The sequence below is a fragment of the Squalius cephalus genome, assembly GCF_949319135.1.
Source record: "Squalius cephalus genome assembly, chromosome: 19".
NCBI lineage: Eukaryota > Metazoa > Chordata > Actinopteri > Cypriniformes > Leuciscidae > Squalius > Squalius cephalus.
In genome coordinates, this window is record NC_137140.1 from 6231367 (window position 1) to 6353262 (window position 121896).

Below are 121896 nucleotides of genomic sequence, written 5' to 3' on the forward strand. Positions count from 1 at the left end.
CATCACTGCCTGCACCTTACTGTCATTCATTTATTATTTATTTATTTATTTTAATTTAATGACCACACAGCCAGGCTGGTGGAATTTGTTTTCAGTACAGCTCTTTGGTACAGGTTCCAGCATTACATTAAACAGTAAACATTAAACATATAAAATAACATACATATACATACAGACAAACACATTAATACATGATACATAATACATAAGGGGTCATGCTTAATCCACAGTCCTCAGCGTTCAGAGTTCAGAATGTTTATTGCTATTGGGATGAAACTGTTTTTGAAGCGTGTTGTTCTGGAGGCGATTGTCCTGTAACGTGTGCAAGGTGGGAGATATCAGAAGTTATCTTGTGGGCTCTGCGTAGTGTCCGTTTGTGGTAGAGTGATTCAAGGGATGGTAGGGGTGAACCAATGACTTTGGATGCTCTGTTGATGATGCGCTGTAATTTCTTCCAGGAAAGTGTGTCAAGACTGCCAAACCAGACTGTGATGTATGTGGTGAGGATGCTTTCAACGATGGCCGTGTAGAAGCGGAGCAGGAGATGAGACCTTACTCTGAACTTCTTGAGCTGTCGGAGATGGAAAAGTCTTTGCTGGGCTTTTTTGTAGATATGATCTGTGTTGATTTTCCATTTAAGGTTGTTGCTGATGTGGGCCCCAAGGAGTTTGAATGTATCAGTGATGGAGATGGGTTCACCTTCAATAATCACAGGAGTTTTGAGGGATGGCTGACGTCTTAGGTCGACGATGAGTTCTTTTGTTTTTGATGGGTTGAGTAGAAGATCATGGTCTGTACACCAGGTCACTGCTTGGTTGATCTGTGCATGGTATGCGGTTTCTTGGTTGTTGGTGATAAGTCCTAAGATGGTTGTATTGTCCGCATATTTGTATAGGCTGACAGAACTGTGGTGTGATGTGAGCTGGTTTGTGTAGAAAAAGAATAGCCAGGGTGAGAGAACACAGCCTTGGGGTGCGCCTGTGCTGAGGAACAGAGGGGAGGATGTGTTATTGTTAATCTTTACCTTCTGTTGCCTGTTCCAGAGAAAACTGTGAATCCAGTGACAGATGCATGGGTTGATATTCATGTCCAGTAATATATTGAACAGTTTGGCAGGGTTTATTGTATTGAATGCAGAACTGAAATCCATGAACAGGATGCGGGCATATGTGTTTGCGGACTCAAGGTGGTCCAGTATGTGATGAATTGCTAAGTTGACGGTGTCCTCAACTGACCTGTTGGCTCTGTATGCAAATTGGAATGGGTCCATGAGGGGGGTGGTGACGGTTTTTAGGTAATTAAGTAAGATGCGCTCAAATGATTTCATGACTGCTGATGTCATGGCAATAGGTCAGTAATCATTGAGGCAGGAGATGGTCTTGGTCTGGGGAACCGGGATGATAATGGATTCTTTGAAGCACTTGGGTACTGAGTTTTGACAGAGGGAGGTATTGAAAATGTCGGTGAAGACCCCAGCCAGTTCTGCAGCGCAGTGGTGGAGAACGGTGGGGCTGATGTTGTCTGGGCCGGGGGCTTTATTCCTCTTAAGTCCCCTGAAGGTGCTCCTCACCTCCTCCTCGTAAATGGTAAAAGGTGGGGTGGGGAGGGGAGGGGGTCGGGGGGAGATGGTGGTGTAGCCGGTGCCTGCTCAAACCTCCCATAAAAGAAGTTGAGTGTATCAGAAAGCTGATTATCGCTGTCAGGTGTGGGGGTGGGTTTCTTTTTGTAATTTGTCATGTTTTGGAGTTTTTTCCAGATAAAACGTGTATCAATAGTGGTGATTTGTTCCTCTAGTTTAGTAGCATAGTTGGATTTGGCTCTTCTTATTGCAGATCTCAGTTTGTATTTGGCAGCCATATATTGTTCTTTGTTTCCTGATAGATGAGCTGCATTTTTCTCCTTTCTTAACTGTTTAATGTCCTTGTTAAACCATGTTTTTTTGTTATTGTAGTGTTTGATTTTTTTGAGTGGTATGCACAGGTCCACGCAGTAATTGACGTATGACGTTATTGCGTCAATGACGTCATGCAGATCGCCTGCAGCATGGAAAACTTCCCAGTCTGTGCACGCGAAACAACCACAAAGTTTTTCGATGGCCTCAGGGGACCAGCACTGGACTAGTTTTGTTGGTGACTTGGAGGATTTAACTTTTTGTCTGTATTGTGGAATTAGCAGCAGCATTGCATGGTCGGACCTGCCCAGCGGAGCCCTCGGGAAAGCACGGTAAGCCTTTTTGATGGTAATATAGCAGTGGTCCAGCGTGTTGGTCCCTCTGCTAGGGCAGGCTACCTGCTGATGGTAACCGGGGAGCTCAGACGACAGATTTCTCTGGTTAAAGTCCCAGAGGACAATGACTGCTGCGTCCGGGTGTATATTTTCCACTGAGGAGACGTAGTTGGCTAACTCGGCTATGGTGGTGATAGCGTTAGCCTCAGGTGGAATGTACACACAGATCATGATTACTGACGCGAACTCCCGTGGGAGAAATGATGGTCTGCATTTGACAGTGAGGTATTCCAGGTGAGGTGAGCATACATGGGCGAGTTCTGTAGAATTTGTACACCAGCGTTCATTGATCATTATGCAAATACCACCTCCTTTAGACTTGTGCGATAGTTTGGGTGATCTATCGACACGGTGTAATGTGAAACCTGGAAGTGTAACCTCTTGGTCGGGTATTGATTGATCCAGCCAGGTCTCTGTCAGGCAGATGGCAGAGCAGTCACTGTAGTCTTTGTTGGTTTGTAACATAAGTTGGAGTTCATCCATTTTATGCCGGAGGGATCTAACGTTTGACAGCAAAAGGGCTGGGAGCGGTGGCCGGTGAGGGCGTCTCCTGAACCTGGCAAAGATTCCTGAGCGGCGGCCTTTTTTGGTCAGCAGCCATGGAGTTGAGTAGCTTGACATGTTTAATTCCCTTCAAAAAGAGTGTGATTCCCTTCACACTTCAAAAACAAGTAACACAGATATTAAAATGACAGACAGGAACACTGCTTGTACTGTGGCAAGCCTCACGGCCGCCATCTCATAACGATATATATCAACGTACCGCCATCTCTAATTTCATAACCCAGGAAGGACACAGAAGTTCAGTGAAACTCACATTTCTCAGCCTTAGCGTAAAGTTGATAGTCTATTAGACATTGCAGAACAGAGCGAACATACCTGACGTGTTCTTCAAGAGAGTCGGAATATATTAGAATGTCGTCAATGTAGACGATGACCCATCTGATATGTACCGGAAGACATAATTAATGAAAGCCTGGAAGACGGAGGGACTATTGACCAACCCGAAAAGCATAACCAGATATTCGTAGTGCCTCGTAGACGTGGAAAAAGCAGTTTTCCATTCGTCCCCCTCCGGAATCCGAATGAGGTTGTAAGCGCTGCGAAGATCTAGCTTGGTAAAGTACTTGGCTGTGCGGAGCTGTTCTAGCGCTGCTGGGACCAGAGGTAAAGGGTGTCGAAACTTAACTGTGATATAATTTAAACCTCGATAGTCAATACAGGGGTGTAGACCTCCATCCTTCTTGTCAATTAAGAAAACCCAGCGGAGGCTGGAGAAGTGGAGGGTCGAAAAAATCTAGCAAGTTCAGATTGAAGTTCTAGATTCAGTCCCTTGTGAAATAGCACTTTTAAGGTATCCTCATACTGTTAAACCCATACTGTTTGCGCTGCCAGCGTGCAGAAAGAGAGGGCGAACTCAACTGCAGTAAGCTTTCCCTGTCCGAGGGCTAGTAACTGATTGCCCGCATCTCTGCCGCCTTCTGGATGTTCAAATACTTTACGAAATCGCTGCAAAAAGTTACTAAAGGAAGAGAATGACGATCGGCCATCGTTTCACACTGCAGTAGCATGACCAGCTAACATAATTTTATTAATCATTGTATCATAAGTACTAGGTAAAACCACTCTATCATACTGATTGGATTATATTAGCAGACTGATTGCTATAAAAGGAGGGAAGAAGTTCTTCCAATCATTGTGTTCTTGTGTTAGCAATGGTTACCTCCAAAGAAAGACGTGCAGCCATCATCACTGTGCGTCAAAACGGCCTCACATGCAAGGAAAGAATTGCTGCAAAGAATATTGCACCTGAAAGAATCATTAACTGAATCATCAAGAACTTCAAGGAGAGAGGTTCAACTGCAGTGAAGAAGGCTTTAGGACGTCCCAGAGTGTCCAGCGACAGGACTGTCTCCTCCAGAGGTGTCAGTTATGGAATCGTGTCACCACCAGTGCAGAGCTTCCTCTCTGACGAGAAATTCAAGGAGAGACTGAAATTCTACCATTACAAGGATTGGATTGGGCAGCAATCTGTTATTTTCTCTGATGAAGCCCCTTTCTGACTGTTTGGGACATCTGGAAAATCGATTTTCCGGAGAAGAAAAGGTTAATGCTACCATGAGGCATGTTATGCCAACAGTGAAACATCCTGAGACCATCCATGTGTGGGATGGCTTTTCATCCAAGGGTCTGGGCTCTCTCACAATTCTGCCCAGATACACTGCCGAAATAAACTGCACACACAGAAATAAAGAACGGTATCGAAACGTTCTGCAAAAGCAACTTCTCCCAATGATCCAGGACCAATTTGGTGATGATATGTGCATTTTCCAGCATGATGGAGCACTATGTCACAAGAGTGATAGTGAAGTGGCTTGGAGATCATTAGGTTAAAATTTTGGATCCGTGGCCAGGTAAGTCCCTGGATCTCAATCCAATAGAGAACCTGTGGTCAATCCTCAAAAGACAAGTGAACAAGCAGAAGTCCACAAAATTGTGATCAACTCTGAGCACTAATAAGGCAAGAATGGATCGCCATCAGTCAGGATTTCACCCAGAAGCTGAAATCCAGCATGCCAGAGTGAATTGTGTAGGTTATAAAGAAAAAGGGTCAACACTGTAAATATTGACTCTTAGGCCCTGTGTCCACCATAGCGTTTTCTCACGCTTTCTTTGTTTTTGTTTTTTTTTCCAATTGTTTTCAATGGGAGCACCGTGTTACAGGAGCACTCACACTGTCACTTTTTACAGCACTCATCACTGTCACTTTTTTACCCAACCGTCCAATCACAGTGGAGGAGGGGCGGGACAAATACCACACCAACCAACCGCCACATTCTGCTTGTACAACGTCAACAGATGACGAACACAGAAACAAACTATCTGTGAAATGAGATACTAGTAACACTTTTGCGGATATTCCGTATCATAACAAGCAAAGCGTCTCTGAAAAAATGCTCTCAAGCGCCCACAGCTAGGCGTTTTCATCAGAGCGCCTAGCTTTTTCAGCTGGCTAAAAACGCTTTGGTGGACACGTGGCCTTAGCATATATTGAATGTTTTTGCCAATAAAAGTCTTTAAAACATGAAATACTTGTCATTGTTTTCCAGTATACTATATTAGAACTTCTATAACTAGAAGTTCCAAACTTGAAATTCCAAAATATTTTTCAATTTAGAAACAAATCTACCATGTTTTCTTTCTGATCTATAACTATGATGAGGTGCCTTCAAACAATGTGTGACACCTATCTTGACTGGCTGATATTAAAATCATTTGTTATGCAGCTATGGCAACCATATTGAAGAAAGATGAGCAAACCCGCTGTAAGTGTCACATGATGAAATATTAGCATTGCAAAAGAGCCAAAAAGCAAATAGTCCGGGTTGCTGTGCCAACACTTCACCATTAGTAGGTTACAGACTGCTGAGACATAAGCACGTTCCACAAAATGCAATCCGTTTCACAAACAGAAAGTGATATCAAAAGCAACCTGACTCCTCAACCTGAGAGTCTGCCTTTGACAGACTCTCAATAGAGTTGTTCTATATCGGTTTCAGATAATGCAGGAATAAGGAAGAACATTACCATTACACAAGTATATAGTTAGACTTCTGAGGCTTTCCTTGAGTGTTACAGGATACATGATTTACCTTCAGCTCAATGAAATTAAAGTCATGATCATTTTACCGCAAGGCAAAATAGCTCAGTGGTGTTTATTTGTAAGCTAGGACAATTAACTTCCTCTGTCATTTTAAAAGGTTTGTAAAATATTAGTTTTAAATTTTTTTAGGAAAATAAAAAAATAATTTTTTTTTAGGAACTTTTTTGTTAACATTACTTAAAGAAACAAATTACACACAATCATATCTCAAGCATATAGTATAGAAGCCTATTTCCACACAACTAAAAAAATAAAAAGGTAGTTTAAAATAAAAAGGAAGTTTAAAATAAGAAAATATAAAGTCAAACTGCAAGTTATAAAGTCAAAATTACGACAAAAAGTGTTTGCTATTTGCAAAAAAGTGTGAGATATTGAAGTCATCGTAGAATCAAAATGAACAATTCTTATTCTTTTATGGATTATTGCATTGTTTATTATAAATTATTCTTTAAATTCCTGATGGACAAAACAAACTCTCATGCTACATTTTTTCTCATTATAGAAGCTGTTTCACTTGGATATGCGTCACAATATAGAAGAAAATATTACCACAATTTCCTTTCCATGCCTACTTTGCAAACGAAAAGTCACATTGATATATAAGTTTCATTCAAATGATTGTTTTGAAACCATTGTGTGTTTAAAAAACATTTAAGTTTCCAACACGTTCCTACATGTTACAAGGACGACTCATTGAGCACATAAACTCACATCCTTGTGGTAGTTGAAATCCTTGTTTTAGCAACTTTTTAAAGCACAGGAAATTAAATTGTAAACTCAAGCAAACCAAGAATGTCTCTTCTAGTTATGCTCAACACTGACCTTTTTTCTCTCTCCATAAATTGAAAACTACCATAAAAGCCCATTAGAAACTCCCAAGGGAACCCTTGGCTCAAAAACGCTAATTCTGGGTTTTATGACTACAAACTGAACAGCTCTATATAAAACACAATATGGTCCTTTAAGGACATTTAAAACTTTTACTGGGGAAATTTGGGTCTTCTCTAATCCTGCGAGCACAGACGCTTCAGGGAGCACTGAAAGATGTCAGTTCAAAAGGCACCAGTCGGTCCAGTGCAGGCAGCATTGTATCACACACTGTACTCATAAACAAGGCTGTCTTGTATTTCCTGTTCTTTTGCACGCCATCTTCTTGGCTGCCCTAGACGGGCTTGGCTGCAGTGACATAGTTGAGGTGGAGCGCTGGGACACTGGGCACATAGCCAGTGGAGAGAAGGTGGTTCAGACACCACCCTGGCTTCAGGCACCGCAAAACCACAGCCCCCTGAAAAAACATCAGGCATACTGGATATGTCAGCCCTCCTCAACGCCCCCAAAACCATCATACAAAACCAAGGCAAGATTCCAAAGTCCACGACGTACACTCGTCCTCACAGTGCAAGCCTGAGGGAAGCCTCAGCCACAAGGTAATTCTCATAACGTAATAAAAAAAATGCACAACATCAATCATTTTCTTCTTAACTTTCTAAATAAAAAAGAATAATAAAAGAAATATCTGATAAAAGATATTTCTACTGTAAGTCGATCATCCTTTTTTTAAAAATCCTTGAAGCGTAGATACTGTATAATAGATAAAGAAACACGTATATCCTGCAATCTTCTTTGTACATTTACACTGACGGTCAAAAGTTTGTATTAAAGTTGTTTTAATGTTTTTGAAAGAAGTCTCTTCTTCTTTTTTAATATATTTATGCAATTTATTCATTTGATGGCAAAGCTGAATTTTCAGCATCATTACTTCAGTCTTCAGTGTCAGAAATCATTCTAATATGCTGATTTGGTGATCAATTATTATCAATTATTATGATTCTTATTATTATCAATGTTGAAAAACGGATACATTTTTTCAGGATTCTCAGAAAGTCCATATTTCATTAGTGTCACTTCCTTGTTGAATAAAAGTATTAATTTCTATAAAAAAAGGTCTTACCCCAAACTTTCGAAAGGTAATGTATCACAGTTTCCAAAAAAATAAAATAAATAAATAAATAAATATATATATATATATATATATATATATATATCAACTGTTTTCAACATTGATTAAAAATAATGAATGTTTCCTGAGCACCAAATCAGCATAGAATGATTTCTGAAGGATCATGTGACACTGAAGACTGGAGTAATGATGCTGAAAATTCAGCTTTGAGGACAGGAATAAATTAAAATTGAAAATATATTCAAATAGAAAATAGTCATTTTAAATTGTAATAGTATTTTATAAAAGGGCCTATTACTGATTTGACTATATTTTTCATTAAATAAATGATGAAATCCAAAATTTTGTATACACTATTTCTGTTAATGAGTTGCCATTTTATTCTACAAAAATCTAATCGGCATTGGCAGAGGTGTGCTGATCGGTCAGATGCTAACCACACAGGTGTACCCAGTTTTACAAGTAGCCTACATTTTGTTGGTAGAAACATGCTTGTAAAGCAGATTCTTGTAAAACGAGTCTTCAATCTGTATTGTAGCCTATATGAGGTTTAAATAGTCGTAAACAAGGCCTAGTAAATAATTGTTTGCTATAAATAAACAGCATAGCAAATCATACAATATAAACCTTTCAATACAAACCTGTATCCACCTTATTCCTGCACCTCATGACGCTTTGCACAAATTATGGGTGTAACTTCCGTTAAGCTGTAAACAATCAGTGAAAAGGCTCGCTCTATGAACGCAATACGTTAAAAAAAGTGTCACAATGAGATGACATTAATCTACTCACCCTTCAACCATCGAACATTAAAAGGAAATTTAAAAGTGTAAAAGCATCAACAAGGTACTTTCAACAGACCAAACAACCCCAAAAGCGCGAGTCTTTCCACAGCAATAACGGACTGGTTAAATATCACTGTAGTAATATATATCTGCATTATGTAACTTATGTTGCCTTAATCAAAAATGTTCATTAACTTCAGCATTACGTGATACTATTTCAAAGTGATTTCCGTCATTTTGACAGATTATAAATTGCAATTACCTGTGAAAACAAACCTGGAAAGAGACGTGAGGATTTGAGGAGAATAACGAGAGATTCTTCGTGCATTCCAGTGAATTATTAATGGAATATATATCGTAAATTAAATTCGGGAGAACAGACCAGAAATGTGCAATGTTGTCCTTTTTCATACTTTAACAGCGGATTGCAAAAGGAAAAAAATCGCGAGGAAAAGAAAGCAGCGAAAAGAGCTCTTGCCATAGATATTCTTGTTATAACATATCACGTTAAAATAACAAGTAACGTTATTCTCATGATGTCTGATAGCTCATCCAGTCAAACTGACGGATAAGCTTTATTTGTAGGGTAACCTTATGATTTGAAATGATTAATTTCAGCCTTTTTGAATGGAAGTTCCCCAAACCGGAAATGCCACCCATAATTCAAAACGCAGTAAGGTCGTCAGGAATAAGGTGGGTAACTTTCTTTCTTCCATAGGTTACAAAAGAAGAAAAAGGTAAAGGATTGCACTCCTTTCTATCCAACTTCAATGATTGTGGCTTGGTTTCAAACTTCAAAAACTGGTGCAAAATCATCATAAAAAAGTATCATAAAGAGCTCTAGTCTAAACAACAGTCTTCTGAAACAATATGACAGCTTTTTTAAAAGAACAGTGTGAGAATCGTGACATTGTTACAATGAAGTGCTGAATGAAGTGTTGTTTTGACAAAGTTGACAGTTCATAAAACATGTCTGATTCAGTTGACATCGCTGACAGCTTATCAGTAAAAAGGAAGTTCTTCTATTCTTCTATTTTGTCTTTTATAATATGAGCTAGATAAGAGATATGTCCTTTTCAAAGTTCAAAAGCTCCAGTCTGCACTTACTTGTAATTACATTAAAGTAACCAGATCATGACATGAGAAATCAAATTTTCCTGGATCTTTTGACATTTATGGTCTTTGTATCATTAAAACATCCTGCAAGTTTCATAGCTTACAACATCGTCCTCATTATAAACAAAGCATTTATTTAATCAAGCTCCGAAAACGGCTCGTTTTGATATTGCAGGATCTGTGATGTCACACGGGCAAATATTTTGAAATATAAGACATCGACGGATAGTTATACATCATCTCACCATAGGCCACTGGCGTAATCCAGATATTTGAATCAAATCTGCAAATTCGTTTGAAGAACCAAATTAGACAGAGATAATCTATCACGATTAGAAGATCTGGCATCTGTCAAATCATATTAGATGTATTAAGCGAGGTACGGAAAATGGACCCCAGGTCTAGTTGGATGATTATGTTTGTTCAGAGCATTTTGTTTTGTAAACTAGGCACAGTGTAATGGAGAGTTTCCAAAGAAACTTGTTGAAAGATGAAGAAGCAGCTGTATTGGATCTGACAGCAGCAGCATCACAAACCGTAAGTAAATGATTTCATAATGCTTTGTCTGTAAATTACGGTTTACTACAATAGCAGATGGACGCTGATACTGTTTCCTATGCAATGACGTTAGCCAATCATAACATTACTGACAAGCCATAAAAGAGCCGTCCCTTAAAAACATAAAAAGAATTATGGTTGAAAATAATATGAATGTAGAAAGTATGGGAGACTTAGAGGACTTCCCTTAATGTCCCCACAGCATTCCCTCCTGTCCCGCTGTCCCCCTCCCTTCATCTTGCTATACCTCCCTCCATCCCTCTATCCCTCCCTCTTCAGAGTCTGGGATGAACACTCTGTAATTGTGGAGAGGCCACAGCACACAGCCAGGGATATAAATACCCATTTCTCCTGTTCCTGTCAAAATAAAGGACCTTATGAAAAAAGAAACAAGGACTCTTTTTTTTGTGGCATCCGCCTGCCAGTTTAAGAGTTTATTTTGGGTGCTTATGAGCACTGTGTACCTACAGCATCCTCAAACTGGTTTCCTTAAAAAGATGCACTTGGTTGCCAAGAGATGTCCACATACAAAGAAATGAAAGTTTATCGGGAGACATTTAGACTTTTTCTAAGGGTTAATTTGTCCGGGATTCAAACCCTTGAAAACATGCCCAGGTCACAAGACAAAAGCATATTTTGCATTCAAGTAAACTAGGCCCGTTTTTAAGATTTGAGACATTATTTTCATGACTATTAAGCACGTTTCACTCCAAATTACCATAAATGCATATGGATGTTTATTATAGGTAATTCCAATTTGTCTAACTTCTTTATACTACAGTATTTACATATCAGCATATATGAAAGACATTAGAATAAATATTGCCATACAAATTTAAATAAAGTGTTTTTTTTTTTTTTTTAGCATTTATGTAATAAAAAGGACTTTGAGGGGCATTACAGTGTCACTGAATAAGGCCTAATGTATATTGTTTTTAAATTGATCACTTTTTTGCAAATATATCCAAATTGCAATCTGATAGTGAAATAGTTTGGCAAGCAGAGACCCTTTTTTCCACAAACAGCTTCCAGCATTTTTAATTAATTTTCATGAGTCATGACTTGATGAAATCAAAATACATGTTGTCTGATATTTTACAAACACATTTAACTGTTTACTCATTCATGCTAATGTGATTCAGTGCAATGCAGTTCTTCCAGCGTTGTTTTCAAGAATGCAACAGATTTGTTCCTCTGCATAGGCGGTAAGGAGTCTATTTTACCAACGGCCTTGTGCCTTTTCCACAGCAACCTTTTTCTATATCAGTGTGACCACACAATGTGCCGAGAGACGAAAAGGTACGTGACTACATCAGCTGAGTCTTTTTTCATTTGAAGTCTTTCAGTAGATAAATGTTGCCTAGTGCAGTGACTACCAACCAGGGGTACTTAAGTGGGTTTCAGGGGTTCTTTTGCCTGGTTAAACTTATAAAACAGAGGGGAAAAGTGCTACTATTATGTTTTTTTTGAATATTCCCTTTCATGCAGTGTGTAATATAGCTGTCTGTGAATGTAAACGCTCTGCAATGTAAAGTCGAAAGTGCACAATATATAAAGTTATTGTCTCCCAAAAGAAAGAATCTACTCTGAACCGCCTAAAAGAATTGTTTGTAATTTGAATCCTGCTGCGTTATGGTTCTACGTCATTAGAAAATAAATTTGCATAATGCCTGCCTATGTTGTATGTTGTTCGTCCGAGAACAACATTTCCATCCTTCAAACACATCATTTTACTGACGACTGCTTCTCAAATCAAAGAGTTCAACGTGGGATTCGCAAAATGCTTGCTCTTGAAAGATGGGTCAGTATCCAGTTTATTTGGACCAGCTTGCTCCTCAGAATCACAACCTGTAAGTATGAATAATTATTAATGTATACATTTTCTTGTATTGTTCAAAATATCTCCATATCACTGAGAATCGTCCTTCTCAAGTCGTCCTTGCGATGGAGGTTCGGGTTGAATAACTAGTTCTTCCAATGTTTCATCATCGGACTCGATATGGTAAAATCGACGTCATCATTACTGTCTTTACAGTGTGTACAATCCCTGAGGACTGAGTAAGTCTCCGGAGCGGAAGTAGACCAACTTCATTGGTAGACCAATCGTAACAGACTGGGCCATCTGGCCAATCAGAGCAGAGTAAGCTCTCGGAAAGGAGGGATTTAGAGAGACTCATTCATTCAACGAGTCGTTTGAGAATCACTGAAAAAGGTGGTGATGTACAATGTATATTGTGAGAAAATTAAAGTGTTTTTTGACCTTTGATGCATGTAAACCTGTTGTAGGAGACTCCAAAACAAAATTAGGAACCTTTTAAATAGCATAATAGGGGCACTTTAAGGAACAAAAAATAAACTAATGTGTGTAAAGTTTTATCTATTTTTTTTTGGAATATATGTGCACACTTCACAGGACAAGGGGTTTGGAAAATGGATGGGATGGATGAATCAATCTACGTGCTACTTGGTACGTGTTTTTTTTTTCTTTAAAAGACTTATGTTGTCAATGATCATTGTAAAGATAATAAACTTAAATGATATTCTGTATAATATTTGTGAAAAGAAACACTTTTCTGCTTTCAGGGTACACGACAAAAAAGTTAGAAAAACAGTTCTCTCTCTCTGCATTGTGTACTATGCTACAAATAAAAACAATATTTATATATGTACATAATACCACACATATCTTCATAGTCATCAGATCTTCCGACGATGAACCACAAAATATAATATATCACTGAAAGGACTGAAGTGTTGCTGCTATTGCCACAACAAATGATATGGATCACTGACTCATGCTGGTGTAACCCACATAAAGATGAGCGTGAACTAAGGACAGTGTATTCTGAGCTGTGCGCTGTGCACAATTTACTGCTGCTTGCTTTATTTATTAATTTCTCCCTCATTGACAACAAGTCCGAAACAATTTGTTGGAAAGTTTGCAAGATATTATCAGCCATGAGCTGTGAAGTTTTTCATTTCCTACACCAGGATGCCACAACAACAATAAAGAATATGTATTCAAGATGATGAGCCTGAAGATCACCAGAGAAGAAAGTTTGGAAAAAGAATGGGCGGGATTTTTGATCTTAACATTAAAGTTTATCCTACGTTTGAGAGGAACTGCTACGCCAGTAAACTGAGGCTGCATTTATACTAGTGGGTTTTGGCTTTAAAACACATAACCTTTGCTAACCGATTTTTCGACCCTTGAAAACGGACACTTTGGGAAAGGTTTTAGTTTGAAAACTCCGGTGCTGTGTTTCAGTGTTGATGGACCAAAACATAGGCTGCGTCCGAAATCGCATACTCTCTTGAGTAGGTACTTATTTTGAATTTGATTAATTACTTCAGGGCTGCTAAAAAAGTATGTTCTGTATAGTATCATATGCACATCAGAATCTGCTTTTGTCACATACTGTTTTTCGTCTACAATATTAGGGAAGTATGCGATTTCGGACGCAGCTCTAGACTTTTGAAAAAGAAGGCGTGGCTCTCCACATTCGCTCCCTGATTGGGTCTTCTGGATCATTGCGTATCCTTCCAGTGATTCGTCAAGCCCCTACCATATGACCATTACGCTACCCAAAGACGACAATAACAGACCAGCCTCGACGATCGTGTAAACAATAACATGGAGACGGAACTGCAAGCTTTGCTGACTTTGTTGTCCTTGTTAGCAGCCATTGTGCAGTTAAAACTTTGCATTTTATAATGCTGTAGCTGCCTAAATGTGCAAGAGGCAAGCTATTATTAGATCAATCGGCAACTATCAGCAGTTTTCACTTGTTCGCGCATGCCTGGTGTGCATGAATGGTCACGTGACATGCGGTTTTGGTCGTGTAGTGTGGACGGAGATCTTTTCTGAAAAGCACTGGAAACGCCAGTATGGATGAGGATCGTTTTCATTTAAAAATGCCGTGTTAAAATGAAAAACGCACTAGTTTGGTTAAAGCCTCAGATAACCTGAGAATACGGTCAGTACTGAGTTTTTTGTGTTGCATTCTTTTCACACGCTCATTTGTTTAAAGAATAAGTGAAACATCTGTGTTCTGGTATTATGGGATGGAGAAGGTGTTGATAAGAATCTGAGCTGTGCGTGCATGGACAACTGCTGACGGGCTGCCTCGTTTGATCTTGCATTTGACAAGCAGAATGAAACTACGCTTCATGGGCTACACACCTGCTGCACAGGTTTGCTGCACTGTACATTTTATAGCACGCACACACACACACACACACACACACACACACACACTAAAGCATTGTCACATGCCTGTCCTGTCTTGTGCTACACATGGGTGTTTTGTTATTTTGGGCCATGTGCTCGTGTCATTGTCTGATCCCTCCCCCTTGTTATCTGATTATTGTTTGAGTTCATCCACCTGTTCCCTCCTGATTAGTTTCCCCTTATAAGTCCCCTCTTGTTTGCACTCTGTGTCGGTACGTTGTCTAATGTTTCCTGTTCCCCGTGATCCTCCAGAAAGTTCTTGTTCTGTTCTGTTCTGTTTTGGTTTGGTATTTATTACTTATGTTTTCCCCCTCATGGGTTTTGTTTTGTGTTTAGTGTTTCTTTTATAAATAAACTTAATTTCTCCTGCACTTGAGTCCTCGCACCTTTTTGCATTTTTCCCACCGTGACAAGCATGGTTTTTGATAATTTGCAAAAATGTAAAAAAAAAAAAAAAAAATTTCCACACATCAGACTTGCACAACAAGGTTATAAATACTGTCAATAAATGGGAGAACAAAGTAGCTTGCGTTACTTATTTGAAAAAGTAACTCAGATATTTTCTTGCAAATTTAAAAGTAATGCTTTACTTGGAAAAAAAGTAATCTGATTACATAACTGGTGTTACTTGTAATGCATTACCCCCAACACTGCTTATTGGCCTCATGGGATAGTAAAGTGTCCATTGGATGCGCAATTCAGAATATCGCCGGAAGTAGCAGGTTATCCGAATACTTTTTGCCTGTCAAAATGATTGTCTTCGAAAATTTTAATAAAAATAACTGACTCTGAAACAACTTTCCTTTTCAGCGGATTTCCTTCCCTCTTCTTCTAAACCATCATTTTTACCATTCAAACAATTCCAGGTCCCTTCTTATATTTTATCGCATTGAATATCCTCAGAAATTACACATTACTGAATGTTACTAATGTTTTGCGAATGCAATTTCACATTGACTTCAAAAGAATCCATTTGTATGGTTCTGTACTGCCACCGTCCCAGAAAAGGCTCAATAAAATGCAAGCATCTAGATCTAAATCCCAAGAAACATGTGACACACAGTCTTAAAAAACAGACATGCAAAAAAACAATGTACACATGCATAAAAACATCCACACACCTGCATCTCAAAACACACACATAAATGTTCATAAAAAAGAACACGCACACGCATCAGAATTCCCTGTCTGGTACGGCTGGGAAGGGCTGGGATGAGAGAAGAGGAAGGAGGAGGGTTATGTGTGGAATGCTCCAAACCCGGGCTGGTGTTGCGACTCGTCCCAGACTCTGTGCCGTCACCACTGGGGTCTGTGGCCAGACCTCCCTGTGCCAGACCCACTGGCTCCAGAGACCGCCCAGGCCAGTTTAGCTGCAGTACAGGGCCCATAATTACCCAGCTCTACCCCCTACTCTCTCTCTCTCTCTCTCTCTCTCTCTCTCTCTCTCTCCACAATCCCTACAGCAGGGGCTCATTCATCTCTGTTTAAAAACCTAGTGAGCTGCCTACATAGGCAACATTTTAAGGCATCATTCAAGTACACCCCACTCCTAAGATTTGGCCCTTTTTAGTCAAATTTCTAAGGCAATTTTGCATGTAACCTTTATAGAGAAGCTAAAAAGCTCTTTCTTTGGTCTTTTCAGAAATTCTGTCAAGTGAAATGCAATCTAATAATATAAATACTGGGAATTAACTTGCTGGAAAAGGTTTGCACATTTTTAAAAAGTAGATTTTTGACAGCCAATTAAATATTCAATGTTTAATGCAAAGGTATAAGTAGTGGAATTTTGGACCAATGACAATTTAAAGTGGGTGGGGCTAGAACAATGCAACTGACATAGAAACTGAAGGTTAAATTAGGACAAAAACATGTTTATTGCATCCTCTGGTTAATGGTAAAGGATTGGGCCATTAGCTTAGGAACATTTTAATATCAACCTCTACTAGTGATGACTTAATTTTGTAGGCCAAACTGGAAGTTAGCTTCACCCTGTTTCCGTCGACATAAACCCAATAGAATTTTTCCTATTGGCTTTTGGATTATTGCAGAAAATAAGCTCTGTGACCAACAAAAGTGTATGATTCTTACACATTTTGTTCATCATAATCTTCACAAATAAACCAACCTAATTACAATCAGCAGAAGTTAAAAGCTAAACGTAGGCGATAAATGAACTACACTACCGTTACGACTTCAATGTCACCACCATTAAGTGAGGTAGAATAGTTTGCAGGAGCGTGATTATTAACACAAAGAGGCTGTAAAAGCGGACTAGTGAGAAGATTAGTTTATCTGTTCGACAATCTCTGTAGTCCCAATCTCTGTAGCCACTTGCTAACAACTGTCTTTTTAAAGACAAGTAAAATATTTTTTTTTTTTTAATTAAAGGGGAGTATTACTGATGCATTTTATGTAATAGAAAAAAAAAACGTTAAAATATCTTGCACTTATGTTAGCAACAGACATTATTTTAGGCATTAAACCCATTGACTTCAGGACGGTGGGGCCAAAATCGTTTTTTGGCCTACAAAAATTCACCATCCATGCAACATCCTTTTAAATGAATTTGTTAGTCAAGTCTCAAATGCAGAGCACTGTTTGTGTGCCTCTATTTGAGTAGTTGCCTATAGAGCATTCTAAATCGGTCAAAGGCAATTCGCTAGGTTTGGGACAGAGCTAAAGACTCATCATTCATCAGTACTCATTATTAATGTAATTCGCTGCTGTTTTATAGATGTGCTACTGGGAATCGCATAGCACAGTGTGGTGAGATGGAGAAAAGACTTGTTAAAGTAACTGCTTATACGTTTCTGTTTGCCAAAACATCGGTCTACATTGTAGAAATAGGGTGGAATGTGTTCGGCCGCACTAATGATCTCATAAAAAAGCAATAGTTCTAAACTGATGGCAAAAAAAAATGTGTCACAGATTTGTTCTGAAAAACAAAATTATGCTAAATGCTCATAGTAAAATGCAGCAAACCATAAAATCAGATATGTAATAAAACACTTTTTTAGAAGGATAGATAAAACACTTCTCAATATCTTTTCCCAACATCTACTGTATCTTAATGCAAATTCATTAGGAGAAGAAGAGGAATTGTGGTGAGCCAGGTTCAAACTAATGTCGCCTACATGAGAACCAAGGCTCAGTGTTTCTGAACATGTTTGCTAAGGTGAGCCACACCTCATTAATGGTGAAATTTATGCTTCTTTCAGCAGTGTTTGAGAGACTGAAGAGCTTGATTCCAGCTGTCATGGAGATCAAAGCAAAATCTGAATAAAAATCAGAGAAAATCTCTAAAAAGAAGCCGCTTTTACATAACATTGCTGTAATAGAGACAGAACGTAAACCCTCTAAAGTCCATGATTAAAGCTTAAAGAGACACAGAGACAGCATAATGATGCAAAGTGATCAAGGAATGTTCCAGGTTCAATATAACTTAAGCTCTAGCAACAGCATTTGGGGCATAATGACGTTATGAAAATAATTTCTACTTGTCCCTCAGTTAGTTTTTTTCTTTTTCTTAAGTGGCAGCTTCAGTAAGGCACTTAGAATGGAAGAAAACCGACCCCTGCATGGCTGAAAAGCAGAAATATGCATTGAGTTTTTGTTATGTTGCCGTAACAGTGATTTCGTTTTAAAAATACTAAATTATTTTCTGGTGGTAACAGATATTATGCCACAATTCAAAAAGTAGTTAGCAGGCAGCATTACTGTGCAGCATTGCATAAAATGATAGTACAATGATAAAACGACCCTACGTGCTAACAGTTGCTAACTGCTCATTTGTGGCCTCTAAGCTTTCCATGGAAATGGCTACACTGGTGAATAGTGTTGACAGTTTTACAATACGAGATGAAGTTTAGATAACGTATGCAAGCGTGCAGAAAGGGTTACAGCAGGAGACACCGAAGCATCCACTGCGGTCTCCACAGCCTAAAGAAGACCGACGTTGTTTATCTGGGGTCAGAGGCTTCATAAATCTAATGAGGCCTTCTCGAGGAATACCTCATCCTCCATGAGAGAAAAGAGAAAATTATACACTTTACTGACCGCCTGTCCTTTTCTCCCCCTCTCTCCTTCTCTCTCTCCCTCTCCATTTTACCACTGCTGCTATAATTTCCTCTAAAGCAAAGCTACCTAAAATAACTTTAACCTAAAATTCTCCATCCGGAGACTTACAGGACTTCCTGGAGGTCCTCCTGGGTGGCTTGCCTGCTTCATTCGCACAGGACTTTGAGCAGCGAGGTGGCTCCTGATTGATTAGACAGATGCTTAGAAACCAAAAGCCTCTGGTTTCCATGACTTCCATGATTCCATGATCATTGTCATTGGTTTGTTGCAGATTATGGCTCATATTATGGTTCATAATTTCACGTCAACAATTCACTCAATTGGGTCTATTTTTCTCTTCGTTTCCACTTTATTTCGATAGTTCACATTCTACTGACTATAAGTAACTTGCAACTACATGTCAACTAACTTGTATTAGAGTATTAGTAGACTGTAGTAGACTGCTAGGTTATGGTTAGGTGTTATAAGTTACTTATAGTCTGTTGGGGGAGCATTGAAATAAAGTGTTAGCAGATATTAAGCATACAGTCTACTAATACTCTAATGAGAGTTTGTTGACATGTAGTTGCAAAGTTACTTATAGTTAGTAAGATGCCTAAAGCGGACTATCGAAATAAAGTGTTACCTTGTCTTCTAATTCATTTTTCGAGCAGAGAAGTTTGTAATAAAATTTACAGAATTTGAAAGCTAAGACATTGATTCATATCAAAAGTAACTAAGCACAAAGCATATCGCGATTATTGGATGGGAGATGCGTTAGAAATAATGTTTAGTGAAGTTTTGTTGACGCATCAATTAAAATATCATAGACCAAAATATTGACCTTGGAATAGATATATTAAAATCCAGTAATTGATATTGTCAACCCAGCCCTAATGCTAACAGCTCTATAGTTGCTGTTCAAATGTCACTCCAGTCCATGTTGATGTCAAAAAGCATACTCAGCCTTTTCAGTCTCTACAGTAACTACGGCTTCACAGTCAGACTCCCACTGATTATAAAAAGGTAGTTCTTAGAAGTAAAACCCCAAAACCACAGAATACGATTGATGTCTGTTGAAACAGAGATGCCCATGAGCTCATTTGAACCAAACGTTCTGCCTCTCTGAATTGTGAGCTCGTGCTCTGTAACACAAGCCTCATATTTCTCTTCATGATCTTCCCTACTGTATATCCATCAACAGTAGTGACTAGTGACTGCTTATACAGTCGTGGAAAAGAAAATACAAACCTACAAATTTTGGTTAAGGTATGCAGACTAAAACGTGGCATCAAAAAAAGACTGATTTATGATTTATGGTTACTGAGACTCCCTTTGTGGTTTTGTTGTTACAGTGTGTGCACGTTGTAACTGAGTGAAACGACAAAGGATAGAGTCTCAGTATATTCAGTATGAAGAGCATGACAACCTTTAGTAAACTCAGCAAAACTTAATAAAGTCAGGGTAAGGGTAAATATGGGGATATATGCATAAAATATTGTACGCATCTTTTTAAAAAACTCTATGAAAATGTGGTCATGTTTGATTGTGCAATTGGAATGCCCTTACATCAGAGAAAAGCAGTGTTTTCCAGTCTTTTTGTCTTATGAGCCCCCATCAAAAAGCAAGAGCACTGTTGCTCCTCCCATGAAAATAGTTCCTAATGAAGCCACAGCAGTAACACTAAGAGCAACACTGGCGTTTCCTTTGATTGAATGAATGATTCGCTCATACTTGTTTCGATACTGAATTGCTATGTCCCAATTCAAAGACTGCATCCTTCGAAGGACGCATTTGAAGTCCGTTTGCGTCACCGCTGCACGACGAAGGCTGTCCCAATTCGAAGGCTCCTTCAAATGCGGCCTAAAAATGCATTCTGAAATGAAGGATACAACAGATGGATCCTTCATGGCCATGCCTACCCCAGAATTCATTGTATTAAGATCTTTACTCAACTTACTCAAATATATACAATGTAAAAATTAAAAGGTCCAAATGTTGACTTAAGATGCGATTATATAGTTTATATAGTATATAGTCTATACTCTTTTTTATGTACAGAAATGGACCATGGTGAACATATTTAGACAGTTTGTGAACCCTGTTTTGTTTTCAGGCAGTTTAATTAAACTTTTAAATAAGTCTAGTGCAAACGTTACTGTCACCCATCAAAGGCAACTGTCACAGTTGCTAGACGACAAGAACAGTCCTCCGTAGACAGTCCGACCTTCGCGGTCTTTGAAGTTCGAGTCCTTCGAGGGATGCAGCCTTTGAATTGGGACACACAGCCAATGAATGTTTTTGAACAAATCGGTTTGGCTAAACGATTCAAAAACTCACTCTGCTTTTGTCCATGAATAAATCAGTGCCTTTGAACAAATCGGTTCACTGATGATTCAATGACTCGCTCATAAAACAGTTATCGCCACCAAGTGGCGCAAGTCTAAACATCAACAAGTCAGGTTTCGTAGGTAAAAACTCATTCAAGTAAAAATAATTTTTCTCCATTGCGAAATGGATTTTTAACATAGTTTGATTGTCATTCACAGTGCTTCATGGGATTGTAGTTCTTTCCCTCACAGTCTTGTACCTTTGTCTTTTTGTCCGATTTTTAAATACTTTTTTGCTTGGAATAAAAGTTTGTAATGTTGTGATCCATCTGGCTTGGATCATGTCTTATAACACTTTAACAAAGACTTTTTTAAAAATCCCTATGGGAAAAATGAATTGGAAAAATACTTCTGGAACCAACGATGATGAAAAAGTGGGCGGGCACTAATGCACTCAATAAACCACATGGGAAAATTCTGTTAAAAACAAAGCAAAAAATCAAACATGTTTCAAGTATTCTGCTGAAGTACATTTTCAAGTGCACTAAATACAAAATGCCATAATAGTACAAACTGGGGGACTCGACACACACACACACACACACATTCAGACTCTCTCTCTGTCATATGGAATCTCGTGGGTGGCACTGGATAGGCAGAGCGCTCTGGAAATAGCTCCGGAGCAACCCCTCTGTTTCTCCAACCCAGATTTCCTTTTCTGAGGTCAGCACAAGGGCTGGAAGTGCTGTGCTGCAAACCTCCAGTCGCCATGGCCGACCGCAGCGGCTTCTCTCACAGCACTTCAAGGGCCCGGCGGCAGTGACCAGATGGCCCACCTCACTGGAGCATCTCATAGACTCTACACTCATTCACAGAGACTGTTAGACACACTCAATATAGCTAGGAACACAGAGCCAGGCTATGTGTGACGCGTGTTAAGCGAGAGAGGAAATGGAAGATTTTTTCTGCCACAGAAAAACAAAAATTAAAAAAGGTAATTGTGACTTTTTATATTTTTATTGTTACTTTATATTTCACAATTCAGACTTTGTTTCTCACAATTTTGACAATTCCGAGAAGAAAAGTCAGAATTGTGAGATATAAACTCGTAACTGTGAGCTAAAAATATTGCTATTACCTTTTTTTAATTTTTTTATTCTGTGGTGGGAACAACAAAAACAGAATTGCGAGATGTAAAATTAGAATTCAGAGAAAAAAGCCAAAATTGCAAGATGTAAACTCAGAATATAGAAGAAAAAAGTCAGAATTGCCAGATTTAAACTTAGAATTCAGAGAAAAACAGTCAAAAATTGCAAGATGTAAACTTTTTTCTGAGGGAAATAAAGGTCGGAATAGTGAGATTCTTGGCGGAAACAACTTCCTTAGAAATACGTGTGAAAGACAAAAGAAAGAATGATTAAGACTTCGACCAATTCTATCCTGATTTCTTCGAGGGGAGGGTCTATGGACGGGTAAATGTACAGGCTTTTTCAGATCTTTCAATCTAATGGACGAAATTAGATAGCAGCTTTAATTTTTGCCGTGAGAAATGTGGAATGGAGAAAGAACATTGAGCTTGGTCTGTTTTTCGCCTTCAAACCAAACTAGGTCTTCGGTCGACAAAGTTTAAATCCCGTCTGGCTGTCGCGCTTCCCATAATGTTTACGCATTAGGTCAGTAAGCCGACGTTCTTTTGTAGCTGTTTGAACACATTCGACCACATGAGTGTTTACACTACTAAAGCAATCCGGTCGAATGTGTTTTCGACTACTGTACCTCTTGAATTGGTCAAAAGTGGACAAGCTCAAAACGTTTTAGACCCCGTTTACACCCGTATTTAGCATCGTCCGCTTGTCATTGGATTGACAAAAATGCTTCTTAATACCAGGTGTAAAGTAGTTTTCTCGTTATCACGACTTAATATTTTCTCGTGATCTCAACATTAAAGTTGTTCTCCAAGTTACACAACTGTGCCAACAACTGTGGCAGTATAGAACTGAATATAAATGATGGGTGTGGTATATATCCACCTTACTGTGATAGTTCATATTGGCCCAGCCTTTGGGACAGAGAAAGTGAAGACCTTACTTCTTCATGATCGCTATAATTTGTGCAATATTGTGTGCTGACAAGTAAATAACTTATAAACGTTAAATACTTGAATCAATATAATTATTTAGCTTGAACGTGTATCTGTTATCGTTACGTTCCAACTGCTAGATGCATGACTCATCACAGTTTCACTACCGAATAGCGCTCGGTGTGATACTAAACTTATTGCTTATTAAAGGGGTCCTATTATGCTTTTTCACTTTTTCAATTTTAGTTAGTCTGTAATGTTGCTGTTTGAGCATGAAAAAGGCCTGGTTGAGCTGCTGCTATGTCAAAGAGATGCTTTTTCCAGTCTTTCCACAACTCATTTGTTTGACCTTTCTGAGGCTGACGAACTTAGAATGGGTACAATTTATTTTAAACACTGTTCCTGAACATTATTATCCCGATGTTTATCCGTGTGCAGCACACGTTACAGAGAACAGCTTCCAGAAACTAAGCGAGTACAATGCAGGCTACGCACAAAAGCTTCTCCTGAAATGGAGCAGTTTCCTCTTTGTCAGGAAAATCTGTTGTTTATGGATCACAACTTGTAAGTATGTCTTATTATCTGTAGTTGCGTGTTCTATTAACAGTTCTAATTATCAGTTTTATGTTGCTGTTACGCTCGCCAGCCTGCTAGCCAACATTAGTGTTGATATAGTGTTTACTGTACCTTTGTAAGTTCTCGCTTTTGTAAGGCTGTTCACCACCCCTTAGTAAAATCAACCATTTTGTGATCAATAATTACAGTTTGTATAACCATAGTTTTCCGACAAATATTATGAATAAATGGTGGATAACATCGTATCTATAATGTACAAAAAAACATACCACTCTGAAACGTCCTGTGAAATCCATGCTTGCAAAGTCCGTTCTGGACAATCCTCTTGTTTGTTAACATTGTCAGGGTCTGAATCGGGCTCGGATTGGTTTGAAATTGCCACCATCCTTAATATTTACACTAGAGCAGAACTCGGTTATGGAGGGGCGGGACACTTCCTGAACACATTCTAAGCGGTGTCAATCACAACACATTCGGCCAGCTAACCAATCACAGCACATTTCGTATTTCGGAAGGAGGGGCTTCATCAGGGACAGACTGGGGAGACAGGTGCTGTAATGATGTAAAATATGTGAAAAATAATGTGTTTTTTTAACAACCAAGAATTTTCAAGTTTACCTCAGTGTGTCACTCAATGTCTATTGATAAGAAATGTGATTTATATATGTAAAGATGTGTAGGCTATAATTTAACACACATAAACAGCATCCCAAGACTGTACTTAAATCAAATTAAATTAAACACAATTAAATTACAATTTTTGTCAATCTGGAGAATTGCACCTCTTTTTAATGGAAGAGCTTGGCTAGAAGGAGGAAGCCAGTGTAACGCACATGATATCATCTCAGCCTATCCTATATAAAAATCACAAACAAATGATGTAATACAATTTTATTTCAAACTAATGAGGAAAATAAAATGGGTTGAATCCTGTCAACAGGAATCTGGCAATCTGCCTGCGCTTCAGGTCTTGAATGAATCATTTAAACGTGTAATTACACTATAAAATGCTTAGCGAACACTGATTGAACTGTGATTGATTAGCCTATATCTATTTATTTATTGAAGACTTTATTATTGAGTGAAGCAAACTTTTTGCTGAAATATCCACAACATTTACGAGTGCACGGTTTATCATTCGATCAGATTTGTGTGTAACTTGCGTTCGTTACAATAGAAACAATAGAATCCCGGTGCAGTGTTGTAAAAAGAACAACTTTTGTTATGTCGAGATCACAAGAAAATGAAGTTGTGATCACGAGAAAACAACTTTTGTTATGTCAAGATCACAAGAAAATTAAAGGAGAAGTTCACTTTTAAAATGAAAATTCTGTCATCATATACTCACCCTCATGTTGTTTCAAACCTGTATGAATTTCTTTCTTCTGCTGAACAGAAAGGAAGATAATTAGAAGATTATCAGTAACCAGACAGTTTTTGGGTCCCAATGACTTCCATAGTAGGAAAAAAAATACTATGGAAGTCATTGGGACCCAAAAACTGTCTGGTTACTGATAATCTTCTAAATATCTTCCTTTCTGTTCAGCAGAAGAAAGAAATTCATACAGGTTTGAAACAACATGAGGGTGAGTATATGATGACAGAATTTTCATTTAAAAAGTGAACTTCTCCTTTAAGTTGTGATAACAAGAAAGCAAGATAGAAAATAATAATAATCCATGGCCTCTTAGGCCTTCTGTAGCTTGTATGTACATTCAGGTTGCTTGTACTTCAGTTATAAATAACCGTTTTTCTGTTCCATGGAAGGAAGTCATACATACTCAAAAAAAGTGAGTAAATGATGACAATTTTCCTTATGAACACAGTTTCATTAAAGTTAAGACATTAACCAATGTCAAAAAAGAGGACACACACACAAACAAAGGCAGTCTGCCTGAATGTTAAAATTTTAAATGTTAGTATAAACTCTATGTTTCCATTTTTACAGCCTTTTTTACTCTGGCCAATGTTTTTTGAGCTTTCAGAGGGCTTTACGTTTCCTTTTCCTGTGGTTTTCACAGACAAGAACAGCCAAACCCAAATGTAGATTCTCAGCTTGGCACACTGATGACTTGAGCGTGCCGGGCAGACAAAGGCACAGAAGACAAATCAAGCCCGTTTAGTTCTATGCATTTTTATTTTTCAGTGGTTTTGTATTTTGTGGCCCAGACATACAGACCCCGGGGAGGATATTCCTACAAGACAGTTGACTGACATTGTGGTGAAGGTAAAGAGCACTAATGTCATTCCCAAGTGTCAATACAGTGAATTATTTGAATAGTTTTTTTATTATTATTATTTAATTTAAAGCAAATCACACAAAGTTTAATTTCTGTCTCAAAGGATTTTTTTTTGTTTTTTTTTTTTATTAATTTTGTGGAGAGCATGAAGAAATAAAAAAAAAGTCTTATTAAAATTACCTATAACTTTGCATAATTTTTTATTATAATTTCTTGATATATCACTTATATCACCAAAACTGCTTCATTTCATTTGAAAGTCATGTGTTCCCCAATGTTTAGTGGCACAAATCATAATATTTATGTAATATTTAATAACATAAAACATAATATTTTGTGAATTAATCATAACAAAAAAAAAGTTGTACTTAAAAATAAATATTTTAAAACTTTTGCAAAAGTAATGATCAAGATGTATTCGAGGTGTAAGGAATTTATATTATTTTTTTATTTGATGGTTACACCAAATGAGTCTATAAAAATTGTATAAAAGTTTTCCAAAACCATTAAATTCAACAAAAGTAAGTTCTTAGAGCTTGGCATAATTTATTTAAAAAAAAAATTATAAATCACAGGCACTTTTTTTACAGCAATGATATCAAGGGCCCCAAATATCAGTGGGCTCTTTTTTAATTGAACCAGTAATGAATCACCTAGCAACCATTTAGAACACCTTAGCAACAGAATAGCAATGCCCTGGCAACCACCCAAAAGCTCTAGAATTGAAGCCACCACACTGTCTCTGAAGGCGGATATTCCCCCACCACCCCAACTCTGACACACTGTCACCCGTGTAACGCACTGCAATGACCTCACTGTCAGCTGAACGTATGGAACCAATTTAACACGCTCCCTTTTCCTCTTCCTGTGCGGATGGGTCATATCTGTACACATCTGGGCCCTCCTCCAGCTTTACAACCACCAGACCCCTGCATATCAAGACGAGCGGAGATGAAACAACAAAAACTGAGAAACCACAATAGCCTGACGCAGGCAAATATGAGAGCTCTGCTAAAAAACATGAGCAGGAAAATCCCAGGCATCCATTTACACACACGTCAGATTGAGCTTTTGGACAATTCTGATTCTTTTACGTTTACAGGTCAAAGACCTGTATTCAACTATAATTAGAAAGAAAGAAAGAAAGAAAGAAAGAAAGAAAGAAAGAAAGAAAGAAAGAAAGAAAGAAAGAAAGAAAGAAAAAAGAAAGAAAGAAAGAAAGAAAGAAAGAAAGAAAGAAAGACGCACAAAAAAGAAAGAAAATAATTAATAATAAACAAACAAATACTGATAACAACTTAGAATAAATAGGCTAAATAAAGCAATGCAGAAAGAAAGAATAGAAATTATTTATAACACAAATAAATAAATACAGATAACAACATATTAAATTAAACAAAAAAAATAAAATGTTAATAACGACTTCAAATAAATAAATAATGAAAAGCTGGACAGAAAGAAAGAATGTCAATAATTTAAATAAATAAATACTGATAACAACTTAGAATAAATGAATAAATATATAAAGCTATGCAGAAAGAAAGAATAGTAATTAATTTATAATAACAAATAAATAAATACAGATCACCTTAGAATAAATAAATTAATAATTTAAATTAAATAAATAAATAAACTAATAAATATGAATAACAAGTTCAAATAAATAAATAAAAGCTGGACAAAAAAGAAAGAATGTTATTATTTAAATAAATAAATACTGATAACAACAACTTAGATAAATAAATATACCAAAGAGACAGAAAAAAGAAAGATGCTAATAATTCCTAACAAAAAATAAATAAAATAAAATATGGACAAAAACTTAAACAAATGACAATAAACAAATGAATAAATAAAGCTATGCAGAAAGAAAAAAACAGTAATTATTTATAATAAATAAACAAATACAATAAATACAGATAACAACTTAGAAATAATAAATAAATAAATAAATAATAAATAAATAAATAAAGCTATGGGAAGAATGAAAGAATGCTAAGTTTATAATAAATACATAAATTCATTCATTTATTCATTAAATAAATAAATAAATAAATAAATAAAGCTGGACAGAAAGAAAGAATGTTAATGAATGAATGAATGAATGAATGAATGAATGAATGGAGTCTAAAATCACAACAGCCTGACGCAGGCAGCAAATATTAAAGGCTCTACTAAAAAACACGTGCAGGAACGCCTCGCAACTGGACTAAAATCCCAGGCATGCGTCTACACACACGTCAGATTGCACTTTCGGACAATTAAGACAATTATGACAGTAAAGTGTACTGGTCAAAGAATGAAACAATTATTTCAGTCACTCTTTCCGAATGCAGATCAGCCGGACAAGTAATGCATGCAAACACATACATACGCGCATAAATCGAGGACAGACAGGTTCTGCAGTTTGGCACACCTTACGAAGCTCTTGCCCTGAGGTAGATTCCCTCACACACACACACACACACATGGCTCATTCTTTGGCCTGCTCTCACATGCTGTGGGGAGTGTTGGCTGCCTGGCTCACTGGCCAGGTCTGTTGCCAAGCCTCAGCCCAGAACTGAGAGGCCTGTGTTTGCCTGGGCGCTCTCCCTCAAAAATACACTGCGGCTTCGAGGAACAGCTCTCTCAGCAGCTGGGCCAGCAGCCATGGAAAATGTAGACGCAATGAGAAAGAGCAGGAAGAGGGAGGTGTGGAGGTGTTATTTTGTTTTCTGAGGTTTTTAACCCCCTTGTGAGGGGTTATTTTCATGTGCTCATAAGCATTTCTGACAGCTTGTGATTTTCTTAAAGTTTTTAACACATTGTTAAAGCCTAACGGCCCTCATCCCTCGAGGAATCTATAACTGTCGTTTATGCTTATTTGGTTTCTTCAGTGTCTCTTTGTTTGCAGTTAAAGCTGAGGCATTTGTCCAGGTGCTCCATTCATGGGCAAATTCACCTATCCGAGCCAAAGCCAAACCGAACGCAGCACGCCGTCACGTCGGGCAACGTGTAAAGTATATCATGACTGAGTGCCGTGTTCGGTATGACTGATGTTGTATTTCATAGTTAAGCTGTTGAGTGCTATAATTATCTAATGAAATTACATAGTGCTGATCTGGCAGAGTGGGTGATTTAGATTTTGACACCTCACCTGACTCTAGTATAATGACAGCCTTTTGCACTAATGATGTGTGTAACATGTTTATTTACTACAGCCCTTTCACTTCAATGACATAATCGAGCAATACCACAACAATACTAAGATTTAATCTGAAGAATGGAAAGACAATATAAAAGTTGAATTTTGCATTTGCCAGTGGGATTTGTCAGTGCAAAACTAACCAAAATGATACTAGGCTGTTGTTAGTCCTTGTTTTGGTTACTAGCCCAAGTCAAAAGAGGTAAATAAATAAATAAATAAATACTTGTGACAAGTTACTTAGAATAAATAAACAAAGCTAATAATGTATCATCAATAAATAAAAATATACCGATAACAACTTGTAAGAAAGAAAGAAAAAATATTTTTTAATACTAATAAGAACTTTGAAATAAATAAATCTAATGATTTAAAATAAATAAACACTGGTAACAACTTAGAATAAATAAATAATTAAATAAGTAAAGAAAGAAAGCAAGCTTGTAATTTATAAATAAAAAAACAATGGTAACAATTTAAAATAAATAAACAGAAATAAACACGAAACAACTTAGAATGAATAAAAGCTAATAATTTAAAATGAATAAATAAACAAATAAATACTGATAACAACTTACAATAAACAATTAAGGAAAAAAGAAATAACTAATAATTTATAATAAATAAACAATGGTAATAATTTATAATGAATGAATAAACAAATAAATACTGATAACAACTTCAAATAGGTAAAGAAAGAAAGAAAAATAAATCTAACAATTTCAAATAAACAATGGTAATAATATATAATCAATAAGTAAGTAAATAAATAAGTACAGAAAGAAAGCTAATCATAAAGGAATAAATACTGATTGATGCATTGTCTCCATTTGGTTTGCTTGTGCAACTCAGACTTGTTTCAACATGGCCAAACCGCCGAAGGTCTCATAGCGGTTAATGATTTTACATCCATATGAAGCATCTGAGCTTCTTGCGTAGGCATACGTTTAGAATAATACGTTGGAAGAAAAGTAAACTGTTATGAAGAAGCCATTTAAACATGAGGTTTGTTTTTGATGGAGGTTACTGATGAGGTCACTCCAAGATCCTGATTAAAGAACCTTCAGACTCGCAGTAATTGCAGGTGCAGACGGAGCAGTCTGGGATTCTGTGGCCAGTTAAAGAGTGATTCAGTCAGATAAGAAACTCTGTGCACTTCCTTGTGCTTTCAGCATTCTGAGCCATCACGCGAAATCCTACAGCAAGCGGCCGACAGTGAGCCCAGATCACAAGGCTGCCGGCCTCCACTGGGCGGGTTATCAAAACGTTTGGCAGCGGTGGAAATCAAAAACTAATCAACACAGCTTGGAGGTCATCCAATAGAGTCAATGCCAAATCAAAATTAAAGCAGCACCAAAACCACAGTTAATCAAACAGGTATCTGAAGTCTATCAGAAACCAACTAGAACATAATTCCACAGAGGTTTCCCCTGCTGTCTTGTTGGCACTGACAACTGAATCCGAGTATTAGGATTAGCCGGCCCAGTCTCATGAGAAAATGTAACTATTTTGCAAGGTGGTGATTTCCTATGAATTTGCATGATGTGATTTTTATGGAAACATTTATAAAAAAAGAAAAAGGAAGCATGAAGGCCCAGCCCTAAAACTTACCCGTACGCAAGGAAGTCAAAACATAAAATAGTATATAAATTTCCATGAGAGTGTGTTGGAATATACTATAGCAAATCTCAACTGCTTGATTATCATTCATTCATAAGGTATGAAGATTTTAAGATACTATAAACATTAACATCACGATTTGCAGTAAAGCTTCTTTGAAACAATATGTAGCAGAATGCATTATATACCAACAAAAATTGAATAGCACACTACCATACTACTCTTACTTACTATTTCTGCAGTATGTAGTATGTACTGTACTCTCACACTGTGCTATATAAAGTGCATTTATTTACTTTCTGTGTGACAAATGATCCGGAAGCAATATCAACCAACATTTTTTTAAACCATTTCTTTCTCGAACAATTTTTACACAGAAATGGATTGAAAATGCAAATGAATCAATTTTCATGATAAAAAACCTGCCATTTGCAAAGTGAAAAAATGCAAAGTGACAAGGTCATGTGACAATAGTGTAGCAAACTACGGTTTAAAATTTGTATTTTGCATAATGTGCTGTTTCACCTGTTTAAACAAAGCGACTTACAAATGAGGAACACTGCAAACCGCAAAAATTGATCATTTCAACCAAGTACAAGTGCAAGCTAAACGTAGATCAAGAGTATACATTATGCATATATACTATACTGCTAGTACTGTCTTCCAAACGTAGTGTGAGCATCTGCTGCTCCGTGTACAGAGGTCTGGCGGCTTGTTTGTCTAGGAGTGTGCGGTTTTTAACCTAGATTGCAGCGGTGCATTGGAGACGTGGGTTTGGCGCTGTTTGATCTCTATAGGAGGGATGCAGAGGGCTTCCTCTCTAATCTCTGTCTCTAAATGAAGACAGGAGATCCAAGCAGACATAAACCCTGCAGGAGGTGCGCTGGTGGCCTCTGTCTATAGTGTCTCAGTGTACAGGTGTACCCACACATCCATCCAACTCACCACAAGCAAACATGCATGTAAGACCCTAAGAAGACCCAGGACTTTTCCCTTAAAGAGGTTGAAAGCTTAAACCTTTAATGCTTTTAATTCATTTGCTGAGGCTCACTGATGGGTCCTAGTTGAGAACCACTGGATTAGAGCATTTATTTAATGGCATTGATTCCTCAATGCATTATTTGACATCCACACCACTAGGTGTCAGTATAAAGGGAGGTTTCCACTTAAAACAATAACTATCCGCTTTTTTTCTAACGAGCCTATTATGGAAGGCACTCAAACAAACCTTTTCCAATCATAAATAATCCTTATCCATCAGTTTGACCTTCATGTTCTCATGTTCAGACTTTTTTGACATGATTTTGACGTGACATGGTATAACAAGAATATCTATGGAAAGAGATTTTTCAGTCGCTACATTCTTTTCCTCCTGATCATTTTATTTCTTCCTTTTTCCGCTGTAGCAATATGAAAAAGGACAGCATATACTGCACATGGGTGGTCTGTTCAGCCGATTGAAATTATGATAGATCCCATGAATAATTCACTGGAATGCACTAAGAATCTCTCGTTTTTCTCCCCAAATCCTCAAGTCCCTTTCCAGGTTTGTTTTCACACAGGTGCTTTAAAACATAATTGTCTCCCCTTTTCACTTGTAATCCCTATTAGCAGGGTTTACTGAAATGTTTCTAAAGCAATATTTATTTAAAAAAAAAATTAAAACACATTTGTAACACTATATATTGTGTCATATTAGCTTGTAAGTGTACTTGAGGCAAGCTAGTTAGAGCAGTGTGTGTAAACCTCACTCCCCTGGCCTCAAGAGGTGTGCTAGCAAAAGATGCTAGAGACTGTGGTCTTTAACGTCCTTGTTAACGCGCCCGCCTCCCATACCAGAAACGCTGGTTCGAATCCCGCTCGGAGCGGGGTGAGTAGAACCGGAAGGGTTACATTTGGAGCCGTGACCCGGATGGGAGTGAGGTTTAGGGAGGTAAGGGTAACAGAGGTAAGCTAGTATGAGTTCTGTGAGTAAATCTCACTTCCCTGGCCTCAAGAGGCACACTAGCGACTGTGGAGACTGCGGCCTTTAGCGTCCTTGTTAGTGTTCTCGTCTCAAATAAGCATATCCCGCTCAGAACGGGCCGAATAGGACCGGTTACATCAGTAACTGACAAAAATGTCCTTTTTTTTCTTTTGTTATTGGAGCAAATGGAAATACAAAAATTATATTTGCTGTCTACCCCGTTCACCCGTTCATAGAAGTTGACCCAACTATGATGACGTCCACTTCTGAGAACCCTGGAAATGTGAAAAGGGTCCATTAGCGTCCACACCAACGCACGATAATGTACTGTTTATTATAAGAGTGTGCTGTGGTTATGCCACAAACAAAACATTCACTGAAGTCCTCCAAGGCCATTTTTACTAGATTTATTAACTAGTCGTTTCAGTCTCTACTTAGAGTGCTAGCTAATGAACTAATCTATTATGATAGATTATTTGCATGATACTACAGTCAGATTAGCATAAATCTAGAAAAATATTTGACTGCAGAATACCGACTGACCAATCGGAATGAAGTATTCCAGAGAGCTACAATAAACATACAAACTTATTCTCAGGCTGTACTTATATATCATTTTTCAGAGCGTCGGGGCAGTTCATAACCACAAGAATGCCAGCAAACGCCAGAAATACCCAAATTGAAACAATGACTTCACAAGTGTGAAGACAAACAGACACGTTTGTGCACACACACAGAAAGCATTGTGCTATACTTAAGAAGATGTTGTGTTTGTCCTGGTGTCTTTATTTATTTTGGTGTAGGTGTTGCGGGTGGGTGGATCGTCTGGGTCTGTTTGTGCTGTCTCCCTTTTTTGTTTGGTGTATTTAAGGAGACTCAACATTCCAAGTTTTTCTTTTCTCTCTCTCTCTCTCTCTCTCTCTCTCTCTCTCTCTCTCTCTCTCTCTCTTAAAGGAGCTGTGCTGTGTTGCAGCAGTTCTGGAAGTTAGGTGTGGGTTTTGGCATAGCTTTGAGCTGACTGTAGCATCACACGGCAATGCTGACGAACAGCACAACTCAGACTGGGCAAGTATGACGGAAATATGGCACTACAGTGTTCAGGGGTTTTTAATTGTGCATGTATGTGTGTTTGAGAAGAGAGTTCTACTTCCTGTCTACATTTCTCCGGCCCACTTAGACAGTGAGGGAATCTGGGCGGACTGCTGGCCACATGACATTTCTGTACTCTCGCAGAGTGATGTGTTCAGTCCTTCCCTCCCTCCCTCTGCTGCTCTTCAAAGCTTCGACATGTCATCTCCCACCACAAAAACAGAGGTGGGAAGACTCACTGGCGCTACCGCTGCCTCAGGGTGTCTGGCGCTAAAGCCGCCTGCAAATACAGCGGAGGAGGGGAAGAAATGTACCGTATGTATTAAACAAGCCTCGTAAAGTCAATGGCATCAAACTCTGTGTGAATTTGTGTGTGCGTGTGAGCAATAGCTATAGCTATCAGGTCGGTTTCTTCAGTACATTTGGGTGACCTACATTTCGTTTTTTTTTTAAGGACTATTTCATACAGTATGCTAGATAATCTATTATCCAACATACCATTAACACAGCATGAAAATTAACTAGTTGTAAGCAAGTAAAATGTCTGAATGAGAACCAAGTATAATATCATTTGGACCCTTTACCGGTACATTATTCTGGGAATATGAGTCAATAATCTCATTCTACACTACCGGTAAAAAGTTTGGAATAATTAAGATGTTTCTTATGCTCACCAAAATACAGTAAAAAATTGGGAAATGTCATTCTAATATGCTGAGCTGCTGCACAAGAAACATTTCTTATTATTATTATCAATGTTGAAAACAGTTTTTGCCTCTTCATATTTTTGAAGAAAAATAAAGTACACTACCATTTAAAAGACATTTGTGGTAAGTTTTAAAGTGATCACAATTTTTATTTATATTTCAAAAAAGTGGTTCCTTTAAAGAATCTTGAAAATCCTATAATCCTGTATATTAAGCAGGACAATTGTTTTTAACATTGATAATAATTAGACATTTTTACTGAGCAACAAATCAGCATATTAGAATGATTTCTGAAGGATTTTTTAACAAATATGCCATTAAAATACCATGTACCACTATACCATTAACAGACATGGCACTTCCTTGAAAATGAATTCCGGCATAGCACAGCACTACAACAACCATAATGAAACAATGAAACGACTCTTCACAATAGATGATGCTTTAAATGAACTCTGCTAGAGCGCTACATATGGCACTTTATCTGTTGAATAAAATACCTCATCCTGCTGCATCGCTTTTACAACATTTCAAATCCCACAGTTCTCGATATCTCTGAAAAGCCAAGCCAATGATGATTCTTGTTTTATTACGAGCTCTGTCGCATTCTCTTTTTTTTTTAAAGAGGTGATTCCCCGGATTTAGTGGGCTTCATGTCAACCTTTCTCACTTGACAACTAACAAGACACGCACAGGCGAGTGACGTATGTACGCAATTTACTGTGAAAACCATCCCGACAGGTCTAAAATATAAATGCTTATAATATGCTTACCATAGTGTATCAGTTTCTGCATGAAAGTTATCAGGAAAAACATACCAAGCACAATGTTCTCTCACCATTCCTGATTTCTAACTCGCACTCACAGCGTTCGACTGGTCTTGCGACTGTCAGAGCAGAAACAAAAGCTGCTGCATATGCTCATATGTAAATTGCGCGAGCTTATTTTGTCCATTACATCGAAAGATCTGAGGAAAAAAAAAAACATGCATATACCATAGACCATTCCCTCAATGAAATCAGGACAGAAGTGGTTGAAAGTGGACAAAAGAGATGGATTAAAACACCAGGCGTAAAATGGTATGCCTCGTCTACTTGTGATCCGATCGACCAAAACGCATCTTAATACCAGGAGTAGACACGGCCAAAAACACGTTGTGTATATCAGAGCATCTGGGTTATTGTTTATAAGGGACCCACATCAACACACAATGTCTGTGAGAAAATGTCATTGTTTCCATGACTGATGTTTGTTTGAATTGGCAACGGTTCACTGCAAAACATGCTGGTTGGCACCTCAAAAAGTGATAGGGATATAAATAAATACATAAAGTGAAATAACCAAAATAGGTCAGTTTCTACACGTCTGTCTTAGGAGGAGCGAATCGACAATAAACCAGAAATGTTATATTATTATACAATTATTACAATTCTTAATTATATATACAATTATTTAATTAAATATATATTTAGTAAGAACTAAAAAAAATCATATTAAGATCACTTACATAGGCTATATTATATTACACTAAGAATACAGTATAGCATATATACAAAGTATTTACTACAAAACATTCATTATCAGTTAAAAAAAATAGTAAACCTAAAAAAGAAAATGTTTGCTTATCTTGGATTTGTTTCATGTAAGTCAAATGTTTCTCAGGCTGTATGTATTTTGGTGCTTTTCAGCTTTAATAAGTTGTATTCTCATGTGACGACAAACATTCTGGTGTTCAATGTCCTGGTCAATAATCTCATTCTACACTACCGGTAAAAAGTTTGGAATAATTAAGATGTTTCTTATGCTCACCAAAATACAGTAAAAAATTGGGAAATGTCATTCTAATATGCTGAGCTGCTGCACAAGAAACATTTCTTATTATTATTATCAATGTTGAAAACAGTTTTTGCCTCTTCATATTTTTGAGGAAATTACAGTACACTACCATTTAAAAGACATTTGTGGTAAGTTTTAAAGTGATACATTTTTTTATTTATATTTCAAAAAAGTGGTTCCTTTAAAGAATCTTGAAAATCCTATAATCCTGTATATTAAGCAGGACAATTGTTTTTAACATTGATAATAATTAGACATTTTACTGAGCAACAAATCAACATATTAGAATGATTTCTGAAGGATTTTTTAACAAATATGCCATTAAAATACCATGTACCACTATACCATTAACAGACATGGCACTTCCTTGAAAATGAATTCCGGCACAGCACAGCACTACAACAACCATAATGAAACAATGAAACGACTCTTCACAATAGATGATGCTTTAAATGAACTCTGCTAGAGCGCTACATATGGCACTTTATCTGTTGAATAAAATACCTCATCCTGCTGCATCGCTTTTACAACATTTCAAATCCCACGGTTCTCGATATCTCTGAAAAGCCAAGCCAATGATGATTCTTGTTTTATTACGAGCTCTGTCGCATTCTCTTTTTTTTTTTTAAAGAAGTGATTCCCCGGAGGTTTGAGATTTAGTGGGCTTCATGTCAACCTTTCTCACTTGACAACTAACAAGACACGCACAGGCGAGTGACGTATGTACGCAATTTACTGTGAAAACCATCCTGACAGGTCTAAAATATAAATGCTTATAATATGCTTACCATAGTGTATCAGTTTCTGCATGAAAGTTCTCAGGAAAAACATACCAAGCACAATGTTCTCTCACCATTCCTGATTTCTAACTCGCACTCACAGCGTTCGACTGGTCTTGCGACTGTCAGAGCAGAAACAAAAGCTGCTGCATATGCTCATATGTAAATTGCGCGAGCTTATTTTGTCCATTAGATCGAAAGATCTGAGAAAAAAAAAAAAACATGCATATACCATAGACCATTCCCTCAATGAAATCAGGACAGAAGTGGTTGAAAGTGGACAAAAGAGATGGATTAAAACACCAGGCGTAAAATGGTATGCCTCGTCTACTTGTGATCCGATCGACCAAAACGCATCTTAATACCAGGAGTAGACACGGCCAAAAACACGTTGTGGAAGAAGGATTTATTATGTATTGACTCATTATTTAAATGTTGTTCATTTTAAACAAAAAAAAGTTACATAGTCTACCTTTAAAATAGTTTACCTTTATTTTTTGTAATATTATTTTATAATTGTGCATATTTAAGAAGTTTTTAAAATTTGGTAAAGGTTGCAAATTACAAAAAAAAATGTATCGCTTCCTTTCACTAACCCCTATTGTTTACAAAATTTAAAATATTACCAATTATTTACTGTATTTGTGGAAACTGCAACTTAATTGTTCAACTGACATATAGCCTAAGTTAAATGACAGCATGTGAATCGAATGTTAATCTGTCATATAGCCTATATCTATAGGCTTGTTAAAATAGGCTAAATAATCCATAGCAACACCCGCCTAGTAGCAAGACAAACACTGCAACAGTATAATGTAAAGTTAGCTAACTGTTTTCAACCACAAGTTAGCACTACTTAATAAGCTATCTAATTAGCTCTTCCAATTTATATTGATGTGAGAACCCTTATGAAAAAGAAGTGCTTAATTCTATTGAATGTGCACTTTAAAAGTATACTTCAAATCATACAACTATATATTTTAAAAACTGTACAGATAATATTAATGAAATAAAAGGCTACTTAAGTGTACTTCAAGAGAGTATACACTTTCATAACTATGCTACTTAAACTTTTTAAGTGCAAAAAGTGCACTTTGTAATGTCAAATTAAATGTAACTTATTTTGATGTGTTGACTAACATACTAAAGCACATGCAAGGTAACTGATTATCACGTTTACTCTAGTCTGTATTCGATATTATATTTAAAGTTTATACATTTTTATCAGTTTTTTATCATTATACAAATATATAAAAAAACATGACAAGTTTCAATATAAACGAAATTAAACATATAGCCTATCCATAACATTGTTGAACATCTTCACTTCAAGTATAAATCAGTGACATACATCCAGGCTTATTATAACTGCTGCTGTGTGGCAGTAACAGTAGGAATGCATTAAAGCACACTAGATCTGATAATTATAGAGGAGGTCAAATAGACATGAGGGATATGTCAAATCATTATCTATTCTGACGTGACTGACACAATGCCACATTGTGAATTGATTGCCATTTTTCCTCACAGACATTTGCAGATCCAGTTGTAAAACACTCCCAAGTCTAACCATTATGCTCTTGGCTTTTGCACCTCTGTGGTTCACCAAAGTTGCTAGCTATTGGCTGGAAGACAAAGTAAGCAAATTTGACCATGCAAAGCACAGCATTGTAGGGTGTTCTGAGCACACACAATTGCACTAAAAAACTGAACTGCATTCATTATGTATGCAGTTGTAATTTCAAACTGCTGAAAGGAAAAAAGTTAGGACATAACCATGATAACACACTTGGTCACTGTGTGTAGCCATATGATCAGCTGTCTAACAGGCAAACACAATACACAACTAAGCGTGATCCTGTTAAAAAATGGTAAATATGTTGCTTGTGATGACCGTTATGTTTTTGGCAAAAGAGCTCAACCTTAATTACGAGTGTGTATATCAGAGCATCTGGGTTATTGTTTATAAGGGACCCACATCAACACACAATGTCTGTGAGAAAATGTCATTGTTTCCATGCTGATGTTTGTTTGAATTGGCAATGGTTCACTGCAAAACATGCTGGTTGGCACCTCATAAAGTGGTAGGGATATAAATAAATACATAATGTGAAATAACCAAAATAGGTCAGTTTCTACACGTCTGTCTTAGGAGGAGCGAATCGACAATAAACCAGAAATGTTATATTATTATACAATTATTACAATTCTTAATTATATACACAATTATTTAATTAAATATATATTTAGTAAGAACTAAACATATATTATATTACACTAAGAATACAGTATAGCATATATACTACATATACAAAGTATTTACTACAAAACATTCATTATCAGTTAAAAAAAAAATAGTAAACCTAAAAAAGAAAATGTTTGCTTATCTAGGATTTGCTTCATGTAAGTCAAATGTTTCTCAGGCTGTATGTATTTTGGTGCTTTACAGCTTTAATAAGTTGTATTCTCATGTGACGACAAACATTCTGGTGTTCAATGTCCTGGTGAAAAGTGAGAGTGAAGAGATTAAAAAATGTTTTAAACAAAAACAAATGTTACTGCCTCCCTTCTGCTTTCTCGCAGGCCACACAATGTGCCATAGGTCACGAAATCAAAGAAAATAGACTCGAGGAACATGAGAATCAGGCCTTTGGGATCAAATATGCAATAGAACACTCTGTCTCTCTGACAATTTATAGCTCTGTGCAAGTCTGGATGTTACGCCCGCTATTGTGACTTACTAAGACTTTATTTCAGGAGTCTGTCTGCTCCATGCTAGCAACCCAGAATGTTATATAACACAGTGCTGAGAGGATTTTGCCACTATTATCTGACATAACATCATGTAGTTGGTTTTATCCATGGGGGTGAAACACAAAAAGCAGTTTGTTTGGTGTGAAATTACATAAACGTGAGAAACAGCTTGAATTGTTTTTAAAAACAAAACGATCCAATTAATCTTAAGAATAACTGCAGGATAAAAGTTGCTTTTTTACAAGTGTGGATGGACTAGATTTATGCTCATCACATTTTAGTGTCTTGCCAAGTATATTTGTGTTTGTGTGAAGGTGAATGTGAGAGGATAAAGACATGCTGACACTTTCAAGTCAGTAAAATCACAAACACCTATGACTACCACACATAAGCCACACACATAGGGATACTGGTATAAAACTAAGCAGTCGAAATGCCACTGTCTACTCATTTTCTTATGAAAGCATTGTTGTATATGTCTACCTGTCCTTTTACAGTTACAGTTATGGAGATGGTCCAAACATGAATGTCCAATTTATCAAAATGTTGGGTTGGTGCCACTGTTGTCACAGAAGAAGCTTGACTGGGAATTACAACAGCATTCATACTTTAGCCGCAGGTAATCACACTTTTATGCAAGATAATGATTGGTTATTAATTGGTAAATGCAGATATAAAGGAAGTGGTAAATGTGAGATTAAAGTCAAGTTAATGTTGGTAAACAGAGCAGACTTGCCAAGAAAAAAAGAAGTGAACAGGGATCTGTCAGGGTATTTTCAATGTTTCATAAATGAAACAAGACTGCCCTCTAATGACAGAATAAGAATCTGTCACCTCAGAGCAGCTCCAGTTTTAAAGGGCAAATTTATAGGGTTTCTGATCATTTCATGATGGATGCAAGGGAGATTTGCATACAGCTAAGGGTTTCAGAATGGAGGGGTAATTTGCATGTGGTGGCCTGAAATGCACTGTCATTTGGAAGTCTACTGCAGTTATATTTTGATTAGTTCAAATTTAAACCAGTGGTTACATTTTTTTGTTGTTTTACACTTTGCAGATCAAGAGGTGACCGAAATGCCACCTTTTCTTTTTCATACACAAGTATAAAAAACAAAAGTATCAAAATTTATCATACCAAAATTTATAAAAAAATCAAACACTGAATGCAACTATGTAACAAAATGCGAAATTATCAACACTGATATAGGAAAACTGTCATTAAACAACAGCAGAGGCGTGATTTACCCACCAAACACTGGGACAAATATTATTGTAATTGTATAAGTAAACGGCCTATGAGTCAACAGTATTTTATCTTCGCTTTTAAAAGTTCATAGATACCATACCATACATACACACACACACACACACATAGAGAGAGAGAGAGAGAGAGAGAGAGAGAGAGAGAGAGAGAGAGAGAGAGAGAGAGAGAGAGAATGTGGATATCTAGTTTATGGGTTACCTTTGAACTGCCAACTAAAGGGAGTTAACTACTATGCTACCAGCAAGAAAAACCATGTGATCTGGTGCAAATCTTTTTTTTTTAATTGGGCCTAGTGCAGAACCCTGTGGGATTCCAGTAGCAATTTTGTTAAATGCAGAAATCCAAGGATGGCCATCAGTATGGACATCAATAGTTTGTGTTTGACTGATACATTTTGTTGCTATTATTGAAGCACAAGTCAAGACAATAGAGAATGCTAATAGCGTGACTAAAACTAAGTGTCATCTCTGAAGAGATGCTGGCCTCACCCTGGTAGGATCACACCTGAGATAAAAGGTATTGGTTGAAGCTGCTCAGACCGTTCAGCCTGGTTATGTGATGACTCCATGGGAGGAGACCTCAGGAATCTTGGAAGGTCAAGGACTAAATAAACTTGTCAGACAGGAATTGTCCCCAAGCAAGGGTTTACAATCCTGCCTTCGTACACAGCAGCTGCATCTGAGTGGTGTCTAATTTCCATGAAAGGCACAAAAAAAAAATCTTGTGAACAATACCATCTGGTCAATTCAAACAAATAAAAGCAAACCTGCCTCCATAAAACACACACCCAAGCTAAGTACTCGTCATTCTAACAGCAAAACAAAAAGCGATTTACCAACCAGTTTAGTGGATCCAATGGAAAGTATATGCAAATAGTGTGTTTACTGTTCATCATGTCTGTTCAAAATATATCGTGTGAATTTTGTTTGTTTACATGTGTTTTTGTTTTCTTCTGTTAAATCTACCGTTTTTTCACAGACTAAACTACAGAAAATGTTTATCAAAGGTTCTTAGTGGGTTACAAGAGATGGGTAATAATGCTAATATTAAATCAGAAAAAAAAAACAATAAATGAATATAATTGAAATTAGGCTAATTAAAAATTAAATGAATAAAAATGTTCGATTAGTAGCACTATGTAAATGGCGGCTTCCCTTTATGTATTGACACATAATTTTGTGCTTCAACCTTGTGAGTCCTTCTCATTCTAATGACTGTGGGATTCAAAACATAAAGTGTTTATATGGATTGCATTGGATTTATGGGATAAGTGATCATCTTTATGAGCCTGTCAAATTTCAAAAAGATCACCCATACTGATTTATGTGCTGCTACACTCCAATAGCTAGTAAACAACAAATAACATCTAGGTCTGTGATCGCAGACTTAATTTGCTACAATTAAAGTAATAAGACTTCATTTAAAAGGACATTAAATGGAGTGTTCTCAATGATTGTTCTCACACACATACACAGACTGGCATTTAGCCAATCTGACGGTGAATCTGTCATCACAGGATTAGAGCACAATGATTTAACAGAGTCCTTCAACAAGAGAGGAGACGTTTGGAGAGCCGAAAGCCTGCCTACACAGTCTTTATTCTGCATAGACACAGTCTGTAAACATGTCTAACACATCCATCCTCTTTCTTTTTTATATATATGTCATCACATACAGTCTATCCTGTGTATCGTATTTGATTCTTCAGGCTTTTATGGCGCATAATACTGACATAGGAGAACATATGGCTTTTATGGCGCATAATACTGACATAGGAGAACATATGGAGCTCATACTTGAAGAGAAAAAAAATATAAACATTGATGTTGTTGCTGACATTTATATGGGCAAAACGTAAGATGAAATTATGATATCTTGTAATATAGGCTAAATCAATGAGATCTTTTTAACAGTATAGCAGGCTACCTTTATAAAATGCACTCTATGTCTCCCAATAATGTCTTAGCAAGATGTTATTTTAATGCTTAGTTTTATGATTAAAGCTCTGTAATTTTATGGAGGCAAAACTTATAATGCAACACAATTCAATGATGACTGAGATTAACAACAACAAAAAAAAAATCCTCAAAAGCCTGATGTATCATAACTGATACTCACATTTTAACATGATTTTTCTAAAAAGAAAAAAGGATGTATATGGATAATCAAGTAAACCCAGTCCAATAAGTGTTCACCTTGAAATACTATCAGTATAAAATGTACTCTTACATTTACTTTATAGAAAACAGTAAAAAATCCACAGCAAAAAGACACGTGTACCACGACCTGAAGGTGGACCTTTTTACAATTATACTAAAATACTTTTTACTTGCTAAAAAAGTATAAACTATCAGTCAGATAGTACAATTAGAGGTATGTATCAAATGTGATCAAATAGTTTTAGCATTTTCATTTGTGATTTTACTTTCCTATTGGATTGTTTAGCTGACTGTAACTCATTATTTCCCTGAAAACCCCATGAACGGTAATGAACAAACGTCATATTTCAAAGAAATATGAAGTCGACACTCAAATCATTGAGTTAACAGAAGATATTCTGATTGAACTGTGCTGGTACATTCTTAAAGTTTTGGATGACTTTCAATCTCATAGAAACTGAACATGATCCATTTTAAAAGATGATAAAACCATGTTCCAGCACACACTGTTCCACTCCTATCAATGCAAACCTGGACCTGCAATGCATTCAGATACAACTGTCTGATTTGGGGGGAAAAAATCCTTGAAAATTACAGGACAAGTTGAACTACAGCTACAAAGGCAAAGATTGTCTCCTCACATCTATTAAAAGCAACAATATCGCCAATCAGATGATGTACAAAAGAAATTGAAAGACCTCCAGGAAATGTCATGGGGTCAAAGTAGATGCAATCAAGACATACAGATTCCCATTCACGATTTCCCACCAAGAGCACACGACACTCCTCAAGAGAACGGAAAAGCTGACCTCTAAACGTGTTTAAGGATTACTATAGCATGAAGCATTTCATTTACTTTAACAGTGTTATAAAATTATAAATGTACAGGTTAATGCACTCAAAAAATACTGAATCCTTTAAATTTATGAATTATATATTTGAAGTGCATATAAAGTATCCATCCATTTAATTACACTATTTTAACATAAAATAGTAAGCTTAAATGGGCTATGTAAGTATTAGTCACATTTGATTGCTAATGTGAGAACAGCTTGTCACGAAACGTAAAAATGAGACCCTTTCCCGACTTCCTACGTTGACGGCTGTGTCCGAAATCGCATACTCTCTGGAGCAGATACTTATTTTGAACAAGTAATTATTTCATCACTGCTAAAAAGTATGTTCTACATAGTATGAATGTGTGTAGAATGAATGTAATCTGGACGTGCTGCATTCGCCATGTTTGAGCAAACGGGAACACAAAAAAATATATTTAGTCTCATTCACCGCTATGGAAGTTTACCCAACTGATGACTTCCGCTTCTGAGAAACCAGGAAATATGAAAAGGGTCCAGTCACTGCCATTCACAAATCCTCTCCAGTGGCCTCATGGGAAAGTGTTCATGAACACTTCAGAATCTTGCCGGAAGTAGTAGGTCATCCAGGTATTATAGCCTACTCTCTTTGCCTACTCTGCCTACTCTTTATGAGTAGGCTACTGTTAATTTGAACATGAATTAGAATTTGAACATACTGTTTTTCACCTACTACTAGTAGGGAAGTATGCGATTTCGGATGGAGCCTGTAGACTGATTTTTATGTGAAGGATTCGGGACGTTTTTGGAGGGAAAATCAAAAGGATGCTCCTGAGAGCCTCATGAAATGGCCACTTATAAAATATTCAGGTGAATATGAATATGCTGAGAGCTACTGTAATGTCAATTTACGTGTAAATAAAGGGATTAATTCAAACTCTCACATATATAATCTATCTATCTATATATTCTCAAATAGGCCTACTTTGTAATCAAACTATAACAGTGTAAGTTTTATTACCTCATCTGTCGATAGAAGCCGGTGAATTGCAGCGGTGGTGCAAACATATCCAGGTCGCTATGATCAGATGCTTTCTTAACGGCTGCTTTTTTGCTGCTGCATTTTTGTTGTGTGTTTATTTTGTTATTGAGAGGAAAGCCACAGCACTCATCTAAACGTCACTCTCTGCAGCGTCGGGATGTTCGTTAAAAGTATATCACAGCAAACTCAAAGGTAGGCTGTTTTCAACTTCTTTTTACTTTTAAGCAAAGAACGAAAAATAACTGTGCTGTGAATACACCGGGGCGGGGCATTGAAGCACGTTGACGTTCAGTCTCTTGTAACTTTACTTTACGCGTGCACGAGTGCGAGCAGTTCACTTGTCGGCCACCAGTGTCGCTAATAACAATTTATTTCTTTTATTTATTTACAAAATGCATTTATTAAAAATTGCTTAGAATTTACATAAATCTTTGTCAAATCAATTAAAATCATTCAGTTAAAAAGTATGAACATGGTTGAAATATGGCTAGCTGTGGAACAAGCAATATGCAATTAGTTCAAATGTATGAGATTGAAATCAACTGGATTTACTGATGATAAACATGTAAACCTGGTTATTTAACACACATTCAGTTCATTAGTACTATTACAGAAATCTTACCCATTTCATTATCAAGTTGATCAACTTACTAAACTAACATGTTAAAACATGCAACGGATGGACGTTTTAAATGCGGTTCAAATCATTCATCTTAAATTTAGGCCTAATTCTTTTGAGTGTGCATGTCGTAATGGTGATCGTTTCGATGGTATATTCCATCCTATAACCCTGAGTATAACATGGTAATATGGTGTCAGCCTTGTCGGACCCCATTGAATGAAGCAGTTTTCATATGCAAATGAAGAGCCTCTGATTCTTTTTGATTCAGCACTCAATGTTAGACCTATGTGGGCTTGGAAGCGCATGAGTGGCGTTCAGGTGAAATTATCGAAAATTGGTTTCTTGCTTTGTTAAGCACCTGTGGTGAGATCAAAGAGCACAAATACGGTGTGTCATCTAGGTTTCAGTGAGAGGTGTTTTTGCGATGCCTGATATGTTAGTCATTTGGAATTTAAAAAACAATTTTCAAATCTAATTGTCAGATGAACACAAACAATGCATCAATCTATTGAAGTACTTAATAAGTACATTTAAATTGCTTCAAAGAAACAATTAATGCGTTCTGGAAGGATGCTGCTCAGACATTGACTTAATCAAATCCTCACTTTTAATTTTGATACCATTATATGTATTGTATAGAGACATACGTATGAAGAAAAGGTTGACCCTCAGCATGAATCCATGATCTAAAACGGTCTTGTTCTAGTGGTTTGCAATCAAAAAGTGAGTTTCATAACAGACACTGTCCAGAAGATATTAGTCCACGTGCACATGAACCTGAATCATTTAAACAAAGCCAAATGATGATGCATAGGACTGACACTTTAAACCATCTGAATCACTTTTCAGCAGAATACTTCATTTAAATCACTTTTCAACTACTAAGTGGTATAACAAGTTACAGTAAGCAGTAGTTCCTCAAACAATTCCTTGAACAATTTGAGTTTACTGATTTTGTAAACCCAGGCTCATTTGAAAGCAATGGGCTTTTGCTTACAGGGATCTTATATGTGAAAAGAGCTTACTGAACGATTAAGTACTTAGTGATTTAGTCAACACTACTTGCGCAACAGAAGGGATTGTTTGCCAAGCCCTGTTACAGTCTCATAGACACCTTAGTCAATTTGTTTAGCTCAGAAAACAAAATGTCAGAAATATAATTATAAGCTTTGTATGTTTATCCCACAGTGCACTTATTATGAAGTCATAAATGTTGGGGGTAAGTAATGCATTACCAGTAACGTGAGCGATGTAATCGGATTACTTTTTTCAAGTAATTAGTATAGTAATGTATTACTTTTAAAATTGCAACAAAATATCTGAGTTACTTTTTCAAATAAGTAACCCAAGTTACTTTGTTTTCACATTTATTGACTGACAGCTCTCCTGTCCACATTTTGAGAGAAATCAGGACTAAGTGCAGTTGTGTGCGCCGTGTAAACATGACGATTATTCTAGACTAAATGTGATCAGGCATTTACTCAACTCACTTGCACAAAAACAGATTCAGTATTCCTCAAAATTAATTAAACAATGAAATGCAAAGTCAGAATATTACACAAACCTGCAATAATATTTAATCTCACTTTATTAACCAGTGTCTTTGCTGAACTTCGATGATCCGACTCAACCTAAAGAAAATTGACTTTGATAAAAATCACATTTGTTTGTTTTTTTGTTTTTTTATTGCTTCTCCTGCATTTTATTCTTATGCGGTCCAGCTGAAATGTTTGTTTGAGCGGCGCCCTCTACTGTACAGGAGTGAATTTGCATTTCCTTCAGCCTGAGGCTTGTTCATTTCTGGCACGAAAGGGCCTATAAATCTACCAAAACTTTTTTGTTATTAAAACACAAAAACAAGTAAGCTTACTTGTTTTTGTGTTTTAATAACAAAAAAGTTAAAACACAAAAGTGTGTTTTAATAACAAAAAATGTATAGGCCCTTTCGTAACGCAACTCATTACTTTTCATAAAAAAACTAGGGCTGTCAAACGATTAATCGCGATTAATCGCATCCAAAATAAAAGTTTGTTTTTACATAATATATGTGTGTGTACGGTGTATAATTATTTTCTATATATAAATACACACACATGCATGTATATATTTAAGAAATATTTGCATGTATATACTGTGTATATATATTTATATTATATATAATTTATATTATATATAAATATTTTATATATAAATAACAAATTTTTCTTAAATATATATGCATGTGTGTGTATTTATATATAGAAAATAATTATACTCCATACACACACATATATTATGTAAACACAAACTTTTATTTTGGATGCGATTAATCGCGATTAATCTTTTGACAGCCCTAAAAAAAACTAATGCAATTAGTTTTTTTTAAGGGAGTAATGCAATATTGTACATCTTATATCCATGATTCCCTACCTCCATAAAAGGACCTAACAATGGATTAAATAACATTTAAAAAAATCAAACATTGTGTCATGAATTATTTTGCATTTTCATTGACGTGTGATGCGTTGATTAATCGTGGATCAAAAAATGGAGTCACTTATCATTTAAGTCAAGTGGTATTTATTTTTTATACCTTTTTTAAAGTGGTATTGAATTGGTTATGGCAGAGGGATGGTGGTGACGTGATTTGGGAGGGGGTTGGCAGGCGTATGGATATAAATGCAGCCACCACTAACAGAAAACACCTCTGATTTCAGCAGACCCTCCTGCCAGCTGGACAGACTATAGCGACGGGGAAAAAATCTATTATTTGAGAAAGTTTTCTTTTGTATTTTTAAGCTCATTTTCAGTGTTTTTTTAAACATATATAATACTTGTAATTCCACATTTTTGGTCCTTATGGAGATTTGTAAACTCTCAGCATTAATGCTCACCATACTTGCTCTTGCCTACAGTGTTGAAGGATTGTCTTTCACTCTAAACAGAGACCACTGGATGTCAGATAATTGGGAGGTGAGTAATGATTTCTGCATATATTTATTTAAAGCAGATTGTTTATTTAAGTAATCATTGTGAATAAATGAGTCTGTATTATATCCATTACAAATGTTGGTGCTAAAAGAATGTTTTATTTTTCATCTAAAACTAAAAGGATATGCAATGTTCCTTTCACATCCACTATCAAAATGGTTTGGTTGTTAACACAGGATGAACCAGTGGAGGAGACACTAGCCAGTCTACTAAAGAGATCCAAATCTCATCCGTTTTATGGGTTAATGGGAAAACGCTCCGGTAAGACTTCAGATTTGCTTTTGTTGGCTCTGGGATTAAATGTTTTACTCAAATTATACTAGCAATTTGAAATATATGTTGTATTGTAATTATTACAAAAGAATACTGTGGAGTCTAATTTAAAATGATTTTTTAACAGCTAATTAGGTTTTGAATATTGAACTTTCTAATGCAGTATTTTAGGCCTTGTCAAATTATTTTTTTACCTAAGTAATGCTGGCAACAATTTGTAATAAAATAAATAAATAAAAACCCATACAAAAAATTAGATTGCATTTTTGACTTCATTATATTAATAATCTTATTTCCTAGGAGTTCTCCAGCCTGTGAAAATGGAACGAAGAAGTGAGTAAACGCACATATCTGAATTAAAAACTGCTAAATAGTATAGCATATTTACATCTCAACAGATTCATTTTGCCCATTGTCTAAATTTGGTTAAAAGAAACTTGCATTGTTTCCTCAAAGGGCATAAGGGGGACATGTTTGTGGGACTCATGGGCAAGAGATCTTTAGACGGTATGGCTTTACATAGCTCTGCTTGCACCAGCAATATAATGTTTAATTTAGTACTGTTGGTTCTATGCTGCATAGGTTTATACTTGGTGTAAAATTGATTATATTAATCTGTAGGTGCTGTCACAAGAACAATCCCAGAGACCAGTACAGCAATGGACAAATCTGCAGATTTGAACAAACAAACAGGTACAACACGCTTATCAGAACTGCATTTATGCAAAAATGATAAAATGAACCAGCAGTTTATAAATCTGAAATCATGTTCTTCACACAGCAGATCTTCAAGAGGAATGGGACAGACTGCAGTATTACTGACATATTCCAACGCTGTATTACAGACTTCACTGGCCTCGGTGTGTCAGTATACATTACACTTAATGAGAACATCATCTGTGAGCATTTTTAAGCAAGTAAATGTCTTGCTTAATATATCAAATGTGACATAATAAAAGTATTTATCAAAAATGACAGTTCTTTTTTTCCCCGGTTCTGATTTACATGAAAACATTTTCACAAATAAACCAAGAAACAATGTTTGAAGAAAATTAAGAATGTGTTATCAATGTAAATCTAAAGTTTTTTTTTTTTTTTGTAAGGCCCCATTTTCTTTTTACATTCTATTGATGATAAACTATTTTTGTTGCTTTTAAAAACTCAAAATACTTCAAATTTTAAAATATATGTTGGGGCAAAGAAAATACTTTGGCCAGAGACATCAAAAAAATAAATAGCACTGTATAAAACAAAAGTGAGAGATTCCAGAGAGTTACAAAGAGCACATAAAAAGAGACAAAAATGACAGTAACAGCTGAAGCCATTGCAAAAACCATTACTGATGGAGTCATAAAAATATTTAACGGCAGTTAAGTATGAAATGTAACATGTAAGTCCATTAGGTTCCTTTGGGAGGGGTCCATTTCAGAGAGCTGGGATCAATGGTCTTGTTGTTGTTGCCCCTTTTGGTCTCTTTGGCCTTCCACTCATCAATCAGGTCCTGTGCCATTCAGAAACAAAACAAAAAAAGAAATCACTGTTTGTCACAGAAAAAAAACAAAATGGCTAACACAAATCCTGTTAAACTTGTGGGGAAAAAGGCAGCGGTGGATACATAATTGACTTATAACCATATCTTATAACCATACATCTACATTGTACCTTAAAACGTACTGATTAACTGAGTAACTTGCGTTGCCAGGTGTTTTGACAGATTGTGCAGTTTTGTGAGCTTGAGGTGTTTTACCTCAGCACATACAGCAAGTAATCTTCCTGTAAAATTACCCTTTCAAAATCACAAAAAAAGCTTGTTCTAAAAGCAAGACAAATCATAATTAATCAAAGTAGAGCAACCAGCTCATGCTGCTTAGGTTTCCTTTTGTGTGAAATCCTGACGGAAGGCAGAGCGCGGTGAGAAATTATATGAAAGAACATATGAATGAATGAATGAATGATTGTAGGAAAGGGGAACCGACAGATTTTTATATTATCCTACATTCCTGATGAAATAGGCTGAAATGTGAGGTTTCATTTAATCTTTCATCATTTAAAAAAAAAAAAGAAAATTCTGCCAAAACTTTATTTGAACATTTAGTATGTGTTAAATGAGTAGATAACATGTTCAATTGTAAGTCATCCAACTAACATTTTTAGTACATTAAAAATCTGTCCATCGTTCTTAGTTATTAATTTAATGTTAATGCAATAAAAAGTGCATAGCTAATGTTATTTGTTTGTTGGTTTTCGACAACTTTTCCAGTGCATAACCATTACTATAATAGTGATATGAAATTTTTCATTGCGTTTCATCTCTACTTGCATGCATGTGAACAATAATTTAGTCTAAAATATTCCCTTTGATAAATTATTTGTTGAACTTTTATATACAATTTTTTTTATATATATAAAAATCGCTTAATTTTTTTAATTGAATAGAAATAATTGGAAGATTAATCATCAACCTTCTTTGAAAATAACAGCCCTTTCATAAACAAAATTATGAAACATGTAGTCAGTAAATGTGTTTTTAAAAAAAGGAAAAAGAAAAAAAGAATTTCCTGATACCTGTCGCTTCAAGACCAGATGCTTCCCCTTCCAGTACTTGAGCATCTGAAGTGACTGCAGCGTGCTGACAATGTCCACAGGGTTCACTGCGGTCTCTTGACTGATCTCTGAACAGGAGAAAACAAGAAACAATGCTAATCCTGCATGGATTTTACAGGGATGCCATAGTGAACATGCCTACAAACTTTTCTTACCCTTAATGGAGATCTCTTTGCCCTTAAAATTGCACATGTAGCGCAGCAGAACTTCCTTCCAATAGCTGCGATAACTGATGAGGCCCAAATCCGAGAGAGGGCGCTCAGGAGAACCAACCTTCTCTTCAACCTTCGACAGCAGGTAACCTAGAACCATGCCAAACAAAAAATGTGATGCACGTGTTGAGGAATAACAGCATCCAGATGTAATGGCATTACAACTCTGTATGACAATATGATGATGATAAAAGTATCATACAATAGTTTTATGCCCAGCTCTCAATCCATAAAGGTCTTTGTCGCACTTAAATCGCAAACTCGTACAAATACCAGTATAAGAGATAGGGCTGGGGCGGTATATCGAGTTTGTACGATGTAAAAATATATCTTAAAAACGATACAGGATGAGGCAATACCATATTACAAGCGCATCTGAAAAATAGTGGAGGACATAAGTGAGCTGCTGTGCGGAAAGACATGAGATATGCTTTATATAACGGGCTTTAAAATAACGATGATGTAGTTAACGCGCATTGTTTAAAGCAGGCTTGCCCTGTCAGGTGCTCTGACAGATATTTACGCTGTTTAATAAGTTTGAGATGTGTTTTCCTCAGTGCATAACTTACATTTCACAGGTATATTTTCCATCTGTAAATGTTAGAAAGTCTTGCAAATATTTCCATTTTGCTGTTAGAAGTGGGCAAAGCCTTATGCAAGCAAGTCTCCGCTAAACTTCACAGACTTCAGTGAATGAGCGCCGCCTTGCACATGCACGCCAAATAGATGGAGCGCAATTTGATAGGAGGGCAATAAATCTGACTAAAATATAAGTTTTGCTAAAACATTTGTTGTTGTACATTAAATGTGCCCTATGTCAAATTTTAAACCTACAAGTTAATCAAATGTAGGCTAATATAATTACTAAGCTCAGATCATTGAATGCGTGTTCCTCTTACCAGTTACTAGGGGTGGAACGGATCGCAGTTGATCCGGATGGATCAGACCTGCTCGGTTCGGCACGCATGTGATTCGCGGATTAACTGCTAATTTAACCATCATAGAGTTAAAGTTTATATTTGGACGTGTTTAACCTTGCCAATTTACAAATTCAAACAATTTTAAACGCAGAAGAAGAGGCGGACTTGCACATTATCAGTGCGCACACTCAGAGCTATAGGAATCACAACTGAAGCGAGCGCGCAGAGAGAGAGAGACAGAGAGACAAAGAGAGAGAGAGAGAGATGCGTGTTTCAGACAGCACTCAAACACCAAATTGATTCCTCTTTCGCGTTTCCTTGAAAACAAACACAAAATTATGTCAAAATACCCGTCTCTGCAAGTATCCTCTCGTTTCTGTCATAAGTGAACAGTTGAGAAAGAAAACGAATGTTTGTCAGTTTTTTCGGTCCGTGCATTCGGCCTTAAGTGACAGCGCACAGCTAATATTCCTACTGTTGTCTGTGTGATTAATATTAATAAAACCACAAAATACAGCTTTAACAAAGATTAAACTATAACAAAGTGTTATTTTACATTTAGGCTAAATTATTAATTTCTGTACCTGAATACTACGGTTAGACTTTGTAACTTTGTTATTTAGTATTCATCTCTGCTTGTATTTTGTGTATTTGTTCTCATTTTATTACTGACTGTTCACTTGTTTTAAAATAATAAATGAAAAGCAAAGTGTTTTTTGGCCATTTCGCCCAGCTCTAAACAGACAGAGATGTATCACAGGTACTCACTAAAATCAATCAGCATCTTGCCATAGCCCTGTCTCATGTACTGTGGCATAGTCAGGATACAAGACACATTGTAATTCAGGAACGAGTTCTTCTCCTACGGAAATAAAAAGAAGCAATTATGAAAACTCTGCTGACAATGTTACGATACAGGAAAAGGCTTCAAAGACACTACAGGCTAACATTTTTCAAAATTAACATGCAAATAAATGTAGCATTATATTTGCATGTTCTGCTGATTTATGAGACTTTCAGCACACAATTAGGGTGAAGTGCTCTTCAGGTTAGTACCCCCACAAAACACTTTAGCCTGGTTCAGATTTTTATTTCTTTAAAATAAAAACTTCAATTAATTAACCCCCGTGGATTGGCACTCTAAACCAGTCGATCCTTACTCACATATTTAGAACAAAACATACAGATCAAAACAGAGAAATTAAATCAATTGTTGTCAAATCAATCCCTAGTTTAAAGCAGCATCCCACTAACCACTTTAGTTTAGTCAAATTTGTTACAGCTACCAAGAGTTTTTGCTGAATCCATTCAGAAGTCTGTAAAACTAACAGATTAAGAATGGAAGAGGGATGACAGACTTTTGAATGCGTGTTCTGTGTGTTTGTCCCTTCATGGTTGTGGAAAGTTCATCCACCATTTCATTGAGAAAAAAGGACATTCATAAAGTTGTTTTTGCCTCTGCTTTAATTTATACGTGTATAAATTATGGGGCTAACCGATAATGAATAAAGAGATATTCACGATTATTTTGCTCAAATTATAAATTGAGATAAATCCCAATTGTTCTCATTTGAGAACTTTCTTGAGCATTACTGCACTTTCACGCAAGCACAAAGCAAGAGAATGTCAACTTGTACGCAGAGTTTATTTTACCTCATCCAGTTACCTGATTTGATATTTGTCATATGTATTTACACACTCTTTACATTATGAAATCTGGTAAAACCGTAAAACTTTAAAAGCTGAAAAAGCCAGAAAAGCTCTGATTGGAGGTATTAAACCCTTGACTAGTCAGTTATTAAATGTGAAGCAGTTCACTGGTCGTGGCCAACGCCACAAGAGTACACCTCACTGACTGGCTTTAAATCTTTTCAAGCAATTCTGATGTTCTAAGAGGAGTGGACCTTTACCTCAGCAAAGACTTCAGTCTATGTAAATGAGGCTCATGAGTCATGACTGAAAATCAGTCAAAAAAAGGGCTAGTGGGACACTGGCCATAAATGCAAATGTGTCAAGTAATTATGTTATTGTGCATTTTAGATCATGCAAGTCACTATACTCTGACTGCAGCATCACATTACCTTTGAAAAATATCCCACGAGGTGACAGCCGGTGTTATCAGCTTCAGTCATGACATAAAACAGGAAAGGCTCCACATCATAGTACAGTGTTTTATGGTCCAGGAACAGCTTGGCCAGCAAACAGAGGTTCTGGCAATAGATCTGTTAGGACAGGTATAGAAAATATCAGTTTCATATGTAGCAAACAACACTCATCAACAGACTAGAATAAGAGGGGAAATGGTCTATTTCACAAAGCTACAAACACATCCAGAACCCCTTTGCATACATACAACTATGAACAATGAGTGCATTTAACATCAATTCCTCACCTTGTTCTTTTTCCCATCAACCTCAAACACAGAGATGGCACCTTTTCTGTAGACTTCATCACCAGGAGGGTGTTTCCACACACATTTGGCCTGCATATACCCCACAGGAATGAAAATGTCAAACTTAACTTTCCTTTCAAATATATTTAGCAGGTAGGAAGGTAGATTTCATACCATATGTCTGCGCAGGATGGTCTGGCTCTTCATGTATTTGAGGCAGAACTCACAGACGTACAGACGCCCCAGACGGGCGTACTCCTCAGGGTAGGGAGAGTGGTACCAAGTGTCTAGCTCATAACGGCCAAACAAGATGGTCTTGATCATGTTACTGCCCTCTGTGATCTGACCCTGCAGACGCAGTTTCTCCTGCAAACACCAAAAATTGGACATCAAATTTATACATACAGCCAATTCAGCTAAAGTAACAGAAGAACTTTGGTATTAAACCAAAATCACAGCACGAGTAATTTTATATCACAGATACAGTATACCATCATATAGTTATTTTTGCTAAATTCAACAAAGTGTTTTATATATTACATAACCACATTGTAATGTCAGTTAATAAATACTTGAAAATTACATCTCAACTAATTATTTTCTTAATTTATTTACAATTTGATGGGATGCAAGGCCAAGGGTAGAGTTTGCAGTGTCAAGTGTGATGTGCGAGGAATGTGTAATCATACCAGATCCTCTGATGCGCGGGCCTGAGCTTTTCTGAAGAGCTCCAGATCATAATCACTGGTGATGTTCTCCAGCAGTGGTTCTCGAGTGGTGCCATGTATCTGTCTGTGCTCCTGATACATCAAATATGAACAGATGTAGTTGAATCACATACATAATCATAAACAATTATACCCCATAGGCTTGCTGCGGTAGTGTGTTACACCGTGTTTGGCCAAACACCAATTAAATTCCTTGCCCACTGCGGCAACGCATATAAACGGTCATATAAAAACCATTTAGTTCAGTTGGACAATGGACAACACAATTATAAACAAAGCGTCTGTTTTGCTCCATGACCAGAGTAAGGACAGATGACTGACAGGACGATGGCGAAGATTAAGTGTGCAACAGATCCTTAACATCATTGAAAAATATCTTATCTTGTAAATGTGCGTTCAGTACTGCCACTCTCTGTACAGATTACTCGTGATCACAAAAGCGTAATCGAAAATACACTGCATATCGATAGCGGCTCCCTGATGCCTGAAAATTATATACACATTATACATTTTTTAAAAATTATTAAAAATTCATAAAAATTGTATTCATTTGAGACAATGATCATGAAGAACAAAATGGGTAAGAATCAAAATTTTGTTGGTCCCAGAGCTTATTTTCTGCAATTATCTAAAAGCCAATGGAAAAATCCTTAAAACGTTCGAGCAGGCCTATAAAAATACGTCATCACTGCAGCACTTTTTAGCTTATATGACTACACAAAAACATTAATATACAGATATTTCAGAAAATCGTTGAGAGAACACTATTACCATGTACTTTTCTTTTTGGTCTTTTGTCAGGCCAGAATCCCTCCTCTTCCTAATCTCCATGACCTTCTCTTTATATCGAACCTGTCTTGGAGTTGGAGCCTGTAGAAAAGCGATGCAAATTAATTACATCACACTTTTACTAAAAGGAACTTTGTGTCTCATCCAGATAATGCTCTTCATGCATAGCTCATCAGTCATAACTTCACTGTGGTTACCACAGAATTTATGGCTTGCAAACAATCACATCTCATCTTAAAAATGGAAGGCAACACGCTGCTGACGTTAGGACTTCATGCAAGTGTCTCTTTTTTGTACAAAAGCATGCATGCACTTAAGAGGCATTAACACGCTGGTGTGATGTTTGTTTAGTGTTGAGTGAACATCTGTTTGTGAGAACCTGATGTCGAGTAGCATGTCTGTTCTCCTCGTTCTGCCCCTGACTGCGCTCTTCCTCTTGTTTCTCACGTTCGATGGCTTTCACCTGATCGAGATGAAAAGCACACAAAGATAAACAACAGAAAAAGTGCTAAACAATTTAGAAAAGGATAAAGCACACATGCTTGCGCTAAATGATCATTGCAATTTAGCAGTCAAGCAAAACTTTTTTTTTTTTTTTTTTAAATCATACCTCATTCAATCCAAGAAAGTAACCAAAAGATACAATTTAATAATAGCAAATAACCAAGTATACTTTGGGCTAAACACACCTTGCACTCATCTGCTGACAAGTTATGGTAGAGAGGGCATCCTGATATGGAGAAATGTCGCTCATGTTTCCCTGTTAAATGTCCTGTATAAAGGAAATTCAGAAAAACATACAGTTTTTAGCTTTAAATTGAACTATAAACAATCCAGTGAAATTTGAAATGTTTTAAAACACTGCGAACACTGTTTTTTTTTTTCAATTAAGCCCTTGTAAACCATTGGCACTGAATTTGATTATTAAGCAAATGCAAAAGGAAATTAATTTGAAGAGCAATTACCCAGAGAATTGCACCCAGGTGTGGGGCACTTCATATTGAAGTTGTAGCTCTCGTGAAAGCGGCGGCGTTTTGGACGATGAGAGGGATCGCTGCCAGAGTCTTTCTGGTCTTTAGTCACGCTCTCATCGTGGGATGCATTGGGGCTGGATATGTCGATGTCTGATTCGGATGAGGGTGCGTTTCCTGTGGGCGTCCTGGGGGGAGACTCGTCTCTCTCTGCTGCTTGCTTCACATCCGGAGGAGCATCTAGATCAGGAACAGAATTAACTTCTTATAAACATATGTATAGGTAATAAATAGAATACATAAAGCTTTGCAGCAGGGAATAATATAAGTAAAAATAATAAGTAACTTTTAATAATTATAATAAAATATATTTAGAGGAAAAATGTCCATTTAACACTTAACACTGCTTTTTGTTTTTCTTAATTTATTTTCACCCATGATAGTGATTTGGTTCCATTTTTGATTACATTTTTTTTTTAAAAGATGTCTGCAATTTATATTTTGATGTTTATAATTATATTTTTGGGAATAAATTACAGGATTTCGGATTAATTGAAAAATAATCGAGCAGTTTTCTGTTGGTCAACGCAGCGAATCTACATGCAAAATGTGTGTTGGTAAATCTTTTGCTGTCATGCAAAATTTCCGATTACGTGGATTCCTGGTGAAATGCCTGAACTAGTACTTTCTAAAGTAACTTTAAACTAACAATACATTTGTAATTACATCTATTAATGAAACACATACAATAGACGTTTATCCAAAGTGACTCAAAGGGTGTTCACACTTGAGGTTTGATTATCTTGGTTCTTTTGGTGCGGACTAAAAAAGAAAATGATGCATTTAATCCAGGTTCGCTTAACATTCACACTGTCGTTTTTAACACCGAACCTAAAGATACAAAGAACACACAAAAAACAAAGAAACTGCTTTTATGGCGAATATTTTGTAACAGAACTTACCGAACATAAAGAAACCAAAATTATACTGTGTGCTAAATGCGCTCGTTGTATGCATGTACATATGGCGGTGTTTTTACCAACTGTGAACTCACAGCCAGCTTAGAAAATGTGTAAAGGAGTCAAAACAGCACCAGGAATTAGTCTGTCACACACAAATGAAGATCTGCAGCAAGAAGATGCAGTTCCGACACCTGTATCAAACTGTAATGGGCAACTGCGCAACTATGATGAGGAAAAAACAGGTATCCTTGAGTACTTTCTTTTTAAAGGACAAGTTCGGTATTTTACACTTAAAGCCCTGTTTACAGATCGTTTCTGATGAAATAGAACGGTTAAGATTAAAATTTGGACACATGCTGCTGTCCCGAGAATTTTAGGTTTATTTCGCTCCCCCCCCCCCACCTACACAATGGCAGCCTATGGGCACTGGAACAATCCTTCCTAAAATGCATTAAACTTTCGTTTACAAAGACGTGAAACTCACCGAGTGGTCAGGGGTGTTCACTGATATGCTCACACAAAAATCGCAGCAAAAGATGCTTTCCAACAGGTTTTATCGTAGTTTTTGTCCAACTCCATTGACTTGTATTGAATGTGTAGTGTGAGGTACGGTATTACTCCGCCGCTTCTTCTTCTGCTTCTTCTGTGTATTCAATCAAATGCCAGCGGTTTGCTTGCAATTGGCAAAGGTGCATTATCGCCACCAACTGGGCTGGAGTGTCTATTATTCAAGCTCTCAACGGAAGAATCTACGGGTGTGAGGCGTTTGGAAAAATAGCTCCACAGTTTTACAACTAATGGTAAAACACCTGTTGGAAAGCATCTTTTGTAGCGATTTTTGTGTGAACATATCAGTGAACACCCCTGACCACTCGGTGAGTTTCACTTCTTTGTAAACGAAAGTTTAATGCGTTTTATGAAGGATTGTTCCAGTGCACCTATACACCCATTCTAGAGGTTTTGGGGAAAGCGAAATAAACCTAAAATTCTCGGGACAGCAGCATGTGTCCAAATTTTAATCTTAACCGTCATTTCATCAAACGATCTGTAAACAGGGCTTTAAGTGTAAAATACCGAACTTACCCTTTAAGGGTCGCATCTTGAGAGATCACGTCCTGTTTTTGGTTTGTTTAGATGTCTTTGGTCCATGTTGCGTTTTTATTTCAGCCCAACCACACCAGAGTCCACTTGTCTGATGCGCACCAGGTTCACACTTAAGTTTGATAACCCATAAACTGGCACATACTGCATGAGAAACCAATGTATCATCAGCTGTGTGTTTATACCTTGAGAGCTCTGGCTCAGGCGCAGTGATGCTCGGGTCATACGGGTGTTATTGCGCTGATTGGCTTCACTATGAGAGCTGTCAGTCTTCTCATGATCTCCAGAGTCATCAGAATCAGCAGTCCCTTCTGAACTACTGCCTGCTGTTCTCTGCAAACATGGTGTCAACACAGTTTTATCACCATGCACGTGTAAACAGGTCAGAATAAAAATAAGAATTATAGACACAAACAACAACACACACACAACATACATATAACACAACAGTCAAACGGAAACATTTTACTATTATTATACAGTCTGGGTTGTGTTTTAAAACCAAACTGCTAACTAGCTTCATTATCAGTTTTAAAACACACCATTTCGGCGGGACTTCGGCATTTTTTCAATTCTCATGCGATAAAATGTTAGCCGCTAATAGCGTTGACAAAAAGTTTCAATAAAGTAATTGAAAACACACTATTTTTGTCCGAGAATGTAAATAAACATTGAGCTTAGCATTTAGCCCGCGCTGAGGCGACTGGGCAATTCTCGCATCTTCTTTCACCTTTCTCCGCGGCATGTTGCGTCTGATAAATCCAAACGCTGTCCTTTTTACAGGTTTGTCAAACGGGTATATTTCTTCTGTGCTATCTGATATAATACAGCAGCAATGTGTTCATAAGTTTGTGTGTTTCTGTTCTCGCCAATTGTTCACTCTCTCGCGACTCGCGCCACACAGGATCACAGCGGAAGTGACGTAAAACGAAAAACATGGCGACGTTGAAGCGCCGACCAATGTGAGGAATGTCAAATGTTTTTAATTTTTTTATGTTTTAACAAATTGGTGCATATAACATAAACTACGATTTTTTATTTTATTTTATACATTAATTCAGATTATGTTCATTTTGATTATATTTTATTGTAGCTTTGACTTCTAGGTAAATTTCATCTTTACAAACCCAGAGCACTCATTGCAACCTAAATTTAGGATGCATTCTGCTGAGGTAAAATCCCCCTTTTCCACATTTAAGAATATGTCAAAAACATAACATTCTTAAATTAATCAACGAATCCCTTCACAGATCAACTACGATCCTTAATCAATAAAATAAGTAGCTTTGTGGAAAAAAAGTACACTGTTTTGAAAAGAGCAGCTTCTCTGTCTCACTATTTGAATGTAGTTAAGTTAGTAAAGTCAAATAAGTTAATAAATAAATAAATAAGTTATTGGCATGCTGCTGAAAATATATATTTTAATAGTGCCGCTAGCCTACCTTTAGTAACCTGCTAAGCTACTGTCACTCTATTGAAAAATGTAGCCTATAAGTTAAAAATGATATACATTTTACATTGCAAAATATTGACTTAATGCACACAATCTCTACAGATGGCGCTGTAGGACCCCCACTTTGAGACCATTATCAATGACATTTATGACTGGATTCATTAACATCAGTTCTAGGGGAAACTAGACATTAACGCTTGTCCGGGACAAGTGGATTTTTTGAAGGGACAAGTAAAAGAGAATTTTACTTGCCCGACCGGACAAGTAGCCTGATTAGAATGTCAATAACCACATAAATAAAAAAAAAATAATAAAAAAAATAGCTAGGGAATCACTACACTGAGAGAATGATTCTGATTTTATTTTAAAAAATAAGTTCATGTGAAAAAACTAGCAAACAAACAAACAAAACGCTTGATTGATTGTGACAAGAATAAAACTAAATGCAACGAAATTAATGATTTTATATTCATTTTTTCCTTCTATTTAAGGATTCTCTTTCCTCAAAGGCATTTACACCCTCTGCCTTTCATCTCTCTCTGTTTCATAACTGCAAGATTCTGATCACAAATAAAAGAAAGCAGATATAGGTAAAGTTTATTGAACTGAATTGTGTTTTAACAATAAAAAAAGTATGGGCTTTACATTGTTCGTTTGCATACAACAACATTGTCAAAACGATCCCCGTTCACAACGATCCGCAAAAATGATTAAAAATGCTATATTCTGCTGCCAGGCCAGTAGTTGGCGATGTCACTTTGTAAAGACACTATACGTGCCTATACACTAAACACGTAATAAACATGTGCATTACGCCACCGTTTTCACAAATTCACGTTTTTACACGGAGACGATAACAGTATAAATTTCAAAAACTAGCAATTTGAAACCCGTTTTCAAAAGCTTGTGTTTTTAGGTCCTCAAAAGGCTGTTGTTATGTAAATGAACGGCAACCAGTTTTCTGTTTTTACATTTACATTTAGTCATTTAGCAGACGCCTTTATCCAAAGCGACTTAGTTTTTTTTAGCTGAAAACAGCCCTTAAGCTACTGTGATGTCTGCATCAGACTCAAATAAACATTGGTTGAGGTTTGCATGTTGTCCTGGCAGATTCTCACCCGGGGGAGGGTTTGTGTAAAGGGAATATTAATGTCTGGGTGAGGGTAGAAGCTTCAGTGATTTTCCCGAGTGTTCCACCACCTCCTTTAAATGGGATGAGCAAAGGGGGGTGTGGGTGAAGTGGTATGTTCCTCTCCCAGCAGCTGATACCATCCATCCTAAAAATAGAGTCAATCACTCAGCCAGCGAGCCACACACTGAACTCTCTCCAGTCTTTTCTACACGTTTAAGGAAAATCAGTCAAAACATTTGCACAAACTACGTCAAATCTACGAGAATCAAGATGCCAAAGATTGTGAGACCAGAGGACTGGTAGGTGTGAACACGGATGTTTATTTGAAACGGTAGAAGCCGCATGCTCATGTCTTCTACGAAGGGTACATGTGATTTTCACAACAAACTCCGAACTTAGACTCAAAATGGTTTCATCATGTTTGATCAGAAAGTTTTGTTTTTAAAGAGTAACCAAAAGAGAAATACTTTGCTTAAATTGGTTCTTTTCATTTCTTTAGTCAACCAGCCAGAACACTGTGGTACGACCGGAAAAAGTACATCACTATCAACTTTGCGATTCAAAACCCAAAAGATGTTCAGGTAGATATTCAGGAAACAAAAATTATTCTGAGGTAAGAAAATGATCTTATTTCCAATATCTATTATATCAAATATTTATTTATTTGCATGATTGTTTTTGAGTTTCTCAGTTTTCCTCAGTAGTATCCCATAGGAAATTCGGTTTTTGCATTGAAAAGTTTCCATGCATGTTATAGGTTGGAACCCTCAATGCAAAGAACCTTTATATTTAAGAGTGTATCCTGCTTCTCAAAATTTCTCCTGAGATAAGATTATAATCTCATATGCGTCTCCTCTAGAGTTCAGAGGAGATCTCAACAATGTCTCAAATTGTGCTCAATATGAATGCAAACATGATTTAATTTTATAGATCAAAAGATCAAATTGTATAGCTCTATAAACACAAACTTAGCATTGTTTTATTTATCCTAAGGAATTTTAGGAGAAACTGAGTTAAACTTAGCTCCATTAAGTCTCCTGAGCTCAAAAAGAGCAACCTCTGATCTATAGAATAGCTTTGGGATTTTTACATGATAAATAAAGTGTTTTTTGGGCCCTGAAACTTTCAGATACATAATGTATTTCACTATCTACAAGTAAGAAAATGTCTAAGATAATAATAATAATATATCACTTTTTTTCAGCTGTAAAGATGTGGATGACAACAATATCTACAATGAGATTGAATTTTATGACCGCGTATTAAAAGCTGTAAGTAGTTTACCATCCTTTTTGTGATATAAACCCTGAAGCTTATAGTATGTGTGTATAATTCAGGTAGCATAATAAATCTATAGTCATTTAAACATATTATTCTGTATTTTTTTCAAATAAAGGCTAGTTTTGTTGACCATAAGTGCATGAAATAAGTGAAATATGTAAATGAAGTTTCATCCATGACAACCAGTTTTCTGTGGCTTTCCCAAACAACTTTGTGGATGATGTCCTTTTAGGATTCAACAGTGAAGGTCTTTGACCGAACAATTAATACCTTAATAAGGAAAGTAAAGGAAAATGTGGCATGGCCTCGACTCCAGAAAGATCTAGCAAAGGTATCTATCTATCTATCTATCTATCTATCTATCTATCTATCTATCTATCTATCTATCTATCTATCTATCTATCTATCTATCTATCTATCTGTCTGTCTGTCTGTCTGTCTGTCTGTCTGTCTGTCTGTCATCTATCTATCTATCTATCTATCTATCTATCTATCTATCTATCTATCTATCTATCTATCTATCTATCTATCTATCTATCTATCTATCTGTCTGTCTGTCTGTCTGTCTGTCTGTCTGTCTGTCTGTCATCTATCTATCTATCTATCTATCTATCTATCTATCTATCTATCTATCTATCTATCTATCTGTCTGTCTGTCTGTCTGTCTGTCATCTATCTGTCTGTCTGTCATCTATCTATCTGTCTGTCTGTCTGTCTGTCTGTCTGTCTGTCATCTATCTGTCTGTCTGTCTGTCATCTATCTATCTATCTATCTATCTATCTATCTATCTATCTATCTGTCTGTCTGTCTGTCTGTCTGTCTGTCTGTCATCTATATCTATCTATCTATCTATCTATCTATCTATCTGTCTGTCTGTCTGTCTGTCTGTCTGTCTGTCTGTCTGTCTGTCATCTATCTATCTATCTATCTATCTATCTATCTATCTATCTGTCTGTCTGTCTGTCTGTCTGTCATCTATCTGTCTGTCTGTCTGTCTGTCTGTCATCTATCTGTCTGTCTGTCTGTCATCTATCTATCTATCTATCTATCTATCTATCTATCTATCTATCTATCTATCTATATATCTATCTATCTGTCTGTCTGTCTGTCTGTCTGTCTGTCATCTATCTATCTATCTATCTATCTATCTATCTATCTATCTATCTATCTATCTATCTATCTATCTATCTATCTATCTATCTATCTGTCTGTCTGTTCGTCATCTATCTGTCTGTCTGTCTGTCATCTATCTATCTATCTATCTATCTATCTATCTATCTATCTGTCTGTCTGTCATCTATCTATCTGTCTGTCTGTCTGTCTGTCTGTCTGTCATCTATCTATCTATTTGTCTGTCTGTCTGTCTGTCATCTATCTATCTGTCTATCTATCTGTCTATCTATCTGTCTGTCTGTCTGTCTGTCTGTCTGTCTGTCTGTATGTATGTCTGTCTGTCATCTATCTATCTATCTATCTATCTGTCTGTCTGTCTGTCTGTCATCTATCTATCTGTCTATCTATCTATCTGTCTGTCTGTCTGTCTGTCTGTCTATCTATCTGTCTGTCTGTCTGTCATCTATCTATCTGTCTATATATCTATCTGTCTATCTATCTATCTATCTGTCTGTCTGTCTGTCTGTCTGTCTGTCTGTCGTTCTGTCGTTTAATCCATCTATCTATTGCATTCCTCTGAGTTTTCTCTCCTTGCCCTTTCAGCCAGGATGGCTGTTAGTAGACTTTGATAACTGGAGGGACTGGGAAAATGAGGAGGAAGATGGCATGGCAGAATATGAGCAGTATGTAGATGTAAGTCTCTTAATCTGGGTAATGCAATTATCATTCTGGATGAAGCTGTTATCATTTCACTTATTGTCACGACGTTGTAGGATGTTGAGATCATAATAAATTCCTGCGCTTTCCATAAAACGTAATGACTCTTTTGTAATGCAGATGCTTAATGACATGAAGAACAAAGGAGAGCCACCTGCCATGGACGATCTGGATGATCTTGTAAGTGCCAGACACTGTATCAAATGGTTATGCAGTCTTTAGTCATTTCATTTCAGTTTTGAGGTCATCACAACACTTTTTTTTTCTCCACAGAGTGACTGAGTGGAACAGCATTGTCCAAGATGAATCTATACAGTTCAGTTTTTCAAAATGTTATGAATGCCGTAAAAGCCCATTTACATTGGCCAAATAAACTTGCAATAGATTTATTTTTTTTGATCAGTGCTTAAACCCTGGAAATGGCATTGTGAACTAGACTTATGTAATATAACTATGACGTTTACCTTTGATTTTCTTGAATTCCTTGCAAAACAAATCATTGTTGCTTTGTGTGAAACAAAATTAGATGTGTATTTATTTTCTATTTGTGTTGTTATATAACTGAGGAAATAGATTGTGTATAAAATGCATGTTTTCTACATTAAAGACTTCACGCTTTAGTATTTTTGTGAACAATTGTTTTTTATTGAATATAAAAATCAATCAATCAATCAATCAATCAAACAAACAAACAAAAACTTTTATTCAACCAGTCTCAGGGTGATTGTTTAAAAGTCTCCGAAAACATTGGTCTTAATTATTAGCAGTATCCATTGTTTTATTATGTAAAATTTAACATGATTCATTTGTATAATTGCAAATATATTTGTATAATTGTCCAGATACGTTTTGGGGCATTGATGCTAATAAATGATCATACATTCTCAAAACATGCAATTTATTGTTTTAAATAAGTAGTTTTATACTTTTTTTAGACCTTTTTTTTTGTTGTTGTTCATTGAAGGCTTTTAAGGTTCACCTTTTGTTCATTGAACAGCCTGTGTTCTCCTGCAAGCACAGCAGGTCCGTGAGCTCAGGCGTTCACCACTGTTACGCATGGACAACTGTTGCTCAACTCTTACGCAGCAGGATTGTGCCATCTTTCATTAAGTACGTCAGGCGACAAAGGTGACCCCTCGACTTGGACCAACAGTAAGTCTGTGTAAGTATACAGCATGTGTGTGTGGAAAAGCCTTTGCTATTGTATTGCAGATCATTCATGCAATGGACCGGAAAACAGGTCAAGTAGTCATTAACCTTACCTTTTTCTTAACTTACTCTTTGTATCATTGTACAAGCAGGAGTCCATTGGCCAAATCTTGTTTATCACTGCTTACAAAGAGGAAGAGACCCACTCAAGACTCTGAACCACAGCGATAAAAAACGATAAGGAGAGAATGATTGCTTAGGTGGAAGGAAAATATCACATGATTACAGTGCTGGTGTATCGTGATTTCTTGCAACATTTTTAAATTCATTCACATTCGTTCCAAACTTGTATGACTTTCATTCCTCCAAGGAATGCAAAAGAAGATATTTCGAAGAATATGCTGGTCGTGCTTTTACAATGAATGAGGACCGAATCTTTTAAGGTCACAAAACCAAATAAAAGTATCATACATTTAGTGAATCCGACTTGTGCACTATATTTCAAGTCACCTGAATTCAAATGGTAAACAGAACCAAAATTAGTCTGAAAGATTTGTTCACAGATAGTTTGCAGAGCGTTTTGAAGACTGAAGCTTAGAAACTACAGTACTTGCCCCTGTGAAAAAGAAGTGTGCTTAATTGTAATGAATGTGCAACAAGTGCACTTTTAGTGTACTTCAAAACTTAAGAAACTGTACTTTCAGATAATATTTATAGAATAAAAGGCTTAAGTGTACTAAAAGTGGGACCACTTTCATGACTATGGATTTGGCCAAATACCCACACTTGCAGTTTTTCACACTTGACATAAGTCTACTTATATGACATATTTCCAGGGATTGGCCAAAGTGTTCAAGTGGGCGTGATGACAGCAAGTGTTTTAAGATTTAGTTTACTCAATAGGACACACTTAATCACCACCACATGAAATCTTTTGCAAAATCCATATAATCTCTGCAGTCTCTGTCCCAATAAAACGAGCAAAACTTTATGTTTTACAATCAAATATGTAATATCTAATTAACTTAATTTTGGAAAGTTTTCCTAGAGGTGAAATCGGCGATTAATGGGGATATGCTTAGCCTCAAAGACCGCTCCAAAGTGGTATTTAGTGTGTCTTAAGTGTACAATGCTTTGGCATTTTACAGACCAGGGGCGGTCTTGTGCACTTACTTGTCGCTTGCATGTTCTCTCAAGTTTCCAAGATCGCAAGTGTGAGTATTTGGACAGGCCCTAAGCTTCTTAACACACTTAAGTACTATTTTAAAAAAGTGCATTGTAATAAGTTAATTTTAAAGTCCCCATGAAATCAAAAAAAGTTTTTTGGCTTTTAGTATGAATGTGTTAGCCTTATTGTTCTCAATTAGTCTGCTCCAAAACAATGATACAATATGCATTTAGAAGATATAATCATTCTTAATCCTGCCAATATGCATCAATGCTTTTAATGACATCACTCTGCACTTGAGCACTCCTAAATTAAGATTACTGCATTTTCTGTAAATCTAATCTATAACACATTTTCATTTAATCATAAAATAACAATTAGGCATTTGAAAACTTTACATTCATTTCACACTTAAGTATTATTTCCGTAACAAGTACTCTTTTTAAAAATATGCTAAAGTCTATTTCTTTAAGGGCGCATGAAAGTGCATTTCACCAACTAATAGAAGAAGTCATGCAGGTCAAAGGGATAGTTCACCCAAACATGATTTATTTTTTATTAATTATCACCCACATGTCGTTCCAAACCCGTGACTTTCGTTCATCTTCAAAACACAAATTCATATATTTTAAATGAAATCTGAGAGGTTTCTGTCACAACACTTTGTCACTTCAAAAAGTTCATAAAGAGATCGTATAACTAATCCATATGTCTTACAGGTTAACGACATGAGGGTGCATTGATGACAGAATTTTTGGATTAAATATACTTTTTTCTTTTTACAGCCAATAACCAAATAGCATTGTTCAGGACAGAATAGTGCTGTGTGGCACACGTTCAACCCGTAACCTTCAGTGAGGAGTGAAAAACATTGATAAGGATGTTTGTGCAGTCTGTGATGTAACGGTCCGCAGACTCTCCAGGCCAACAAGCGCATAAACAAAATGTTCTGCACTTTGGCCTACTACGCCCATCACAAACCCCACAGAAGAACAAAATTTAAACGTCTATAAAAGAGGTTAGAGAAAAGTAGGCAAGGAAAGTTAATATTTAAAAGCAGTTCTCAGGAGGAAAATTAATCAATATGGATGTCTTTTTTTAGAAGAGTGAAATATTTTATTATAACAAACATTTTTAACTAAGCAAACACAATGTAAAAAAAAAAAAAAAAAACCTTTCACGTTCTAAAAGAACTCAAACCCAATTTAATGAATTCATTTGTAACATAGGAAACCAGTGTGCCCACTGGATCTGGAAAAAAAGAACAGAGGCTTTTGGTGATAAGCTTAAAGAAAAATAGAAACAAACAACATCTCCACAATGTAAACATTTATTCTTTCATTATGCAACATCATGTGCAGTTAAAGTAGTCTGTAAGTAAAACTGAAAGAAATGCATGCATGCAATTACATTGTTAATGGATACAAATAAAAAAAAATTATAGGCCTATCAGAGACAATATTCCATAATTAAAGTCATAAAAATATGCCTAGAGATATCCTTGGCTTAGTACTGCATTTAGGTACTTATAATCTAAGTATATAACATAATACAATATAATGGTACTCAAAAATCGGCTATATATATATATACACACAGCCGATTTTTGCTAATGTTATTTATGTGTGTCCAATTTAAAAAAATGGATCTAATCTAATATGTAGAATCTGTTTGTTTATGTAAAGCCAGGTTTTGGTAGGACGTTCATGTGTAGCTCCAAGTATTCTAAGTATAATATAGTTGAATGGTGCAATAACTCGCTTTGAGATGAATGATCCCTATAACGGCAGTCATAGGAACAATGTACAGAACACAGGCGTATACTGTATGTCCAGATCATGACTGATGGACCTTTGAACATAAGATCTGAATGAAAGTTACTTAGTGAATGGGCCAGCCTCCTTTAAAACCATTCACATATAACAAGATATGCAGGGAGGCTCCATAATGTGAAGACTTGCCAACAATATGCTCAAATAATCTTGGAAAGATCTAAGTGATAATTACAGCCACATAAATTCATCATAATCATACGAGAGGAGGAACATCTTGAAAAGTTCTGCTCTGACGACAATTCAATGTCTCATATTGCAGAACAGAACCATTGTTATACAGCAAACTAAAATCACAGGACAGTTCAAAACAGTTTAAATTATATTTTGTATCCAATAGTGCTGTCAAATCGATTAATCGTGATTAATCACATCTAACATGAAAGTTTCTACCCTTTCAGCATTTCCACAATTTTGACATCAACACCATGGTGAAAAACTGCCATTTAGATATTTTTAATATTATCTTCAAATTTGTCTGCAGATATATTAGGCTGCTGTCACTTTAAGACTTCACACAAGGACCCATTATACTGTTACACATGCGCTTTCTTTCTCAACTGTTTACATTCACTTAAAAAAATAACTGACTGTGTTTACGCGAATTATCACCAAGACCGGCATTTTGTCATTAAGCAGTGAAACAGCGAAATATGTATATATATATGTGTGTATGTGTACACACACATATTATATTAACATAAACTTTTATGTTGGATGCAATTAATTGCTATTAATATCCACCCATCCTGTACATGCCATCTGAGGTATTTTTGAAATGGTGCACAGCAAAAACGTTTGCTGAACGATTGCATTTATCTTGAAAATCGGTTGCAATGCAAAACTGCATTAGTCAAACTCTATGGTTTACCATTCACCAAAGTTTTGCCCGAATATTGCACTACATGTCCTTTTCATGCTTGTTTTCATGTGAAATCCAAGATATCGCTCCAGGAACAAGTGCAGTGGGAAGCACCAAAGCAACAGCGCACTTGCCGAATGACAGAAGGTAGAAAAGTACCTGGTTGCTTGAGGAAAATGTCATCTTATCCAGGAGCTGCAGCAACACCAAAGATACACCAATACACCCTGTCCTGAAAGAGGCGCTGCTGTGTTTCTTGCTTCTTGTTTCATTGTCACGTGACAAGTGAAGACCAAGCCCCAGCCCGAACAGGGTGCCCATGTTCCTCAACAGGCTGGCGAAGGGGGAGGAGTCCAGAAGGACCCAGTCTGGATTCACACACCATTTCTGGGCCTTTGCCAATGTCCAGAGCAGATCCACACCCAGAGCTTTCAAAAGCACATATAAGCCCACAGCAAAGAAGAGCAGGAACAGCGTGACATTGAAGTACTTTCTCAGACTTGCGTTGTAGATCCACTGCACTCTGGAGAATGTTTCTGCTACAATTATACCTGGAAATAAAAGACCAACAGCTGTCATTGTGTCTGCAAGCAACATACAATGCTAATGCACTGTAGAGTAAACTGTAAAGTAGTTGCTCATTGTTTTCCCCCTTGATCTATTATTTATTCAGAAATACATAAAAAATATTATTTATAAGTTGACTTGAATACACCTCTTGTATGATGAGAATGTTTTTAATTTCTCAATTGAAAATCATTTTGACATTTTTGGAGTGGGTGGTATAACTGCCCTAATATCATAAATAAAGGAGAAAAAGCGTAATAGGATGAAATTCTTGGAAATAATCATTTACTGCTTATTTATTTGAAAACTGTGTGTCAAGATCAATAAGCCTATCAATATATTAGATGATTACCAGAAAACGACCGTAAACAAAAAGATTCTGAAAGGGTTATTATAGATAAATAACAAAACAACAACAACAACTAAAACATGAAAAATGTGTTACATGAAAAATAAACATGAACTAAAATTTTTATTTCAGCTAGTTGCCAAAGCAACATTTCTCATTTTCATTTAATTTAACTTGATGTAGTAAAATATCTAAAATAGTATTATAACAGTATATCTATAATAAAATAACACTGCTTCAGGTTGTGAATTGTCATGTGGTGCAACTCCCATATATATAAATTTTTTTTTTTATAATGATTAACATTTTTATAGTCATTACTTTTTATATATATTCTTTAAAATGGTATAAAGGTGTTTCTGAACCAACATAAATGCAAATAGCACATTTTAAAGAACTTTTTTTTTTTTTTTGTCTTTCTAAAATGTCTTTCTATAATGGACCCACTTACGAAAAAAGAAGACACCTACCTGAAATAACTCCACTGATAACCTGGTGTGGGAAATGGGCTGCCAGATAGACTCTAGACATGCACACCAGTAACTCCACCAAACCCAGAAGCATCCAGAGCATCAACTGTACAAATCTAAAAGCAGACATTATTGTATATTGAAACATTAACCCCTTAAAACAGTTATTTTCTTGAGATGATCACACACAGACCTACTTTTCATGTCTCAGACTCACCTATAACTTAACGGAGGCATTTTTCTTTCAGCAACAATGGAAAGCACTGCTGTAACCATTACATACCCAACTCCTGCAGAACCCATGGCATGACCCGACGGGCTCCCTGACAAAAGAGAACCAAACAAGCACAGTGGTGAACACCAGTGTTGTGGAAAAGTAAGGATTACAATATTGCGTTTTTGCCTTAAGAAAAGTAACTAATTTAGTTACTTTTTTTGGAAAGTAATGCATTACGTTACTTTTGTGTTACTTTTTCCTCATCTGGTCTGGGCTTGCGTTTTTGTTTTTAATTCCAAAAAAGTTCTATTTTTGACAAATGTAAAAGCCCTTCACACCAAAAGTGAGCAATACAAACTAAAAAATGAAACACAAATGTGATGCTTATCTTAAGTCATTTTTGCTTATGGTTGAATGGTATACAATGCTACAATATAACCATCATCAGGGCTCGACAATAAGGACTGGCCGATGGCCTGGGGCCAGACACAATCAGGCCAGTGCTGCATCACGAAAGTTTTAAGCCTTGCCAATTTAAATATTGAAGTTCAGGAAGACGCGAAAGAAAACTCAATGCAAAAGTGTGAGAAGTTTGGTGTGCGTCTTCTCAGACAGTGTGCGAATGCTGAATTGAGCTCTTTTTCACGTCTTCTTGCACTTGAATTCATGTCTCTATCATGTCTTCTTGCGCATATTCACACAAAATTACGTCAAAAAATGCTGGTCTCAGCGAGTAAACCGTTTATGTAATATCTTATGTGAACATAAAAAGTTGACAAATAAAACGTGTGTAACAGTATTTTGCAGCTCTTAAAGTGACAGCAGCCTAATATACCTGCTGCTGTCTTTATTTTATGTTAAAGCTACACTGTGTAATTTTTTTAGTTGATTCTTAGCAAAAATCTCTTAGTTCTTTCAAAAATATATGTGCTCATTAATGTATATTTACTTCTTTCAAGTAATAAAGTATTCTCGTAAGTTTATAATCTGCCATTGAAAGTACATACGGGTGAGGGGTTAGAATGCCGGTCGCCATGTTGCCCCTCCATCTTGAAACTACATTAGCCAAATAGGGACATACCTGTAAATTCAAGCTTCGCCTTTCGCGCTTTACACTCAGTGACACAGAGACGAATGCGAGGGGGAGATTACTCGCGGCAGATTTGAAAGATTGCTGATGGAGGATCACGCCTATTTTCGAGGACATGTAGAGTCGCCAAGGAAGCGAAAGAGAGAATTAAAACGTCAATGCGACAGGCAAATCAGCAAGACCAAAGTCAATACTGGAGTAACTTTTCCCAGATGGAAAGAGCTCATGAGGAGCAAAGATTTTAAAACGGACGCCGAAGTCGCCTGCTTTCTTCTCAACAGGTAATTCAGCCTATTTGTGTACATTCGAAGTTTTATAGTTGCTTGTCTAACCATAGCATGGTTATGCATAACGCCAGAACGACCTCTAGTATAACTTGCGTTACGTTTCCTTGCGTCAATGGTGAAAAATCATTGTTTACCTTGTAACAAATCTGTGCTGCGACGGATCACAGGTGATAGTTTTAAAGGCGCAATTGGACGAAGTCGAACTGGAAGCCATGTTAATCTTGGAATAATACGGCCACCGTAGGAGTTAAAACACCCTCGAAATTGAAAGGAACAGAAACTAATATTCACTGGGTAGTCATATACAATTTCACCGCTAGATGGGGGAAAATATCACACAGTGTAGCTTTAATCAAAGAAATGACAAAGAAAAAAAATCCGTCACTGCTCTCGACTGAATAACTTTTGTAAATTTAATAAGGATTAATCTATATTTAGTCTATACAGTGAAGACTATGCAGTGCTATTTTACATTTGATTATTAATTTTCTCTACCTGAAAATTACGGTTTGACTTACCTAAAAAACATGAAAAGCAGTGTTTATTTTATTTGTATGTTTGTACTATTGTAATTTGTTTATTACTGACTGTTTGTCTTTAACAATATTTAAAATTTATGAGTTAGGCTTGTAGTTCTTGGTGTCACAACCATATTTATTACCGTTATGGGTCAAAAACAATGAAGATAATAACTAGGCCTGTTTTATTTATTTATTACTTTTTTTTTGGTGGTGGGGTCAGTGAAAAGTTTGTCAAGACAAGTAGAAAAATCCTTAGCGTTGAGCCCTGCATCATATTCCCACAGCCCAAACGCCTCTGAACTTACTCTCGATTTTTCTCAACATGCGGACATACTGTAAAAAAAAAAAAAGTCGCTGCCTTAAATTTTTAAGTACAATCAACTTGGATGTTTAAGTCATTTCAACTTAAACTACATTAAACTGACTTTAAAAAATGAGTTGAATCTTGTATAACTTATAAAAAAAGTTAAAGCAATGTAAAAACATATGTTGTCATAACTTTACAGTAGGAGAGCTGTCAGTCAATAAATGGAAAAACTAGCAACTTGCGTTACTTATTTGAAAAAAAGTAACTGAGATATTTTGTTGCAAATTTAAAAGTAATGCGTAACTTAACTCGTTACTTGAAAAAGTAATCCGATTACAATAACTCACATTACTTGTACACTGAAAAAAAATTATTCGTTGATTTAAACAAATGCATTAAGTTCAACTGTTAATGTGGCTGAAATCAATTGTGTGCAACCACTTACCATACATTTATTTATTAAATTCAACGAATCATTTTTTTCAGTGTAATGCGTTACTACCCCAACACTGGTGAACACAGGGCAATGGTTAAACAGACATGAATCCTTACAGATTACAGAGATACATCCGTTCAGGAACTTCCCAGCTGAAACCAGCCTAAACTGGTTTGCTGGTCTTGGCTGGTTTGGTTTTCAGACCAGTGAACTAGCTTAGGCAAAATACCAGCAGCCATTTAGATAAAATATCAGTTCATGCAGGTTATTTATGAGCCAAGTTAATTGGTCCAGAGTACTAAATCAGGTCAAGAATGAATGGATATGTGTAATATTACTATGTACTGTGACTTCACTCAAAGACGGCCCTTGAACTGGAACAGGATGATAACCAGGTGCCAGATCCATTTCCATATGAGAGATTAGATCAGCAGAATAGATTAGTTAAATTGCATAACTACTGGTATAGAGTCGCAGATTTTATTTGGAGCTGTATATGTAATTATAAAGTAATAAGAAGAGGATATAATGTACAGTCAGCCATTTATTATTGCAAAAATAAACCCAGATTGGGAAAGCTTTTATTTAGCAATACTTGTATATTACAATAACTTACCAAAATAAATGAATAAACAGAAATGAAATAATTATTTGAATTTAAATACATTTTATTGAGTGAGAAGAAAGAGACTTGTAGAGAAAAACGAGAGATATGGTCAAGTCATTATACAAAACTATTTGACCAGAGAACGCTGTGATTGACCAAACAAAATCAAGTATTTCAGGTAGCTGTGCAATAAATAGTGTAATATACCTGGTCCGGTTTCACAAGTGATGGGGAATTGTTGCAGTTCAGGATGTTTTATAGGGCCATAAAACTTAGTCTCATTCACCCACCAGTACGGCCTCTCACCGAAAAGCACCCTATATCAAAAATTCATATGGATATACAAAGTCATGGGAGGGAGAATATGAGCACAAAGAAAACATAGAACACAACTTGCATGTTTAATATTAATATAAATAATATTTATGGTTCCACTTTATATTATGTGTAATTTAGGGACAGGTTTGGTAGTATGGGTAGGTTTAACAGTCTAATTACAGATTAATATTATATATCTTCAATGTAAAGACGTATGTACACAATAAGTGCATTGTTTCATTTATTTAAATGTCAGTACATAGTAGTTTAAGACATTTAATGTAAAGTGGTTCAATATTTTTGATAATGCACTAATTTATTATGTACCAGCTTAATTTTGTCACATAATATTTTTTGTTCAGTGATTTTTTTTTTTTTTTTTTTACTTAAGCTTTTTAATTAAGAATATGCAAACCAAAGAGCATCTCACCACTTCAGGACGAGGTTTAGCCAGTCTCCGACCACGGCCACCCAGATGAGTTTAACACCCACGTCTCTGCGCAGATGAAACCAAATGGGGAAAAACACAAAGAATGTGGTGTGGAGATCCGCCACCGAGGAGACCCACTGAAACAGATTCTCATAGTCCCGGTATTCTGTCTGCAAATGGACAGCTAGGTTCACCCCCCAGCTGTGAAGCAGGTCCATCTCTGTAGCCTGAGAGCGGGACGGTCACCATGGACAAATGCACTCGAGAGGGAGGATAGACACAAGGTGCAGGGATGGGGATCAAACTGCAGATATGAAGGCAGCCTGCCAGGTTTCGTCTAAACTCGGACCCCAGTTCTCTGTTCTAGTTGGACTTTATTCAAGGCTAGATGCTTTGGTTTTGTTTGCATGCTGGCTGGAGGACTCAGGGGCCCTCGATTTCATGACCTTTGACCTGTGATGACGCTGATGAGGCAAACACTGATAAAATGATGAGTGGACACACCGATTAGTTTTGTCTTTGGTTTCATGGAGCGTGATGTCACTATGATGACATCTTAAAGTGACGCATTTAATGCAAATGACACTGTTTTAATGGATGTGTCTGAGTTGTTTGACAAACTCATTGATCCGTTCATGTTCTGACTTGTGACATTTTGTTTTGTTGTACTTCATGGTGTTGTGTTCTTACAAACAGATGTTTATGGGCTCTTCCCTTGTGAAAAAGAAGCACACTTTAGCATACTTTTAAGAAAGGGCACTTAATATGTAAATAGTGTACTTTAAAATAATATACTTTAGTGTATTTAGAGGCATGTTAGTTACAATTACATGAAAATGTATAATAGTTACAATTTATATTAAATACAATTAGTGCTTTTTGACCCACTTAGGACTTAACATCTTTATACGTAATTCATAATTACTTGTTATAGTGTTTGAAATAGGGTTAAAGTGTATTGCTGAATGTAGCCTACTGACAAGCATTTACTTTAATGATGCTTTACTATCCCATGAGGCCACTGGAGAGGCCGCAACTGACGCTGGTAGGTCACCTGATAGTAACAACATGGATGTATATGCCCGAATTTCATTCATACAACCCATATTCATACTATATAGAAATGTTTCATTTTAATCTTTGGGAAGTAAGTTTAAATTCAAATGTAGTATCCAGGGACGTCACTATTGGAAGACAGGGGGGGCTTAGCCCCCAGGGTATTTGTAACTTGCGTTTATAAAATCTTACAGTGAATTTGAGTAAAAAACAACTATATATGTTTAGCTGTATTTGTCTCTTCAACCCCGTTACCATCTTCAACCCTGTTACCCTAGTCTCAACCCTGTCACACCTACATTTTTATTAATTATTTTTTTAAGTTTATGAATAAGTAATTTAATGTTTGTTGAACTTAGTCAGAAATGTTCAGCGCAATCATAAGAATACTGATTTTAGTTCAAATTCTGAAGGTAAGCCACATCTTTGATCAAAAATGATAGGGTTGCTGTCACAAAAAGTACTCAAGATAGGCGTTAATTTTTCTCATAATAACAACAACTTTATTTAATGATATAAGTAAAAATATAATAAATATGTAGCCTAATATAGAACACATATTTAGCAAAATACTCTCTATAGCTTTTTTTTCTTGCCAACTAGCCTACGTGCTAGCCTATATTATGTTCATTAAACGGCTTTCCTGAGGTAAATATGACATAATTGTTCTCCACTCCAGCTATTGACCTCTTCACGCTGATAAAAAACACTGATTGATCGATATTATGTATGAGGAATATACATTTCGGTAAGTTGTAGCCTACTACTGTATCTTTCAACAGTGTTTGTGTTTTTTTACTATTACCTAGAGATGATCGGTTCACGTGCGCTAGGGATCTGTCGCGTAACATTTACAAACGCCAAAACGGTATTTATTGTTTGAATTTCGTAATAAAATTGACAGAATCTGAGAGCGGAGATTCTTTTATATCATAAGTAACCTGCTCTGTCTAGTCTGTCGGTCTCCGTGTCCCCTTTGCTTCGCGATTTTTCTGTGGGTGAGAGAAATGGATGTGTGGCGTGAGAGCGTGTGAAAAGTGTCAATTGCGTGTGTCTCACGGTGAATGCGTGAGAGTTGGCAGCATTACGACTCTTTGTACTTCTGTCCAACTTCCGACTTTTCGGCTATTTTTTGTAGCTGGATATATCATTTGTTGCGTCTAAATATGAATGAGGATATGGTTATTGATAAATCGAATTGTTATTGTTGTTCTTATTATCATTTAGGGGGGCTTAGGAACATTTTGGGGTAGCTTCTTCAGCCCCCCTAAAATAGGCCTAACGACATCCCTGGTAGTATCTACTCAGTATGCGATTTCAGACGCACCCATAGGATACAAAACTTCATTTCAAAGAGTTGTGTACCAGCAAACACCACTCACACTTTCTTGACATATATATCTATCTATCAATTTTGTTAGATGTAAATATATTTGATCAAGGAAAATATAATTGAAGGATGAACAAACATCTCAAATATCAGCAAGAAAAAACCTGATTGCAGTTTAGCTTGTCATTTTGCATTACAGATCAACTTAATGAATCATTTACTTATTTAACACACATGTAAACAAGCAATTCAATGCAAATCAGAAACTGCTTATGTAAGCAGCCAAATGAATGCCTGTCTTTGAGTGATAGGTTCCCACAGCTCTGAGATTATCTTCTGAACAGGATTCCCCTTCATGTTTGTGGGAAATTTTGCCCTAGTTTCTCAGAAGTCAAAATGACGTATGCCTATAGATTAATTACAACACATGTTTGTTTTGGCAAAAAAAGAAAGTCAAATGGACTGCAAAATAAAATAAATAAAAAATAATAAAAAATAAACAAACAAAAAAAGTACAGTGTAAAGTATTTTTCCTTTAAGGTGGTATTTGCAATGCAGCCTTTAATTTACGTGGATTTAAATAGAAAAACAAAATGCAATACTTAAAAGTACATTTTAAATTGAAAATTGAAATTTTTTAATTACATTTAAAAAATATATGCCTAGGGGAAATAATATTGTAATGCAAATCTTATGGTGCTATAATTTTCTTAATGTAACATATACACTCTCCCGCCACATTATTAGGTACACTCATCTCTCTGGGTTCACAGAGAATGGTCCGAAAAAGAGAAAATATCTAGTGAGCGACAGTTCGGTGGGGAAAATGTCTTGTTGATGCCAGAGGTCAGAGGAGAATGACCAGACTGGTTCATTACAACCGTGCAGAAGAGCTTCTCTGAACGCACAACACGTCAAACCTTAAAGCAGACGGACTACAGCAGCAGAAGAACAACTGAGGAAACCGAGGCTACGATTGCCTGGTTTGATGAGTCTAGCTCTGATATAGGGTCAGAATTTGGAGTAAACAACATGAAGCACGTATTCATCATCCCTTGTCAGCGGTTCAGGCTAATGGTGGTGTAATGGTGCATGTGAGGGGTATTTTCTTGGAACTCTTTGGGCCCTTTAGTACCAATTAAGCATTTTTAAATGCAACAGCCTACCTGAGCATTGTTGCTGACCCTTTATGTCTACAGTGTACCATCTTCTGATGGCTACTTCTAGCAGGATAATATCACAAAGCTCAAATCATCTCAAACAGTGAGTTAACTATACTCAAATGGCCTCCACAGTCAAAAGATCTCAGTCCAATTGAGCACCTTTGGGATGTGGTGGAACAGGAGATCCACATCATGGATGTGCAGCCGACAAATCTGCAGCAACTGTGTGATGTTATCATGCCAAAATGGACCAAAATCTTGGAGGAATGTTTCCAGCACCTTGTTGAATCTACGCCATGAGAAAACAAGGCAATTCTGAAGGCTAAAGGAGGTCCAAACTAGTGTACCTAATAAAGTGGCCGGTGAGTGTAATAAATAATGTTTTACTTAATTGTAAGAACCACGCATAACCTATTATTTTATAAATTGTGCAAATAGATGTAGACTTGTAATAATTATAACAGATATATATAAAACAAAATCCAATTACAGATGTTGACTGAGCCCGTATGTGTTTTTGAGGTCGCAGAAGAGTTCAATGATTCACTGTTACGTCTTTTCTATGTCCTTTTTCTCCTGAACTTGTTTGTGCGTTATCTCTTCTGACAGGACAAACACGCTCTTAACTCTAGCGTTTTTTTTTCTGTTCCACTCTGTGTTTTATTACACATGTGCAAGGTTCAAAGATCGGTTTGTCCATGCGTTGTGGTGGTGGGCCTGCTTGTATAAAAACCACAGGCAGGTGGTGGAAGACTATCACTCTTGACTAGCTCTACAACATGAATGCTGTGATGGATACAGTGCACGGGTTCGGGGTGAGTAGCACCCAATACCTGCAGACCCATTACAAAGACGCCCAAGGATGGTTTCTTTTCGTCTCCTTTGCGGCAGATCTGAGGAACACCTTCTTCATCTTCTTTCCCATCTGGTTCCATTTGAAAGAATCAGTCGGCATCAAGCTCATTTGGGTGGCTGTGATAGGAGATTGGCTCAATTTGGTATTCAAATGGTAAGCAAAGCCAAAAATGAATCAAATGAAATCATTAACTGACAAAAAAAATGACTGTTGATTCATCTATTCAAGGATCCTGTTTGGAGAACGTCCATACTGGTGGATCCACGAGACTTCCTACTACATCAACAGCTCAGCGCCACATATTGAACAGTATCCCATGACCTGTGAGACTGGCCCAGGTGCGTCTTCCTCTTCTAGAAGTACCACACTTGTCCTCCTAAAACCTGTTTCATCATACATCAAAAGACCACTTTGATCACTTCTCTGCTTCTTGATGCAGGCAGTCCATCTGGTCACGCTATGGGCGCTGCTGGTGTTTACTACGCATTGGTCACCTCCATCCTCGCCATAATGCTGAGCAAAGAGAAGAAATCACCGTCCAAGAGCCTGTAAGTCAATCTTTAGCATAATTAGGTTACTTTCGCATCATCAGAAGCTCGTTTCAAAATAGATTGTTGCTTCTGCAGTACATTTAAACTTAAATTAAAACTTAAACTTGTTTCAGATACTTGCGTGGTTCACTTTGGACACTCTTCTGGACGGTCCAGGTCTGTGTATGTCTCTCTCGAGTCTTCATCGCAGCTCATTTCCCCCATCAGGTTTTCGCAGGCGTTATTTCAGGTAGGAATCTCACAAAACCATCATCAATAGATGAAACTTAAAATTGTCTACTTAAAAGTAGTTTTGTTTTTTGGATCTGAGTGCTTCATATTGCACTTTTCCTTTGAATTGAACCCACGACCTTGGCATTTCTAGTTTGGAATAAAAACGATTTAATGTTTTTGAAAGAAGTCTCTTATACTCATTAAAGCTGCATTTATTTGATCAAAAATGCAGTAAAAATATTGTGAAATATTATTACAATTTAAAATGACTGTTTTCTATTTGAATATATTTAAAAATGTAATTTATTCCTGTGATGCAAAGCTGAATTTTCAGCATCATTACTCAGTGTCACATGACCTTTCAGAAATCATTCTGATATGCTGGTTTAGTGAAACATTTCTAATTATTATCAATGTTAAAAACATTTTTTGTTGCTTAATATTTTTGTGGAACCTGTGATAGACTACCATTCAAAAGTTTGGGATCAGAAAGATTAAAGAAAAGACATTAATATGTTTATTCAGCAAGAACACATTAAATTGATGAAAAGTGACAGTAACGACATTTATAATGTTACAAACGATTTCTATTTCAAATGTAAGCTTTCCATTCATCAAAGAATCCTGAAAAAATGTCTCATGGTTTTCACAAAATAAGTAGCAAAGACGTTTTTCAACAGAACTATTATTAATAATAATTGAGCACCAATACAATTTGATATTGAGCAGCAAATCGGCATATTAGAATGATTTCTGAAGGATCGTGTGACGAAGACTGGAGTAATGATGCTGAAAATTCAGCTTTAAAATATATTCAAATAGCCTGGAACACATAAATTGTAATCATTTTTCACAATATAACTGTTTTTACTGTATTTTTAATACAGAATGCAGCAGTGAGCCTTCTTTTAACATTAACACATTGCAATTACGTTATATGCCCGTTGAGCCACTGGAGCACAAAAGAAATGTGTAATAGTCTTAACTTATTTATTTGTGTTCTTTACAGGCATGATTGTTGCGGAGGCTTTCAACAGACAGAAATGGATCTACAGTGCCAGTCTAAAGCATTACTTCAACGTCACTCTGTTCCTGCTCTCGTTTGCGGTGGGCTTGTACGTGCTCCTGAAAGCTCTGGGTGTGGATCTGCTCTGGACCCTTGAGAAAGCCCAGAAGTGGTGCGTCAATCCAGCCTGGGTCCATTTGGACAGCACACCGTTCGCCAGCCTGTTGAGGAACATGGGCACCCTGTTCGGGCTGGGACTCGGCCTTCACTCCCCACTGTACACGGAAAGCAAGAAGAGCAGCAGCGCTCGCGTCAGGATCTCCTGCATCGTCGCCTCTCTGTTTCTTCTGCATCTCTTCGATTCCATCAAGCCTCCCACACACACGGCTGCTCTCTTCTACCTGCTGTCTTTCTGCAAGAGTGCCACTGTTCCCCTGGCCACGGTCAGTATCATCCCGTACTGCGTGTCCGGAGCCCTCGGTTTACAAAGCAAGAAACAGCTTTAAGCTGGGAAAGAACTGTACAAGACTGTAAGCAACTGCACAACTATTTACAGTATTTCAGACTAGCACATTTTCCAGTTCATCCCATCAGTCGAAGGAACACTAACTGATCAACAACTTGCCTGTTTAACTGTGTTTTCTAACTGAGGGATGCAGATAATTAGTTTAAGTTAAACACTGCTATATTGTACTGTTTATGATAATGTGTTGTGTAAGTGAATTTTAGAATTTCTAATTTTATATCTTAGGGGCCGTTTACACGACACCATTTGCAACTAAAAATAGAAAACTTTTTACGCGTTTTGGCCGTTCATTTACACGACAACGCATTTTGGGGGCTGAAAACGATACTGTTATCGTCTCCAAGTAAACTACAAAAACACAAATGTGTGAAAACGGTGATGTCATCGCGTAGTGTTTCTTTAAAAAAGTGACATCGCCAACTACTGGCCTGGCAGCAGAATACAGCATTTTTAACCATTTTCGGGGATCCATGTGAACGGGATCATTTTGACAAGGTTGTCGTCTGTACGTGAAACAACACAAAGGAAAAACGTTTCAGTTTTTAGTACATTGTTGTCGTGTAAATGTCCCCTTAGTGCTTTTGGATCTAGATGAAAAGGTCTGGTATTTGACAAAGAAGTAAGTTCTTTTTTGAGAACTGAAATAATAAAATATACTACAGTATATATAGGATGACAAATTTTGTCCTATCTAAGATGTGTACTTCTTTGGATGTATTTTCTGTAATATTCTATTTTTTTGGAAAGTCTTTAGGTCTTTTTTAAAAATAAAACTCTGAAAACATTTTCTTTTCACTTGCATTTTTTTAGGTTACATTTTAAAAAGAAATCTATAATGTGTATGGCAAAGTGTGCAATTCAGTAAGCCAAATTCATGTGGTCATTAAAATTGCATGCTGCATTTAAAATACAGAGTTCTAGATGCAATATTAAGTACACAAAAGCATTTAACATCAACTATCCATCCGATGAACCAAATCATCTTCAAGAAAACGAGGTGTGAGTCAAGCATGCTCTTCATTTGATATGCACTGTGTACAGCCATTACCTCAAAAACTATATGCATTTGAAGATTATCACAAGTTTTGTGGTACAGTAGGATATGAGTGAGTCATGTGTTTAGCAACCTAAAGTATTGAACATTTTCAGTCTTCAACCAGCTTTACTTCTGGTGATCACCAGCCCTGTAAAATAAAACTACTAGGAATCCCTAAGACCGAAACGGTTTGGCACTATGGCCCTGTTTAAACCTGGTATTAAGATGAGTTTTGGTCAATTGGATCTCAAGTAGTCGAGGGAGACACATTCTCGGTTACACAATCCATCTCTTTTGTCCACTTTCAACCATTTCTGTCTTGATGAGGGGAGAGTGGGTTGTATGGGTTTTTTCAGATCTTTCAATCTAATGGACAAAATAAGCTTGTGCAGTTTACAAATGAACATGCCCAGAGATGACAGAAAAACATAAGCATCAGCTTTCATTTCTGCTCTGACAGTTGCAAGACCAGTTGTGAGTGCGTGTTAGAAATCAGGAATGGTGAGAGAACATTGAGCTTGGTATGTTTTTCATCTTCAAACCAAACTTGGGTCTTCAGCAAGCAAAGTTTAAATCCCATCTGGCTTTCCATAATGTTTATGGTGAAGTAGGCGGTCTTTTTTGGCTGTCGGAACGCATTCGGCCACACGAGCGTTCACACTATGAAAGCAATCCGCTAAAATGAGTTTTCGACTACGTGGTTGAAAGTGGACAAGCTCAAAACATTTTACACCCCATTTACACTCATATTTAGCGTCATCCACTTGTGATCAGATCGATCAAAGTGCATCTGAATACCAGGTGTAAGGGCCTAAATGTACACACTGATTTCCCATCCCTATTTTGTGACTTTAAAGGGATAATTCACACACAAATAAAAATGATCATATCATCTTCTGAAGAATAGCACATAATTTAATGCAGCCCGATGATTTAAAACAGTGTATTTAGATTAGAGCTGCTGTCCCAATATCTTATTCATATCCTTCCCACAATAAAATGAGATACATTTAATTCAGTATTTTCTGTCAATCTTTATTAAGAACCAGTCCAACAGCTGACAAATAATCAACAAATCATGAGCAATATGGAGATTTCTGAAGGGAGTGCATTACTTCAAATTAACAAAGAAAAAAAAAAACCTCATAGATACAGTAAAACTCCAATTTACACTCTCTCTAAATCAGCTGTAAGCTTAACAGTATCATTTCGGCTCCTACTTTGTTTTCAACAAAAATCAATTAGTATAAAAACTGAACTTGCATGGGTTATTTAACACACATTATAAATACTTTTATAATGCATTATACATACTGGCTTTTATGTATAAGATCATTATTTCTAATAAAATTATTTACATTTGAAGGCCTGAGACAAAAAAAAAAAAAACATAACATGAACCAACAAAAAAGGGGAGGGGAGAAAGAAATAATTAACATTTATAAATCACTATGGATGGACAGGAATTAATTGTCTGGAGTACTTACAGTAGAAAGTGATGAAGATGATGAATATACATCACAAGGTTTATTTAACATACAGCCAACATGCGAGACAGCATGTAAAAATGTGACGAACATTACCGGACACTGAAGTGAGAACAATGAGGAACTTAAATACACAGTGATGATGAGTCAGTGATGATTGGTGTTGGTCTCCATGGTGACTGATGTGTGGCGGGAAACTAGAACAAGAAACACACATGATGAATGTAAACAAAACAGAAAGTCCAAGAACGTAAAACAAACTGAACGTGACTGTGACACTTATGTAGTGCATCAAAAGTAGAAATGGAGCATCTATCAACTAAAGGTGTAAAATGAAGTTTTGTGCGCTTCCATTTAGACAGTGTCCTTGCAACTCACGACACTATCTAGTTTTGACGCGCTTGCTGCACATGTTCAGTGTAGACAGAGTCTGGATCATCATCAATGCACCTGTATGTCAGCATGTGTCTGCGGTTGTTTTACTCCTCTCCAGCGGTGAGTTTGCAGCTATGCTCCCGCAATAAGGACTCAGCCTCTGCCCTCTTCACCAGACTGTTGGCTTTACCCTGGTAACGTCCAGCCTTTCCAGCTCCTTTACCCTGCAGCAGCTCTGACACTCTACACATCATGACACCAACAGGGGAGCATTTCATTCAGAAGAGTGGCACCTACTGGAAGCATCACTACACAACATAATTCTGCATGCAACAATTCACTTTGATTTATTACAGGATCATTCTCTTGACAGGCAGTGTAAATCCTTCTAAAGCTAAGGGATATTAGCAGAAGCAACAAAAGTTGTAGACAGTAAATAAGACGGAAGCATGGTAAATGCTGCTTTTTTTTATTCCCCCTTAGTTTTGTCTGTAAATGTGGTGCATGTTTCAAGCTGTGAAACATGTTACTGTAATTTGAATTCTTTTCTATTATTGTGGCATCAAGTATTTAAGATATGGTAGTCACGAGTGGGCGGTCCTTGGCCAGATTAAGTTGCCACTTTTTCTAAGGCCTCTAAATTATTAAATTGGTGAAAACCCTGTTGTACACAATCGACTACATGCCTTCTGTTGTCTGACTGATAGTTTATACATTTTTAACAGGTAAACAACCTTTTAGAATAATCGTGGTACACATGTCTTTTTGCTGTGAACTCTTTTCTGATTTATGAAGTAAACATAAGAATCACTTTTAAATTGTTAGTAATATTTCAAGATGACCATAAAAAGATAAAGATATATATATAAAGATTTTTTAATTATGCTAAAATGTATGCATCAAATATGGTTCAGGCTTTTGAGGAACATTTATTTGTTCATCTCACAATTATCTTTGTATTGCATTGCATTATATGTTTTGGTTTCACAATAAAAACTAAATAGCTTTTGTCATAAAACTAAGCACTTTAATATCATCTCAATAACATATTACTGGGAGATATAAAGTGACGACTGATATTTATATGGATTTTATTCAAGTAGTCTGTTATATACTCTTACGTTTTTGCCATAAACTGTAAATATCAGCAACTGCATTAATTTCATATTTTTTTCCTCCTCGTGTAAGGATTATTAGGAACACCATACTAATACTGTGTTTGACCCCCTTTCGCCTTCAGAACTGCCTTAATTCTACGTGGCATTGATTCAACAAGGTGCTGAAAGCATTCTTTAGAAATGTTGGCCCATATTGATAGGATAGCATCTTGCAGTTGATGGAGATTTGTGGGATGCACATCCAGGGCACGAAGCTCCCGTTCCACCACATCCCAAAGATGCTCTATTGGGTTGAGATCTGGTGACTGTGGGGGCCATTTTAGTACAGTGAACTCATTGTCATGTTCAAGAAACCAATTTGAAATGATTCGAGCTTTGTGACATGGTGCATTATCCTGCTGGAAGTAGCCATCAGAGGATGGGTACATGGTGGTCATAAAGGGATGGACATGGTCAGAAACAATGCTCAGGTAGGCCGTGGCATTTAAACGATGCCCAATTGGCACTAAGGGGCCTAAAGTGTGCCAAGAAAACATCCCCCACACCATTACACCACCACCACCAGCCTGCACAGTGGTAACAAGGCATGATGGATCCATGTTCTCATTCTGTTTACGCCAAATTCTGACTCTACCATCTGAATGTCTCAACAGAAATCGAGACTCATCAGACCAGGCAACATTTTTCCAGTCTTCAACTGTCCAATTTTGGTGAGCTCGTGCAAATTGTAGCCTCTTTTTCCTATTTGTAGTGGAGATGAGTGGTACCCGGTGGGGTCTTCTGCTGTTGTAGCCCATCCGCCTCAAGGTTGTGCGTGTTGTGGCTTCACAAATGCTTTGCTGCATACCTCGGTTGTAACGAGTGGTTATTTCAGTCAAAGTTGCTCTTCTATCAGCTTGAATCAGTCGGCCCATTCTCCTCTGACCTCTAGCATCAACAAGGCATTTTCGCCCACAGGACTGCCGCATACTGGATGTTTTTCCCTTTTCACACCATTCTTTGTAAACCCTAGAAATGGTTGTGCGTGAAAATCCCAGTAACTGAGCAGATTGTGAAATACTCAGACCGGCCCGTCTGGCACCAACAACCATGCCACGCTCAAAATTGCTTAAATCACCTTTCTTTCCCATTCTGACATTCAGTTTGGAGTTCAGGAGATTGTCTTGACCAGGACCACACCCCTAAATGCATTGAAGCAACTGCCATGTGATTGGTTGATTAGATAATTGCATTAATGAGAAATTGAACAGGTGTTCCTAATAATCCTTTAGGTGAGTGTATATGAAGCCTGATGCATCAAATATGATGCTCAACAAAAACACATTAGCCAAACTTTTTTGAAAAAAATGGTTCAATAAATTGTTCCATTTTAGAAAAAAAATTATTTCATATGCCAAAAAATGAAAATTCTGTCATTAATTACTCACCCTCATGTTGTTTCAAACCCGTAAGACTTTTGTTCATCTTTGGAACACAAATGAAGATCTTTTTGATGAAATCTGAGAGCTTTCATGTCGGTTTGGAATGACATGAGGGTGAGTAATTAATGACAGAATTTTCATTTTTTGAGTGAACTATCCCTTTAACAGGGTTACAAAAAATTGCCAGCATGAAAAGACTTAAATTAGTATTGGTCTTACCGAGGTCCCACTTCAGTGACGATATTCTCAGGCCCTGCGAGCAGGAACAGTCCTGCACCCTTCTCCTCACCCACGGTCAGGAAGATCACTGTGTCCTACACAAGCACAGCAGTGAGAGTGCAAACTACGTGTCAATCTCCAGAATGGGCATCTGTGAATAACACTGCACATACATTCTATTCCAGGGATAAAAGATGTGGTTCACCTGAAATCCAATTTCATTTGCGATGATGTTCATGAACTCATTATCACCATCTTTGCTGTGAAAATATCACCAAAAGGCAGAAAAGTCGATAAATGGACTGAACTTTTCAATGTTGCCCTGATATTTTCATGTTGAATATCTTGTTTTATCTGGAATTACATCAGGTCATGGAAGTAGGATGGGTTGAGAACGGCATTTCTTGCTGATTTTATTCCCTCATAAACCTTTAAAGTCACCATGAAATTAAGGGGCTGTTTACAAGACACAGGTTTCAACTAAAACGGAAAACTTTTTATGCGTTTTGGCCAATCATTTACATGACAATGGTGTTTTGGGGGCCTGAAAACCCAAGTTTACCATTGATACCATTATTGTCTCCATGTAAATTACAAAAATGTGCATTGGTGAAAGCGATGACGTCATGCGCATTATGTGTTCAGTTTTATATACACGTAGTGTTTCTTTACAAAGTGACATCGCCAACTACTGGCCTGGCAGCAGAATACAGCGTTTTTTAGTTGTTTTCGTGGATCCTTGTGAACGGGATTGTTTTGACAAAGATGTCGTCTGTACGTGAAAAACACAAAGGAAAAAACGTTTCCGTTTTTAGTACATCGCTGTCGTGTAAACATACCCTGAAATTGATAAATTATTGAATATTGCAGTTTTATTATAAATGATTTGATTTAAAATTCATATATCCTTGCAATCTTTAATCAAAATAACTTCCTAGCAGGGACTAGGAACACAATCGTAAATCACAACCAACCACTGATCCAATCCATACCCGGTGGACAACATCAAGCCCCGCCCTACATTTTATCTTGTTCGAGAAGCTGTTTCACTCAGATATAAGACTTTAACAGGAGAAGTTAAGCACGCACTTGTGTAAGCTGAAGAAGTTTCCTCTGTCCGTTTTGTTTTTGAAGTTCTGCGCTATCAGAACAGCCATATCCCTCAGGATAGTAAGATTACTCTGTCACAGGAACAGGGTAATGATTAATAATTGTTAAAGTGAAAAATTAATCATTGTTGACTTGTTGTTCTACAGTAGCTTACCTTCTGAAGACGTTTGACCGTCTTCTGTATCTTGTCCACGGCATCAACATGCTCATCAGCCCCTGTCCTAATAGATCACACGAACAAACGTTAGTTTGTCGAGGAGAAGCAGACAGGTCACCTGATTCAAAGGAGAATAACTCACTTGAGGAGGACGGTCAGAGATTTTTCAATGTTGTAACTCTTCTCAGCATACTTTAGCACTCTGTTGCCCGCTATGAAAATCAAGTTGGTTTTGTTCTTCTTCCCTTTTTCAGTCCCCAAAATCTTTATAATCTAATGAGCATGTAAACACAATTTTTGAGTGATTAAACAGCAGAACATCACTGAATAATATACTAAGACTATGGCTGACAGGTTAAGTTGGGAGATCAGATGACCTAAATTGTGCTAGACAAGGACAGAAGGACTGACCTGTAGGTGACTGAGGTTGGACACATGAGTCCCACAGCACATGTTGGCGTCTACGCCCTCAATGTCAATGATCCTGATGGGCCCAGCATGGTCGTCAGGAAGACCACGGCTTCTTACCTGTTAAAAAAAAGTTAATCAAATGTGACAGTAAAGACATTTATGATGGTAATCAAAAAATCGTGAACAAAAATGTATCATGGTTTTCACTAAACTATTAAGCAGCACAACTGTTTTCAACATTGATTATAAGCAATGCATCTTGAGCACCAAATCAGCATATTGTATTATTATTATTTTTTATCAAATAAAAGAAGCCTTGTGAGCATGAGACTTCTTTCAAAAAAATAAAAAATCTTAACAAACCCAAACTTTCGAACGACAGTGCATATTATAGTTTTAAGTTTTGAACATGACAGATAATACACTGCCTGGCCAAAAAAATAAGTCACTTTTTGGATTTAAATAGGCAAATGCTTAAGAGTCAATGATTGGATCATTATTGCAGGACTCAGAGGAGCCGATTCATGTGTGAAAATGATTCTTCATAATCCTTCCTAACCATTCTTTCACAGTTTGAGCCTGATGAATCTTGGCATTGTCATCCTGAAATATGGCCATGATGTGTCTTCCTACACGGTTGTTTAAGAAATGAAAAGCAACACACTCCATCAATTAGGGTTAGAAGAACTGTTGCCAAACATATAACATAATAATCACTGCAATAAAGATCCAATCATAGACTCTTATGCATTTGCCTGTTTAAATCCAAAGAGTGAATTTTTTGGAGGCGGGCAGTGTGTATGATATGTTGTGTTATATCTATGTTAATCTATTCATCATTACTGCATTGAATTACTGAAAATTATTCACTGAAATACTGAAGATAATTCAGTCATTCTATATTCCATATATACATTCTATATATATATATATATTCACATGACTTTGGGCTCTACAATGTACAGTGTATAATGTTGTAACATGTTTTGTTGGGAATCAGAAGATATCTGCCGTTTTAAAGCCTGATTAGATTTGACTTGGATTCTTACGTACCTGCTTAGGTAAATGTAGTATTTGAGATTTCTAATAAAGACTAGATTTGTGAAGATGCACACATGCCTTCTCCACAGCTGGATCATCAATGGACAGAAGGTTGACAGTGACTGGAATGTGTGCACGAATTTTCTCATTCACAGCAGCCTCCAAAGCGTCCATTTCTCCGGGCTTCACCGAGGCTGTGTCCAGCTCTATGCTGCTCCGCTGACGTCCCAACTCCCTGTATCATTTCATAACCAGCATGCTTTAACATTTGATAATCTAATTTATTTTAGAGTCATTTAATAGATCCTACTAAAGCTCTTACCAAGAGGTAGTTTTGTATCCAAACATTGTCTCAGCTAAAGCTGTGATCAAGTGCTGACCTTTAAAGAATAAAGACAACATGTATGAGATAAAATCAGTTTGAGCTTTATTTAATTCTAGAAATCCTACTGTATCATATTTGACACACAACTTTATTAGTTCTCTAAATTATCAACGTGATTGTAATGGTTGTACAATCTAATGATGTTATACTTTTAGTATAATTGTAAAAACATTCTAAAACCATCCCCCTGTTAGATCATGGTACACGTGTTGTAATGTTTTGTTGTGAAATTGTGAATATAACTGTAAGAATAGCTTTTATATTTTTAGTAGTATTTACTGGACTGAAGCCAGTTGGGTTTACTTGATTATCCATACATAATCTTTTAGAAAAATCATGTTGAAATGTGAGTATCAAATATGATCTATCAGGCTATTGAGGAACTTTTATTTTATTTTCAGTGTGCAATACTTTTATTTTTATCGCTCAATCATAATTTATTGCATTGCATTATATATTTTGCTTCCACAATGAAAACTAATGAGGTTTGATCATACAACTATTACAACTTATATTTAAATTATACATGCATTTTATGCAAGTAGTCTGCTATTGCTATATTACAAGCTACCAGAATTTCACCATATGAATATTAGCAACAGCACCAAATTGCATATTTTGCTCAGTTTGGACATCTGAATACAAATGAGGTGTTTTTTCCCCTCTTCAAGCTTCATATGAGCTTTATATTCTCCTACATCATAGTATATGACCCATAAAAGCTAGCAAATGTTTTTTAAAAGTTTATATTTTGTCTAAATAAACTGTTCTTTTCCACTAATATTTTATTTCATATGTCAGGTTTTGGTTGTCCCAAACACATTCCTTCCTTCCTCACCCGAATGCTGCTGCATGTGGTCAAACCGCCGCTCCCAGTCCAGTTTGATGTGGACCTCCTGACCCTCCTCCAGGGCAGAGCTGATGAAATGCACAGCCTCTGGACCCTGTCTCACCACACGCAGGACTGGGACACCTCCGACAGTCCCATGATCATCAGGCTGGGAATGATGAAAAGACATCAATCTCAAATCAAGTTCATGCTATAAAAACATATATATTTAGGGATTGTTCAAACATTGTGTCTAGTTACCAGCATTGTATGACATTAGAGAAAGAGAAGTTACCTGTCCTCCACCCTCTGGAAACAGAATAGTGTCTTTCAGATTCACATTAAAACCCTTCAGCTTTTCTTTTTTCCCATTATTCTCTAGTTTTAATTCTGCAGGCACGCAAGACACGACAGACGTGTCAAACTGTAAAAGGCAAGTGGACAAACAAAAAGGACATTGACTTTTTGGTTTGAATGTATGTAGCTGACCTAAATATTCCTGAAGTGACAAATGCATTTTTACACAATATCAAACATACTCTCTTGATTAATATCAAATCAACATGTGTAATAATTATACATGAACTGTATGCAGAGAAGTACAATCTCTGCAGCTGTCACTGCTGGACATGTGCTGTCATTAAAACACTGTGTTCACACATTCAGGTAACTTAATGCTCTTCATACACTGTTCTGGCGCTACAAATGTCTTAAAATCAGAAAATGTCGCATACCTCCAGCAAATAACTGTCCCTCTGACACTGAAAAGCCATGTTTTCAGCAAACGAAAGTATAAGTGATCACTTTGCTACTATAGTCGCCACAGAAAGCACAAACACAGACAATTTTCAAAATAAAAGTCTCTTGAGTAAACATTATTTTTTTAATTTATTTTTTTCCCCATGTAGTTTATTTATTTCTGTATATAATAGATATACAGATCTATAGATCTATATATATATATATATATATATATATATATATATATATATATATATATATATATATATATATATATGAAGAGTTCAGATGCAAAAGCCTCTAAGTGCCATCTGAAATTTTCTTCTAGAATGATCATTTTTATCAAGCTCGTACATTTAAGTTCAGTAATTTCACTTAAATTACAATTAATAGGTTATTTTCATTGCCATTTAAGTGAAATTGCTGAGCTTAAATATACAAGCTTGATAAAACTCATTCTAGAAGAAAATTTCAGATGGCACTTTAGAGGCTTTTGCATCTGAACTCTTCGTATCAATGTAAGACATTTTGCCCACAGCCACTGTTTTCAAAATAAAAGTATCGTGATCAAACATCTTTTTTAAAGTTTTTCCCATGTTGTTTATTTATTTCTGTAAATGTGTATGTGTGCATCTGTGTATACATACATAAATCATGTAATGTAATCTTGTACCAATGTAAGACATTTTGCCATAAAGCTACTTCAATATTTTTGTGATGTTAAGTTAAATGCATAATAAATTATTAATAATTTGCCATAACTGGAAAGTAGAGCGTGTGTTTTATTTAAGAAAAAAAGAGGCAATCTGAAAAGATCAAAATTCCCATAAAAATCAATTCCAGGGGGTAAATATATGGCCCCTTCTTAATATATTTTTTTCTTAAACTAGTAAATGTAGAATCTTTACATAGATAAATAATTATCAAATGGCACTTAATTTGACAGATGTCAAGAAACTTCTATGCACAATGTAGACTATATGCAATATATAGACTATTTGTTTTTTCTTTCTACAGTTTTGTGTGAGGGGCCACTCACATTCTTGACCAGTAGGTGGCGCAATTGACCACAAATGACATATAGTCTATAAAGTCCCCAATGAAAATAATTCTGAGTGTTTTAAATGCGGCGCACATGAACGTCCTACTATCCACTATAGGCCTACTAATACGTCAATACGTGTGTTGTATCTTGCCATGATGTGTATTTTATATATATATATTATTAGGCTATAATATCCTACATTTTAGGGAATCTTATCTAGCCTATGCAGTAAGAATTAAGCAATAAGTCACTTAACGGCACGGCCTATGACAGTAATTGTCTCAGCAATCAACAAAACAATCAATAATTGCATTCAACTGCAGACAACAGCCCATTAACTGTGAAATTAATATGGCACGACTTCGATTTTCTCATTCTCATCCTTTTTGCCCCCACACCCACCCCCACACAAACACATGAGGTCTTGCCCCGCCTTCAGGGAGGTCAGTGATCACAAGTCCTAGAAAACTCTTTCGGAGACCTACGTGCCTCTGTTACCAATAATTCAATACACTTCACCAATTGATTTTTCTATGCAACTCCCAACACACATGCGTGGAGTGAGTGAGTGAGTGAGTGAGCTCGAGCTGTCTAGAGTAGAGGATCTCTTCAAGACGTTCACAATCCCCAAAGAAGAAGAAGAAGACGTTCTCAGTGACTTACTCCTGATGAATCTCAAAGCACTCGCATCCCGTGGGTTTGTGAAGATGGGATTTCGTGGTAGGTTTCCGGCTGCATTACAATCTATTCACTGTATTCCCCGAATGTAACAGCCTGAACTGGAACATTCGAACGTCTTTGCGGTTATAATGTTTCATCTGTTGCTCTCCGCAACTTTCTTTCTGCGGACCTGAGTGCTTACCGTTGCGTTTGCCCTGATGAATGCTAGAGCTGCTGGCTTAATGTTGTTGTTGTTGTTGTTCCTCTGGTGCGAATTCATCATCTATGCACAACGTGGAAATATTTGATTTATGTTGTAGTAGCTATTATCAAATAGTGGCTGGATGATATTGTGATCTCGAAAGGTTGTAATCTTTCTCATGATGCCAATGTTAGCCTAGCATTTTTACGATTTCTTTATTTTTATTTTTGAGGTACTTAAAAAGACAAAAGGGACTCTGACAGCAAAAGATGTTGGAATTGTAAGGCCTTGGCTACAGGTTGCTATGCATTGCTATCGTAGATGGAAAATCTGTAAGGGAATTGTGATTTCTCCTGGCCTGGAAAAGTCATCGTCTTACCATGAACCCTGTCATGTAAGATCTCCGTAATGTGAATGCAATTGTTTTCATATTGGTTTCAGTTGTTTTTGTAAGTTTTTATTACATTTTCAACCCAAAATCTGATTTAATGACTCTAAAATGATATAAAAAAGTAGCATACTTAAAAGTTTACTGTAGAAGTATGAATGCACAGATTTATTGAAATTGATAATATTGTGGCCGATATTTAGATTCAATAACTACTATTTTGTCCTAAGAAATCTTTTTAAATGTTACAAGTGAGTCTAGGCATCATACCATTAAGTTTATTTATAATATATTAAATTATTGGTTTTATTAGAAATTAACTTTCAGTGCTTGATAATCGGCATAGCTAATTGGTAAAAGTTTACAATGAGGTTCAGTTCGTTAACGTTAGATGCATGCATTCAGTATTAGAAATTAACAAAGAAAAAATACTTTTTAAATCTTTTTTCATAAATATTTGTTATTTATTATTATTATTTATTTAAAATGTATTATTTATTTTATTATTTATTATGTATTTATTTATTATTATTATTTATTTTATTTATTTATTATTTATTTTTCATAAATATTTGTTATTTATTTAAAAAAAACGTACATGTACTGCGTTAGATTAAACTGAGAAGGGTCATAGCACTTGCATATTGTTGTCCTACTGTTAGTTAACTGCTTCTATTGTTCTCATTTGTAAGTGGCTTTGGATAAAAGCATCTGCTAAATGTATAAATGTAAATGTAAAGTAATGGATAGTGACAATATGTATCATGGATAGTTCACCCAAAATGAAAACTACTGAGCGAGAAATGAATTCACGTCTACAGAGTTTTAGTGTCAGTACTACATTAAACTACTAATATATATATATATGTCTCAAATAATTCTGTATTTTCAGCTTCAGAATCATACTTTTATTTTTGTGTCTCCATTGTCCTGTGCATTGGGTTACCAGCACCAAGTCCAAGCCCATTTATTTACACCCACAATGTAATATCAAATTTAGCATTTTAATCAGCAGTATCGTATCGTGAGTTTAGTAGCGTGATATGCATCGAATCGTGACATGAGGGTATCGTTACACCCCTAGTTACTAAACAAAACCCTAATGTAGAGTGTTACCAGATAATCATGAGAATGTAAAAATAGGCATGCACTATGAAATTTGAAATGGTCGATGCATTTAAAAAAATCTAATTTTTTGCATTTTAAAATGTTTTTAATAACTTGATAGGTCTGGGCTGAGCATCACGTCGTTTACCGCATTTATCTTTGATAACATTATTTAACGTGTATTTAGCTGCGTGATTGTTAACTGGAATATTTTGGAAACCATATGCTTCAGAGAAGAAAGAGGTGTTTCAGGTTTTGTAGGTTGACATAATGCAGCATTTGTCTAGATGGTTTCAGTGCAGGCGTTCTCGGATGACTAATGACTAAATGTAATTAGGATTAAGCAGGAGACATTTATTAGTGGGAAGACTGGAGTCGGTGGTGATCTCTGGGTAATTGGATGTCTCTCAGGTGTGTGTGCTCTGGAAGTCCCTGGAAACACAAGGCCAGCAGCTGGGCTTCTGTCCTGGGGTTTCAGCTAAAGAGACTTCACTGAAATATGAAAATGTGCATTGTGCAGTTTGCATGTGAAATGTAATGTTTTCTCTGCTTAAAGGTATTAAACTTTGCATTAAGCTGTTTCTTGTAGTACACTAAGTTAAGAAGAGTGACATTCAATACAAATGATCTGACCTCAAGTTTAAATCTGAATGGTTACTAATGATGATCTTTATCAAAAACGGTTTTGCTGTATCCATCCACTTTAATGATAAATTAGTTTGTGGCTCTTCACCTCAGGCTGCTGGTGTATTTTTTTCCTGTGTGGTCTCTTTGGTAAGTCACAAGAGCTCTAGGCTGTTTATGGAAAATATGAGACACTGTATGGAAACACGTGCATGGAGACACGTGCTCCTAATATAGACTTTTACTGTGGAAAGCATAGTGCTGTCGAGTGTCTGTGGATAGTTTGCCGCTGACACACTGATGTGTTTGTGTGTGTTGCAGAATTCCACTTACAGTAGCACTGTAAAAAAATATATTGAAAGATGCAGTTAATAAATCAAAAGATTATATTATGTTTTAAAAACAATTATTTCAGGGGCCATTTACACGAAATCGTTTTCAACTGAAATCGGAAAACTTTTTATGCGCTTTTGTTGTTCATTTACACGACATCTGGGTTATGGGGGCCTGAGAACGCAAAAAATAAATACATTTTTAAATGAATTCAAAGTGCACGTTTTTGAAAATAATACCATTATCGTCTCCATGTAAACTACAGAAACGTGAATATGAGAAAATGGTGACGTCATGCGCACGCATAATACATATTCAGTCTACAGACGAAAAGTGTTTCATTACAGTGACATCGCCAACTACTGGCCTGGCAGCAGAACACAGCGTTTTTAGTCATTTTCATGGATCTATTTCCTGTTTCCTTGCTTTATTCAAGTAAATCCTATAGTTCATATTATTTTCAGTGTGTGTATTAGTTACTTTGTAATTTTGTTACTTTTGTATTTATTCTATTGTGGTAATAATAATTGTTTTAGAGGAATTTGCAGGTTGATTTCTCCTAAAAGTGCAATGCTTTGTGCCTGTCACAGCAGTATTGACTTAACCAATGGTCTGGGGTTGGGGGCGGGACTATCTTTTTGACTGACCAGTGGCAGACTGGATATACTATACAAATTTTAGATGTTAATATCAATAAGTTAACTATAAAAATTATTTAAAACTAAGCCAGATACATTCAAAGTTTGACAGCTGATGAGCATTTGCTTAACAAACAAGTGTTTCGAATTCAGATAATAAGAAAATCTGTATTGTAGTAATGTGTGCATACTTCGAGATTGTTTTACATGAAGGAAATTCCTCAGCCAGATCAATAGGCTAACTCTACTTTGTGGTTTACAGTCATTTTTAGAACGGTTATCTTGAAACTGTAATAGAGGGAAAAATCTTTAGATGTCAGTGAGAATGTTTAACCAAACGAAGTATATAGCTTTCCCATTACAAGCAAAGTTTCCTTTGTTTTACTCTTGCTTCCTTCTATGAGAGTAGAGCCAAACATTGTGTTGATGTGATAAATAACACCTGGGACTGGTTTGTCTTCCTGGTTCTTCACTTATCTGAGAGTCTCCTGGTTTCCTCTTTACTGACCTTAATTATTATTTTTTTTAAACCATTTTGTTAAATGTCAGTGTACATGTAAACAAATAGGGGTGCCAGTTAAGTTAACAAATGTGGGTTCTACTTTGTGATTTTAATCCCATAGAATTCTTTTACTTTGATAGAAGCCCCTTATCACTGACCCCCCTAATTATGTTACTTAAAAAAAAAGTTTATTATTTTATTTTAATTAAAGAAGCCATATTATGCCCTTTTACGAATCTTGAATTTGTTTTGGTGGTCAAAAACAGAATTCGCTCACTCGTATTCATTCACTCCTTCAAGTGAACAGTATTAGTGGACTAATGTAGGGAATAGTGAATGAGGGTTTAGGGGGTGATTTTGGATTCAGCCAATGTCTCTATGAAGCTCCTCCTAACAAAAAGCTCAGTGTGCTCTGATTGGTCGGCTAGACTAGTGTGTTGTGATTGGTCGACCTCTTCAAACTTGTTTTGGAAATGTCACGCCTCTTACCATAACTGTGAGTTTCAGCCACGCTACAACTCAAGCAGGCCTTGGGCAGGAATTATTTCAATGAGAAATATTGTGATGTGGTCATTCCCAGAAGTAAACCCGAGGTGTTTCAGGGAGTTCAGAAATAGTGCTTACTAATACAGAGAGTGACTTTGTACTTTGTTACTTTTCAGACCTTTTTCATGCTCAAACAGCAACATTACGCACTAAAGAAAGTTGAAAATGTAAAAAAGCATAATAAGTCCTCTTTAAAATAATCAATAATGAGTTCATAGACTCATTATTGATTTGAATATCATTAAAACTAAGGCCCTGCTACACCTGATGCGTTTTGGTCAATCGGATTACAGTAAATGAGGGAGACACATACCCGTTCTCACCTGGTATTCGTCTCTTTTGTCCTCCTGATGTCTTTGAGGGGCGGGTCTATAGGTGGATAAATGTATGTGGTTTTTTTCAGATCTTTCGATCCAATAGACAAAATAAGCTCGTGCAATTTACATATGAACGCACCCAAGATGACAGAAAACATACGGAGAGCAGCAGCTTTTGTTTCTGCTCTGACAGCCGCAAGACCAGCCGAACGCTGTGAGTGTGTGTTAGAAATCAGGAATGGTGAGAGAACATTGTGCTTAGTATGTTTTTCCTCTTCAAACCATACTCGGGTCTTCAGCTGACATAATTTAAATCCCGTCTGGATTGTTTACGCGTCGTTAGGTCAGTAGGCGGCGAGTAGGCGGACTTTTGTGGCTGTTCGCACACATTCGATTCGGCCACATGAGTTTTTACTCTACGGAAGCAATCCGGTCGAATGCGTTCTTTTTTTTACTACCTCTGGAAGTGGTCAAAAGTGGATAAGCTCAAAATGTTTTAGACCCCGTTTACACCTGTATTTAGCGTAGGCCACTTGTGAGAAACAGAGCCTTAGGGCCCTATCATACACCCGGCGCAATGCAGCGCCAAGCGCGACGCAAGTGTTTTTTGCTAGCTTCAGTCCGACGCAGTTTTCATTTTCACTTCCTGCGCCACATTGTTTAAATAGCAAATGCATTTGCGCCCATGGGCTGCTGGTCTGAAAACGAGGTGTGTTCAGGCGCATTGCTATTTTGAGGCAACTGAGACCATTGACCAACAAAAACCTGGTCTAAAGTCAATGCAGTGGTTTTTTTTGTTGTTTAAAGAGCGCTTTAGTAATGTGCGCCTATAGGTGGATCCACTACTCGCGTACACTCTGCATATTACACACAAAGGGAGCACAGCAGCACACAAACTAGCCAAATATTAAAAAATAAAAGGATTACAATGTAAAAGATTAATATTGTGTACATAAAGATATGGTGGAATCCGACTTGTCCCGTAGATGGTCTGTTTCCTCTCTGGAGAAGTGTTCAGTCTTTCCGCTTGCAAACTCCGCCATTTAAATAGCAATCCGCCATGGAGTGAGAGCGCAACTGGCTTTTAAAGGGAATGGGAGATGAGACTCTGGTTGGTTTATTATTTCATGTTATGCCCAATACACACCCATTGCTCATTAAGAGAATAGGGACAACCCTATTAGACCATTTTTCAAGTCGTTAAACTAGCAAAAGTGGATTCGGACACGCCCTAAGTGCGCTTGCGCCGTGCGCTTTAGACCATGTGCTGAGATCATTAAAATAGGGCCTTTAGTGTGCAACTAGAGAGAATGGTGCAATATAAAAATGTTGTTTAGTTAGCTATTGTCTGGAAGTGTTGTTGTCTGAAGACTTTTCTTTTGCCATGGCACTGTAGATTAAGTAGCAGCAAAATGTAAATTTTATTAAGACATTTTTTCATGGAGTTCAATCGAATTAGAATATTTAAAAGTGAAATAAGGCCTGTTTCAGACCTCATGCATGAGCGGTGCATAAGCCAGGCTGCAACATCAGCTACACATAGAGCTTTCAATCAGTTAATATTTTGATGAATATTTAATCTGATTGTTGCCTCATAAAAGCCTGTATTGCAAAATATTGTGTTGATGAATTGATTTCTAATGCATTTTCAACATACTTCCAGTTCAGCACACAATATGCGGTAAAAAAAAGAATCAACTTCAAAGCAGGGTTGGGCAATATGGCAAATATATCAGATCACAAATTCTTTCAGGCAGGACCACAATCATCGTTCTTATCACGATTCTTTTTCATGTTGGTGTTTGAGGCTATTTTGCGAGAAGTATAGCCAAACTATTTTCCCCATTCAAAAATACAGTTCTAAAAGATAACAAAATACCCGTTTTCTTTATACAATACAATCAAGAATATGTTATCAGTTAGTTGCCTTAATTAATTTATGCTTTTTCACTTTTTCAACTTTAGTTAGTCAGTGGCGGATTAAGACTCTTTGGGGCCCTTGGGAACTGACAGCTAGAGTGAAATACAATAAAATTACTGTCATTCTTTTCTTTTCTTTTCTTTTCTTTTCTTTTCTTTTCTTTTCTTTTCTTTTCTTTTCTTTTCTTTTCTTTTACAAAATGTCCCAACTTTTCTGGAAATGGGATTGTATATTATATACAATATATGTATATCTCCTATGGTGAAATGATTGTTGTTCCCTGGACATGTGATAAAGGGTCTCTCAGTGTCCGAAAGGGCAGACACTGTCTCTCTCCAAACACTTTTATCGAGTGAATGAGGTCCAATCTTGAAACCTTACACCAGCGCTTGGAAAATGGAGAATCCCCCTTGTTCATGTTAAGATTAGTCAAGAAAACCATCAAAATGGATAGACATTGCAGTTTCCTCAGTAATTCTTTTTTAAATGTATAAAATTTTTCAAATCAAGGCAGGGTGGGAGCAAAAACTTGTAGTTGCACATAATGAAGTGTGTGTGTGTGTGTGTGTGTGTGTGTGTGTGTGTGTGTGTGTGTGTGTGTCCGTGCGTGCGTGCGCATTACTTGTATCAAAAACCTTACTACTATTCTGACTGATTCACTGCTCTGTTACATTTAGTCAGTAAAGGCAAGCGTGCAGAGAAATGCATCTATATGAAAGAAGCTCTTTCCACTTCGATATCTGACTTTTTGAACTGCTTAAATTTATGCTTGTGTTGTTTGTTAGTGTGAATTCAAGCCGTGCTGGTAATGCTAATGAAGTTTCAGCTTATGGAATGTGTGTGTCGAGGAGTTTAGAAGAAGACAGAGAGTGATTGAGAGACTCAATGGATCTATTGTGGCCCGTTCTTCCCCATCAGCAGTGTTGTTGGCCATCTTATTCTGACCCGTAGCTTTAGAGTTGAGCAATTGACTGACCTTTCATATCCCAGTTTTTGAAATTTTGAAATTTTGAAATCTGTTTTGAGTTGGGTGATATATTGCATAACAAAGACAGCATATTCAGCCATTTCACAATATTAAATTTTGTGGCCATTATATGAATGAACAAGCTGTTGCCAGCACTGAATAATCTGCATAGATCCCTACCTGCGGGATTTTGCAAGCAAGAGTGGGACGAAATTTAACTCATTTTAGAAGGAGTGGGCGGGACAGAATTTTGCGTGAGCGGGATTGAAAAATCCATCCCACATAGACCTCAAGTATTTCTTTTTGCAATTCAGTCAAATTGCTTGAATCATCAACGCTTTTTTGGTGGTGTTATTGAATAGATTAGACAGCCTCATAAAACTTCACACTGAAACCAGCAATTTATGAAACAAGACGTAAACAAATATTTGAAGCAAAATTTTTTATTTGTTCAATCATTTAGACTGCTTCATGTCATTCCAAACCTGTATGATTTTCTTCTGCACTGTAAAAAACAAACAAACAAAAAAAAAAACTATATATATAGCACAGCACAATGCAATGCGTAAATAACAATACAGGTAAAACACCTGTAAAAAAGCAATATGGAATTGTGCCCTATTTTTATAGACTTTTTTTTTTTTTTTTTACAATGTGTGGGACACAAAAAGTGAAAAAAAAAAAAAAGTAATGTGAAAGTATCATAAAAGTTGTCCATAGGACTTAAACACAATAGGTCATGCTTTCTGATGTTATAGATTTGTAAGAGAAACTTAAAAAAATTAAATCAGAATTCACCAAAACAATTGCCTCCTCTAGTGAGCTGAGATCCCTATCAGTGAGTCAAACCAGTTTTGTGAACTTAATCAACAGATTAGTGGAAATATTCAAATACAGTCATATGAGTTTGGAACGACATGCGGAGGAGTAAATGATATCTGCACAAATATGCATATTTGTGCATATATTTACCCAGAGGGCTTTTTAAAAAAAATGTTTTACCTTTTATAAAGAGCATTTCTCCCCCTAATCTTATTAAGTGTAGGCTGTACTACTTCATATTTCATTTTAAATTCTTAAATTTGACCAATAAATTCAGTTAGAATCATAAGACATTATAGGGCTCTTACCATTCAAATTAAATCATTTACACTGAAAAATTCTAACTACATTAAACAATGTTATGAGATTGTTTTAAATATATTTTGAATATACAAATACATTTTTTTGGAAAGAACGATACTTTTATCGTTACGATACCTGCCGCCAGAGTCATTGAATCTTTGACTCAACCGATTTGTTCAAAACGCTGAATCATTTAGTAATGAAAACCTGGTTGAGAGCTGCTGTGAGATGCGCTATAGTTCTGCTGCAATCTTTGTTTGGAACAATTGCGTCTAAAATGTAAGTGACTTTGTTTATTGTACTGTTGTGTGAAATCAGTGTCACATTTTCAATCATGATGGTATTCAGGAAAACAACTCTTGGTCATTTAAAATTGTTAAAAATTTAAAAACTCCACATTTTGAAAGACTATCTCTTTAAAATAAAGTTTTTTCTCCTCTAGAGGCTGTGCGAGTCTCAACAGCACAACCTTGTAACCGTCAATACATTATATATAATCCACCATTATCGCCACTTACACTAAATATACTAAAATCAGAGTCATTCTCGCATTCTAGTTATTGTCGTTTTAATCAGGCTACTTGTCCAGTCGGGCAAGTAAAATTCTCTTTCACTTGCCCCTCCTCAAGCTCTTTACTACACACTAGTTAGCTCCCTGTCACGTGATAATGGAGCGCAGTGAAAGGGAGTGATTGACGGCTAATATTAACCAACCTAAAGTTAAGAGGTTAAAGATGAAGTTTAATTGGTTATGTGATAGAACGGTCAGCTCACAGCAGGCACATACAGTACTGTGCAGTAATTATCAAGAGTTTTGTAGAGTAATGAAAACAGGTCGCACCTCAACAATTATTTGCACTCGCACAAATGCTCCTAAATATATTTTGAGGGCGCACAGATTACATTTCTGGAGCATATGGGACCAAAATGGTCGCAATTTTGAACCTTGTCATAACAATAAATCTCGTTTTTATCTTTTCAGCTCTGTATTCTGTTACGATCAGTGGGCCTTTCAAAACATTTCTGACCCCGTATTCTTGTACAAACCTAGATAAAGCAGGTGAAAGCAAGTGACACACAATACCGGTGGGATTTAGAGAGATGGCAGTTTTGTTCAGTCTCACACCTTCTGTTTGCTTTGCATAGGAGAAGCTGTTCAGTAACTTAAAACCACCTCTGTTAACAAAGGCCGTTTGAGTTCTATAGATGGGTTAAAGAAATCAGGTGTGTATTTTTATTAGGGTCCTTTTTGCAGAAAGTTTCATTTGATTGCTATAAAAAGGAAAAAGTGATGTGTGCGCTGTACTCAAATAGAAACCTGACATCATTTCTAAAGTAAATCCAGCTTTAGTTATAGCAGCTGCTTTGCAAATAAATGGTATGAGTAAGTTCAGATGAAATATCACTTATTCCTTGTCGCCGATTGTGTATTATTAGGAGTAACCAAGCAACTGGATAAAGGAGTGAAGCAACTTCCTAAACTTACATGTGATCATGAATAAATTGGAGCGGTTACTTGGGCAAAACAGCCAAGAGGTCTCCAGCATACATGTGCACTCTTTCAATACTGTTTAAAAATGATTTTTCAGGATGCACCTTATGAAGCTGGTTAAGAAAACAGAAAGATTGTGCAAAGAGCTAGAATCAAAAAGTGGCGACTTCTGGCTGAACATTTGTCATTACATAATTCCCACACTTCCATATGTGCTGTTATATAGTAGTTTTGGTAAGTTTACCATTATTCTAACACTTATAAAGTGTTCAAACTTTTCACTGGTAGTATAGCCATCTGGGGAAACAGCAGTTCAGTGAAAAATGTGACTTGACAGGAAGTGGGAGGGTGGTGGTGAGAGAAACCTTTTCTGTCACTTCAAGTTGTGAGCTCGATGTGATTGCATGGCTTGTGAATAGGACAGATATAAGTTTAAATAAAAATATTGTGCAAATGTTAAGGTCAGTGACTACTTCCTAATACTATATGCACTAAAAAGCATTGCCTGATGATCCGGGGCCAGCGTGAACATTGCTCGGGACAGTCGACAGGCCTGTCACTTGCCCGATCGAGCCGGTGTTGCATTGTCATGGAACTTTACCAGTTGCATGTGTAAATTAACTCAAAGGGAAATATGAATAATTAATTATAACAAGTTATAATTAATTATAAATATTTAGATCCGCTGTACAGTCAACTAGAGCTGCACAATTTGGGGTAAAAATCTACTTGCAATTTTTCTGGTTTGCGATTTAAAATGTGATTTTGGCATGCTCAAAGTCTAGTGTGACCACAGCTTTTGGCTTTAACTTAATATTTGATCATTTAATTTAGGATTTTCAACAAATTCATATTACAGAAGCAAATCTTAAAGGGGTCCTATCATGCTTTTCCACATTTTCAACTTTAATTAGTCTATATGTTGCTGTTTGAGCATGAAAAAGATCTGCAAGGTTACTACAAGTCCACTCCAAAGGGAGATATTTTATTTAAAGGTGCTCAAAGTGATGTTGGTTGATGTCTCTTGTTGACGTTCGAAGTATTGTCAAACAAAACGAAGGCTAGCTCGACACTCCCTCCTCCTCATCCGCGCACTAACCCCCTTCAAACCCCACCCCCAAATCCTTCTTGTCGGTTATTGGCCGGAACAGTTTGTTATGTTTTGTGGTGCGGGTTAGCCCAGTTTGTTTTTCTTGCCGTTTGTGGAGCCTGGGCTGTCTACAGAGACCGCGTTTTTTTTTTACAGTGTGTTCAGGGGACAGGCAGCTAGCAGATAGTGAGATGTTGTTTGCTGTATGTGACAAAAAATGTTTTGCTCTAAAAAAACGTGTGACATTGCTTAGAGCACCTTTAACAGGATCCACTTACCAAGAACTACAACAAAACGGCTCGTTTGAGCAATGTGTTTTTCCCAGGCTTTGTGAAGTAATAATGTGGCTCATTTAAATACATTTGAAGGCTCATTTGTTTGACCTTCCTAAGGCTGATGAACTTCGAGGCATTTTAGTCATTTTACTGACGGCTGCTCTCATCTTGGGAGTTCAATGCGGGATTCGCAAAACACTTGCTCTTGAAAGATGGGTCAGTACCCAGTTTATTTGGACCAGCTTGTTCCTCATAATCCTGTAAGTATGATTAATTATTGATGTATATATTTTCTACCGGGTGTTCAAAATGCCTAGTTTTGTGTTTTATTTTGTGTAAGTTTCCAGCTAACTAACTCACGTCTTACTGAAATACTTCTGCAAATATGACCTAATATTGAACCACTTTTACTGCCTATTAATGCAGATTGTCTGTCGTTCTTACTACTTTGAGTAATGATGAAGGATTGAGCAAGATTTGTTTTACAAACTTCAATGTTACATCAGTCATTCACGTTAGTGCTCGGCTAACTTATGCGCTGTTATTGATAAAGTTTCCGCATGTGCACTGCAGTAAATTAGAATACACATTGGTTTGTTGATGAACATACACTTGTTAATGCTGATGGTGAGGAATTAAATACATTAATACATTATCGCATAATGTACTTCAAACTGAGTAGTGTATCACTGAGAATCGTCCTGCTCAAGTCGTCCTTGCGATGAAGGTACGGGTTGAATTACTAGTTCTTCCAATGTTTCATCATCGGATTCGATATGGGAAAATCAACATCATCATTACTGTCTTTACACTAAGGACTGAGGAAGCTTCCGGATCTAAAGTTCAGTTATGATAATGGACGTTTTGCTTCCGACAAGGTAGACCAATCGTAACAGACTGGGCCATCTGGCCAATCAGAGCAGAGATGGAAGTTTTGATAAGCTCAATAGAAAAGGTAAAGCCTATTCTAATTGGTAAGTTTTACCTTCGCTCACTCACGAAGACAAAGACAGAGTCGTCAAGAGTTGCCGTAAATGTGTCTGTGGTGCCTGGCATTTTCCGGACTGTTCGGCTCATAATGGCCTCCGTAATGTTGGTCGTAATTGTGGACTAACTGTAATATCATATGTCTATAATTATTTACTAGTATTTTGTCATCAAAGCGCAGCACATCATCTGTGTCTTCCAAAAGTCTCACCCCACCATCAGACATCGCTGCTCTTCACCTTGTGTAATTAATAAGCGTTACGCCATTCTCGAACGAAGCTATTATAATGTAAAGCAATTATCGAACAAAGCTGGCATAATGAGTTTTTTACTGCTGGCTTTCAAAAATGTTTGAAGTTATGACCCCAGTGGGGTTATCCTTAAGTTAAGACAGTTTTTAGGATTTCTTTTTTGTTGAGTTACGATGCTATTATAATACCCTTATCCTATCAGTAGATTAGATAAAATACTGCACTTAGGAAATCTTATTCTGTAATAGCTTTTTTCCTAAATGAGGTCCTAACTGAAATTGCCATGGTTGCCAAACAGACAAGATAGGATTCTAAAGTTAGGATCTCTCTGTACGCCGCCTGTTCTGCATCTGGGTGTTAGTTGGGTGAGGGGCTGGTTGATCATTTATGGAATATAACAAATAATTGTGTCTGATCTGTCTCAGTCACTACAAACGTGTTTTTAAGCTTTGCCAATTGAAATATTCAAGCTCAAGAAGATCCGAAAGAGAACTCAATTCAGTACTCACACCACACACTGTTTGAAAAGTGTTGTTTGAGCAACACCTCCATCCGAATTGCTGGGACCATCACATCTTTCAAGAAACTCTTTCACAAGCACTTAAAACAATACACACACACACACACACACAAATTCTCTGCATTTCAACTCTTTAGCTTCCTTACTAAATCTAGTTGTCAAATAAACCTGGCATTGTATTTAACAAATATTGTTGGCTCCTTGACGAATTGCTTTGTTCCTCTCTTGCAAGCCATTTTGGATAAAAGCATCTGCTAAATGCATAAATCTATATATCTCATAAAAGTACACATCCGAAGCATGTGCCTAGAAAGCCACTTCTTAGACAGCATGCAAATACTAAATTGAGTTCACTCTCTAAATTGTCAAAATGTATCCTCATAAACATCGTCGGTTATATCTTAGGTGAACGTAAACAGTTGAGAAATAAAACGTACGTGTAACAGTATTAGATCCGTGCATAGGTCTTAAAGTGACAGCAGCCTAAAGACAAAAAAAAGCTTGCTGCTCTTGATTACATAACATTTGTAACTTTATTGAGGATTAATCTATATTTAATTTATACAGTGAAGACAGTTATTTTACATTTGATTTCTTTATTCAATTGAAAACGACTGTTAGACCTCCCTGAAAAAAGCACTGTTTATTTCATTTGTACTTTTTTTGTTTCTATTCTATTTATTTGTGCTGTTTTGTTTTTAATTTATTACTGACTGTTTACTTGTCTTTAAAAAAATAGTAGGTATAGGCTAGTTTTTGGTGTCATAACCTTATTTATTAAGGTAGGTCAAAAACAACAGAAACAATAACTAGGCCTACTTTATTTTATTTATTACTGTTGTTTTTGTGGTGGGGCCAGTAAAAATGTTGGCAGAACAAGTACAAATTTTAACCATTTTTCGAAAAAACAGTTGAAAAAAAAATCCTCAGCATTGAGCCCTGTGTAGGTAGTGTTTTTTTCTAAACCACTAGATGAAACAGAAACTCACCGCAGCTCTTTTCTAAACATCCGCAGTTCGCTATACATTTAGTGATAGGAATGGTTCACCCAAGAATGAAGATGACGAGTTTATTTCCCCAGATGAACACACAAGAATAGTATATTTTGAAGAATGTTGGTAAACAGGCAGTTGAGGGTAGCCATTTATAATAATAATAATAATTCGTTACATTTATATAGCGCTTTTTCTGAGACCTCAAAGCGCTTTACATAGATGGGGGAATCTCCTCAACCACCACCAATGTGCAGCATCCACTTGGATGATGCGACGGCAGCCATATTGCGCCAGAACGCCCACCACACACCAGTTTACTGGTGGAGAGGAGACAGTGAAGAAGCCAATCAGTATATATTTACTTTCCCTTTTTTTTTCTACTATGGAAGTCAGTGGCTACCATCAACTGTCTGGCAACCAACATTCTTTACAATATCTTCTTTTGTGTTCAGCAGAAGAAGGAAACTTACCGAGAGTTGATTCCCTGCAGCAGGAATAAATCTTACTCAAAGTTGAACTCAAAAGTTGGCAGCCCTGTTTGAAGTAAGTTTTAGGTTTCCTGAACAACTTTTACGAAATTCACTGTAAGTTAATGTTAGATCCTTTGCTTATCAGTTAAAAGGATAAGAGAAATAAGAGAGTCCCTGTAGCCTAACGTTCATATGTTCACAAGTGTGCTAGTAATACACACAGTGCAGTCATGGTGTGATGTGATCAGAAATCATGGAATTCATCATTCATGTTTTTTGATGCCAAGTTAGGCTTATACTCTAATTTTCTGTCATGGTCTATGAACCCCCTGGCCCTGAATTAGCCTGGCCACCCCATGTATAAAACCACCACTGTTGTTATAGTCACTGAACAGCTGAGCAGTTATGTTCTGGAAAAACGAATGCCTGCTGGAGTTAATGTATAGCTTTGCTCATATCAGTTAATGTTCTAAAGAAGCACATTGGATTATATGACTCTGAGCTGGTGACCAGCTCAAATGATGATTGTTATGGAGTGTACAGATTTTCCATTTTCTGTCTTTACTTAGATGCAGAAGAGTTTCCCTTTCTAGTTGCCCATTGACATTTATCTATTTGGCAGGCATCTTTATACTCGGTTCATTCAAGGTATAAATTCTGAGGGCTGTCAGAAGTTGTCTCATTAAACTATAAATTCAAACCTAAAAAGATTTGATGTTATCTTTTGCTTTGACAACTGAAATTTCTGTGGGTTGGTTTGTACTTGTAGTTAATTATCATCCTTGGGTTTTGACCACATTGTTATGGTAGATTGCTTGTTCAAATGGATTACTCATTCAGAGTTTTAGAAATAATGTCTTGAACGCCCTGAAAACTCTTCCACAATCCATGGACTGTAGTTTGTCCTTGTTTCTGAGAGGTTGCTTAGCACTTAATGTAAGATACATGGTATGTGCAGTCATAATACTATAGAGAGACAGACTAAATTGGTCTCGAGAACTTTATTAGGCCATTAGTCAGCAGTTACCACTGGTGTTTGACAATTACTGTCACATTCTCAGCCTGGTTATCTTCACTTTTTTACCCCTCTTAAGCTTCTAGTAAGGATGTGTAATATTTTGCAATCTATTAAATTTAAATAATAAACGATAATGAAAATCTGACTGTCCATTTATCCTGCTTATTGAATGATTAATACAACTAAAAAAGCTTTCTTCCTCTATTTTAAGTTTTCTCTCATTTACTCTTTTTATTTAATTTTTTTGGTTTAACTTGCTTTAAAACAATTTCTAGACATATAGGGTGAATTCAGGTTGATTCCAAGTAATCTTAATGGCAAAAAGTGTTCCATTCACCTCGAATTCACCCTTTTTAAAGGGGCCATGACATGGATTTTTTATTATTTTATGACGCCATTAAAAATAAACCATCAACTTATTTCCGGTGCTGGGATCCTTCTGAAGTGTGTACAGAAATGAGCAAATGAGCTGTTTGAACTGGACTCGTCGAAGCGAACGATCCTTTATACACCTATTTACTCTACCATTTGTCCTGTGGGTATGTCAGAAAGTGAATGTGCATCTGTATATTGTATCCAGTGTGGATGCGGCGCTCGCATCTGGTGTGCCAGTGGGCGGGGCCTATGGTGCGTTGATTTATAATTATTCGAATTGCCCGTGTGATGTCACAAATCCCACCATATCCAAATGAGCCATTTTTGGAGCTTGATTAAATAAATGCTTTGTTTATAATGAGGAGAATGTTTTAAGCTATGAAACTTGCAGGACGTTTTTATGGTACAAAGACCTATCAAAAGATCAAGGAAATTTTACCTTGACCCCTTTAAAGGTTTTATGCCCACCATATACGTTATTATGAATGTATATAAATACAAACCGAAATAGTCCAAGGCCATTGTAATTACGGTCGGTAGTAAACATGGTGATATGTTGACAGCAGTCCAATAAAAAGTTAAGCACTCATTTAAAAAAAAAAACAAAAAAAAAACCTGGATCATGCTCAATATGCCATGACTAATCAGAATTAAGTATTCTGGATAGCTGCTTAATAAATGTGGTAAGAAAGTGGGGATGTTAGAATAGTGCCGTTATTTTGACTTAATGCATTTATCTTGCTCAACTTGATTAGTGATTTTACACTGGGTTGCTTGCCAAAGTAAGAAGATCGCAGGAAACCACAGTTGCACTCTGATATAAGTTGTGACAGGAAGGAAGGCCATTGCAAGTGTAGAAATATGGACCCCTCCCATTATTTCTTGTGTACTCAGCTTAAACAGCATCTAAGCACAAAATGAACTGTTGTTGGTCAATTTACGTGTAGGTCAAACAGCCATGTCTGCTTGTCTAAGTATCCTGTTCTTGTCCAAAATAAACTGCAAATTGGACTGGGCTTCATACCAATATGCAATATTATTCTTTAAAGTCTCAACTAAATGGAATTAGCGACATATCTGTTCTCCCTACATTTGAGTGTAACTGATTATCGAGAAAAAAAAAATTAGGATGGGGACTTGCATCTATGCATCAGTTTGATTGGTCTTTGAGATGTGGGCATGGCACTCAAAAGTGGAGGTGAATGAAAGCAGGGGTGGAGTTTAACCGCAATAAATGATTGGAGAAGCCCTGCGTCACCAGAGGGAAGTCTGTCATTTATCGTGCACTTTCGACTTAACTTTGCAGAATGTTTCCATTCACAAACTGCTATATTTACACACTGCATGAAAGGGAATATTCAAAAAACCATTATAGGGGCACTTTAAAAAAATACTTGGACAAATTGTTCAAATTAAGATATAACATGCATGTTAACAACATGTAATATGCAAACAGATGTTGCGATAGTCTTTTCTTGTGACCGAGTGAAACTGCTTCTCAAACAAGAAAAACTGTAGCGTTTCAGTTTCATTTTGTCCCATCAGGAATTGATTGGATGGTTGTGGTTTGTAATTGCGGTGATCTTATGTGATTGACAGTTTGTCCCGCCCTCATGCCAGTAAACATGTCATCAGAGAAGAGAAGAGATGACGATCGACCAATCGTGGCGATTTCTGTGGTCGTGGCTCCTAAACGGGGGTCTTACGTCGTACAGTGAGAGAGGTTCAAAGATGGCCGTTGTCATGGTCTTGCAGCCAAAGTTAGCCTAAGATAATTTTGAAGAAATTTTGCTTGATCATCTCCCAGTGTGTTTGTTGCTATGACCTACATGTGCTGACTAGCCAATAAAAATGCAACATGAAAGGCGTGTTGATCAATGCGACATGGCACTAGAACTTAAAACCACTTAACTTCAGCTCCATTTGCAAGATTGTAATGCCAAGTTGGCCTCTTTTCCCTAGCTATGACCACGTCCATATTCTCCTTTTTCGCTTCCTCCTCTTTTTTTATTCCAGCGCACATAATAAAAACCTCAACTGCAAAGTGCGATTCATTGTTCTCTATTTGTTTGCCACTAGCGCATGCTGATGATGTTTTATTCTTCTATACTATCTTGCGTGGCAGCCTACGATTCAAAAGATTTCATCATCGTACAGTCTACATACATGTCATAGTCGTACCCCAAGTTTATTAGATCCACGTCGTACAGTGTGATTTGTAATGATCTGATAGGATTGCCGAAATCGCACAGTCTGTAGCAGCCACGGAGCAAATCATTTTAAGAATAAATGAATAAAAAAAATAAAAAAGATGTGCACTGATAAATAACTGTCAGTCTAATTATTTATGTATTATTATTCTGTATTTGAATCATTACTTTATCATCATTTTTTTTTCTTTCTGTGAAGTCAACCAACACATGCTGGAGTTTTGCTTCACCTCCATTCTTTAGTAGTCTATGTATTGTTTATTGCTTGTATTTGTTCAATAGTTTTCTTGTAGTATAGGCTAATGAAAAGTTTTCACTCCGTTAGTTTCATTCACTAATGCAAGCCAGATGTTGTCCATGATGGATAGTTCCCTTCCCTTCCCCCTACCGCTGTAATGTAAACAGTCCTGCCACACCCGTGGAAACACACTCGAGTCGAGAGCTCCTGAAATTCTTCAGTCAGACGATGCATGTGGTCCTGATCAGTGCGTTTCTGCTCCAGCTCTCAGCTGTTCTGAGAACTAAATGTGCTGCTTTTTGTAAATGCAAGAGGATTAAATATAGCAGGCGGTTGTAGCAGTTCACGGTTTGCTGTGTTGACTGCATGGCTCCAATGCCATGCAGTTTGGAAAAGTTTCGTTTAAGGAGGTTCTTCTCTTGACAGTAAATTATGCCGAACTCGGGAGGAAAATGAAACTTGTGAGTACAGTTACAAGTGGTTTTAACTGTTGCCATAGTGCGTAACTCAATGGGTGTTGCTGCATTCTTGTAGCTGTGAATCTTGAATCGTTTCATGCATTTGCTATCATGTAAAAACTTTGACTGAATTTATTTGTCATTCTAAAGATGCTTAAAGACCTAAAGGTTTGTTTTTAAAAGCTTGAAATTAGTTTTGTGCCTAAATATGATTAAAATGATGAATATAAACTTTAGAAAATACATCTTACAAAGCATAAAATATATCTTTACTTTACATTTATTCATTGATACTTGTCATTTGTTTAATGTACTGTTCACCATATATTTCCCATGTTTCCATTCATGTTAATTTATACTTTAAATGACTTTAATATTATTCTAAAATGTGGAAATTTAGTTTGAAAAAGTATTTGTGTCCGGTCCTTTTTACTGAATGTACGTGTGAAATCACGTATGATAAAGAAGTGTTATTTTAGTATCTTTGAGATATTATAGTTTTTATAGCTTTTTTAATTTCATTTTTAGTAACTTTAGTATATCAAGTTAAGCTAAAAAAAAAGAAGAGAAATATATCTTTGGCAACGAGCTGAAATACGTTTTTTAAATTTTTTATAACATAAAAGTTTTTATGGTTTTAGTTTTAGTTCACTATATTAACCCTTGGGTGAGGCGTATTAGAAAATGTTGGGCAAAAAGATGCTTTGCATGTCTGTGTTTTTAGATGTCTGAACAAGTTTTCCTTTTGTCCTTTCTCTTACAGGACAGACGTTTATGAAGGGGTTGTAGGTGTGCGTCATATTTGGATTAAACTTCTGGAAGTTGTGAGCCAGACTTCCCCAGAGCCCTTCCCTTGTAATGAGCATGGTCAGAGAAGGACTTTGTGTTTCGTAGCAGTGTGTGCCTATGTCGGATTCTCCATTACGTTTCTACAAGCTCAAGGGCTGATATGAATAAAGTAGAGTCGTGGTCTGAGGAGGAGGTCTCACTCTGGCTGACCGATCAGGGTTTGCAGGAATACTCTGAACCGTTGAGAAACTATGACGGACAGGCTTTATTGAATCTTACCACGGAGGACTTCAAGAGGGCATCCCTCTCCAGGGTCACGTCAGATGGTGGTCTTTTGCTCCTGGAAAAGATAGAGACTCTTAAGATCGAGCATCACATCGATGTTCACAAGAATGGACATGCCAATGGGCACATGGTGTTGAATCATAACGGGAATGCCGGGAGCACCGGCAAGGCTCCGCGGAATGGCGTGGTGAATGGCTTCCACAAGGAACTGGTGCAGATTCCCATACCAGAGCCAGCTTCTCCGCAGTTCCCTACCGAATGGGGAAAGACCGCCGTGGCTCTTGTCTATGCCTTATGCTGCTTCGTCTTCACCACCGTCATTATTTCTGTGGTCCATGAACGCGTGCCTCCTAAGGAGGCAACTCCACCTCTCCCTGACAAGTTCTTTGACTTTTTTGACCGGGTGGAGTGGGCTTTCTCTGTATGCGAGATCAACGGGATGATTCTGGTGGTCTTGTGGATCATACAGTGGAGTCTCTTAGAACACAAGTGAGTTTTCTAAGTAGCACACATTGTGTATGTATTCTTTCATGAATAATGTCACAAAACCTGCCTCAGGAATATTTCACTCCAGATTCAATAAAAATACATAAATTAAATTTGGCTTAAATACAGTGAAGATCATTTTCAGATTTTGACAATATTTATATGACAAGCACGCACAATTTTCTCTTAAATTAACATTAACATTAACAAAATAAATTCAATTATATTTCCTTCACCCCAAATTAAATTATGTTTTCAGACTATTTATATGACAATTAAATGCAATGTTCACTTAAATCAACATTACTGTAATTATTTTCTTAATAAATGAAGTATTTCCTTCTGATTACTCTTATATGAATAATAATATAATAATAAAATAAAGAATAACAATTCGTAACAAGCACCATTTTCACTAAAACTATCATTACCACAAGGAAAGTATTATAAAATAAATATTATTTTACACAATTTTTACTTGCATGATCATTAATGCAAGAAAATATTATACTAATTACTCTAAAGCAAAAGAAAAAGTTGTATATGAATGAAAAATTATTTAAATAATATTTAAATGACAATTAAGCATAATTTCCCCTCAAATTCTCATTACCATCATGCAAAAAAAAAAAAAAAATATTGATTATTATTTATTTATTTTTAAATGAAGGAATTTCTGTAAAACAAATCACTGTAGTTCACTAATATGAATATATCACCACATCTTCCTTCCACAGATCAATTGTTGGTCGACGCTTCTGTTTCATAGTCGGGACGCTTTACCTCTACAGGTGCATCACCATGTACATTACTACTCTTCCTGTGCCTGGCATGCACTTCAAATGCTCTCCGAAGGTAACAACGAAATAATCTCACTTTCTTAATCTTTTCCTTTTCTCATATTATTTGGTATGTTGTTTTAACATAGTTACTTCATAATCAGCACAACTAACTTGCTAGGCATCCGCTACATGCCCCCCCCCCCCACCCCCATTAAAATATTCCATATAATGACAGAGAATTGTAAATTTCAATACAATGCAAGAATATCTTAAATAAAAAGGTCCATGCTACTCATGCCTAATTTTCCAAGACTATATTCCAGTTTTAGTGAGAAACTGCCTGAAATTTAAGTCATTATTCATTGAAAAGCATAGTATAAGAACAGCTGTGAAAACATTAGACGAAACCAATAAAAGTATGTGTGTGTTTTCTTTGCTGTGTGCTGTGCTTCTCGTTGATGGGTGTAATTATGTTATGATGTTTTTTTTTTTGATCCAGTGAATATTCTTGATGAGTTACACGAGACCATGTTATTTCCCTAGCTCTTGTAATGAGCAATACTGTATGATGCTTCACTTGTAGGAAAGATTACAAAATGTTAGAATTTACTATTTAGTTTGTATGTATTTTCATCCCAGAACCTTTCAGTTCATTCTCTGTTACAGGATGGGTCAGTCGGCCATCTATGCTTTGAACAGTTGATGTAAAGAATTTGTGACTGCTCTATAAATGTCCTCAGAGCAGAGGTCACGAAGGGACATATTTCACACTGAACGGAGAAGCCGTTCATGGAAAATGTGAAGTATGCTATTTTCATCTGTTTTTTTGTTTTTTAATATGCTCTGGGAACCCATTTATATTGAGGAAGACACAGGGGAATAGAGCACTGGAAATATGTTGATAGGATGTTGATATTTTTTTAATGTGTGAGAAAAACTAAAGTTTACTACTTCTTTTATTTTTTTTTTCATAGTGTGAATTGTATTGAATCCAATTAGGAATCCAGTTTTAGCACAAGCCATCATTGATCAATTAACTCTTTCCCTGCCATTTAGGGAAATTTCCGGCTTTCAGTGTTTTCACTGTTATACGGTAGGGGGCGCTGTGACATCTTATGAAAGAGTACTGAATCTCCTGATCAAAACACAGGCGAGAAAGAAGCAGAAACAAGCGATAGCATATGTAAGCAGATTCATATGTAAAATAACGTGATCATCAACATTAAACAGCATATAAATCAAAACTGCCTAATGTTACTGAATGAAATGTCGACCCAGGACGAGCTATAGGACTGTGAAGCTTTGGGGGTGTTGATGGACTCGATCTTCTCCATCAACTTACTCAATCTACTTTTTGCTCAAAATGTTGCTTTTTTTAATAAAACACCCACATTCCAAATGTTGATTAAAAACAAAATGCATGTTTTTTTTTTTTAAAACAGAGGCTCTGTTCCTTCTTTTGATGTATTACATGTTCATATATTCATACAACAAAATATCCTGGGGGCCATGAAAATATCAATCAAAAATGCTTGCGGTGGCTGGTAACTTTAAAAAAAAAAAAAAAAAACGGGGAAAGAGTTAAAATATGCAACGTTTTCCATTTTTAAAGTTTATTTAAAGTGCAGCCTCACAAACTTTTGAAGAGTTTTGGTGTAAAAAACATACATTTTCCCCACCAGTGGGCCTCTTTCTGGACTATATGAATCTTAAAGCAAAGACTGCACCCACCGGAACAATGAGCATTGTTATTGTGAAATGAAATGATTGTTTAGAGTGTATCTGCTCTAGTGTTGCTATGCTGCCTGTCCACTGGTGATCCTTTTGCAACTGTGTGTGTGACTCAATGTCGCGGATGGGATGTCGTGAACACACACTAGCTACACAAGACAGGAAATCCACACCACGGGACGTGCAGGAAACATTTATTATCAAGCCCAGCAACTTGTTCACTCTCGTTAGAACCTGCTTTCCTGTTGCATTTGCTAAAATAAAGGCTAGACATAAACGCCAAGAACTGCTTTCTAGCCATTGTTGCTTTTATGTTGCGCCTCAAAGGGGTTATTGTTGTTTTTGACATGAACATGCCGAGTTTGTAGAAACAAATAAGGTCAAGCGGTGAATGAAAATAGATTAAAGAATTCTGGGAGAATAACATCATGCTAATGCTTGTTTGTTGTGTCTGGCAGCTGTATGGCGACTGGGAATCTCGGATACGGCGGGTGATGAAATTGATCGCAGGAGGGGGTCTGACCATCACAGGCTCCCATAACTTGTGTGGAGACTACTTGTACAGTGGCCATACTGTCATGCTCACCCTCACTTATCTCTTCATGAAGGAGTGTGAGTAGATGATTTGGGACAACACCGCCCCCTAGTGGACAGTTTAAGCGCAGGTTTTGATTATACAGTGGTACCATGCACACTTAAAAATGTATGAAGGGTATTGCATTACATTACAAATTAAATCAAACTGATTTGACATTTATGTTAAGCAAAAAAAAAAAAACTTTTCAAGCCAAATGTTCACTAAAACAAGTTTATTTTGTAAGTGGAATATCTTTAAACGCCTATAATGCATTCAAAATAATAAGGTCTGTTTGGAGCAGATGGAACATAAGCTTATAAAGCAAGTGTAACTTAATATTTGTCAACTAAAATATTACATCTGATTAGTAACTTCTCTTAAATGAGTGAATGCATAGCATTTCAAAGTTATATCCATCATTTTTTACCATGTCACTACATTTTCACCCTTTTTTATTGTTCAAATATTATTTGAAAGTTCAAATTTTATGAGCTTTTACAATACTCATGATAAATTTGATTTGAATATATCAATATGTGAAATTTAAAAGAACAACAGTATTCCATTGAAATCAACGAATTTCCTTTGAACTCCCGACTGCTCAAATTTATGAAACATACATATTATTTTGTGTTTAAATCTTTTTATTTGGTATTTAAGCAGAACATCATTTGTAATTACACTTTTTTTTTTAAATGCAAACAAATGAAACATATCCTAACAAATATGCATGAAAAAGACATAGGGGTAATAATAATTGAACAGAAAAACTTTAAATCAATTTGAAAAAGTTAGAAAACAACTAAATCAACTAACCAGACAGAAAACACATCAACCACCACCCAAAAATCAACCTAAAAGTGCAATCCAGTGTTTGGGGACCAAACTTTTTCAAATAACAAAGTCTTGTCTTTTAGGGTGTACCTAATTCAGCGATTAACCCATATGAAACAAACCAATGTCTCAAAAATTCTTCAGAATTTAGTTTATAATATAGGATCTGGTTCAAAACGCATATCCAAAGTATCTGAAAAAACCTGGAAAATTTGTTCCAAAAACGAAACATACATATTCTTTTTCTAACAAAACAACATCAATATTACTCCAAGATATTTTTAAACAAAAAATATAGCCTTTTCATTGTACTTGTATAAACTTTCACTTTAAGGTGAAAATGATTATGCATTTTTTTCATGCTGCAATGGTTCATCAATAAGCATGTTTATCAACAATATTCAGTCCCAAAACTGTGTGTGAAATATGGAAAAGAGGCTGGGTCAAAATGGATCCGCACAAAAGGTGTAAAAATGGTTAAATCTCTTTAAAAAGCCTTTTAAACAATCTAATATTTAAATTATGCTAAAAAGTATTTTTTTTATTTTTTTTATTATACACAAACTATGTATCTCTTTTGGGTCAAAATGGACCCAAAATGCATTAGGAATTAATCAGTATCAGTATTTAAAATGTCAGTGGATCATGTTGATTGTTAATGTGCTAAATTACACCTTTGGTTATGTAATTCTTCACTTTACTGGAGGACTAAAAAAAAATCATTCTCTATTATAACACCCCCTAACTTTCTCGCACCTCACAGATTCTCCTAGAAGGTTCTGGTGGTACCACTGGGGCTGCTGGACATTGTGTGCAATAGGAGTGTTCTGCATTCTTCTTGCTCATGACCACTACACGATTGATGTTGTTGTGGCCTACTTCATCACCACACGTCTCTTCTGGTGGTATCACACAATGGCTAACCAACAAGTGCGTTTGTCTGTTTCGACGTCGTCAACGTTTCCATTCAGAGCCCCATATTGTATTTTAACCTCTAACCATCTGCATCTGTTTTAGGCTCTCAAAGAGACATCCCAGACCAACTTTTTCACCCATGTGTGGTGGTACAGATTTTTCCAGTACCTGGAAAACAATGTCCCTGCCGTCGTCCCCCGCAGCTTCCAGAAGCCCTTCTCGTGGCGATCGCTGCAGTGGGGTCACGTGAAGTACACACGGATCGATTCAGACTGACGGATGTGCAATTTTGGAAGTTGTTCTCCAAAACATGTGCCCAAAGTGCCGGAACAAGCCTGACATTGTAGCCAATCCCTTTAACTAACAGACTAGTCATCCAAAGCTTCTCAGTCCTCTGTGACGTCCTCACAGGATTGATTTTTGGATGTAAAACTTATCACGTATGGGGCTAAGAACAATGGAGAAGAAACCATGGTCAGGGATAAGCAAGTGGCTTGCGATGGCCTGTAATATCATCTTACATCAATAAAAAATGAGCAAGGAAGCTAAATGAGAAGTTATTTATTTTCCCCGAATAACTTGATAGTGTCTCCAAGTATCTTTGCCCCTGTTTACAGGCACAAAGCCATTTTCTCAAGATATTTTTGTTAACTCAAGCAATTTATTGACACATTAAATATTGCAAGTCTGAGCAACATAAATCATTTTTGTACAGCCTTACATTTTTCTAGTCGTTTGCTAAACAACATGTGCTGTCAGAGAAGGTTTATATGAATATAATTTGTATTTTTTCAACTAATTCTTTGTGGGGTTTTTTACTTCATAAGACATATATTGTTTGGATAATCTAATGCTCCTCCTCAGTGCCTTAATAGTTCAGAGGGAACGTTGTTCTGGCCGTCAACTGCAATGTATTTATGTTCATTCAAAGACAATTTCAGTGTTTTGGACTATATTCAGGGTGGTCGTGCTGTAACCACCCTTTGCGAACCACATATGCTTGAAACAGAACTCACCTCGTCACCCGAATGTAACAATCCTGCTCGGTATTTTCATGACAGTGTCAGCAAAGCTAATTTGGTTGTCCATAATCATTTCTCTGATGTTGTTTTCGGAAAGTATTTATTAATGTCTTTGTATCATATTTTGTCAGACAGCTGGTGCTTTATGGCTCTTACTGAACTCCAGGTCTCTGGAGGTTGTTCTGGGTTTGAATGACAAGAACGATGTGATCCTTTCCGAAAGCCAGAACAAATGTTCTGTCCCATTGACCACCCTATTCAACAAGCTGCTATTGTGATGTAATAGTAGGAGATGTTCGTCCATTGACAAACAAATAAATTACAAATATTAGCACAAAAACTGCTCTGTGTGATTATTTTATTTTTATTTTTGTGACTGTGTGAATATATAGACAGAATTGTCGAAATCATCAATGTGTCTCATGATCTTCAACTTTAAAGGAGAACTTGGTAACTTTTTTAACTTAATAAAACTGTCTAGAAATCATTTGGATGGTTAAACAACCTATTCTGGTGATATTGATGACTTTCCCTGCTCCCCCCAGCGTTCCCAGGTGGAAAACCAACCTTGCAACTTGGGGACTGCCGTCCCGGTAAGACAGAAATTGGAAGTCTCGTGAGAAGCGAGAACGAGAACGAGCGCGAGCGCGAAACACGAATTGCTTTACGGCAATTCGACATAAACACACACGCATGTATGATGTATTACCAGATTACCCACCTCGGTAGACATAGCTCCACA

The 121896-nt window shown here is 36.6% G+C and overlaps 7 protein-coding genes across 12 annotated transcripts; 4 read left to right on the forward strand and 3 right to left on the reverse strand.

Moving 5' to 3' along the window:
• Positions 1-45082: 45082 nt before the first annotated feature.
• Positions 45083-50456, forward strand: LOC307147093 (tachykinin-4). 4 transcript variants are annotated; one of them, XM_079851571.1, is made up of 7 exons: positions 45083-45289; positions 48614-48671; positions 48866-48950; positions 49263-49295; positions 49419-49469; positions 49584-49655; positions 49744-50456. In XM_079851571.1, the coding sequence occupies exons 1-7, from the start codon at positions 45255-45257 to the stop codon at positions 49782-49784; spliced, it is 375 nt and encodes a 124-aa protein (XP_079707697.1). In that variant the 5' UTR covers positions 45083-45254; the 3' UTR covers positions 49785-50456. The 4 variants fall into 4 exon arrangements, with proteins under 4 accessions (XP_079707697.1, XP_079707694.1, XP_079707696.1 ...); XM_079851568.1 differs by lacking the exon at positions 45083-45289 and having other exon boundaries at positions 48509-48671; XM_079851570.1 differs by lacking the exon at positions 45083-45289 and having other exon boundaries at positions 48509-48671; positions 49747-50456.
• On the reverse strand, positions 49670-60587 carry kat7b (K(lysine) acetyltransferase 7b). The gene is made up of 14 exons (XM_079851567.1): positions 60372-60587; positions 59827-59974; positions 57573-57818; positions 57297-57379; positions 56987-57070; positions 56590-56688; positions 55780-55890; positions 55265-55456; positions 55091-55180; positions 54780-54920; positions 53467-53560; positions 51722-51868; positions 51528-51634; positions 49670-50463 (listed from the first exon to the last, which is right to left on the reverse strand). The coding sequence occupies exons 1-14, from the start codon at positions 60384-60386 to the stop codon at positions 50362-50364; spliced, it is 1659 nt and encodes a 552-aa protein (XP_079707693.1). The 5' UTR covers positions 60387-60587; the 3' UTR covers positions 49670-50361.
• Positions 60588-62312: 1725 nt separating this feature from the next.
• Positions 62313-66718, forward strand: ptges3l (prostaglandin E synthase 3 like). Of its 2 annotated transcripts, XM_079851574.1 has the most exons (8): positions 62315-62525; positions 62726-62839; positions 63431-63497; positions 63740-63838; positions 65225-65314; positions 65459-65518; positions 66336-66500; positions 66640-66718. In XM_079851574.1, the coding sequence occupies exons 1-7, from the start codon at positions 62497-62499 to the stop codon at positions 66468-66470; spliced, it is 594 nt and encodes a 197-aa protein (XP_079707700.1). In that variant the 5' UTR covers positions 62315-62496; the 3' UTR covers positions 66471-66500; positions 66640-66718. The 2 variants fall into 2 exon arrangements, with proteins under 2 accessions (XP_079707701.1, XP_079707700.1); XM_079851575.1 differs by lacking the exons at positions 66336-66500; positions 66640-66718 and adding an exon at positions 65612-66302 and having other exon boundaries at positions 62313-62525.
• Positions 66719-70385: 3667 nt separating this feature from the next.
• g6pc1a.1 (glucose-6-phosphatase catalytic subunit 1a, tandem duplicate 1) lies at positions 70386-76324 on the reverse strand. The gene is made up of 5 exons (XM_079851573.1): positions 75949-76324; positions 75408-75517; positions 71953-72058; positions 71736-71851; positions 70386-70900 (listed from the first exon to the last, which is right to left on the reverse strand). The coding sequence occupies exons 1-5, from the start codon at positions 76164-76166 to the stop codon at positions 70389-70391; spliced, it is 1062 nt and encodes a 353-aa protein (XP_079707699.1). The 5' UTR covers positions 76167-76324; the 3' UTR covers positions 70386-70388.
• Positions 76325-80147: 3823 nt separating this feature from the next.
• Positions 80148-83553, forward strand: g6pc1a.2 (glucose-6-phosphatase catalytic subunit 1a, tandem duplicate 2). The gene is made up of 5 exons (XM_079851700.1): positions 80148-80506; positions 80582-80691; positions 80793-80901; positions 81018-81133; positions 82127-83553. Exons 1-5 carry the CDS (start codon positions 80277-80279, stop codon positions 82627-82629), a joined length of 1068 nt encoding a protein of 355 aa, XP_079707826.1. The 5' UTR covers positions 80148-80276; the 3' UTR covers positions 82630-83553.
• Positions 83554-84694: 1141 nt separating this feature from the next.
• On the reverse strand, positions 84695-93069 carry aarsd1 (alanyl-tRNA synthetase domain containing 1). Its single transcript, XM_079851692.1, has 13 exons — positions 92973-93069; positions 92534-92662; positions 92248-92407; positions 91347-91404; positions 91103-91259; positions 89984-90100; positions 89715-89845; positions 89570-89636; positions 89395-89486; positions 88511-88565; positions 88306-88400; positions 85623-85790; positions 84695-85369 (listed from the first exon to the last, which is right to left on the reverse strand). The coding sequence occupies exons 1-12, from the start codon at positions 93009-93011 to the stop codon at positions 85652-85654; spliced, it is 1239 nt and encodes a 412-aa protein (XP_079707818.1). The 5' UTR covers positions 93012-93069; the 3' UTR covers positions 84695-85369; positions 85623-85651.
• Positions 93070-94455: 1386 nt separating this feature from the next.
• On the forward strand, positions 94456-120441 carry sgms1b (sphingomyelin synthase 1b). Of its 2 annotated transcripts, none has more exons than XM_079851693.1 (6): positions 94456-94744; positions 114497-115296; positions 116031-116148; positions 118265-118418; positions 119981-120147; positions 120235-120441. In XM_079851693.1, exons 2-6 carry the CDS (start codon positions 114683-114685, stop codon positions 120406-120408), a joined length of 1227 nt encoding a protein of 408 aa, XP_079707819.1. In that variant the 5' UTR covers positions 94456-94744; positions 114497-114682; the 3' UTR covers positions 120409-120441. The 2 variants fall into 2 exon arrangements, with proteins under 2 accessions (XP_079707819.1, XP_079707820.1); XM_079851694.1 differs by lacking the exon at positions 94456-94744 and adding an exon at positions 113452-113736.
• Positions 120442-121896: the final 1455 nt, after the last annotated feature.

Bases quoted from the DNA above. Each gene is read 5' to 3' on its own strand.
- ptges3l (XM_079851574.1), top strand. From the start codon at position 62,497: ATGCCAAAGATTGTGAGACCAGAGGACTG. The intron at 62,840-63,430 runs GTAAGAAAATGA...ACTTTTTTTCAG, and splicing joins GAAACAAAAATTATTCTGAG to CTGTAAAGATGTGGATGACA. The intron at 65,519-66,335 runs GTAAGTGCCAGA...TTCATTGAACAG, and splicing joins TGGACGATCTGGATGATCTT to CCTGTGTTCTCCTGCAAGCA.
- kat7b (XM_079851567.1), bottom strand. The intron at 55,891-56,589 runs GTAATAGTGTTC...TTGATGTATCAG, and splicing joins ACCAAAAAGAAAAGTACATG to GAGCACAGACAGATACATGG. The intron at 51,869-53,466 runs GTGAGTACCTGT...GCATGGTTCTAG, and splicing joins CAAGATGCTGATTGATTTTA to GTTACCTGCTGTCGAAGGTT.
- g6pc1a.1 (XM_079851573.1), bottom strand. From the start codon at position 76,166: ATGGACCTGCTTCACAGCTGGGGGGTGAACCTAGCTGTCCATTTGCAG. The intron at 71,852-71,952 runs GTGAGTCTGAGA...GTCTGCTTTTAG, and splicing joins ATGCCTCCGTTAAGTTATAG to ATTTGTACAGTTGATGCTCT. The intron at 70,901-71,735 runs GTAGGTGTCTTC...TTTTATTTCCAG, and splicing joins TATCAGTGGAGTTATTTCAG to GTATAATTGTAGCAGAAACA.
- LOC307147093 (XM_079851568.1), top strand. From the start codon at position 48,558: ATGGAGATTTGTAAACTCTCAGCATTAATGCTCACCATACTTGCTCTT. The intron at 48,951-49,262 runs GTAAGACTTCAG...CTTATTTCCTAG, and splicing joins GTTAATGGGAAAACGCTCCG to GAGTTCTCCAGCCTGTGAAA. The intron at 49,470-49,583 runs GTATGGCTTTAC...ATTAATCTGTAG, and splicing joins GGGCAAGAGATCTTTAGACG to GTGCTGTCACAAGAACAATC.
- sgms1b (XM_079851693.1), top strand. From the start codon at position 114,683: ATGAATAAAGTAGAGTCGTGGTCTGAGGAGGAGGTCTCACTCTGGCTG. The intron at 116,149-118,264 runs GTAACAACGAAA...TGTGTCTGGCAG, and splicing joins ACTTCAAATGCTCTCCGAAG to CTGTATGGCGACTGGGAATC. The intron at 120,148-120,234 runs GTGCGTTTGTCT...CATCTGTTTTAG, and splicing joins ACACAATGGCTAACCAACAA to GCTCTCAAAGAGACATCCCA.
- g6pc1a.2 (XM_079851700.1), top strand. From the start codon at position 80,277: ATGAATGCTGTGATGGATACAGTGCACGGGTTCGGGGTGAGTAGCACC. The intron at 80,507-80,581 runs GTAAGCAAAGCC...CATCTATTCAAG, and splicing joins CTCAATTTGGTATTCAAATG to GATCCTGTTTGGAGAACGTC. The intron at 80,692-80,792 runs GTGCGTCTTCCT...TTCTTGATGCAG, and splicing joins GACCTGTGAGACTGGCCCAG to GCAGTCCATCTGGTCACGCT.
- aarsd1 (XM_079851692.1), bottom strand. From the start codon at position 93,011: ATGGCTTTTCAGTGTCAGAGGGACAGTTATTTGCTGGAG. The intron at 90,101-91,102 runs GCATGTGTGCAT...TTTTTTTAACAG, and splicing joins ATGATCCAGCTGTGGAGAAG to GTAAGAAGCCGTGGTCTTCC. The intron at 88,401-88,510 runs GTGAACCACATC...GTGCTTGTGTAG, and splicing joins CAAATGAAATTGGATTTCAG to GACACAGTGATCTTCCTGAC.